The 144,179-nt window shown below is 30.6% G+C and overlaps 2 protein-coding genes and 2 long non-coding RNA genes across 6 annotated transcripts; 2 read left to right on the forward strand and 2 right to left on the reverse strand.

Moving 5' to 3' along the window:
* Positions 1–16,516: 16,516 nt before the first annotated feature.
* Positions 16,517–20,516, reverse strand: LOC121119939 (uncharacterized). 2 transcript variants are annotated; one of them, XM_040714781.2, is made up of 3 exons: positions 17,252–20,516; positions 17,086–17,180; positions 16,517–17,016 (listed from the first exon to the last, which is right to left on the reverse strand). In XM_040714781.2, the coding sequence occupies exons 1-3, from the start codon at positions 20,466–20,468 to the stop codon at positions 16,786–16,788; spliced, it is 3,543 nt and encodes a 1,180-aa protein (XP_040570715.1). In that variant the 5' UTR covers positions 20,469–20,516; the 3' UTR covers positions 16,517–16,785. The 2 variants fall into 2 exon arrangements, with proteins under 2 accessions (XP_040570715.1, XP_071745142.1); XM_071889041.1 differs by having other exon boundaries at positions 17,238–20,516.
* Positions 20,517–22,651: 2,135 nt separating this feature from the next.
* LOC121119593 (multiple PDZ domain protein) lies at positions 22,652–73,408 on the reverse strand. 2 transcript variants are annotated; one of them, XR_011780518.1, is made up of 31 exons: positions 72,742–73,408; positions 55,705–56,010; positions 55,506–55,640; positions 46,050–46,211; positions 45,820–45,993; positions 45,278–45,758; positions 44,402–44,745; positions 44,038–44,334; positions 42,328–42,501; positions 42,086–42,265; positions 37,353–37,658; positions 37,011–37,271; positions 36,842–36,934; positions 36,272–36,506; positions 36,006–36,207; positions 35,092–35,265; positions 34,716–35,031; positions 34,473–34,652; positions 34,190–34,408; positions 33,811–34,122; positions 32,598–32,804; positions 31,972–32,229; positions 25,236–25,404; positions 24,894–24,981; positions 24,715–24,816; positions 24,285–24,356; positions 24,075–24,204; positions 23,754–23,998; positions 23,540–23,695; positions 23,326–23,469; positions 22,652–23,257 (listed from the first exon to the last, which is right to left on the reverse strand). XR_011780518.1 is itself a non-coding variant. In XM_040714294.2 (31 exons), the coding sequence occupies exons 2-31, from the start codon at positions 55,708–55,710 to the stop codon at positions 23,084–23,086; spliced, it is 5,967 nt and encodes a 1,988-aa protein (XP_040570228.1). In that variant the 5' UTR covers positions 55,711–56,010; positions 72,742–73,408; the 3' UTR covers positions 22,652–23,083. The 2 variants fall into 2 exon arrangements, 1 of the variants encoding a protein (XP_040570228.1); XM_040714294.2 differs by having other exon boundaries at positions 24,894–24,953; positions 25,237–25,404.
* A 10,647-nt stretch (positions 73,409–84,055) lies between these two features.
* Positions 84,056–85,478, forward strand: LOC121120317 (uncharacterized). The gene is made up of 3 exons (XR_005865007.2): positions 84,056–84,162; positions 84,273–84,425; positions 84,491–85,478. It is a non-coding gene; the product is annotated as an uncharacterized lncRNA (long non-coding RNA).
* Positions 85,479–117,193: 31,715 nt separating this feature from the next.
* On the forward strand, positions 117,194–121,825 carry LOC139905693 (uncharacterized). Its single transcript, XR_011780707.1, has 3 exons — positions 117,194–117,913; positions 117,997–118,212; positions 121,737–121,825. It is a non-coding gene; the product is annotated as an uncharacterized lncRNA (long non-coding RNA).
* Positions 121,826–144,179: the final 22,354 nt, after the last annotated feature.

Here is a 144,179-nt window from a genome sequence, read left to right on the forward strand (position 1 = left end):
ATTTCCTTCCAATATGAATATTAAAAAATATGCAAATCAATGATTTGGACTGACAACGTTGCTGGATCAAAATGATTAATTACATAATGATAATAATATATTTGTATCATTCTTGTCAAATTGATATATGAGAATGATGTTTATTTGGGACAAAGGAATATGCGGGTCAATTCATGCTTCTCCCTTATTGCTCTGATTTCTTGTCGTTCTTATTGTCGTTTGGATTTGAGCAAAACCATATTTTCTGGTCATATTTTGAAAGATGTGGAAGAATCCTTTTACATGGTAGAATTTTGGCCCTCATGATCAACGATCATGCTCACCTTTTTGGAAAGCTTCTATCATATACTCTAGTAAAAATGAAGGACAACAATTCATTTATCCCACAGTGAAATGGCATAGATTCCTCCTTAGGAGATGCGGGCCTTTCTATGCAGGAAGGTGGTTCATTTTTACATCTGACAACAATCAGAGTAAAAAGGATAAACGAAATAACCTATAATTAATAACTATAATGAGACGTAATGAGAACAGATTTATGATGATGGTTCCCAACTAATTATAAGCCTTATCGACAATAGTTGATGTACACTGTGAGGAATGAGTTGTCATAAGTACCCACCAGCGGCACCAGGCCCATATGTTCAAGGGGATATTAGCCCCCACTTTTTTAGACAGAGTTTAGTATATTCTCCGCCCCTTTTCAAATATTGGGACTAAATTTGAATGCCCACAAGAAAAATATACTCTCCTAGGCCTATGGATCCTTAATGGTCGAAATTGATTGATGATGATATCACTGACTTTAATGTCTGATTCGGACTCGTTCTTAAGACTTAGGACGGGACTTTAAAGTTTCGGGACCGATACATCCCTATCGACTATAGCTACATATATAAATATAGATGTGTAATTCAAAAAATGGGTCGTACTAGTCATGACCCATTTGCTCATTCTAGTTTGCATTATAATCATTCTTTTTGGAAGACAGTATTTTTATCCTTGAGTTACACAATTAGAACAACTTCACTAACCGTGACAAATGACAGTTTATATTTTAGGTCGTTAAATTGATTAATTCTTTATTTTTGATGTATGAATGTAAGTATTTTAGACCTTTCATTTTTTTAATGAAATTATATCAAAAGTTGTACATAATTCCGCAAATTCCTATTCATTTAAACTCAGATGAGAACTATACGGGGATATTGTGTTTTTTTTTACAAACTTATCGATTTTAAATAAGTTAGTACAAGATATCCATAAAACGCAAGTAAGTATATAGGGATACAAATATTAGTTTAACTAAGGTGAGCGTAAAACACACGCCTGAAATAATGTTATAAAAGAGATTGAGAGACAACATATCTCCTGATAAAGATCACTATCAAAAGATTGTAAATCTTAAGCATTTTTTAGTGTCTGAGTTTTGTTAGTTGTTGGCAACTTGAAGAGTGTTTTTAACTCTCTAAAACTGTTATCATAATAATTTCATTCTTGAGGAGAGAACACTTGAGTGCTTATAAAGTGTAGCCATGAGAGTGTGTCCTCCTAATGACGAAGAGTAACGCTGAGGATTTGTATGGAAGTTATAAGTATAAGTACCTGTAGGAACTCAGAGTAGGATTTGAGGTTGAAAGTAGAGAGCAATCATTGTTAAAATCATGCATATTTTGCTCTTACAATTTATACTTTTTTTTGAATTCTACTCACGCAATTTAGCCAATATTCTAAATTGATTAATATATATATATATATTCTTCTTTTGTAAGCTTTGAGAAAATATTTCTTCAAAGAAATCAAATCAACTGAGAGCTATAGCGTTAATATATGTACAGAAATGGAGTACTCGAGCTCGGACTTGATTCAGAACCAGAGCCGGTTTTAGGGTTAGCAGCGCCTTTTCCTTCTTTCCAATTTTCCGACTCCTTTAGTGGTACAAAATATTGCAAACGAAAAAAGATCAAACGATTCTCTATTCTTATATCGAATTTAACACAGTAACAAATACAAATAACAATTTATTGTATCTAATTTATATTTTTTTCTTAATATTTTATCTGCTTCAATTTGTGGTACTTGAACCTAGAATCGTATAACAGGTGGGATTTGGACCTGGAACTATACAGACTAAATAATTACTTGGCCGGTTGACAGGATAACTCTGAAAATATATGATCATTTTGGAATATTTTAGCTGGGACTAGAGTTGTATAATATATGACCTTAACGTGTGAGATATTTTTTTTTTTTTTGTTGGCAATCTCAAGACTGTAATTCTTTTGCCCAAAGCTGTTATCATTATTACTTAATTCTTTATTAGGTAACATCTCTATGTAAGTATAAAGTAATCCCTAGTTTGTCCCTAGTTTGACATTGAAGTAATTCCTGCGTAGGATTTGTGTTTAATTCCTTTCTCGTACCTTGTTTGTAAAAAACATCACGAACAACTGAGCTGCCGAATTCAAAAATGTTATACAGATTGTCAAGATTACCATGTCCTTTTTCGATTTTTTCCTTTGAGCATATCTGCAGGTGATACTTTATAGATATATTTGTAAAAAATATGACCTGTGGATTTGTAAAAACAAAACAAAAAACGAAAATTAATGTGGGTAACCATGACATTTTAAATAATTGATTGAGAAGAGAGTAGCTAAGCTGTCATAACGTTTTATTACATTACCTGCAATCAGTTGTAAGAGGAAGGGGAAAAACACAGATCCCACAACATATCTAGAAAGGATGTAGCTATAGGGAGGAATTGCTCCGATTTCGATCCTCAAATCTACTCTTAGTTAGTCCAACAAGGACCTACCCTTCAAATCAAAATATCAAATTAAAACAAGGATCTCCCTAACAAATCCTAGTGTTACTCTTCATTATCTATGAGTTCGCGGTCATTGTACTTTGCTAGATGTTGTCTCCTCAAGAATGAAATGATAATGGTAAAAGCTTTGTAAAATAAATAAAGTTTGGCGCTCGTCTGATTTCATATATTTTTTTTAACTACGGGGTGATGAGTTAAAAATTAGAATCATCTTCAAGGGTGTCTAGCCTCAGTTTTAAAATTCTGACAATTTTTTACTTGACGTCATTCGAAAGAACTGACCAAAAGCTACAATTTGATGTGCGTTTTGTTTTTGTGCGATCAAAAATGTCCGAGCAAAACAGCAGACGGTGCACGACCTCCTCCGAGCACAAGTTGATCTCCGACAAAAAGATTTTCACAGTAGTCATACATCAGCCCACCTACTCTCCTCAAAAATGTAAGAATAACGAAAAGGGCTGTATAAAATTAAAATAAAATACTGATCAAGTTTTCAAAAAACTCTCACGCTAAATAATGATAAGGATTTACAACTCTAACCATAGGCGTAGGAGGGTGGGGGGGGGAATACATTTTACCTGATTACCATTTTTTATTATAGAAAAGACAACATTCCTCCGTTATTTATTTTTAAAAAGCTCAAATATATAGCATATTATCTGCCCCAATATTTCTTAGTTTTCCCTAAATTGAGGGGGGGTGAATTAACCGAATATACCATATTAATTCCCCGATTATTGGTAGTTTTGAGGACGGACAATAGTCCCCCTCGTCTTTGCCCTCCCCCATCCTATGGCTTAAAAAAACTGAAAGAATCATTGGTGATTGTATATCACTGAGACATTCAAGGAGGGTGGATGGGGGTGGGGTGCAAGGGAGGGGTGTATCACCATTAAAGTATTGTCTGAAAAATTAAAAAAAAATATTATTGGCTAAAAAATGTTATTCTCTAATAAGTTTTCAAAAAAGTTTTGTCGAATTTGGCATTATATAAGAACAACATTCTTAAAAATTGTCAAAGAAGTCCAATAAATTTCCTGCAACCCCTCAAAAAAATGTGGAGGATGCTCCGGACGTACGGGGGTTTCTTTAGTATGTGTTAATTATAAATTTTTAATACCTGATATAAAAAATATTTTAAAATGAGATATTCAAGAATACTTTTTCTATGACCTTGTTATAATTAGTAACTTTATTATATATTTGAAGCAGAGCCGGATATTCCTTATCACGATTCGGACTCGAGCCACAACTATACTTAATTCTAAATAAACTGTCATTTGAGACTAGATTCGGCTTCGAATTTAAATGAATCGTGAGTCGTGACTCCTTGAATAAGACTCGAGGCTCGAGTTTCATAAATTAATTAATAGTTATTATTATTTAACGAACAGTTATCTTTTTGTATAATTGTATTTGAATAAGGAGGAGGACTGAATGAAAGCCGTTGTCTCATACACATAACTCAGACTCGAGTAATAAAAACTGTAACTTCGGACTCAATGTAAAAAGAGTCAAGACTGGACACCCGATTTCTGAATAGCTATAATTTCGAGCCTTTATTATCTCGAACATACGTTATTGAAAGTTGTAAGGAAAACATCAATATTCTTCCTTTTTATTCATCATTTATGCTATTTTGACGTTTCCTAAAATGTATTTTAATTATTTTTGAGATTTTTTAAATAATCGTAATTATTTAGTGTTTGGAAATGCATTTTGAAGCATTTGCATATAATATAAATACAACATTCAAAAGCCTAAAATGAATACTCTACATGAAATAGGAATTGACTGACATTCAATTCTTAATATGACTGCTTTATAAACATACAAAATATTATATTCATATTTTTATCAAGATAAATGATTTTAATACATAATGAATCAAAATAACTTTTTAATTCATTCTTTACAGTCCTTCTCCAACCCTCTATTACAACTTTGCTAAAAGTAATTTAGATTAAAAAAATGTGCATAAATGCACTTATTTTTCTTCTCTGATTTCAAGTACTTAATTAATTGTACATATGTACATATTGGACTCTCTCGTTTTCGGATTAACATTTTTAATGCTCCTTCAAATGGGCAAATGAAGTTGTATTTATTAAGTATATGTAGTAATACTATTGATAATTACACCACTTTGAAGTCCATATTAAGGTCATACCTCACTAATACAAAATTTTAGAGTATATTTTGTTTTCAGCTGTGGAATATTCTGATCGTTTTCCCTAATCACTGTTCTGAACTTTGTAGATTGCTTGAATTTGAACTATCTCTCGTTAGGCTGTGAACAATTCTAAACAAGCATTACATAATATTTTCACAGTTGATAAAAATTGGCCAACTGCTACAAACTGATTTTGGCATTTTTTCTTTTTGGTTGTGTGATGCAATAAAGGGAACAATGTTATATACTCATAGCCAGGTTACAAATAAAAAATTTGAAGATTGCTGCGCTGTTTTTGTAATTGCTAACTGTAAAGATTTTTTGTTTTACCAAAGCAAAACCTGTCCTGACAAATTACGATCATGATCTCTACTAGGAGAATCACCGATTCTACTGGATTTCAATCTCTACTTTGACACATTTTTCTTGGTATGCTATTTGAAGTTTATAATACATTATTTTTTTAATATTCATAATAATAGGCAATAATAAGAGTATCTTTTTTTCGGGGTGGGGGGTAGATGCATTGATGAGACGTTGTAAATTACCTTACTTAACCGGATTGATATAGTCTGAAGCATCCCAAGATAAATTGAATAAGAGTTATCAGAATCTTTTTCGACAACAACGAAACATTCATTTTATAATTATTAGAATATAAAAGTACTTTCTGAATATTTTTTTAATTTTCTTAATTAATTTGACCATTTTTAATGTGATTTCCTCTCCCTCCTTAGCTCGAGCAACGCTGGGTAATCCTTATCTAGTTATTATTATTGTATATATAAGCTAATCATTAGCACGTGAAAGATAAAGAATAACTGAGGATTTGCTGTAGAATTATAAATTTAAGTCCTTATTGGATTCGGAGTAGAATGGAGGATCGACATTGGAGTAGTTCCTGTCTATATCATTGCTAGATACGAAGTGGAGTTTTTGTTTCTTTCCTTAATCTTGTATCCCAAACATTCTTCAAATTGTTGGAGTGACTTCGTTAATTTTCTGTTTTTTGTTTCATATTATTTGAATCTCTGGATATACACATGGGATACACGAAGGTATTAAATTAATGCTTTAGGATACACTAAAAAGGGATGGCAAAGCAAAATAAAATACATTAGTTGTCACAACAAACAGGTGCACTAAATAAATCATATAAATTATTTCAGAATTTGAATATTTGGAAAAAAAATGGAGAAGTTAGATTAATAATTAGCTCGATAATGATTTGTCAAAAAATGAGCAAATACATATACAAGACTGAAAAAAACTTGGAAAACAATATTAATAGAAATTCATTAGAGATGTTTTTAGTAATTGAAGGATAAGTCATGTAATTCTTTAGTCTAATCCGGCCTAACTTTTTTGATGGGTTATGAAAAAAACAAAAAATGTTCACTTAAACTCCTATCGAATCTGAAGGAGAGAGAAAAAGATAAAGGCCATCAAAAAAGTTAGGGGGGATTAAACTTATCCTTCAAATAGCAAGACACACTTAATGCTGCATTCCTTAAAACATGTAGGAGTAATAAAGGTGGGTAATTATCAGAAATGTTATCTTTGTAAGCAATTTCTATTAAGACAATTCTAAAAACCCAATCCTCCTAAAATATATTATAAACTCCGAAAACAATCTATCTTTATTTTCTGCTGTCACTACTGAGAAAATTGAGCTGGAAGACTTAATATATATAACATCACAGAAGAAGAGCTACATTAAAAACGTGGTATGGGGAAATCATTTCCCTGAACTAAGTGTTCGTAGGTACGATACTATACATTATGTTATTGTACATATATGGACTTCAAAGACAATTATTAGGTAATATGGAGTAATTACAATGCTATAATATTCGTTTATTTTTTGGGTTCATTCCAAGCCTAATCAATCCCTCCAAACAGCACCATCTTTGATTTTTTTCAAACTTGGATTATATTTTAATATTTGTTAAAAATCTAAAATTTCCGCCATTTTTGGTTTAGGATTTAGAGGCTTCTAAAGCTTTGTCCTTGATACCACCTACATTATTTTTAAATCGTTGCATTTTGAATGCTTTTGAAGGAATGGGTCTATTTTTAAACACATTTAATAGATACATAATTGTATTAGATGTTAATTTCTAGTATATCATAATCATATAAAATAAGTTTTTAGAGATGCATTCAATTCCACTTAAATACTACAGATGAAAATGCATGCGTAGGCAAAGCAAATTTCTTAATTTAAATACTAAACATTATACTCAAGTTTTTCCAATATATTTGCTTGGTTTTTAGAATTTAGTAATTCAGTGAAATTGAATGCAAGTGCTGTGAAAAATGCCCATTTTTTTATTGATCTCACATGGCATGACTCTATACTTAATCCGTATCAACTCCATCTGACTAATTAAAGGAATATGAAGACGAAAAAAAAAGAACGCAGATTTGGTCGAAGTTTCCGTAAAAAGTAAAGACTATTGCTAGGAAAATGATATCTGTATTCATGAAAAATTTTGTTACAGAAAAGAAGGATCAGGATCTGGAAAGTAATCATGGAAATAAATGAATAAGCAAGGTTGTACTACTGATCAAAGAAACATATTAAAATTGAATTGTACTCAAACATTACCATTTTTTTTTGTATATTAAAGATAAGAATAATATTTTTCAAAAAATATTTTCTTTTTATGTTTTTTCCATTTTTTCTCTGTTATTTTTTTTTTTTTTGTCTGATAAAAATAATTATTAAGACTCTTTTACCGTTCCAAATATGACACTTTGAGTCAAAAATTTTACTTTTTATATTTTTTAGTATTTGGTTCATCAGTAAGAAAATATTCTCTACTTGTTTTTAAAATAATTTAAGCGGGTCTAAGATGTGCACAATAATTTGCAGTTTCCCTGTTTTATCAAAGAGCATTGTTTTTATTCAACAGCTTCCACCTCAAGTAGAGCAACATTTTGATATGTTATGTTGGATAAAATAGGGGGGGGGGAAATCATTGAGTACATCTTCGGGTCAATAAAATGATCAAAAAGAAGGTGCACGATATTTTGTACGGTACCCCGTAATTTTGCCTCAGGACATTTCGTGTTAAAGCCATTTTGCTTCAAGGATATTTTACCTTAAATATATAAATAAATGAGAGTTATACGTCGTTATTGTTTATTTTTGGGTGAAATTGATGTTCACTTTGAATTTTCTAAATCAAAATATGTTGTATTTGTTTGTATAAAATGCATTAAATGTTTGTTTTCTATAAGAATAATTGTGGAATTACGCTCTTGTATCATAATATAGTATACTTGTTCGTGAATCCATGAGTATTTTCTCTTATGAATCATGTTTACTGATAATTACTAACAAAGAAGTGATTAACAATTCTTCTATTCAAATCATTTTGTTTTTCTTATAATACTATTTTTATTACCTACATTGTCTCTGGTTCGAATTCCTAACATACATAGTGAGACTTTTTTACTATATGTATTGAAATTTTGGGGCATGATTCCGTCATTTTTCCAACCGAAATCAACCATTTAATGCGTTTTATAGTATTACATATTTTCATTAAAAATTCCGAGGCAACATCAATTTTAACTAAAAATAAATAAAATAATCTATGAAGTTGAATATGTCGAAAAAATCATATTTGTGCATCTCATTAATCCGGATAGGGGAGAAAGTCGGCCCATAGATTGAGACATTAAAAAAGCGGTCCATAATTTAAATTTCTGTCTGAGATTACAGCCTGGACCGAAATATCAGTCCAAATCCGTTTATGAAAAATTGCTTAAGATAGAACCAAGAAAGAAAAATAAGTCTTGGACCGAGTGTAAACACTAGTGTTTAGGTACAGTAGCTATACATAGTAGAAAATAAACACCTATCCCACTTCGTATCTAGCAAGTAGAAGCAAGAATTACTCGGATGTCCATTCCTAATTCTACTCAAAGTTCAACTAGGACTTATAACTCCCCCACAATTCGTCAGTTTTACTTTCTACCTTTTAATTACCTACTCACTCGTGGATACTTTATACTTACGAGTATTCTTTCATTCTTGAAGATATAACTTTTAACAACTTTTGGAAATAAAAATAAGAGACTGTTAAGATAGCAAACTAATAATTTTTTACACGCAAGTAAATCCTTAGAATTAACGACTCTTATATTCTTCAATAATTTGTTGAGATATTCAAATTTGAGAATATTGAAGGTCTATCTATTTGTATTGTTAAGCTCGGAGTATAATAGCCCATGTGTTTTAAAATTTGAAAAAAAAGGTGGTTTTTAATGAAAGGTCCTAAGAAGGTGGCCAAATCGCTGAAAGCTATGCCAAGAGACTAGACACTAACAGCGATTTTAGGACTCTACAGTCTACATTTCAAAGAGAATGACTTCATTAATGCATCACTAGATAAATCCCGTGATGAAGGGAAATCCTAAACTGATAAATAGTACCTTGCAATCCTATGAATATTGTTTGTGTTGGTATTTCGCTGCGACTTCTTGTATTTATCTGCCTTTCCTTGTAAATACTTTCGGAATAAATTGATTAATGCGTGTCTGGACTATGAGATTATGGTATAGTTCAGATACATCACCCTGAAGTTCTAAATTATGTATTTGAGTATTGCAATTTCTTGTCACATATTTTTAGTAATCAATTTTGTATTCTTATATTTTACCGAACTAATAAGTAATGAAGGTGCTTTTTCAATCTAAATGAATGAGTTTTTAGCTTATGAAGGGGTTGAAACCTGTTGGTTTTTTCGAATTACAGCGTAAGTGTAATCATTTGATTAATAGTGAAGAGGTCGTATAGGGAGTCCTCAATTTTGCATCGCAATACCAAATAGATCCTTCACTTGTTCTATAAGATATTCAAATTATGGAAAATATGTTTTTGAAGTTTATAAGTCTATTTTTTTCTCTCTAATATAATTATCTAACTATCATTTCAAATGATCTTTGTTATTCATTATGTGTTTGTAACCCATGCATTCATCCAATTATTTATAAACCTTTATCATTTTTCAGAAACTTTAATATCGATAAAGGAGTCGACAAAATCTGATTAAGTGAACGAATGAAAAATATTGGCTCTCAGCATTCAATCATCAACCTTATACTGAAAAGAAAAGCAAGAATAAACTTCAAAAACTGTTTTATGCTTTGTGAAAACAGAAACTACTTGTATTTGTCAAAAAATTGTTTGCAAGATATCTGTCTCTATAAAAAAAAATAATGGTGCAAATAAATTAACTGAAATTGAATTCTTTATAGTCATAAAAAATAATGATGCAAATAAAGTACCTAAAATTGGATTTTTCATAGTCATATCAGCCGATGATGTCCATGCTATTAGTACGAACTTCCAGATGTACTCGATTGAATTTATTATTTGTATTTCACAAATAAAAATCCTTTGTTTGAACAATTCATCTCTTCAAGTATCTCTATAAAGTTTGAAAAAAAGAAGAAGATAGAGTCCTTATTTAAAGTTATTAACTTGATTTTAGTATATACATTTAAATCAAATCACTTCTTATTGAAGTTAAATTAATGGTCATTTGAGACCATTATGGAAAATCCCCAAGCTATAAAACTTCCTCTAAAGCAAGGGCTCTCAACCTTTTGCAACTGAAGACACGCTCATGATTGTCACAGCATTTCCGAGGCACCCCATCCCAAATAAATGAATAAAAAACCTAGCATGTTTATACAACAAATAATAAACTGGGCTGTATAAATGTATTGTTCCGCTGTCAGCTGTACAGCTGTAATGACCAAAACAAATTTTTTGATTTCCCTATAGGGATACACTTGAACTTGATTCTGGGAAATAATGAGATTAAGTCCTGGAGGAATGGGTGAGAGGTTACCAGGCGGAGAAGCATTCAAAGTTGATTTCAGTTTGTTCCTTGTCTCTGAGTTTGTGACAGTCTAGTCGCAATGGAAACCCCTGACTCAGATAAACAGGTGGTGGGGAAAGGCAACATAAATTAGGGTTTGCCCGTTTTGACCGAATGAAGCAATCAATACAATAATTATCCAAAAACTTATTATGCCTGCACATCTCTCTTGATATCTTTCTCAGATTGTATGACGTTAAATCAAGAACGGTTGCGGCGAAAAAATCTTTACACTTTCGATCTAGAACTTTATCAACATGTATTTCAGCAACCAGTTGTAATAGGGTATATCAATTAAATAAAAATAACTAATATCATGTCTTAGCAAGAACAAATCACGAACGGTGGAAGGAGTCCTCGGGCTTGAAGCCACCCAATCGCAACTTCTTCGGATGAAAGAGCATTGAAGATATCTACACGCATGTTTCCTCTACTAAATTCATGAATAGAATGAGACTATGTGGAATTATGAGTATAGGAATGACCGTTGGTGTACTTTGATCCAGATTATGACGTTAATAATTATCATGGTGATGTATTTATGTATTGTATGATGCATTTGATTATATTAGGTTGCAGTAGGATTAATATCTAGTTGAGTCTAGGGGAAAAAAGTTCATGGTATAGAAAGAGAGAGATAGAAAAAAAAAAAGGAAGAATAATTAGAAAGAGAAAGTGGTGATGGTAGATTTTAGTAAATGTGCCCGGTAGACCATATGTATGATCAATGACTATATATACAATTGACCTTTTTTCAATCATACCATCAGAATTCCTTTTTATAGTACTGTCTTCTTCGTAGGTTCTTCGCTTTAAGATTTGTCGATGGGACTCTACTTTTTTTTAAGTGCATTGGAAATTCGAAAATTGAGGGCACTGCTCCATCAACATGCGTGCACTTAACTTTGTAATTCATGATGTTAGAATCCTTGAAGTGCTTAGAACAGATTCTTGAACATTTGGTTGGATTCTAATCTTGGCAATGGCAGTTTACTATCCATTGCTTTAGAAGCACTGGATTGTTAGGAAATATGAAAGTAGTTTGTTACTTATAATTTATATGGAATATTAAACTAGCAAACAAGGATGCTAAAACATATGACTGTTTTACAAAGTTATGAAAATACTTAAGGAAAAAAGCTTATTTTCACATTATTGTGGTTGAGTTCACATTTTTCCAACGATTTACTACCAAGATCGTGCTCTGGGGATGTTGAAAAAGCCGCCGTTCTTGAAGTACAATTGAATGCAATGCAAGCAGGCATTGAACTCTACGAATAAAATAATATGAATGCATCAAGTTCCAATTATATCCACTATGACAAACTTACCTAATACCAAACTCCTTTTGTAAAAATTAGAACGTTATTTTTTACTAATAGTAATAATTAATTTATTAAGATTTTAAGAATATTATTCCTAACAGAAAGGCTTATACTGACATAATAACTGAATGTTTTGATCCTAATGTTTCTTTATTGTTCATCACCTGAACGTTTAAATAAATTGTCATCGTCATTTTAATGAGTTTATGCCTTTATGATTAGAACTCATTGATTGAGATCTCTTCAATTCCTTCCCTTAAAGTCGTTAACATTATACGATGAAACATCTAAAACTAACATTTGACCCATGGCAATAAATTATTGGTAAGTTGATAAATTTAAGTATTATAACGTATATTTATACAAGATTTATGATAGTAAATCAAAAAAAGTAAAACTATAAAAAACATAGACTATTATTAAAAATATGAATTTTACATTTTAATAGAGGGCAATTGCAGAGAATCAGACAAATTTAAAATGACCAATGATACGCATTGATGTTATTATTATAAAATAAAACAAATATGAAATAGGTTTAACAAATTACACAGGGGAACACAAATTTTCACCAATGAAATTAGGCTAAGAATATAATTTATCTTGGAGCGCAAAATCTCGTTTTTTTCTCTGGGTCGTCAGGTTTCAGAAATATTTGAAATCATAGTAATTCGAGACTATTATCATTCAGATACATTTTTTATCATCAAGACAATCACCAAATGGAAGTAAGATGAATAAAGCTGATGTAAAAAGGTCTTTACTGATGATAAAAGTGTTTTTATTGATTCTGTATCCTCTTTTGAACTCGACATATTTCCATTTTTAGGCTGAAAAATGATGAAAAACGACACTCTTCTTGAGACAATTATACCTTATTCATAATTCATAGTGATTCATAGTGGAGTAACATAGCTCATAGTATAGAAAAATATTCCATCTTTTATTTTAAAAAAATACCTAGTTAAAATATAAGGATCTCCAAGGACTTTAGTTCGATTTGGTATTTTTTAAGTGATCTCATTTTTTAGAGGGGTAAATTGGCAAATCGACAGAATTATCTTAATATTTATTACGATTTCAATGTCCCCATAATGACGCCAATGCCCGTAATGATAATATGGTATCATATCATAATACCGCCCTTAGCACAAATTAAAATAAAATAATTATTAATTAGGTATATTTTGAATATTAAAATTCTCTACTCATCATGAGTGGATCTCTTCGCTCATAGCTGACTCTATACGAATCATACCTTTTTTCTGCGAGCTTATTGAACCATTTTCAGCCTTTTTAGATCATTTTCAACTTACTAATTAGATCCCCTGTTAAAGTCCGGGCATCTCAGTCGTCCTTATGAGCCTCCCACTTGTAACAGGGAAGCGGCCTCTAATAACCAAACTAACCAATCCACTTGGATAGGCCCCCTGTATAGTCTGTGTAAGAGAATTTGAACAATATGGAGTTTTAACCATTTTGATTAATGACTTGCTTCCCATGGTGTGTTTTATTGATCTCTTGTGTCAAAATTAATGCAGTTTTGTTGTTGGATTTTTATGTCAATTTGATATTCTTGGTCGGAAGTTGCGAATATTCTTACATATCCTAACTCAAGCGGATGCCCTTGAATTATCGAGCTATTATAATAAGTGATAATCATGGCGTTCAGGCATTTTTAATGCCTACTTTCGTTATTCCTTTCTATCCAGTAATAGGGGTAGGCAGTACTAAGTCATATTTTCAAAACCAGCTTACCTGTCTTTTTTAGGGTGCATTTTAGTCCAATTAAGCCAACTGTATAAAAAAAAAAGATTTTTTTTTAGTTTTGGCGGTTTGCACCCTAAACAACTGAAACGAACCATAATTTCCCCGAAAAATTCATTGTACCACATTATTTTTCAATAAAATTGCCTGCACACCTTCTAAATAGTTGCTTAATGGCTCTATTCCTACTAATTACTATTCAAAGTTTCCAAATATAGAATTAGTTTTGTTCTATCTCTAATAGATTTTGAAATATTCGCAAAATTGTACGAAATAAATTGATATACTGTCGCGATACGCACAAGTCTGATGTTTTGGACAATCCAACTATGTTCCAGGTCAACAAGAGCTTACATGAACAGAGATTAGTCAACCTTTGTACACTTTTAGCTGACAAGAATCTTTTTATTCTTGTGCCCTATTACCAACAAACAGAGATGCTGAGGTAGCTCTTGAATGTAATGTGGCAGAAGTTGTAACTGAAGATAATATTGTAGTTGGAGAGCACTATGTTACTCTTATCACTGAGGGTGAATGCAATACTTGGTATATTGCTTCTTGTGAGAACAGGGATGATGATATCACATTCCAAATGGATCATCTTGTAAGAGTGATAAAGGGTAACAATTTGACATGGAAACATCATAGAAAACCAGACACTCTAGATTTACACTCAGCTTCTATTCTAGACTCTGATGTAGATGGTGAATGGGATGTTTCAAACAACAGATTTATGACATTTTCCCTAACAATCATAATGCCATCAATTCTATGGTTGAGAAGGCATCACTTCAAATTGTTGAATAAAAGTTCTTGATCAACTCAATTTTCCTACAAGTATTATGAACATTATTTTGTATTATTAGATATTATATACGACATAGTAACACTGATTCACATGTTATTTTCACAAAAGATATGCCTAATGACCAGTATCACTTGCAATTTGTGCTTATATAAATGCTAAAAAACATATTTAGAGGTGCATTAGCTTACATCAGTCATACAAGTAATGAATTTTTAAGTTGGGGGATGATTATTTTTGCATAAAGATCAAAACGTTAATTAGTGAAAAAATTGGTTGCGGGTGAACATTTTCTCAAAAATTTCTAAATCTACAAGAGATAGGGCAAAACTAATGCTATAATACTTACATCAAATATTGGACTAGAGTTAAAGCTCAAGATGGGGACATCGTCCATGAAAGTCTACATGTATTTGTGAATAGGATATATTTATATTATTTATCAACATACTTCATTAACTTATCAGTTATGACAATCATAGATTTTGCTGATAATTTATAAACTTGTGTCGGACAATATAATCTGGCACCTCAATCTTTCCAACTGTCTCACTAAGTTCCTTTAAATAGAGAGAAGAGCGTCCCCTAAGGACCAAAACTGGGGATCTGTAGTTATATAATAATAATTATATTTATTACTATATCATTATAAGATATCTTATTTGGTCTTTAGTTTTTGATATGATTAAAATGGATTGCAGATAGATCAACGAAAACCTATAAACCGGTTCTAGATTCCCCGGGGGAAGATTTCCTTGATGTCTTAGGAAGATTAGCCAACCCATTGCTCGATTTTTTCAAGTTCATTAGAATAGGAATGCTAATGATTCTTTGCAACAGAACATAGCAGTAGGATTCCGTGATGTCTTCCCAATGCTTTGAAACCTACGTATTATTTATAGATAATTAATTAAAGTTTGAAGAATTGTTATTGTCTAGCTTGTATACATTTTTGTTTCTAATTTCTCAAAGCTGAAATACAACAGTAAAAATTCAAAACAAATATATGACTAAGATGAAGTAGTAATCCCTCTATTATTAGTGAAGGCAAAAAAGTCGAAAGGCAAAACAGTACAAGGCAAATCCTCCTGACACGTTATGCATCGACCTATATATTATATTCTCTAACTGGCAACTTATTTTGACATTTTTTCCTATCAAAGGTTGTGTGATACAATTAAGTGAAAAAGTACTTTAAATTCAATGATTATTTCACAAGAAGAAGTAAAAATACACAACCTAAATAAATCAAGACCCAAAATATTTCAGTTTCTACCCGCCATTATATCAATATTTCAGTTTTGAGATTGGCAACCCCTGTTCTTCTAAGGCAAATGAGAATTTCAGTTTTCTTATTATCTGAGTCAATTTGTTCACACAAAAACTCGATACATTTTCATTTTTTGACCTCGCGATTTGAAAAAAGATAAGTGAATAGGCTACCTGAACAGTTTTTTTTAATCGAAAGATGTATTACATATGATATGTGTTAATACTTAATAAGAAAGAACATAAAGTTAGACAATCTTAATTTCTATTAAAATTAATTATTTTAGATTTTACACCTATTCATTATTCAAATTCATAATTTCAGCTGGAGCCCATATATAATATAATTTAAACTATATTTGAAACAAAGATTAATTATTTTTGTTAGATCCCATACTCAAACAATTAAAACCGTTCCTGATATGAAGCAAAAAAAAAACCACCAACTATTTATACATTGCATTTATTTATGACATCAAATACTACAAGGAAGATAGAAGCTGTTGGTTGATAAATTATATCAAATTCTTGTTGACCAGAGATAACAATTATATCTTTAAGTATAGTACACAATAAAAACAAATTTATAAAAACAGTAATATTAAAATATATTGTTCATAAAAATATAAATCATATATTCAATAACAATGGATTTTTAAGCTAATTGTAAGGCAATAAGAAAAGATATTTGACTAAAGAGTAGAAACCAATCATTATCACTTTCGATTTTTGCTTCGACGAAAGTATGATTCTTTTGGACGTTTCTTACTCTTAGAAGAACTATTTTCTTCTGCCTCATCATCTCCAAAGAGATAACGTGAAGTTTTAGCAAAATCAGTGGATTTCTTTGATAATAACCTTTTTGAGCCACTTAATGTTGAAGGAAGGATGGATCTAGGGTGTTTCCTTGGTGATCTTCGAACAGGGGTCAATTCATTGGAAATCATCTTTTAGACAGGGAGAAATCAAATTTCCATTATGAACAAATAACACGCAATTAAAAAAACACAAATTACCTGTTTTCTTTTTCGGCTAGAACCAATAGCTCCAGAAGGAGGTGTTGATATGATACCCGAACTTGGGCTAATATGTGCTGTTCTAACAAGATCATCTATGAAAAAACAAATGGTTTTATCAATAAACGCCAAAAATATAGACGAAATCATACAAAAAGCTTAATACCTCTGAGAATACTAGCAATGCCCGCAGTAGAATTGAAATTTACATTACTATTTTTGGGTGTTGCAGGTATCTTAGACATGGGAGTGGAGTAAGCTGGAGTTAATTCCTCTTCTGAGTCAGAAGACGATAATTCACCGGGTTCCCTAAAAGAAACTTTGTTGTCTTGACAGTATTTTACTGGAGATATCATATAGACTTGTGACAATTTCTCTTTGCATATCTTTTCTTCTTCGATTAATTGATTCATTAACGATTGTCTAGAGGTAATCATATTTTCTAGTTCCTCTGTATTAATTCTTTTTAATGTTCTTGTAGAGGAGTCATCTCTCTCAGGTGTATTAAACATTTCATAGTTTTGAAACAAATATTCATCTACTTGGCTGCTGTCATCCCTATCACTCACAACATCCCTGATAGATGATTTATTTTTCGAGGGAGTATTGACGTCTTGATTCGATAAATCGCTTTTATTTAAATTTACATGAATGTTATCTGACGAAGTATTAATATCCTTAGAATATGAGTTATTTTCAGATGGATCAGATAACTCAGAGTCGTCAAATAAAAGAGCATTTAACTTTTCACGCGACAGTTTATTTGCAGACAATTGCTTTGGTTTTTTATGCGAATCGACATCTGAAGAACTGTTGTCTGAAGGAATTAAAATCGAGTTAGTTTGTCTAATATGATTCTTTTTATTTTCAGATACATTTGTATATCTATCCATGGATGAATATTGACTAGAAAAAGTTTTGGAAGAAATACGTTCGGACTTAACTGCATCAGCAGTATTAAAAATAATGTCCAATGCACTTTCATCATCTGAATCACTTAGTTCTAAATCAGCAAGCAAAGCATCACGCACAGATACTTCATTAAAATTATTCGTTTCAGAAGTAGACATTTTCAATTTATTAGTAGATATATTCTCTTTACCACACTTCATAATCACATTCAAATTAGATTTGCAATTCGTATTTTCAGCATGATCCTGGGATGAATTTTCAACACTAACACTCTCCATAGAAACATCAGTTGAACTGTTTTTAGGTTGATTGAATGCTGAGGTGGAACTTACCACTCCTTTTTTAGTTTTAGATGGATTACCCAATTCTTTTGAGGATTTGATACGAGATTCATGATAATCCACGCTGTTATTAATATCATATTTTAATTCTTTGGCTCTTGATACTTCCTTAGCTCTAGGAATAAACGACTCTTTCGAATGAAATTTATTATTAACACATTCTTTGTTCGTGTTTTTGACTTCATTCTCAACTTTATTGAGGCTGGCTTCAGTTTTAATTTTTAATGTAGAATTAGCATCAATCCTAATTGCAGGCCATTCTTCAGGTATAATGCCTTCATGATACATCTGTGTTTCTATCTCAGGTGGCTCTGAAAGTTCATCAACACTAACTTTTGATGCATAATCAGTATCTGATAATTCTTTAGTAGTAGGCTCTGCAATTGAATCTCCGACTTTGCATTCTTCTTTTTTTTTCTTTAACACATATAAAGAGTTTTTTAATGAATTATTTTTATCATTTTTTTGTATAGGTTCCTTTAATGCGAGTTTCTGTAGTTTTCGACAACTGTCATTATTGATATCAACTAAACAATCACTTTTTAAGTTAATCATTTTTCTCGAACATAATACTTTGTCTACATCAGAAATCAAATTGTCTCCAGAATGTATCCTTTCATTAATAGAACAGCTTGCATTATCAGTAGAAGTCGTTTGTAATGAAAGAACAGTACTTTTTTCTGATCCATGATCAATAAATTTATTTTCATCTAATCTATTATTTGAAAAGGCATCAGGATTTACGTCAAAATGACTCTGAGAGTTACATTGGCTACTTAAGGGAGTTTTATCAATCTTATTAGTACTAATTGAGTTTTGGGGAGCAGTAGATTCTGGAGTATTAAAATCATGTGCCTCCACTTTTTCAACTTCATTATTACATTTATTATTAGATGGTATTTTAGTTTCTTTAACAGAATCAAATAACTTTTTATCTTGTAGGCTACAACTATTTTTCTGCACATTCTCTGAAGATTTTTCAAAACTTTTTATGGATTCTTTAACACTATTACTCTTGGAAGAAGAGGAAGATGATTGTCTAGAATGATTACTTTTTGAGTCCCTTGACGATTGAATATCAACATTCTTACGATGTTGGAAAGATTGTTTTCTTTTATGTGTATCACTTTTACTATCGGAGTAACGATTACTTTCAGACAATGGCTGATCAGAAGGCACTTTAGACGAAATATTATGACCCGATGGTGATTTTTCTTTCAGAATGGTACCACGCCTAGAAGATGAATCCGGAGACACACGACGTTTATCCCTTGAATGCCTTTCATCTCTATAAGAATTTTTTTTCGAATCATAACGTTTGGAGTCATGATATTTGTCATATCGGCTTGAATAGGATGAGTGTTTAGAGTTTCGTGTCGAAGAAGACCTTTGGTCGTTATTTTTTACGTCCTTCTTCTCTAATAAATTGTCTCTTTTAGGTTCTTCTGACTTGATGAGTTTGTTATTCGGTAAAGAATTGGACTCTGCGTTTCTTTTTCTCTTGAGTGATTTGTACTTTGAAGGTGTCATTACGAACATCTTTCCTCCAGGAACCTTGGAGGGAAGAGACTTTTTCCCTATGAGTGTCCCATCGTCTAAGCGAAGATAAACAATGTCATTGTTCCCACTCTCCGGGATGGACTCATGTCGTATGAACGTTACAGAATTCTGTCCGCAAGACACGCGATGAAATCCTTTGGAAGCATCAAGGAAGAGATCCCGCACTTCCGGACAACACTCAAGATCTCCATTTTTATAGGGCTTCAATTTTGGAGGAATACAGAGTTTGGGAGTCAAGTCTTTGGGATCCAGAATCAGAGGAGCGGCATCGCCAGGGGCCGAGCGCTTGAATACTAAATCCTCGTACTTTTTCTTCAGATCTGAAATTGTAGAATTTTTTCTACTCACTTCAGATCGAGCCGTTTTGATGAGGGAGCTCAAGTTTCGAGTCAATATACGGGTTTGCTCAAGGCGCTCATTGTGACGACGCCAAAGGACTCCGAGTTTGTCTTTCAATTCAGTATTTTCCAGGAGAAGTCTCTCATTTGCTTCCCTGAGTTCCTTTTCTTTTTCGGATTCGTGGATCTCCAAATCCCCGTACAAATAGTCGAATTCATCATCGGCCGTCATTTTTCCTCCTTCATTTAAAAGACTAAACTTCCTTAAATCAAAAAAAGAGAAGAGAAGTTTTCCCTTTTTTCTTCTTCTTTTCTAACAACTACATAAAATAAATTTAATAAACCCATGAATACTAAAACTTGAAAGGAAGAGAAAGAGTACGAGAGGAGATACACTATGGGGTATTCTTATATGTAGTTCCACCTTCATTGGTATGTATATATATTACCGTTTATTATTGTAAATAACAGTAGGCTGTAATGAATGTATTCAATATTAATAATAATATTGTACAATACAATTAGACAAGCAAATTTTGATAAAGGCTAAAGAACATTATCAATATTACTAATGAAATAAATCATCCTTATAATCCACACTACTCAATTTTTGAATCCTCAGAAAATTTGGCAGAAATATGAAACAATCAAATTGATGCTCTTCATCACAGTCAACGTTAAGAATTTATAGCAAATATAAGTCTTCCGCTATTAGTTTTAAAATATTATAATTAGTGAATATCTTTTTTTCCATTTTTTTGTTGAAGATATAATTTATGAAAATTTTGAATAACAAAACGTAAACGCAAAAAAAAGTAAGCACTACACTGATTTTTTTAGACTTCGATGCCTCGTAACTACTACGGCATTCTGGAACGAAACAAAGACAATTATGAATTAACCTTGGACTAATGAGAGTAGTCAACAAAAATCTTACGTTTTTACTACATACCTAGATATTTAAAATTATATAAGTGCAAATCGAAGTAAATTAATCAATTATAAAATATATTATAAAGCTAAATAATTAAACTTAAATCAATGAAGCACATAAATAAATACCTATTTGCATTACACCATTATTTACAATTAATAAATAAGAAAATAATTTTAATTCTTTATGCCATATTAATATGCTTTACAATTGTCAAGGAACATAATCTATTAGTTATTTAGTGTCAATAAATACTGAAATAATCTTTCTTATATACAGTTTTGTTACATAGTAAGCATTTAGCGTGATCTGTAATTTATTTATCGAATATTGATGTAGAGATCCTAAATCCTCAGGCTCGAATTATATTTAAATAAAATACAGGTGATTTAGTAATTCAGAAAATGACTTCCGACTCACTAACTAATATGTTAAACGAAATTCATATTTTCTAATATAACTACTGAAGTTATAAGATAACCGATAATTTATTAACATATTTATCATGTAAAAACTATTTATGTTTACTATACGTAGGTAATAGGAGAGCTGAATATGCTTTGCGACTAAACTGATATAGATATCTATAAAAGGGGACCATATTAAATTCATATTCCAGGATCACGGAAGATACTCACAAGTAATAATATAATCGGAAGCGAAAATGAAGTGTCTAGAATTACAAAAATAATACAGCCTTATAAATGGACTGAGTGTTATAGATATGAGTTGTTCGTTTGTTATCTCAAATCAAATCAATAAAAGAGTTTTCTATGAATATTAGGAGACGAAATAGAGTAGACTTTGGAAGGAGTTTCAATGGAAGAGATGAAGGATGATAAGTTTCTTTGTTTCTCACAGTACATTTCATTCCAGTATTACTCCTCTTAATTAAAGATTAACATATCCTCAGTTATTATAGAAGTATACAACGATTCCATACAAGATATAGAGTGAAGGATGTATATTTGAACCAATGTATGATGAAGTAATAGATTTGGACCTTAAAGGATATCTGCACAATCACTGATACTTCCATTAAAGGAGTTGATATCCATGGAGTAAGGCGCAAGAACCTTTTCTAAAGAGATAAGATCCATGAACATCATGGATATCCCAATGTCATAAACACATATGATTCAATGGAACAATGAGTGGACTCAGATCCATATATCGGGATGTTCTGCAAAAAAGATCTATCCAAACTATCCCTATTGTCTTAGAAGTAATTAATTTGATGACTAAAGTTTATCACAAGAACTGTTTAAAAAAAGTATTAAATCATTTTATTTATTTCTCCCGATGAAGTAGTTTGTTGTGTGAGGTTTCGTGAGATTTATCATTCTCTCTTGCTTAGAGCGAATTTACACAATAATAATAATAATTTTGGCCTTCTCATGTACTCTATTGAACTCCTGACGTTATTTTTCTAAAACTCTTTTCCTGAATAGAGAGAGGTTATTTATTGTACAAAAGATGCATTTTGGAGGGAATTCAATTTATTTTGAATATTTCTTAAATAATTGACAACATTATTTTTTTTCAAATAATATTCATATATATGTAATATAATGATTAATTAATACAAATCTTTAGTTCATTTGAATATAATCCATATTCCTATTTTGGCAAAAGAAGATAATATATTATATATTTTAACATCACAGTTGTTGCTAACTTGTTTGTTTGGTTTTTTTTGCAATTTTTTTTAGAAATTATGTCTTCACTCTACTATCAAATAGAATTCAAATTTTATAAACAAGTTTTGAATAAAAATTGATTAAATGCATGCGAATATTTTTTTGGGTGTAGAAAAACAGAAACAAGACAAGAAACATGAATATATACATAATAATTAATAATAGACAAGACATTTGGTATTAAAAAAAAATGAAAAAAAAAACAAAAAAAACTTAGACTTGGAAGGCTTTTAGGCGTCTGACTTTTAATTTTACATTTCCTGCAGTCGTTTTGAGAATAGCTACAGCTTTATCCTGCTCCATTTCACTCAAATCCTTGTCATTGATGGAGATTAGTTGATCACCTCTATACAAGGAGCCAGTTGACTCAGCAATTCCACCAGTAACCTGTACAAAAGGAAAATAGCGTAGGTTTAAGTATGATTAATGTAATTGAATCATAATCAACGCCTTACTAAATCTGATATAAAAACGCCCCGGCCGGATTTCTTTCCAACAATGCTAAGACCAAACCCTTTCCCTGGCTTTTTATTCAATTCAACTTCAACTTCCTCAAATAAGTCCTCCCAAGGACAAGTTCGATCAACAACAAAAGTGACCTGGAAAGGTTATGTTTCGAGTTATTGGATCATGTTAAGCTAATTTAATATATTTAATACTGAAAAATACCTTTTCCATATTTGAACGAATGAGCTTGTTGGCTCCAGCATTTGTTAAGGTCTTGCATTGCACTCCATTGACAGATACTAATCTATCTCCAATCCTTAATCTACCATCTTTTTCTGCTGCTCCATTTCCATATATTTCATATACAACTATTCCACCCTGGAAAATGATCACGATATATATTAACACGTTCGTAGATATATATGAAATATCTCACCATTGGAGTATCCGTTCCACCCAAAAGACTAATACCTAAGCCTGCAGAATCCGTTTTTATTTCAATTTTGTTACTATCCACCTTGGCAGGAGATTTGGCCGGAGTTTTAACTGGAGTCTTAGCTGGTGTAGCTGCAGTTGGTGGAGCAGCAGGTGTTGAAGGAGAGAGAGTTTTGGCCGTTTCAGGAGCCTTAGGGGGACTAACTTCAGGCTTATCAAGTGTTTTTTGAGGGGTTTTACTTTCAGCTAAATTTAGTTTGAAAGATATAATCAAATGGTTGTAAAAATCAACTTATAACCGTAAGTATTCTTTTTTTTTTACCAGGAGGTGGGACAATGGAGCCCCTTCGCTGATGTTCATCATTTTCCCTCTCAATTTCTTTCGCTGCATCCTGGGGATTTGTTACTAACATTCGAATACGCCCAGTTAAATTTTTAATTATTGCAACAGCCTACATATTAAATGAGGAAAATACATGAGGAATTAGTCGTTGGTTCTTACAGAGACTATGCTCAATAAGTAAATTCTTACTTGATCATAATTAGATTCTAAAAAGGATTCTGTGTTCACAGCCAATAGCATGTCTCCAACTTTCATTCCACCCTGTAGTGCAAGGAAAAGAGAAAATGAGTCCAATTTATTATATTATATATTTGAACAGTTACACATAATTAGGATTTTGATTGAGCTACTTTCAAATTATGTAAATTATTCCTCAATTATATTCTTTCAATGACACATCAAGTATTATTATAACAAGAACACTTGTCGACTCAATAAAAATGAATATAACAGATACAAATTAAGTGTAAAGTACTGTTTGTACACATCATATTCTTTTTTGAAAATTTATTCAATTACATTTTATACTTGTAGTTTGAAAAAATATTTTAACAAACATGCCTATTTTATAAAAAAACAAAAAACCCAAGAAACAGAAAAGATTGTTTTACATCCTTACCTTGTTAGCCAAACTTCCTTCTTGAATGTCAGAGACAAAGATACCTTTTCCTGTCACTTTATGATGTCCCTCAATTAGCATTATACCTAATCCTTCAGTCGTCTAAAAAAACAACAGAATTTTGTCAAAAATGTACATATAACGAAGTAAGTAAATGCACAGTAGCTATGGTTCCTCACCTTTTGCATGTTGACTTCCCGTTTGGCACGGTATTTGGAAAACTCGGGGGCTTTGAATATCTTACAAGTAGAAGAACAAATTGGGTTGCCAAATCATTTAATGAGAAAATATCAATAATTTGGATCATGTTAATTGAGCAATTCCAACGAAAGGTAAAATTTGTATTGATTTTTGAACTACTGTTTTTTAACTTATTAAAAACAAGAATTTTTACGATTTTAAATTGATTAATTATTTAAAACATTATTATCAATCATGGAAATCAAAAATTAAAAAAAAAAAGAAAGAAAGTATATTCATGACTCGAAGTCTCTTCATGAACTTGATCCAAAGATAACTTACGTTGTCGTCTAAAACGGAAGGGAAGTGAACTATTTTGTTCACAGCAATTTTTTCGGAGTTCTTTATATTTCTTAGGACAATAACCCTGACGGGAATGTCTGCTGGCGTCTTTTTGATTATTGCAGAAACATTCAGATGACATCTTCCACGAACAACAGTTTTATGAAACTAAAATAAACAACAAAAAACGTAAAGGATTTATTCACCTGATTGAAATATTAATATCAATATATGTAGGTAGTCAAATACTGTATACACACATGTCCACAAGTGTAACAAAATGTGCCTGTGTATATACATATGTATTTTTTACTTATTTTATTTGTCGATTGAGTTTGACGTCACAGATAATTAGCATTTATTTTACTATATGCATGCAAATTTGTGTATTGTATACTCTACCTATGTATATACATATAAACATCCTAATGATGAGTAATGTAGTAGTTTTCTTTATAATAAGAGCAGGTAAATGCTTTCTTATTCCTTGAATTATACACCCTTAATAATTATATTACTAGTACATAAAAATATTTAAAACAACTATTCAATGTATGAACCTATTTAACGCATTTAGATACAGTAAAAAAGAAATTCCTCAATACATACATAAACAACAAATAAGCCTTCTTATGGGTAGATACATAGGAATGACTAGTAAAACTTCATCAAAACTCAAAACCTAAAATAAAGTATTGGCATATTCATTCTACAGCTTTTCACTATTTACTGAACATTCCTGAAACCAATCACGTCTTGCTATTGCTTAATGGAATTAACTAATCAAGTTTATGGATTGAAAAATCTTATTCATGCTCTAATTTAAGTCACTCACAAACAAATAATAGTCTAATTCAAATTTTCGATTCTAGTCATTCAATCATTATATTTTATATAGATTGAATAATCTATAATAATTATCTATATTAATAAAACAAAATTTGCATGTATGTCTTTCTTTCTGTCAGTATGAATATATGAAAAAGAGTCACCGAGTGCACTGTATATACCTAGTTACCTAGTGCTCCATGATGTATATCATAAAAATATTTCGATCTAAGAAATAAGAATGTAGTCGTATTAACGAAATATTGCAGGCGTGTGCATATATCATCGAGCGTGTATACAAGGTGTACTGTATATAGTGCTCCCTGATGTAAATCATATAAATATTTTTGATATAAGAAATTATGATGTAGTCATATTAATGTTATATTTCTGGCTTGTGCATGTATAAAAAAAGTACTCTTTCTGTTTGCTTTTGTTTTGAATCTTTTAGTATCTTTCTCTCCTCCATAACATTTTTCAAATTGTTAGGGTTACCATGATCATTTTCGGTTTCTTTTTTTTTGACATGTCATTTCATACTAGATTTTCACCATTGTGAATTGATATAAGTATTGAATAGCTCATGAAAAGTGGAGAGTAACACTGATCATGTAGATAAGCTGAAACCTTTACCCATCATCATATAGTTTGAATCAAGAGGAAAAAGAATAAACATACCATAAATCATTATAATCCATTTTAAAGGTGAGTTTCTACATTTATCAACCATCTGACGTCACAATGTTTTTATTTTTGGAATATATCCATTGATAATTTACTTAGAAGAACAACTCTACATATTATAATCTTCAAGCCTCGGTCAATTATTCCTTTCAAAATGAAGAGATTTATTTATTTAGAATGCTTATTCTTTGTAACTGTATGAGAGAAAATGGTATGATAAGTTTTTTTAACCTTGCAACCTTTCCATCAACAAGGAACAAAAAAGGCTTAAGATCAGTTTGTAGAACTATTATCTAATCACTGGTGAGGATTATTTAAATAATTTTACAACTTAACAAGAACTAATTCAATCAATCAACGTTCAGAACACTGATTTAAGGAAAAGAAGGAAATTTTTTTGACAGTTTATGGCAAAATGCTTTGTAAATTTGTGTATTTGTGAGGTAATGCCGTCTAACGTAACAAATTATTTTTTTTGCCATTTTTTCTGCTACAAACAATAAAGATTTTAAATTATAGAACCTCTATATTTTGAAAGTGATAATTGTTAAGGCTGGAATATAATCTTATGTACATAGAGTTCTTAGAAATAATTTGTCCATTCTCAAACACGTTGTGTGATGTAAAGGGGTTTTCATTAACAGCGCTCACATTTTTTTGAAAAAATAAAACGAAAACGGTTTGAGATATCGACAATTTCTTTATTTGCCGTTCAAATACATTCAAGTTAATTTACGAAGTCCAATCGCTGAACCCAATTTTCGACTACTTTTCCACATAAATTGGCTGAAACTGCAGCAATTTCGTGTTGAATATTTGTTCTGAGCTCTTCTAACGTCGACGGATTATTGGTGTAGACCAGGGCTTTCACGTGACCCCAAAGAAAATAGTCTAAAGGTGTTAAATCGCATGAGTGAGGCGCCCAATTGACTGGGCCATTTCTGCAGATAAGACGCTCACCAAAACTTACTCTTCAATAAATCGATTGTAACATTTGCTGTGTGTTAAGTGTGAACTTATAGAAACCACATAGCGTCCAAGTCCATATCTTCCAATTCAGGCCAAAAAAAATTGGTTATCATGGCGCGGTAACGATTTCCATTCACAGTAACGTGGCGATTGCCATCGTCGACGAAAAAGTACGGCCCAATGACACCGCCAGCATGAAATCCACACCAAACAGTAAGTTTTTGGGGATCTAATGGCGCCTCATGAATCACGTGTGGGAGTTTTCCGGCCCAATAGGGCATATTTTACTTGTTAACATAACCATTGAGCCAAAAATGTGCCTCATCGCTGAAGATGATTTTACGTTGAAAATCAGGATCGTTTTCAAATTTTCCTTCAGCCTATTTTACGAATTCCCAACGTTTGAAGTGGTCAAGCAGCTTCAGTTCTTGAGTCAACTTGATCTTATGCGGGTGTAAGCCAAGATCTTTTTGCAAAATTCGCCACAACAATGTCACAGAGACGCCCTACAATTGAGAACGGCGCGTAAGAGACAAATTTGGGTCATCTTGAATTATGCACTTGCGGTAGCAATATTTTTTACACTTCTTGCATTTCTTTGTCTCACTGGCACAGGAACATTATGTAGCGTGAATGTGGACTCAATTTTTTTCACCAAACGTTAACTTGTTGATTTTGAAGGTCGATTACGTTGACCATAAATTGGGGTTAACGCTCTTAAAGTTTGGATCAAAGACTCACCACTGTTGTAATAAATTTTAATAATTTGCAAGTGTTGCTCGAGTGTGTACTACTCCATGATGAAACTACAATTATTTCTAAGCACAGCTGTCAAAGACACAATAACAAATATGACGTTGTTTTCGAAACCTATCTACGTAAAATGTGAGCGTCCCTATTGAAAAACCATTTACATGTCTCAATCTGATATATTTACAAACTTACATTTATATAGGTTACAAACATTCTTCACATCTGATGTAATTGGCAAATAAACCTGGAGATATTTGACAGATTAAGGCAAGTTTCATTTCGAAAAACAATAAATTGAATTATTTCTTAATTAAATCCTACTTTATTTATGATATTTGTCGAAGTTTTACTAGCGATGAGAAAATCAATACAACTCCAAGAAGGATAATAGCCAATACAGCACGAACTTTGTTTACTTAAATGTAGCTTGACAACCACTTCTTGAACATATATCATGCAATCACACACACTTTGTTTTAATAATTTAGATTTTAGATTTATTAATATATGTAGAAGACAACTGCTCTAGAAATCTTCAGTGTTACTTTTCATTTTTCATGGGGACACTCCCTCACACGTAGTAACTCAATACTTGGATCTGGAGACGGTTTAACTATAATCGGGACATAAGACACGTCAAATGCATGGGTCTCTTTTTAAAAAAATTCGAATTTAGTTTATTTGGAATCCTTTTACGAAAGGAAATAAATTAACATAATCTTTTTTTTAAAGGAAAAGATTGATTAATTTAGGAAAATCTACACTATGCAGACTCTTATTCCATGTCAAGTGTATACACTTTTTTTAAATTTTAGACATGATCATCACCGATTTTGATAATTTTTAGTGGGAGTGTTTATCCTAACAAAAGAACACTATGTATGAATTTTTAGATTAATGGGATACGGGGGCCGGTTTTGGAGTCCCAAAAAGTATGTTCCTGTACGAAGGATATTCGAACTTCAGTGGAATATAACTCCCCTGAAACTCAACCGATTTGAAAAGTTTTTACTTTTAAAATAATCACAAGAACAAATCCTTTAATTTAATTTTTATTAGAAAAATAACATTTGTGCAAAAAATACCATATAAACATTATTTGGGAATATCAAAAATGACGCCTCAGCCAAGTTTCAAGTTTTATTTTGACAATTTTTTGTTAGAAGTTTAACCTACTCATACGCTATGAGTATGTAAAGAAATAGAGTGGGATCTCAAGAGAATCATCTTCATTTAGGGCTAAAATTGAAAAAGGTCAAATTTGTCATAATAATGAATTCATTATAAAATCGTTGAAGATGATATCGGGAGAGTATGTACACTTGACATTGAATAATGAATTTTGAGATTTACCGATGAGTGATTCATATTCAGAGATGTGAAAATTGCTAGAATATCAATGAGCGTAAAAACAATGCCTGAGAAACAACATATCTGCTGAAGAAGATCACTAGAGCAGGGGCCGTAGTTCATTTCATTAATCAAGCTTACTTATATTTAAATATAAAATACTATTTTTATTTATTTTTTTAAGTCCCCTTTATCGAATACTAATTTAACTGTCGAATATAGATCATTAACACTTAATTAAAAATGAGCGTCGTTTGTTATGGGTGTCAATGCTGCTCAAATTGGCAGTTTGTACACCTAAATATTTTTGATTGTATAAGATAGGTATGATATATTAAGTTTCGTGCTTTCTATATGACAAACTCTTGTAAATTATATATACAAAAATCAGATGATACATTGTTTATGAGGGTATATCTATCCTTCCCTATCCCACACAATAATCTAACCCAAGTCTGAACTTATGGGTTGCCTGCGCGTCTGTAACACAGTTTATCTTTAGTGCTGAGTTATCCATCACACACAGTGCCACATTAATTTGCAAATAACCCAAAAAATTATAATTTTTGTGCTTTTCAACAAAAAAGTAATACTAAGTAGAACAACAGAAATCGGACACCACATTAATTCACAAGTATTATTTTAATTACACAACAGATTTAACATCACACAGGCCCCGTCATAGAAGAAGTGGCACAGGGGATATTTACCCCCTCCCCGCCTTCCAAAATAATGGTAGTATGTTATTTTTTCCAGCTCATTATTTAAAATCCTTTTTTTAGTGATCTACCACTTGTAAAATATTAACTTAACCCGAGTACCCCCTAACCAACACAAAGAATTTTTAGCTTCAGGGACAGGTGCGTCAGCAGAATTTTATTTAGGAGGGGAAGGGGCTTAGTTTTTGGAATTTTTGAAAAAAAAATCCAAAAATTAAAATTTTTTTCAAAAACCAAAATTTTTTTTCCAAAATCCTAAGCTATTCTCATAATGTTATTTTTTTTGGAGAAAAATTTAAAAATCCATAGCTATTTACACACAATTGAATTAAATTTCAGACATTAGATTTTTGAAAAAAATAAAACATAAAATTTTCTAGTAAAAAACAAAAATTCTTTAATTTGGGAATGCTACAGCCCCTCCATCTCACCTCCCTACGGACACCCCTCAGTTATGTAAAACTTGTAAATATCCCCTTAAGTGCCTCAAAGTACCCTCAAGGGTACGCATACACCCATTTAAGAACCTCTGCTATAACACATATGGCCAGTGATTCATAAAATAGGTTCTGTTTGTAAGAATAAAAGAAACCAAAGAAATATATTTGGTAATCCGGACAATTTGTAGAATGTTTGGGAGAAGATCTGCTTAAATGTCATGACGTTTTATCAGATCAGCTGCAAACCGGAAGGAAACAAACACAAATACCACTCTGTATATACCAAGGATATATTGACTTCGTTGATCTTCAAATTCTACTCCGAGTCCAACAAGGACTTACACTAGTTATAACTCTCGAACAGCAATCCCTCATTGGTATTCTCCGTCTTTCATGAGCACACCTACACTAGTTATTACTTTATACTTAGATTGGATGTCTTCAAGAATCAAATACTAATGAGAATAGCTTTGGAAAAAATAAAACCCTATTTAGATGGCTAACTAAAGAAAGCCGCTTCCGCATTATAGGATATATTTTATATACCTCTGTATGTTGTCCTTTGGAAATACAATTTTACACCTGTTGACTCCTTGTTTGTCGAGTAATTCCTGACACGTAATTCACGTAATGAATTAATTTAAATCCTCATGATCTATAGTCATAACCTGATCTTATCTTAACCGAATTGGTTTTTTTTATTGGATTATTTTTTTTATTCAAGCCTTTAGTTTGCAAAGGAGGCCAGTAAACAAAGCAAAATCTATTGTATGTTTGAAAAAAGGTGAGAAAAGCGTATTAAGTTCAAATTAATACTGACTTTATCTCATCTTATAATTATTTAAGACCACGAAATTTTCCAATTTTGGAGAAAAAAAAATACTGTATTTTATTTTCCACTTTCGAATTTTATATTCCTTATCTGAAGTGGATCTACAACATAATTTAAATAATGAAAAGTCTACTTCAATACTAAAAAAGAAAAACCTCACCTTAAGAAGTTCATCTCCCACCATGAGTTTATCAGAAGCTTTGGCAGGTCCCTCTGGATGAAGACCACATATGAAAGTACTCATTCGATTTCTATCCCTATGTCCAGAGAGAGCCATTCCAAAGCCAAAATTATTCCTCCTTAATCGGAGCTCTACAACTTCTCCTTGAAGACATTTGAAATTCTCCGTGATATTAATGTTTTCCTCTTTGAATTCAACCTCATCTTCAGAGGACTCTTCCTCCTCTTCGTCATCTTCCTATGGGGGTCAATGAAATAAGAATGATTTTGTAAATTTGATGCCATTGCATTTGTGTGATTTTGATTCATTATTCCTAACCTCAGTGCTTCTATGAATCCATTGACAACAGTTCTTTAAGTTTTTTCTCATTGGTGAAAATAGCTTGTATTACTCTCTCAAACATTACACACTATATGTAAAATCCCTACCCGTAATGCTCTTATCAAATATAGGTACACTATCTAAAACTAATACATAAATATCAACCTAATTAATTACCTATCCTTCCCTGACAAGGAAAGTCCTTTATCAGTTTAATAAGAGTATAATATATATTATATTGTAAATCAATGAACTTATCAATATAACAAGGAATGAAGCCTTACCAGATCTTTCAACTTTTTAGCATCAATTCCCTCGTCGTCCTTTGCTCGGGCCGTCTCAATTTCCATTGACACGGATTTATGCTCCGACCCCTCGTCTATATCCAAGGAGTTTTTCTTATACACGGTCAAATGATCTTCCTTTTGAGATTGAATCTCCACTCGAATTTTTTGCTGTATGGCCTGACGCTCCAAATGGCTTAGACCAGGCTGGATTATATGTAGTCGTTAGAAATACATGAATGAATTAGTATCCCAAATAGTATGGAACAACAGTAAAAATAATAATAGGCCCTTTTCCAGTATACTATTATGGTAAGGGCACATTGATAGACATATATGCTATGCATATATTCTACATTGAGGAAAGAGAGGCTCTCCAGAGGAGAGAGAAGGGAAAGAGATAGAAAGCCCCCCTGGAAGTTGTGCATTTGTACTTTAATTTCTTTCATACATTGAATACAATTTGATATAAATACTTCTTATACATATATATATATATGCAATTGAAAGATGCAAACCTATGGGCTGATTTGCTTTAAATTATGAAAGGGGACTATTATGATTTAATAGGAGGGAGAAACACATCTCTATTTTTCTCTATTATAACAGACATCAACTACTAATTTCTCTTCAAAGTCAGACCCTCATATGTAGATAGGTATGTACATCATGAAATAATTCAATTACTACTCTTTCTGGTTCCTTAGATAGAGTAACATACATACATATACTACCCATGTTTGTACCTACAGGGTAATTTTGAGAGTGGTTCTACTAATGGGTTCTACACATTATGATGTTTGAGTATCAACGATTACATTTTATGTATTGTATATACCTATGTACCATATATCTCTGTAGGGGTATACAAATATATCCCTTCAAGATCTAAAAATAGAACGGAATTTACTTTCATGATATGGAAGCCATTTCAGTGGATAAATAAACATTTATTTTGTCAAATAACGTTACATACTTGTTAAATGTTAGATAACAACATTATAAAGACGACTTTAACTTTTCATTCCTTCTTTCCTGCTTGCCTGTCTCTCTGCCTGTCTGCCCTCTTTCCTCCCTTCCTCTATTATTCATTCCCTTCTTTCAACAACTGTATCTACTATATAGATTAATATTTATTTCTGTTATCTGATCCCTTTTTCTCTTTCATGTGCCCAGCTTATTTATAGGCAATTCAGTAATAAAAAATACCTACCTGGATAATTTCTGGAGTAGAGGGACGCGAGGGTTCTTCCGATACGATTGATATAATGGACTCTTTTTCTTCTAAAAGACGGGGATCAATTAGTCCGGGTGTTGAAACTTTTCTTGGAGTAGGTGGAACAACCATTTCCGCTTCGGTTATCGGAGAAGTAGATGGATCGTTTATAATGGGTGGAGTAGGTGGAACAACTATTTCCGGTTCGGGTATCGGAAGAGGAGATGGATTGTTTATAGTGGGCTCAGTAGGAGGTCGGGGTATCTCTGATGTAGAGTAAATTCGGGGAATGGACTGAGGAGGTTGTTCCTATAAGAAGGAACAAGAAAATAAATAATAGTTAGTCGCTATTTTATTTTATTTTGAAAGAACATACAGCTGCAGGTACAAGACTTTGAACCACAATAATGACTGGGTTTCCAGCACTTTTAATGGCTTTAACGGCGGCATCATGATCAGCGCTGGTTATACGGATGCTTCCAACTTGAACCACTTTGTCACCAGTGTAGAGCTGTTGAGTTCTTCCCGCTGGACTTTCAGGCAATACATTTTTAATGAATATGCCTGATGAATTATTAGATCCACTCACATCCACCTAAGCAATGGATAGAAATAATCAACACATTACTCAGAATGATGTCAGGATACAAGATACGAACCTTTCCCCCAACAATAGATATTCCTAGACCTGAACCTTGTACTCGCATTATTTCAACTCTTCGTTCAGCCCCCCAAGCTTTGAGGACTGGTTTGCATGTCTTGTTATTATCGTTGTTGTAGCCACTCGGTTTTTGACCAAAGGTACTGGATGAAGAAGTTGAAAGCATTCCAGGAGATGTCTTTAAAATATATTTGGGTATGAGTACTAAAAGATTAAGTTTCAAATAGTTTTTAGTATTTACCTTTCCATTGAAGGACGTTGAGTTTCGCATGGGACCTCTTCCACCCTCATTATTCTTGTCCCTGATATCAGGAGGAGGTTGATATATTCGAACCATAAGTCTTTCCTCTTTGATAGAGTTCTTATCCCAAATGAGTTCTTCGTCGTCTTCGAGAGTGGAAGCAGATGATGAGGTAACAGTGTTTTGTTTGAGCGTTGAAGAAAGTGGAGGATCAACAGAGCTTTCTTGTAGGTCTAAAGGGAAGTGAGTAATGATACTAGCAGATTGAACTGTGAGATCTGGAACGATCTCTTCGTCTTCTATGTGTTTCTCTTGCCTGAAATAAGAGTTTTGCATATACGTATGTCATACATTCTGGAGACTCAAAGATTCTTACAATGTTTTTGTGACAAAGGAAAGTTTCAAGCTTTCGGAAAGGGATTCTTCCTCAGATAAGGTATTTTCTTCTTCCTCTTCACCTTTTAAATTATATTTGTTTCTTTCTGAGCAGTCTGGCTCTCGACTGATATCCTCTTCAGCAACAAGATCCTCTTCCGGCACAAAAACGATTCTAAGTAAATAATTGCACAAAATCACAAAGAAAATTACTTTATGGAGCGTGAGATACAGACCAATTGCGACTTATGTCTCAACTATCTCAAAGGGTTCTCATTTTTTTATTTACATTTATTAATTGGAGAAGAGGGCTTTTCAATACAGAGTGAAAGTATATAAGTGCATTGATAGGGCTTCTACATAGTTTTGCTTAGTGGACACGTGAATAGTCATTAATACCATAATTTTAAATACACATACGAGTATATCTATGTACTTGTATCTAAATAAAGATTTGAATATAAACAAATCATCCCCATCCCTCTAAAATTGACTCTATCATATTTATAAATTGAGTCATGGAGCTTTGGATACCTGGAATAAAGACGTCATTTTCCTTTTTCCAAATGAGTCTTTTAAAAAAAAATTATATATACAATAATATATTAGAGTAAAATAGGGACCGAATAAGCTGTGTTTAATATTTTAAAATTGTCAAACTACAAATTTCAAGAAAGATTTGTCTTCCTCACATTTTTTCCTTACAAATTTGAATTTTAACAATTATTTTAAAATAACGTCGATAGACTTGCATGTATCTAGAATTCCAGGATTGAGTATCGATTAATTTGGATGATGTTAATTTCAAAATTAGTATTCAATCCAGGGATAAAAAGTTCTCCCTGGATTAGAATTGTATTAATAAATAGATAGATATATGCATAAAAAATCCATAGAAATGCCTTAGCTTCTTACGTTGTATTAAGAGAAGAATCCGCTCTTTGGAGTATAAGCTTCGCCTGCGAACTCCTGACACGCCAAAGGGATTCATTATTTAAGCTCAATATCAAATCTCCAGGTCGGAGTTGATATTCACTTTTTGCAACTGCGCCACCACCGTCAACAGCTCGTACAACAGTGCCGCATAATTCAAATGCTAATGCTTCTAACTCTAGGCCTAATAAGAAATATAATAAATAATTAAGGTTACCTATTTTCCTCACAATTCTTCTTTCCCTTACCCAAAGGTTCATTTTTGGATTTTTTTAGGCTCACTTGATATTTTGGTAGATGTCTTAAGATGGGGTAACCTCTTAAGGACTCTGGAAGTTCTCTTTTTCTTGATGGTGCAGGATCTGATGAAATATATGGAATAAAGGCACTTGATGAAGAAGAGAAGGAATGACTATCAGATCCTTCGTTACAATCTGGAATGGTATCATCGTCTCCTGTCCATGATTCTCTTAGAGGAATACTCTGGAATAAAATAGGCAAGAATTATAATTTGATGGAAGTTGCTCTCGTCCGTGAATGGACATCCTTTTCTTTCCCTCCCTTTTTATTAATAAAAAATCATCCTTTTCTCAAATGAAAAATTACTACTTGAAATAACAACATTTAGAACATTGAATTTTGCCAATACTTGCACTAGCTATGTGATGAATAGTAATGTAAATATGAAACATTATCCTAATACTTAATACATACTGAGACTTCCTCATCCAATCAACATTGTCCTTAAATTAGTAATTGCATAGAATTTCCCTTCTGAGAATTAAAACAAACAACATACAAAAATATGAAATACTTACTCCGAACTCTGTTTTTATTTCGCTTTCACCGTCATAAGTGGAGAGACTACTCCGATATAAGGCTCCTACATCCTCATTGCCAATCTTTACACCCTAAAAACAAACTTAATTATAATTATTAAATCAACTTTTGAGAGGGGGAATACGTTCTCAAAGGGGTCATTTTTACCTCTGATCGATTCATAGGACTCTTATCTTCAGTCGAAGAAGAATGCTCCAAAGGGAGTGGCCTTGAAATCCCAATTCGAACAGGTCCAAGGGAAGCACCTTTCAGAGCCTGAACAGCTGTATCTAAGCTCGAATGTTCTAATTGAGTATCATTCACGAACATAATACGATCACCAGGAACAACTCGACAGTCTGTTTGAGCAACTCCACCTGGTACCAGACTACGAACAACAATTACAGTTTCAGAAGAGTTCATTGGGTCCTGAAGAACCAAAAGTTTTCACGTGTTACGTATAAAGTAGCTGAACTGCCAGGTGTTTAATAATAAAAGAATTTTTCTTACCTGATAATCGAGTATGCTGAATCCTAGACCCTTTTCATTTTTAACTAAAACAATTTCCTCTACGGATTTGGACCACATGGCTGGCTTATCCGTCAAAGGATCCAGGGAACGAGCTCTTTGTCTTTTTCCTATTAAGTGAGATCCTGCTGAAGAAGAAGGTGTTCGACTATCAGAGTTTCTTCCTCGATGAACAGAGAGTGAGGTACTAGTTGTGTAAGCTAAGGATACCTCGGACTTTGCTTTCATTAAACCTAGTTCTGGCTCTTTTAGAGCAAGTAAACTTTGTAGACTTCCACTGAGTATCTTCTAAGAAGTAATGAAAAAATAAATTAATTGATATCTATATATGTACTACTGTACACACACATATATATATAAGATTGATTTACTCACACATCTAATATTCAAGTAATAATAACTGAGTTCTTAATAAACATATAAAAATATATGTTAATAAGGTAAGTTAATTAATATTATTGAATAATTAGATGCTGCTCGAGATTTCTTTTCTTTTTTTATTTCTTTTGTTCGTCGATGAATGATAATATTGATGATAATTAATTGAATGGTTATTTGTAAGGTCTTTTTTAACAAGAGAAGGCAGTGTTATACAATTAGGAGATGATCCATGACTATAACTACATGCACAATCAAAATAGAATAAACTATATACTTTGGTAACAAGTGTGGTAATCAGTAATCACTGTACTTTTAACTAATGACTATAAACAACTAATGCACTTAGTACCTACTAGTACTTACTACCTCTTAGCCCTAATGTTACCGTTTATTTACATACAACATCTTCGTTAACATTTTTTTTTACTCTCTTCTTAAAGAAAATAATTATTTGTACCTTCAAGTCCTTATTTTTTTCAAAGTAACAAGTCGTATACCGTTCAAAAAAGTCTCAAATGATTTAATACTCATTAAAAGAATGACAACTAAAAAAGGTTATTCATACATACATATATGTACGTAGAGGTCCATTTTCGAATTTATATATAATTTAAAATTGGAATTTACAAATTAAAATTCATGTATTGAAGTGTTAAATATCTTTTTATTGACTAACTATTGATTTGATTATTCAAATATATACTCGCCTTACGTTGGTATCATTTTTGAGAGCTATGCAATAGTTTAGTTTTTTTCATTTTTAAAGCCCTTTCCTACAGTTTTGTTACAGAACCTTTCACCATTTTGTTTAATAAATGGCATCATTTTCTACTTATTATGCAAACCATGGTGTTATTGAAAAGGATATATGTTAATATTGTTTATTACTTAACATATATTAGAAAGCTAATCTTGACTCGTATGACCTTTATTGAAAGTTATTTCAATCATCTTTATTGAATATAAGTAATAATCAATATATTTAAAGATATGGGACGTTACTTTTAACTAAACAATTTTCATATATATATTTTTTTTTAAATTAACGATTATTTATTGTCAATTAAGTAAAATTGAATCTACTTTAAAACCGTTTTGAGTATACAAAAATTGCTGAAAATATTCCCTGTTTTTCTTTTTAAATAAAAATTTGATGATTTTTTGAATATAAGACATTTTACCATTTAATTACTTCCCTCAGGGTATCCAGATCTATAAAAAAGGTTCATATTTATAATGATTCACTAATTCAGATTTAATTAAACTAGTTTTTTTACTCATTAGTAAAAAAAAGATTATACATAAATAAATTTTGCTATTTAATATATAATATATTGCTATTAAAAAAAAGGGTTACTAAGGAAACAGTCAAGTATTCACTTGCCAAATTTCAGTCTAGTGGGTTGGCCTGCTCTCCAATTTACTTCAAAGAACCAAACTGTGATAAATAAAAATACAGTTTGTATTAATATAGAGATAATATAATAATATAGTTTGAGAGAACATTGACTAACGTCTTGAAACTAATTAATCAATGCCTTACATGCATTGTTTTCCAAATATATACTTATGATGTAATATACTCATCTATATAGATAATCAGAAAGATAATTATATTTCTAAATATTCAAGTATGATATTATACATAGATTTGTAAATCCATATAGTACAAGGATATAAAAGGAGACTAGAGAAGGTTTCTTGATTATTTACGGTTCTATATAATCTTGAAGTAATTTTCTAAAAGCCAATAGTATGGCCTCTCAACTCTTTAAGTCCAAGGGGTTATGAAAACATGGTTAAATTAGAATCAAATTGAATTCATGGTTGCCAAACAATGCTTTTGTTACGATTGAGATATGAAGTCTTTACATAAATGAAATAGAATTTTAGCCACTTAACCAATAGAATATGCTATTTATAGTCTATATGTTACAACATATATATACAGACTATAAAAATTGCAATTCATATAGTATTTTAATTTAACTAAAAAAATAATTAATGCTACATATCCCATCAGCAGAATTATAAATTCTAGTAAGCAATTTAAAAAAATACGATGGATAAGAACAAGTAACTAAGACTATGGTCGATAACCCTGCACCCACAGATCTTCAATAATTTCAATCCTTTTAAATATAAAATCAATAGTTAATTCTTTATCTTTCAGTAAGCATTCAAAAAAATAAGGCATGTTTTTTGACAAACTATATTCCGTTCAAGGAAATATATTTGCATTGCATTTAATGATATGGCTCTCCACGAGACACTACAAGGACAATTTATAACTCCCAAGTCAAAAAGTTTCCGATCTTTGATCTAGGATGTAGTCAGAAAATTTAGAATACTATAACAATTCTGCAGGTTTTAGTAGAACACATATTCAATCATGTGTATACGTATATACGATTGATTTGGGGGCAAATTCATAGTTTTGAGATGGGGGTACGGTCCCTAAGTGTTCCCATAATAACAGCAATGGACACTACTATTTCATTTTAATATATACAAATTACATGTTAAGTTTATTCCCGAGTCATCTAATAATAGTTCTTGTTTATACAAATCAAGGACTCAGTTACAATTTTTAAATTGGAGATAACGGGGTTCATTTAAGAATGTCACAACATAAATGTTATAAATTTGGGAAGGGACACTTTGGGGTTAAAGAAAACCTTCCCCTCAACTGTTTTCATGATACTTATTATTTTTTTAAATTTGACTTTACTTGATTCGAATAATCAAAGCTCAAAACACTCGAGAAACACTTGAAATTCAATTATCTAGTATCACTTAAAATGACAGTAAAACTAGAGATGCTTCTTTTTTAACATAATAATTACTCAATACTCTTTAATAATTACTCCTGATATAGCCATGTGATACCCCATGTCCAAAGCAGTTTAAATATGCATATTTACTGGATGTATTGCTTAACTTTCGAGATAAATATATACATATAATATAAATAATGAATATATTACGACGAATTACAATGAATGCATGTATTAAGGTATAAAAGTCTTATAAGTACATTTAAGCCTAAAATGGAAAGAAGCTATATACAAACTTGCTAATATTGATTGAAAATGTCCACGAAAGTCTTGTAAAAATATTTTATAGAAAAAGGCATTTACGTACAATTTGTTTAGTAGAGATATTCGTAAATAACCAATGGCCATACTACAATTACAAAGTTATTCATATTTGACAGACAATTCTAAAATGTAAAATCTTTTAAATCCTTTCTTAAATACTGAAATACTCAATAATTTTGACTTTTCTTGAATACCTATCGGAATAACTTTGAATATCTAGGGGTAACTGCAAGATTTGGTGTGCGATTAATGCAGCTTTTTTATTTGAAAAAAGATTTTTTTTATGTTTTTATTTTGTAAATTGATACCTAAATCACACGTAAGCTTAAGTTCAAAACTTGATAACCCTGTATCATAATCTGGCTTTACCCAATTTGAGCAAGAACTTACCGTCAATTATCCCAGTGAAGGATTTCTTTTATATCTATATAGATAAGAAGCATATCCTCTAATATTTTTGGAAGAGCGAATTTATTCAAAAAACAAATTTTTGCATACAATTCAATTTCAGTTAATTTCATATATTCAATACATAGACTTTGAATGAATAATTTTGATTAATAGAACACATATTTAAAAAAACCAAGAGCTGCGAGAAAAATGCTGGGAAATACTTTTCATGCCCACCTTCATCTCTTCTAAGTGAAAGACACAGTAGTGCAGGCAATATCTATGAGCCAACCATGAAAAATTTGACTCCTAAGCACAGAGAGGAATTAATATTTATGGTGGATATATTTATGTATACCTAGTTAATAAAAAGTAAATCATTGTCTTATTTTTTTTACTTTAATTCCTGTATACATAATAAGGAATCGGGAATCCCCCATAAAGATGGAATCGCCTAAAATTTTGGTATTGGTACATCCCTATTTAAAACATAATTAAGTAAAGACAAATGGTAGGCGAATAGAAAGCAAATTGTCCCAATAGTTCCAAGCTTTTTACTTCAACTTCTTATGTACATATGTCGAAATAATACTTGATAACACTTTCAGATGGGATCAACATTTTAAAAATAATAAAAGTTAAAACTCTTTGAATCTCATATAAGAATTTTCTTCAAAATAATTACACAATGATACATTCATTTTAAAAGAGTAACTTTTCAACCATAAATTACGCTACATTTCTAATTTACACACTCAACCTCTTTTTTCATAATTATAATTTATAACAATATGAACATTTTATGATAATATTTGCTGTACAAATAAATATGTAAAATCCTACCCGTGATTGAAATGCCTTTTTTGAGCGTCCTGTGTCTACATTACCCACAATAGTTCCTCTAATGGGACTTGGCCCATTGAAAATCTTTCTTGCACATATCAAACATACATTTAATGGTAATTCCTTAAGAGTTTTGACGACTTCCTCATGAAAGAGCCCTTTTAAACTTTTTCCATTGACCTAAAAATGTAGTATATTGGTTATTATTTTCGAAAAAGAACATGACAATATAAAATTTATACCTCAAGTAGTTCGTCCCCACTTCGAAGTCCGCCATGCTTACCAATAGGTCCATATGGAAGGACTGATCTTATATAGTGATGAGGTCGAACTTCTCGTCCATCTTCTACATCCACTGTACCTTCAAGTGAGATTCCCAAACCACTTTCTTCCGAGGGCTTTTTTAATTTTGCTATCTAAGAAGAAAATAATCATCATATACTAGCTAAAGGTTACCCGGTGTTGCTCGGGCCAAGGAGGGAGAGGGAAATCACATTAAAAATGGTAGAATTAATTAAGAAAATTAAAAAAATATTCAGAAAATACTTTTATATACTAATAATTATAATATGAATGTTTCGTTGTTGTCCAAAAAGATCCTGATAACTCTAATTCTATTTATCTTGGATTCTTCAGACTATATCAATGCGGTTAAGTAAGGTAATTTACAACGTCTCATCAAAGCTCCTTCCCCCACCCCGAAAAAAAAATACTCTTATTATTGCCTCCTCTTGAAACCTTAGTATTATTATCATGAATATAAAAAAAATAATGTGTTATAAACTTCAAATAACATACCAACATATGTGCACCTATAAAATTGTCTAGATGAGAAGTCCATTTTTTTATTTACTTTAAAAAATTTCCAAATCGAAATTCGTGAAGTAAATTGCAAAAAATAAATAAATAGTTAATAACATTTATTGGAATTGTAAAAGAAATACAAGCCTACCAATATTTTTTCGTACTTACAAAAACAAAAAGTTATGAAGAATAATGTTGTCAAAAAAATGACCCTCGATAACTGGTTCATTTTTGTAAATATTGCAAAAACTATGTAACAAAATGTTCCAGAAATTGAAAATATTTTAGTGAACAGTTAAAGTCTCAAATTTTTATGTCCAAAATGTATCGTTTTATGGCATTTTTTTTTTAAATATTGAAAATTGACGTTTGATGAAAAAATGAAAAAAAAGAGAGAAAAAATGAAAAAAAATTGAAAAATTATTCAGAAAATGACAGATATTTCAGTTAAACATCAATTTTTATTCGACAAATTTATGTGCAGACTATTCTCCAGATAAATTTTTACAAACTTTATTCTATTTTCTAATCCCATATTCCATTGGATGTTCATTTTTTTATAGCTAAAATAAACGAAATTGCAATTTTCAACGATTTCTTTTTTTTGCACATAACTTTTTGATTTTGAATAAGTTTAGAAAACGTAGTTATTGTATAGCTGTTGTTTGAAACGCCAATCTCTTTTTGATAAATAACTCAAATCCTTATCTAGTCTCTATGAGCTGCCAAAAACAGTTTTTGTGTTTTTCAGCCCAAAAGGTTCAACGGTGTGGGGACGTATAAAGGAAATCTACACACATACACTATCTCTCTCTTATATATATAGTTGATCATATATTTTGTAATATTAAAAAAAATTATTGAAATAATTAATTTTTGATGAAACGGAAAGATTTTAATACTGTTTATCGATATTATTTTTCTTTGTGTACACGAAAATATTGACCGATATACTCAAAAGAAACTATAAACTTTTATTTTTGATATAAATTAATCTTTCCACGAGTGCACAAACTCTTAATCCTAGAATACCATATATATCTAAAACATAAAGATATTTATCTTCCTTTTAAAAAAGATTTTCAATACTTTTGAAGAATAATTATTTTTTCTTTATAATATAATTTCTTTTTCTTTTGTATACTGACCACAATAGTAAATTTAGGTCCTACAATGGCTTCCCATTTGACCATAATTTTGCTCTCACTATCTTCTATCATAGCCTTTTTACCATCAATTGCATCCACTGAAGCTGCTGAAATGTCATTCCCTGTTAATGTTCGAATATCATCCTTCAGAGCAATTTCTGGAACTGAGTGTCGAACAATCGGACTTCGAGGTTGCATAAGAGAAAACGATGAGCTGGATGTTTTAATACTTTGATTCGGAGCTAAAACAAGAGGTGGTGGAGGTGTGACGGAGTCCGTGATTCGGGCAGTAGATGACTATGTAAAAAATTAAAGAAAATACGTTGAATTGATATAAAAATGAAGCGGTACTGTGGTATATTACCTCATTATTTGATATTGAAGATGTTCTGGTGGCAGTTTTTAGTGAGTTTTCATCTTCATTAGTTCCTACAGTACCTACTGTGGATGGTTTATTGCCTTCTTCCTCAGCACCACTTGTTCTACTCTCATGAAACTCTTCAAATTTTAATCCTCGAAGATAGCGAATTATTTTTAATTTTACGATTGAAGCTGTTTGTTTTAATATTTCTACTGCTTCATGGTTTGTATAGCCAGCTAGTGATATACCGTCAACCTCAACAACTTGATCGTTTACCATGATACATCCACTACGATCTGCCATTGAACCTTCAATCACACTTTTGACAAATATACCACAGAGATCTTCTGTTAAAAAAATGCTTTTTAATCCTGTATTCTTTGTATCAGTGGCTGGCAAATTGGGATTATTTATTTTTCTATACCAGAATAAAGAATTTATAGCTACACTGCCCTCTGCTTGTAAAACCTATTATCTACATGTGAACAACCACCGTTTTTTGTGATTGTAAAAGCTATTTAGATTTAGTAAGTAGTGAATTCGTGTGCATTCAGTCAAGTTACTTTTTTGCTTAATAATAGAGTTCATGACTTATTTATCAAAACAAGCAAATCTGGAAAATATCATTTATTATGTGGATGCAAGGCAAAAAACTGAAAAAAAACATTTGTATAATAGGTTTTAAAAACATAGGTCAGTATAAGAAGTATAATGGGATTTGCTACCTACAAGTTTGTTTTATTTTTTTCCTCCGAAAATAAATGCTATTTAACATCAAACATTTGGAAGGTTTCAATTTTTTTAATTACTTCATTTCAAAAAATCCTTTATTTAGAGACATCGTTTCAGGATTTCCTTATATATGATCAAAATTATTACCTTTCTCGCAAATATACCCTGCAACAGTGATACCAAGTCCATTTGAATCCTTTGTCAACTCTATCGAATATTCTTCTTTCTCTGGAAGAACAGCTCCGAGCGATGGCTCTGATGAAAGATAATTTTTATTGTCGGATTCGTTTTTTGTTGTCTCTACCACACGAAGAATACCAATCATTTTATCCTTTGATTCAACCGATGTGGATGAGATGGATAAAGATGGATTCGTTGCTAATGGAGCTTCAGTAGAGGGTGCATTGTGTACTACAGCTTTTGTCTTACAATTTGATATAAGAGTTACTTTTGTCAAAGCGGAATGCTGGGTCACCATGGTATCCATCGGAGCAATAAAGTTCATGGTCGGAGGATTTTTGAGCAATGGAAAAGTAGAATCCCCTATCAATGTCGTGGATATGGCAGGTACGTGAGGAAATGAAGAAGATGAAGGGATCAACGGAGTAGGTTCTACTATAATTGGCGCCTGAATGAAAAAAAAGGTTTCTATTTAATTAGACATGATAAATGATAAAAAAAAAAATTACTGCAGAAAAACTTGCACTTGACGAGGCAGAATCGGGTGGTTGTAAGTTAATCTCACAAGGATGAATTACAGAATCAAATGTAAAGCCGTTTGGAGTTTGTAAGCCAGACTCTATAGTTCTCTCTAACTCAACAGGGTCAGTCAAGACTTTTGTTGGTATAATTGTTGAATTAATCTGGAATAGCAATGAGAAAAAAGTAATCAAATATAATTATATTTATTTCAAATTACTGCAAATTGTGGTATTGAAGGATCAATGGGTCTTGCCACAACCAATCGTATGGAATCTTGGCCAGCTTGTCGTAGTATTGAAGCAACTTGTTCTGCTCCCATTCCCCATAAACGGACATCACCAACTGCGAGAAGATGATCTCCGTTCTGAAGTGAACCATCCTAGTAGAACAAAATCAATAATAATTAGAGAACGAAGGAAAATGTCTGATTTCATGTTATAAAATTAAAATTTGCATGTACCACTTTAATTAAGAACCATAAATTTAGCATTCATGAAATCCTATTAACATTTAATAAATCAAAACCAGTTTATGTAAATTTACTTTATTTTGTCTTCTTTATTGAATTAAAAATATACATTGTTTATACTTTAAAAAAAAATAATATTTTTTAAGCTTCTTTTCAAATGTATGATTGTAATTTTTTTTCTCAAGTTATAGTTGAGAAACTGTATCTCATCTAAATATATTTAAATTTCACTTATTGAAGCTAAAATTAGGACTATTGCAATGTACATATTAGATTGTCATGGTTGGTTACTTGTTCTTAGACGATTTGATTTATGTGCCTTTAATACTATACATGAAGTTATAGACAGAACAAAAAAGATCTCTTTTAATAGGGGATGCCCTAACTAAAAATAACATCCAATGTGCGCAAGATGGTCTGCATAATTATTTTTGTGTGATTTAATCAAGGTGGTGATAATAAAAGTGTGTTGCTTAGCTTCTGCATTCTGATTGGTTGACCTGAGTGACGTCGTAAAGGTTGTACTCACTCAGAAATTAAAAAAATAGTATGAAAACGTGAGTTGAGAATTTATAGACTCCTTTCACTAAACAAAATCAGAAGTCAAATTTGGCCTTTAGCATGGAAGGATGCTGATGTATTCATCAGCACCCGAATCTCCCAAGTCTTCGGTATCTACTTTTGTGACCTCCTTTACTCTCTTTGCTGCTTCTACAGTTTTGTCTGCATCGAGGTGCTCATCCATGCCGCCATCTGCTCATCTGATCATCATTCTCGGGTAAAACTCAATTTTCAGCCAGCAAACAATGGTCTAATTCCGTAGGTTAGTTAATGCCAAAAAAATAGTCTTTCAAATATTATTCATTGGACAAATGGAAAGATGGGCTTAGATTTATAGATTTTAAGAATTGAAAATTCCTTTTGACTGAAAATTATTTGTATTATTTTTTCAATGAAATCGAATATCAACAACCACAAAAAACCACTACAGTCAAACAAACGACGTCATATTAGTACTATGTGTACCGTGGTCTCTTGTCCATGACCAGCTGATATTTACTTTCAAAAGATCCTGCATTGCTCCGAAATTGGGTGAAGGCCTGCAAAAGAAATTCAATTCAAAAAAATTATTTATGCCAAGACTGTTAAGAAAGAGATCTCCGTAATGAGTTACTTGGACTAGCATAACGAAAGTTGCTCAAGAAATGATTTGTTCCATCTGAATATTTATACAACTCCAGCATTTCAAGCTTTACTATATGTCAAGTGTTGGACAGAAAAATCCATAAGTATACTGTATTCTCGTCACTGAATTGATGAGGGATCAGGAGCACGGGAACATAGTGGGAGGAACTTGAAATAGAGGGCAGAACAAAAAGAGGAAAGGGGGGGGGGCAGGAAATAAAGTCATAAGTTTTACTTGTATATTCCCATTTATCTTGGCGTAGTCCCTGTGAATACAACCCCGACTCACTTGCCAGTGAGACGAGTACAAATTGAGATGGTAGAGTAGGTATGTTTTCGTGACACATCTTACTTGCATAAACAAAACACCCAATGTCTTGGTTGATTCTGGCCTACCATAGTCAACTTCTTGATATGGCTTTCATCCTTACAAAACCAGAGTGATTAGCATGGAGCTCTTGTATATACACACTTCTTAATATTAGAGGGACTATTAGACGAACACACAAAAATAACAAGTGATCCCGAAGGGATAAATCATCCTGTTTCCCTAAAAAAGCTTTATCCAAGACAGCCTTTCTAGGTTCAAGATTTTTCTGCAAACAGAATCATAGATAACAACTGATCCCCACTCGTCTTTTTTTAATAATTTCAGCTTCTTCAATGCCTACAAACACAATCAAATGACACATTAACCCATCTGTTGGATTATCACCAACAGATAGTTTAATTGGCGACGACAAAAGAGAGAATCAAAGTGAAATAACTTAATAGCCCAACCGAAGAGAGACGTGTAAACACAGCAGGAGAAAGTTCTTTTATATTTCAAACATGTTAGTACCCCAGTACGACTTTAGTACCAGTATTTCAAACAACACTAATATGAACACTGACAGATAAACAAAATTCAATTCGAGTTCTACCGATAAGTGAACTCTAAGAATACTCTAATAAGAGGGAAAAGTAAAAAAAAAAAAGAAAATCAACTGCTTATAAAAAGTAGATATGAATTGCTGATGTTGTAGAAATAGCTTTGGAATGTAAGAAATGATTATGACAATTTAAGAAAAAATACATATCTGATACCACTATAATGTCTGTCCGGAAATTAACAAATGTTTAACTGTTTTTCTTTATATGTGTAAGAAAAAGGAAGTAACTTAGAATATGTACATATCTATATATTCATTTTTTTACTCAAACTACTCATTGAGTCCTTTTTTTCATCTCTCAACCTTTCCTTCAAAAAAGAAAAAAACCGAACAAAGACTCCTTAGCAGCTGGTAGTGACTTCCTGCTCGTCAGTAGTTGGTATATTCTTTATTTTAGGCATAATAAGGATATTCATATACTCACTCATTTAATTAATTAATTAAATCACCGTTGAAAACACTAATGAGTGGGAGGATTTGAAGAAATATGCTAAAATTAAATACAGTTTGATTATTTGTGCAACTGGGATATCATCGTGACTAAGGGGATTACATTATTGATTAGTTTTAGAAAATGAGGGTTCAATTTAGCTTCTAAAAATCTACAAAATTCAAAGTAGCAATCCCTCGGTTCGATATTTAATTCTTGTAATATTTGACACACCGATCTCAAATCATTAATTGTTTTTTTCTTATCGTATTTGAGACTTTTCTGAGTACTTTTAAGCTTTTTATAGGTTTGAGCCAACTTTTAAATGAAAAAAAAAAATGATTAATTCAGATAAAAATAATTTATAATTTGCAAAATTTAATGTTAATTCCAAATATATAATTATATTTCATGAAAGAGTATCAAATCTTAAGAAAATGCAGTTGAAATGTAATGAAATCACGTCTTTATAATTTTTTGGTTCTTTGAACTACATTAATAGAGCTAAGTTTGTCTGTTTGTGAGTAACTCATTTTTGAGTGAACACTTTATAACTTAGAACTGCGTTATTTTAGCAATAACAATGAAGGAGAGAGGGTGGGGTGTTCAGCTAAAACTCAGCAAGTCCTATTAAAAAAGAAAGAAAAAGGAATACAAATGTATAATATATATATATATATATTAAATTCAGACGCCTGATAATTCCTAACAATGCAGTTATAGTCCAACAGCCTACCACGGAAGATTTCACCCAATAAGGTACGAAAGGTTTGCCCCCCAAAAATTACTTATTTGACCCAAAACATTGAATTGTTGTTTTGTCAGACTGACGGCCCCCCCTGAAAATAGCCTCCAAACTATTTATTTGAACCATAAGTTACATGAACAAAAGTACTATGTCAGGAGATCATAAAAAACCAAGACACACAAAAAAAAAAAAAAAAAAAAAAAAAAAAAATACGTTGGAAAAGTGAGATCAGACCCCCAAAGTTGCCCCAAAAAACGTTTAATTAGCGGTTTATTTCACCCCATAAAGTACTTGGACAAAACTTCCATCAATGAAAAGTAATATTATAAAAAAAAAAGACTGTCAACACATTTTCTCCCGTGAAAATTAGGTCATACTCCCCAAAGAGTACCACTCCCTAAATTAAAACAATATTTTGATAATGCTTTATCAGGACATTATAACAATCCTAGTCTCACCCTATTTTCAGTTACACATAATATTTTTGCTTCTAAATTCTTTCATACAGAAGTATTCTTGATAAGATTCCAATTTTGGCGGCAAAAATATAGACTTTAAAAGATTTTGTTGTTGTTCTTGATTTGTGTAATTCAAGTTAATATTATCAGCATTTATTTTTATATATTTAAATATACTAAAAAACATTTTTGTTAAAATAATAATATTAGCCTTATCTTTTTTTTTATTAGCACAAAAACATCTAAAAATTATTAATTTAAACGTAAGCAGAAAATGGATTATTATTTAGGGTTTTTTTTTTTATTCTAATGTTAAACACAAAAAACAACAACAATGATTTAATTTGTTTTTCTTTCTGTTTCTACCCGCACAGGCAGTACTCGTCTGTCCTATTATGACTTCATGTATGCAGTATGATCAGTGAAGAAAATTGTGTGTATAATAGGTATGTTAAAAAAACAAAATGAACATGGTAACCCAGACAATATGAAATTTTTTTTTAAAGAAAGGAAAAATAACATTCATGACGTTTCATTAGATCAGCTGCAATCAGCTGTGACAAAGGAGGAAAGAGAAAATGAAATAGAAAAGGACAATAATAAGAATTACTCTTGTGTCAATCTTCACTCCTCCAAAAATCCTCAAGTTTTTTCTAAACACACACAAACATTCAATCTTGTTTTGAACATTTGTAAAATAGAAGTTCACTACTCAGGAAAGAAATAATAAGACAATTGCAAAAGAAAAGAAAATTCCTTCTTCTGAGTACCAATTCCAAAAAAAGGGTCACTTAAAAAATTCACAGGATTTACATCTCTAAGTACAATTTTCTCTTCCCCAAACCGTCCCTCCCTATTTAGGGAATGAAACACTAATAGCCTTGCATACCAGTTTAACATATTACCAGTATTCAAATTACTTTACAAAAAGTATTTATATTATTACAGGCAAATAAAAATATTATAACTCCAAAAACATTAAAGAAAGTATACATACCGGTAGTTGCATAAATACACAGACTAGTTTTTAAACTCTTATGTCTCGAGGTTTCGTGCCCAGAAATAAAAAATTCCAGCACAAGTAACTCGGTAAATCTTTTGGCTTTGTTTTTGTTTTTCTTACTCGCATCAAACAAAGTCGTTTACGATGAATGACGAGGCCAAGCGTCATATGGTTGCCACTCTCCTCCGCGCCGGTAGGTCTCTCAAGAAGACTGGACTATCCAGGACTACTGTGTTCAAGGTCCAGAAGCTTGTCAAGGAGGGAAAAGATCTGAAAGACCTACCCATACCTCTGAAATCACTCAGGATTGGCTCGCTGCCAACATGCCATTTTGGAACAAAAATATTTGGCCACCTCAATCACCTGATTTGAATCCCCTTGACTACAGTGTGTGGTGGCAAATTGAAAAGAAGGCCTGTGCTACCCTCCATCCAAATTTGGACTCATTGAAGGCCAGCGTCAATGAGCAATGTGCACCCATGGAAGACCATTACATCATCAATGTGTGCAAGGCCTTCCGCGGGCGCTTGGAGGGTGTCATAGCAGCTGATGGCGGTTATATTCAGTAATTATATTAAATTTTATACCAAAATAAATTCTCTATTATATAATTCTCAAAAAAGAAAATACGTCATACGAATTTTAATTATTACACATTTAATTATTTGCCTCAAATAGTCTGCGTATTTATGCAACTACCGGTATAGACGCTCTACTAAATAAGAACATTTTAGTTAGTTTTGCTTTTTGGAGCGTGAATTCATTTATAAAATTCTGTACTCGGAAAAATTGCCGTACTACGAAAATTGTTCGACATTTTTTAATAATTTAAAAAAAGTTTTCACCTGTATATGAAAATTAAGAATCACAGCTTTAGAATGTCAATTTATGGCTAAAGTTTTGCCTATAATAAAGCATATTTTCTGGAGAAGGAATTATTTAGTTCTTAGTTCACATCAAAGTCTTTGGAAACTAATTAGTTTAATTAAGAAAGAAAAAAAGATCATATAAAAATAAAATTATATACTGAATAAAATTGATGTTGTTTTTTCTAAGAAAAATAAGTTTAAACATTTTAACTCATGATTAATAAAATTGATAAATAGGTATTAAGATTTAAATAACCAGAATTTGAATTTGTAATCCATAACTTGTAAACTTCACTTGTTTTAGTTAACACGTACGATCTATGCATACATTAGTGCTGAATTTGAGTTAAAACTATCAAATTCTGTAGAACTCGACAAATTGGATATTGAATCGACTCAAATTTGAGCCTAAGTAACAATTTTCAATAGGTACTCAATTATTAATTATATAATGTAGGTAATTTTAGGGGTTGTGAAACTTTGAAGTCTTCAAGACAACACTCCTGTATGTTCAAAGGGCCAAAACTGTCTTATTTTTACTTTTATTAAGCTTTCCTGGATAAGGTTCAATTTATAATCCCTTATTTGTTCTGGGTTCGATTGAACACAGTGGAGGGCATATTTGGCTCATGCACTGCAGTTTTGACACCCCTGATCTAAAACAGCATATACAAAAAGCTAAAAATGAGAGTAATATGAATTTTCTAAAATTAAATAAACAGAAAAATGACACAAAAGAACAAAATTCCCGCCAAAAAATATGACAATGAGATAAAAAATTGGAAACAACTGGAAATGAGATTAATCAATATTCGAATAAATCAATTTTTGATCTTGCAGATTCGAGTTTAGTAGAGTTTTTCAACTAATATTTGGGATGAGTTCAAGTAATTTTTAAGAAAATTGTTGATTTGAGTAAAGTTGAGTTTTTTTTTGTTTTTTTTTTGAGTTCAAGTTATACTCGAATTGTACTTATAAAATATTTCTAAAAACTTAATAAATAAAATATAAGCTTTTACAAATTATATATGATCATATTTTTGAATTACCTATCATGTGCATTTTTAACAATAATAACAAATGATACTTAGCTTGGAATAGGTATACAAGTTTAAACTTTTTAAAATTGTTTTTAGATTTAGGACTGTGCAACCATATATAATATCCAAGAACTTATTGAAGGCCTTGTCGGGGTTTTTGATGGGCAAAAGCTCAAAGTTGTGTAAAAATCACGTGAAGCATAATTTAGGACACTTTTGGAATTATGGATCAAAGAAACAGATGCTGAAAGACCTTTTTAATCTATCTTTCAACGTCTTTGAACCGATCAATAGGTGTAAAATAAGTTGAGAGGATCGAAGTCGTAGTAAGTATACTAACAACTCAAGAGAAAATATCATAAGCTAAGGTAACTTTGAAGACCTACATATTTGCTTACCGATATCCTTATAAACTCCTTGTTTGCTAATATCTTTGAATTTTCAAAATAGGGAGGAATCATTAATATGTATGTTTGTATGTATACATACAATTTAACAGATATTGGGTAAACTTTTAATTTCGTAGCATATGCCTTTAAAAAGCAAAATTCAATTTATTTCTCTTAAATTAAGTATACAATTTTATAGAATGAGTTACATTTCTAAATAATATATAGTTTTATATATGTAAGTATTCATAAAATTTTTATGTCATTAATAAATGGAATGATGACAATCATTGAATCCCTTAATAATTATTTAATAATCATGAACAACTTTCCAGCATTAGAAGACATAACATTGTCATAAATTAAAACGTTATGGGAGGGATGATATGGTCCACAATTTTGCTTGAACGTCATATTTTTAGGTGGGAACGAGCAAAAAGTTGTAATTGAATGATCTTAACGATTTAATTATAGATCCTTTTCAATTTTTATTTATAAAAGTTAAACGTTGATTCTAATGAAATAAAATACTTTTACTCAGGAGCTACGTTCAAAAACGAATTAAACTTGAATGTCAAGGTATGGCTGTATGTATGACGTAAATATTGAGATGATACAAAAGCTATAAGTATGTGCTGGAGTAGGAACTCAAAGATTGACTTTTGCATATTATTGACAGGGTATCACGGATTGGTATAATTAATAATTTACTCTATGTGAGATAACGTTCTCATATGTAACATCTCAAAAAGAGTTGACTTTTAGAAACACGCTTTCAAAAATATCCAGGAGACTATATATTGATATAGTTTTTTTTTTTTTACATGATTGACTTATCAGCTTCATAACAAATGCATAGTGATAATCGATAAAACATAAAGAGATACAAAAAAATTTCATATTTAAGCTAGCCTAAAACCCTTCACTTAACATAGTAACTCCATTAAATAATGCCTAGATAATCTCCCCAATAAATCATATAAAGTCATGGGAGGATATTCAAAACCTTTAAAAACCAATATCCCATCGTTTAAGAATATTCAATATGTGCTTTGACATAATAAGTATATTTAAAAAAGAGGAAATCTTTGACTGGGGATTAATCTTCTTTAAGACCCGTCAAGACTTGCCTTTTTTATACCCAATTCCTTTCATTTGTACATTAATTCCAGTGATAAATATCCTTATTTATAATAAATATGTCCTTTATAAATTTGGAGTTAATGTGTATGTGTAGTTTAGAGATACATAAAATTTGATTCAACAAAGTACATAAATAGCATTTCCAATTCACTTAAAAAAACTGTCTTAGCGTACGAGGTTGATCTGCGGTTCGGTTTGGTACGACCCTTACGGTTTGGTACGATCATAAATAATCACATTTTAAGAATTTTGATATTATAAAATTTTGGTTATTATTTTTTTTTCATTCTTAATTTAGTATAAATATTATACATTTATAAATAAACCAGGGAATTGAGTTGGTCATTATTTTTTTACAAAATCAAATTTATATTTTGTACCAGAAATATGTTTTGTACCTTAAATATTGATATGACACCTACGAATTTGAATCAAAAGAAATAAAACATTGTCAAAACGAGATAATCACTTACAAAATACATACCAGTTGACGAACACCCAGTGGTATGAGGTACATCTGGATCAAGCCAAATCATTTTTTTGGCACCTGGTGAACCTTTTTTTTTTACTATTATACCGTACCGAACCTTGGGACGCCTACAAGCTACATAAAGAAGGTAATTCATGACTACTTCTTTCAATATTGGTGCAAAAGATCTAAAAAAGATGAAGGTATTAAACAAACACATACTATGCTTAATAAGTCTCATTGTACAAGTCTATACTGGACATAGGCCTTTTCTAGCCCACCTAAGCAAGTGGAAGGACACAAGCTCAACGTGTAAAACTAATGGCTATAGAGTCTTGAAGTTAAAAAAAAAAAATGGAACAAAACTCAAATTAAATGGAATTTATATAATATCATTTCTACAGTCATTCTAACCAAATCTGGTCCCATATATGCATATGCTCATTTTTTAGGATACATTTGAAAATACATGACCATTTAAAACCATGATGTAAATATCAGTCGTAAAGTAGTAAAATTTGGTTAAAACATATCTTACCCTATCAGCAGCACATCCAGGGAAAATGTTTCTTACAACAGCACCAGAGTTTCTACTCCCACTGATTCCGAAACCGAACCCATTTCCATCGTTGGTCAACACAATTACTTGGATCTGAGCCCAATCGCATTGCAACTGTTTTGTAAAAAGGTGCTTATAAATCTGCATGTACTTATACGTAAATGAGTGACGTACTTACCACCATGACTTTGAATGGGAGCAGGCTTCATCTAGTACTCGTTGCTGGGAAATGTTCATAAATAAATTTGAAGATACACGTTTAAAAGTAGTCAATTGACGAAAAAAGAGAGAAGAGGATTGATTGAAAATCCTTGAGAAGAAGGGAAGTTATAGAGTAGGAAGGGAGGAAGCGGAGGAAGATTGTTATATGACAATTGTCGGTATTCTGACGAACTTATCAATCACTACTAAGGAAAGTATGATCCTTTGACATTGGTACATTATGATACAATCCCAAGCTTCCTTATATGTAGTTCATTCGTCACTAGAACAAAAAACAAAAAAAAACAAAAAAACTATCATATATTGAAGTAAGTAAATTAAATTATATACCTTGACCTAATTAACAAACAAATAATCTATTTAGATATGTTTATCAATTCAGTAAATAATAAATGAGAATGAACAAAAGATAACACAAGACAACAAAAAAATTCTGTAGATATCTAAAATTACAGTATGGTTGTATTGGTTCCTAAAAGATGAAGTTAAATACCTCCCCCCCTCCCTGTTCCAACAACTATTCTCATTCCTCATTAATAACTTAGGTACATTAATTGAATGCATTACTCTTCATTATTTTGTAATTCTTAAGACCTTTGTCATTAAGGCTACATGGTTATAAAAACAAGTGTTTTTTTGTCGAATTTGCTCGTAAAACTTTTTTATATTCCTTAATTTTTATATTTATCGATTTTCAAAGAATCAAAAAATTGTAAGGCAGTTTCTCAATGTAAAATTTTACATTATTTTATTCGATAAAATAAAAATAATGTTAGGCTACAATAAGTCGACGACAGCTTCAAGCTTCTGAAAGTTTTATAAAATTAAAAGTGTAGTAATGTATTATTATTAAATTATCTTGAAGTTTCAAAAAAAATATATTTTGAAATGTACTTGTTATACAGGGTTTTGTTTGCATGTCTATATAAATTAGTTAATTTTGTTACAAAGTAATTTTTTTAATAAAATACAAAGAAATCAAATGGAATTTTTGAAAAAAATATGTTTTTTAGACTTACACATAGTATGTTTGTTATACATTTCATTTTCCTGCGATGTCATCTTTAGAATGTACATCTAGTTAAAAGTTTGAAAGGAGACAAAAGTTCTTTACTTTCCCAACAAGGATTAAAATACAACATTATTTGCATTAATTAATTATGATATTGGAGTACAATATTCTAATCTATAACAAACATTCATAAAGTTTTTTTCTAAAGCTATTCTATGGAAAAAGAAAGAAAAAATAACAGAATAAAAAAGTAAAAAAAAAAAGATGCAAAATATACACAGGTCATAAAATTTTATTATCTTTTTTACTTCCAAGGGACCATTTTAGCAGAAAAAAAATTTAACATTTTTTATAGTTTAAAAATAGGTTTATTAAAACAATTTTCTGCAAAATAACGTACAATTTCTTCTTAGTATTGATATTGACTAAGTAAAGAGTTTTTGCTTTTCTTCATAACTTGATCGAGATGTGCGACCTAAAGGTAACCACATAGGATAATGCAGTTTGCATTTGTTATCTTCATAGCATATGACAACTTTTCCGCAATAGCTGTAATCAAAATTCGAAAAAAAGTTGAAAATCAAATTGCTCTATTGTATATCCTGGTTCATATGTGATGAAGATTAGGGACATTGTTGAGTGTTAACAGCCAGGTTTTTAAGTTGGCCGAGACAAAAATTTTTTTTGCAAAAGACTTCTCTATGATGTGAGGAAGTGGATGCATAATTTAGAGATACATACGAAGGTCAAGTTAAGTTTGGAGAGGAATATAAAGAAAGATCCCACTAAGTAGATGAATTGCCTCACCAACAATTTTTCTGTGGCTCCCAGGACCATCAGTATGGCTATAAATTAAAACTTGGTTTTAGTTTCTATAACAAAGACCCAACACCACCTTCTGAAAGAGAGTATGAAAGCCAGAAGGCTCGAGAGGTGCAAGAAAATCCTCAGATGGATCAAGGCAAATGGGTTAGTTCTGAGAATTTTCTTGGACAAGAAGATTTTCATAGTTGATCAATTCCACTACCACCGGAACAACTGCTGGCTTGCGGAAACAAAAAAAGAGGCCCAAGGAGTTTACTAAACCAAATATCGGGCCCTAACAATGGTTATCGGCGCTGTGGCCTCTGATGGAAAGATCCCTCCGTTCTTTTTCAAGGCTAGACAGAAAATAGGCCAGAAGGCCTACTACAAGGTGATTAGGTACACCATCTTGCTATGGCTGAAGACTAACTAACCAGAGGGTAACTACATGTGGAATCAGGATGGCGCCCCCCTCTCACACGTCCACCAATTCCCAAAAATTATGTGCAGATAACATGGCTCAATTCTGGTACAAAGAGATATGTCCCCCTTCCTTACCAGATTTGAACCCACTGTACTTTTCTATATGGGACACTTTGGAGAGGGAAACCATTAGGATCTCACACCTAAATGTGGACTCTTTAGTGGCTGCATGGGATAACTTGTCAGAGGAGTTTTTCATCAACTCATGCATGGCATTCAGGCTACATGTAAAAGTTGTGATTGATAATAAAGGTGGCCATATTGAGTAATTTTTTTTTTGCAAAAACCTTGTCTAAATGTTTTGTTAACATTATTTTTTTCCCTATTATTGATAAAAACAAATAGATTCGTAAATCCATCTCTCGAGTCCACGTTTTGCTGCCCTACCCTGTATATGGAAATAGCTCGGCTCTACCTTTATTGTATAGCTATTAGTGTTGCTTTTGGTCTGTAAATCCGTTATGATTTTTAGTGGATAAAACTAATTCGGTCCTTTAAAAAAGTTATGTCTGGAAAGGTATCAAAGAAAAATTCGGTATAGATAAGTACTAAAGAAAGAAGTCTCATTTAATGTTCAGCGTAGACTGATTATATCTATCGTTGATGACGTCAAGTAAGTTACAAAATTGAGGTTAAATATTTTTCATAAATCATATTTGTACAGCTCATAAATCAAGATAGGGGAAAAAATTGGTCCATACAATATGACCAAAAAAATTGGCCTACAGTCTTGACCGAAATATCCGTCACATTTGTTCTACAAAACATTTCACCGAAACAAATATTCTGTCTTAGACCGAGTCTCTATACTATTCGTCTTTGTACCTTGAAATGTAATTCTATTAAAATTTTAAACACTTTTCAAAAGGGTATTTAGCAATCATTCTAATGAATATATTTGTAAATGTCATATGTTTTGTAAGGTTAAAAATGTTTAAATAAAAAAAAGTTTATTACCAACTTTAGAAAAAAAAAAAAATATTCCTCCTGAAAGCATTTTATTTTTCAAGTATTGAATTTACTTTATATATGTAACGAAATAAATTATTACATATTTATTCAATTTTTCATCCCTCACAAAATTCAAAGGATAAACAAAGGAATAAGTTATCTGCTGAGTAATCTTCTTAGAGAATCATTAAAAAAATTGAAATAAATAAGCATACAATTTGTATATTTATGACTTAGATATGCCATTAAAGTTATATTGATATCAAATTGCAAAAAAAAAGAAAAAAAAAAAAAAAAAAAAAAAAAAAAAAAAAAAAAGATGTTGATCGAATACATGATCATATGAAATTACCTTTGAAAATGCTTTATGTTATTTACACAAAAAAATACTCCTTAAAAACAGAGTATTTTTTGACATTTAGAAGTATTTTTTAACAAACTTTTTCAATTTTTTGACTAGATATTTTTCAAGGGAAAAAAATACTGATAAAAAAAAATCAATCATATAAACGGTGATTTACTACTTAATAATTCAGATATAATTGTAACCATTATTGGTTCATGAGCAAAGATTTGAGACCCGACTAAAATTTTTAGATTCTACCAGAACTTTTAATATAGGTATTTCTTCTAATCACAGCATATAAGCAAACAAGGGTCTTAATTCAGGTGTACTATATGTCTCACTCTCCCCTTCTCCTCGTGTTCTTACAAAAATAAACCACATTTAATCATGAAATAAAAAGTGTAGAATTAAAGCTTTTAAACAAAGTAACTAAATGCACCTTTTAGATTGAAGAGATACATAGTCGTAGTGATATGCTTTTTTTCAAGGTAGATGTCGCTTTTTATTATGACATGACTTACTCATTTCCCCTTAGGTATATTCTATGAAAATTTGTCTTCCCTTCGTAGAATTTACGTAGTTAATTCAGTTATAAGGAGGGTGAATTCATAGAGGCTGGGTAGTTAGTTATAGAATAATAATAAACGCTCCTATTGGATAAAAAAGTGTCGCTACGACAACTAACTTTCATAAATATGGATCATTTGGTCTTGGTTTCCCCATTTGGTGTATATGTAGTTGTATGCATATATAAACACTGGATGAAATAATATAATATCAGCCAATTTAGAAAGGAATTTGTATAATATACCTGATACTAGATAACTCTTTCTTTTCCTCCATAGAGACTGTATGTGAATTGCTACTTTTTTTATTTTGTTTATCATGTTTTCCACAGCATTACGACAAAAAAAGTTATATATTTTTTTTTTAAATCATTATCAGTTGAAAATGATCGGATAGATTTTCAAAGGAAAAATGGCATATATAGATGGATTGGAATGAGTGAACTCTAAAATAAGTTTTAGGGGCTTCTCATTATCAAATGAAATCACTTTTAAATATTTATTGGAATCATTTTACATTTCTCTTTAAATAATCTTATTTTTCTCTTATCTTAAGCAAAATGAAAATTATATATGTAAGAAATTCTCATTTTTATATATTTAATGATCCATTGACTAAATATTTATAATTTTAAGCCAAAAAAAATTTTAAGTGTTCAAATTGATGATTCCAAAGACTCTTGTATCAAATTTAATACATATGACATTATTGGGTTAAATGTAATGATGTATAAATCCTAACTCCAACCATTAGTGCCTGGAATAAGTTAAAAAAGAAATATTTTTTCCTTATGACACAAACTTTTTTATAACTTTTAAATTATTTTTGTTTTGAATAAACTTATTTTAAAAAAGAATAAGTTAGTGATTTTGATCATAATATAATTTTTTTTTTTCAAAATTATGATCAAAATATAGAAGAATTTCTCAACATTATGATCCTAATCTGCATGATAATAAAAAATAAACACGACACTTAAAATTAAGGGAATGAAAGTAGGTTCACTGTTGAGCATTTTGACATAATATATTTTATTATTATTATCTTTGTGTATTAAGCCTTAAATTTTCTATAGAGTAAAGTGCATTAGCTAAAGGGAAGAAAATACGTGTGCGTAAGCAATTCAAGGAACCCAACGTAATCTTTTAGTTCGAACAAAAAAAAAAAAAAAAAAATAGGATGTTCCAAGATTTAAGGATAAATTTGAAAATATATAAATACGTATATTATGGAATTTTGAAAAAACAAAACATTTGATAAAATTTATACAAAAGACAATTTCTACTTTTAAAGGCCTTATATTGTATAAAAATATATATATACCATTGTTGTATTAATAATGGTTAAAAGTCGGGAAAAAAAACACAACTTTTTTTTGTTAGGGTCACTTCAAGTATAATTTCTTTTTATATACATACATATACTCCATAAATTAAAGTATAACTCTATATAGTTATTTCTTTTGAAATAAACTACTTTGACTTACAAACTCCAGTCCAGTAACGAATTAAATTTCTACCTCTCTCCCCAACATCTTTAATTTGAAATAAAATTCATCAAGATCCTCAAAAATAGAGTAATTTATATCTTGCTGCCGCAATTTGCTTATTATCTCTTAGATATTTACTCCCATTTTGAATTACTTCCTCCAATGATTAGGTAGTAGTACTAGCTGGAATTTCAACCAAGTGGCGTACCTTAATAAGGAATCCAGTACATTCTAATATTCTATGCATTCAGGTTTAATCTTTCTATGTGATGACGTCACAATGTACAATAATTTCAATATAAGCGAAAGGAAGTTTATGATTGATTACCTTTTACACCATCAGAGTCAATTAGAGTTAAATATATAGTTTATATATTTAATAGGAGTTATCTATTATAATTTAAGAAAAATAAATAATTGTTACGTCAAAGTATACAACTTTTGTCAGCTGATATCTTCATAGAAAAATTCACGTATCTTCCTTTTCTATGGATATTACTGTAAATTCTAAGTATTTTTTAGCATGCAAGTTTTTCTGATATTGATATCCTGAACATTGTTTTTATTTTCTATAGCTGTTTTGATTATTCCTTCATTCTTGAGTAGAGAACAACTAAATATAAAGTTAACCTCGAGTGGTAACAATGAAGATTTGTTGGGGAGTTTTAAAGGAAAGATCTTGTAAATCCGAAGCATTTTTTAGAGTGCAAGTTTTTTGATGTTTAGCAACTTGAACAGGGTTTTTTATTTTCTAAGCTTTTAACAATTAACATTATTGTTTAATTTTTGAAGAGATACCATTCAAGGATAAACCCTACTCAGAGATACTAGGTATGTGCCTATGAAATGATACTTCCGAGTATTGCTCCTTAAGTGTCGCCAGTTAGAAATTATAAACGCACTCAATGATTTACGCTTCGCTGAAGCCAAAAGTGGATCGATAGCTGTTATCCAGCCAAAGACAAACAATTTTTTTTTGGAAAAACATCAATAAATTGCCTGAAAGATGGGGAAAATGTATGGCTAGCGAAGGCGCATACTTTGAAAATTACTATTTTTTTCTCAATAAATGTTCAAATTTAAAAAAAAAGTCTCTCTTCATAGGCGCATACCTGGTAAATGTCATTGATTCTAATAAAACCTATTTATGGCAACGGAATGACACTCTATCCCATACAGTCATAAAAACGAATGAATACTCTTACCATCATTTTCCTCGATTATAATATAAATCAATTTGCTGCCATTATCTTAACCCCCCTTGTCTATTATTGATGGTTGTGGTTGAAAAGTGATCAAGTACAATTTATAGCTACTACCCCCCGAGATGCCTGGTCCAACATAAACAAAAATAAATTATTGGCTTGATCTATTCTTATCACGAGGAAAAAATATATATTATGTATTTGTTAATTTGGATAGATGCACAAAACTCATGATAAAGTTCTTTCGATTACTTGCTTCATACGTCAAATATTTTAAAACTATAAAAATACTATTGATTTCACACACTCAGTATATATTAAATATTTATGAGTGATTGAACTTTTCATATATCTTTAAACTTTTTAATACGAAATTGAACTCACAAATAATGATAATTCAAAAGTCACAATATTTTTGTAGATATAATCAATGAAAAATGGCACAAACATTTTAATGTAAATTATATAAATTTAATTGTAATAATATCCTCCACATCAAAAAATATTGTTAATTTTTCATCATTTAATGCTTTATATCTCAACATGTCCTTACTCAAGAAGGTTTAAATGTTATGTAGACTCTTTAAAAAATCATTGTTTGCATGTATCTTCATGGGGAATTCTAGATATTCAATTAATTACATGGATTTAATATCTAACATTAGCTAAATATATATGCAAAAATATAAATATAAGAAATGTCTATTTAGAGATTTAATGTGTTTTTGATGATTCTACAACATTTTATATTTAAATTTGGATAGCTATGTGGCGTGAATAGACAAAAATACACTTTATTTCAAAATGAAAGGAATGCAAAAATATACATACAGGGTGAACAATTTGTCTTTGAATGATTAAGTTGTTTTCTTAATTTCGTCCTTTTTTAATTTGACGTACCTACATTTTTGTTATTTTTACCCTTTTTTATCGTATTGTCAATAATAATACCAACAAATGCAGTAAAAGTGAAGCCATCGTTAGGTCTCTGGCACAATGAAGACTTTAAATAACGCTTATGGACATTAAAATAGCACAAAAATAGGTGAAAATTCACGCATAGCCAATAATTTTTTGTCAAGTTCACGTATATTCGTAAACCATGAAATATATCATGAAGAGGTTGGATACCCTGATTGCTGCTGAGAGTGGAAATTGCAAATAATAATCTTTGTTTCGAAAAATATAATATTAACCTTTATTTTTTTCTTTTATAAATTACACAGGAACAATAAGGGAGGAAATTTTGTAAAAATGAATTGAAGACAATAATATAATTTATCTATGAGTGCAGAATCCAAATTGAAAGAAAAAAAAAATTCTTGGAGATGTATATTTTTTAAATAGATATATTTTTAATTTATACATTTAATGCTTTTTGTATAATATAAACTATGATTTTCCTTATCAATTTTATTATGAATAAGTTATAAGGGTTTAAAGAAAAGCTTAGCTTTTCATCATTTTCAGCCTAAGAATGGATATATAGCGAGTTCAGAACGAGATACAGAATAAATAAAAACACTTTTTAATAATAAAAAATACTTTTACATAAGTTTTATTAGTCCTACTTTTAATTTGGGGACTTTTTTAAGGGTAAAATAATTTTGAACGATAATAGTCCCAAATTACTATAATCCCAGATATTTTAGAATCCACATGAGATCAGTTCTCAAATATGGATTCCTTTTTTGGCTTGAACTCATTGGTACAAAATAAGTGTTCCCCTATGTTTTTTATATACTCCATTCTATATGAGCAGAGATAAGGTGATCAGATTTTCCAAATTGACGGAAGCATGAACTGAGCTCTCAACTTGTAGTTGTTTGTCATAGTTACGCAAAAATTGCATTTACAGTTAGATAGAGGCAATCATCTAAGTGGTAATAGTATTGATAAAAAAGCGTGAATGTATATAGTGATAAAGTATTGAGATCAAAAGGTCTTAAAATTGAATAATTGAGGTTTAGTCAATCATTATATCCAGATATTTTTAATAAAAGATTTTACGTATTTCAATTTTGTCTTTTTGATTATGTTTATTATTTTCTTGCCCTTATAATATTGCAGCTGCTGTTTCTCCCTATTTTCATTTCATGAGTCTTTTTTCTTAATTTTTTTTTTGTCTATGTAGATAAAAAAAAGCTATTTCATTATTTTTTTGATCTAAAACATAAGGCACCACCCCTAACACACACCTACATGATACTAAATATTTATGGTTATAAATAAGCCCTAGACCGAATTATTATTAACAAATTTTAAAATTCAAAAAGAAAAGAGTTGCATGTTCAAAATATACTTACTTAATTAAAAAATAAATTATTTATTTTGCAAGGTAATATTTTTACAAAAACAATAAAATATGTAGGTATACATTATAAATATATGAATTAATTTTTAGTGCATCTTTGGTTGTAACATGAAGGTACCCACACAAATAATTTAAGGTTTAAAAAATATAATATTATACAAATGTTAATAAATATTATGCAAATTTAGCCCTTTTTTGTACGAAATGCAGACCCTACATAGGTATATAGATTTATCCTATTATACTCTATTGCTTTTTGAAAACTATTTGCTAAAAGCAATAGTATTCTATACAAAATACATATTTACGTTCATTTATCAAAAACCTTTATATGATTTAAATAAATCACATGCAAAAAAAAAGTTTTTTTATTTTAAAAAGCCTTGTAAATTGTATCTTAACATTCAAAATAATTTTATTTTTACGGCGAGAATACCTTTGACATTAATATAATTAAGATATAATGAGTGTTGGATTGGTTCTTGAACTTATTTCCTAATCCCTTCTTTTTTTAGTATTTCTTTATCGGTCTGATCGTGTTTGCCATTCAACCGTACTAAGGATCGATTAGTCGATCCTTCAGTCCTAGCTATCTTTTTATTTTTTACACTCCTTTCTAGGATCGAAGAGCAATAATATGGATGAGTAGCTAGAACATATAACGAAAAGTTCTAGTCACACACCTCCTACTTAAAAACTTCAGGTAGCTTGTCTCCTTGAAATAAGTTATGATAAGACTTCGATAACAGAATTGACTTAGTTACTAACTACGTCATTTTAGCTGTGGAGGTTACCATGAAATACCAATAAAGACCGGTCCTGGGAGAGACACATTTTATTAGGACCAGACTGATAGGACTGAAGTCTTTTTAGTTTTTTTAGACCTACCCAACACTACATATACTATACATATATTTCCATGTACCTTTCATTGAATATTTGCATGCATATGTTTGCATATTTCGAATAGTTATAAATGGGTTCATTTTGGATCATTTCAAAATAAAGTTATTAATTATGGTCATAATTTTGTAGCGACATTTTTTAATAAAAATTAATATGAACGTTATGTAAACATATTTTTTGTACCACTCGTATGCATATATATATTTCAAACAAAGACCTCAACAAAATTAATTTTGATTATAATGCCTGAGGAAGGGGTTCAATGTTTAATGAATGTAGTAATCCCTAAGAGTTGAACAAGAGATTGCAATATATGTTCTTTCAGGAAGATCAAAGGAAAGCTGGATTTCAATTTCTCAAGAACGTAAAAACCGTGGATAACTAGAAATGTCTTTTTTTAGTGATAAGAGCTCATTTGAGCTACTTCATGTACCAAATCCTTAAACAACAGATCGAGTATGTGCAATAAATAAAGGTGATGTAATTGTAGAACTAACTTCAACTATAAAATTTACACTGAAAATTCAGGTTTGGGTATTAGCCATCTGGCAGTATTAGACATGCACTTGATTCCACTGAATATTATGTGACAGAGATCTTCCATAAGTCTCTCATCTCAGCATTGTCTTATACCCAAGAAAATGTCCCCAAAAAAGAGGAGAATGTTATTTGACACACCAAAGGAAATTTTCTATCTCACCACTCATAAAAGGGGCAAGAATGGTGTTCAATAAATTTTGATTCTTTCTGGTGTAAAGATAAATAGCTCGCCAACAGTTCTCACTTATCTCTAATCAAAAAAGTGTGAACTTTACTTTACCTAGATGGAACTCAATCAAAATGTGCTTAAAAAATAAATTGAAAAAAGTTTGGAAAAAAAATCACCTGAGACTTTGAACAATCGTATGTGGGAATGTCAAAACGAATTTAGAAATGTATAAAGCTTAATGATCGCCCTATTGGTAAGTAAATAAATGTATCTGAAAAAATACTTATTTTCGGCATTTTTAAAGCATTTAAAAAACCCCCATCAATTTCTGGTCATACTGTATTTTTGATCTGTTTACTATTAACAAAGTATATCTATGTAGAGATATAAAGTTTTCTGACATTTCATGATACTTTTTAGAAAAATAATCATGTACCAACAAGAAAGTTTTCTTCTTTTGAAGGAATATAGGTACGTTAATGCCTTCCTTTCCATATTTTTCAAAAAATTATATTTTCAAAGTTTTCTTTTGTTTCGTGAAGGTATTTTATATATATATAGATAAAAAAACGTTAAAGTAAGGTTCGTTCGTTAGCGTTTTTGGCTTACTAAAGAGAAATATCCCTATTTTATTTCGTTAAAAAGTTAGTGCTTTTGTATATATAAAATAGAATTAAAAAAAATGCTGGCTCATAACTAACACAACAGAGATTAAGAAAATGGGGACTTTGATTCAAGAAATTTACATACACATATTACATACATAATGTGCTTTGACTTCCTTATAAAAAATAAACATTTTTTATTTTATTTCTTAGAAGATTTCCTCCAGGTCTTTTTATTTTCATATGTACCTAACTTTTTTATATAAATGTAAAGAGTTTAATGTCTTTGGAGCATTTAAGCATTTACAAAAATGTTGAGTATGTCACTCAATGCTTTAATTTCTTGTTTCATACCTTTGGGGCTTCATGTCGAAAGAAAGAAAGGGATAAAAATAACCTTTCAAATACTTAAATGTTCAAAATTTCTTACATACAGAATACCTATTTATACTCTAATAAGAATAATTTTATTTTATTGAAAAAGTTATAAAATATTTATATTTTCACGGCATTACATTATGTGAAGTTTTATGACGTTTTTTCGTATGTTAGGTGTGCATTGTCTATTATTACTTTTTTTAACTATCAAAGGTGAAAGCTATTTATTAATGAAAGTATTTTGAATGCCAATTGATTTACTTTGAGAATTACCCTCAAAGTAAATTATATTTGCATTTTTTTACACCTATGATACATTTGAGTATAATACATATACAAAAAAGTTGATGTATAATTCTATAATTTAGTTAGTATGATTTGATATCACCACTAGTAACTTACAATATATGTTATGTACTTATTTATTACTACAACCCATTAATTGTTGCTATCATTCAATTTGATCATTTAAGAACACTCAAATACATATGACTGATTGCTTTCAATCTCACTTACCATGGAATAGTTATAAATTAGTAATAGTCGTTCAAACATGAAATACAAGTATTTCATTGCACTCAGTGTTGTAGTAGTAAATCCTTGGTATCCCAAAACCCCTCAAATGTTGAGTTCTTGTTGACTACTTGTAGCTCCAAACTATGACAATAAGTATTTATTTTTTTCAATGTAAATAAAATTGCCAGATTGTCTGGTTTAAATTTCAGAAATTGCTTCAAGTCCAGCCTATCCTAAACAGTATCTTGAAAATAACTTTGTCATTAGTCTTAATATTTTGGCTTTTATTAATGTATGTATTCATATATTATATATTAGCTACTACCTATGACATGAATTTTACAGGTATTTTTTTTAAATCCTGCTTCTCTTAAACAATTGTAAAAACCGACCATATACAACATTTTTATTCTAAAGCAGGAAAAGGTACTGTTAGAGATGTTTTGAATAACTAAAAATCCAGATATAAATACAAATATTTCATTTACTCTTACTCTAAATGACATTAATGGCACAAAAATTTGTTTTTTGGATGGATTTTCGAAACTTACATATTTTTTTTTAGATTTATAATATAATTTTTTTGTTTAAATCCATGTATTTAAACACAATTGAGCTCTAAATGAAATAGTATGAAAATCAGCACTGGATCCTAACCATATATGTACATATAAAACGTACTTTTTTATAAAAAAATATAGACACAATGAGCATCTACAAAGAAAAATGACACCAATATTTGGGGAGAGGGGTGTACCTAAAGGACAAAATCGAATGAATACTACTTTTCAAAAAAATGAATTAAAAAAACTTAGGAGTTTATGTACTTGAAAGTTTTGTAAACTTTTTTACATATTCTATGCGTATATTTTCTATAATATGTGGATATATATCATAAACGTCAATCTACAAAGTTATGGCAGGGAGAGAGAGCCTGTCACTTTTCTGCTGTCTTGTATGTACATTGTACAATATGTCATATAAAATTTTTTAAATCCCCTCCTCCCCCCTTCTTAAAAAGAATCTTTTTTTAAAGCTAATCAGGAGCAAACAGACAATTAATGCCTCCATTGTAGTATTTAATTTTCTAAGTATTTATAGCTTCAATGATTTTCTTGCAAAACATTAATTAAAAATGTACTTTTTTGTCTTAACTAACCAAATATACTAGTTACATTAATTTTGGACTTTGGCCATGACTGCCTCAAGAGTCATGCAACTTTAATTCTGATGTTTTTCATAAACACTGAAAATTAGTAATAATTAATAAGTCTTTTGAAATATTTGAGAAAATTTTAATACTTTGGTATTAATCTTTGGGTATAGATTATTTAGCATCTGGATAAACTACTCACTTTTAAATCACGCAACATCTCTACTATAACAATTTCTATTTTGATTCAATTAATTATTTTATATTGTCGTCAACTATTTATAAGTAAATATATATTTTTCATAGAAAGTGATTACTCTTCCTAGACGGGAAATATGCCATCAACTTGTGTGTTTCTTTGTTGTCACATTGGTTATGCCAGTTGGTTAAAAGCTCAAAGAACTTATTTTCATGAATTTCCAACAGTAAAAATTAAAATTCTTAACCAATGGAAATCAACTAAATAAATTAGATACCTAGTAAAAAATATTGAATATCAATTCAAGTAATATCTGATTAGTGCTGATATACAACGATTATTGTTCATATAGATAGTAAATCAGTTGATTGCTCTAAAAAAGGAATTTTTCCTCCTCTTTGAACATGAAGATTTTGTGACAGAAAATAAATGGACAGATGGAAAGCTTAAAAGACGAATCTTACGAAAAAATGCTATAACATTAATAGAATTAAAAACAGAAGTCACAATTACACCAAGGACTAACATGATGACAATGGTTGAGTTGAGGTGAAATATAATTCAGGGTGTAAAAGTTTTTGAGAGGAAATGATATTTCAAAATTTTCCGAGCTCAAACAAAATTTAAATACCAATTGTATACCCATAAAAAAAGAGTAGATTGAAAGTAAGATTTAGTTTAATATCTATAAAAAAAAAAAAATGCCTCCAGGTATTTTCAGTAACACACATAAAATTAATGAATTTCTATGGTATTTATATTTAATTTGGCGGTGACAAAGTTTTCTTATTTTACTTGCTTTCTTGAAGACTAATTATGAGGATGTTATCAAACCTAATGCAATTATCTTAATAAACAGTTTTATTCAAACCATTTCTGAGCTAGCTCAATTAATTTTAAATTATAAAATATCATTTTTTCAAAGCAGTTAAAGCTGGAAACTCAATCATCTACCCAGAGAAGTATTTCCTCTTCTTTGAATAAATAATTTAAAAAAATATTCTGTCTGCCAACTATGCCATACTTACGACAACTATCATCCATTATTCAGGGCTTAAGTGGGATATCGAAAGGAAAATTACATTAGTTAAAAGTAAGGTATGAAAAATTAACTGAAAAGGGTACAGTTATTTCAATTATGTTAGAAGAAGTTTACTCTGCTCAATGAATAGAATATATTAAAGTCAAAATTTATGGTTACATCGAAAATGTACTAACTAGGACTGTTTTTTTTAAATGTTTGATAATCAATTCTATTGCAATAAATTTTCAGGATGTCATGGTATAAGATATATGTAGAAGAATCTCATGCATTCCAAATATTACTATGTTATCTATGTATTCATCGCCTTTATTGTAAATGTCTTGACTCAGTTCTGTGTTTGTCTGTAGATCCTTTCAATCAGACCATTTCTTTTAATCTTTTTTTGTCGATAATATCCCAAAAAATTGTAACATTATGGTTAAAAAAAATGTATTAGCACAAAATGAAAAAATAAGAGAAATGTCTGTTCTATTTATAAAATAAATACTCAACGTCCACAACAAAAAATTATCAAGTTAAAATGTATGAACTGATTTACTATTAGAATATCAATATCTATAATAAATATGATCATGGATTATTCAACACCAATGCCGAGAAATCCTTGATAGGATTTTCAAATAAAAATAGTTTTGATGAGAATTAAAAGTTGAGCTTTATATACTAATAAATTATTAAAACTAATTTGAAATAAGATAAATATCAATTAATCATCATTATGGACAATGATAACGATTTGTTTAATTAAAATTAGCAAGGCATAGACTAATTCATGAATTCCTTTACAAGTTGAGTCCTCTACACTTACGATTTTAATCCATAATATAAGTTTAAAATTCCTGAGATTAAAGACATATCCTCTATCTTTATGTACAAGACGTATATCTTCATGATAAATTCTTCAAAAATGAGCTACAAACAACTACTCATATTGGAAATCAAATCAAAAAATCCGTTGATTAACATTTTTAATCTATTATAAAAAAATCAAATCAATTTTACTAGAGGTCCTACATAAATTACTTCATATAAAGTAATCTGAAGATGAAAAATCGATACATACAGACACATTCTTATACAATACAAAGGGAATATGAGGAACTACAAAGGAACTGATATTATAACAACTACCCTCCCTCAAAAAATGTCTTCTTTCGATGTTGTTTTATAAGGGGTCCTTCCTACAAACTCACTAATAAAGAAAATGTTCATTATAAATTAGATGTGACAGGAATAGATCCTAAATAAAATATTAGTTCTTTCTTCCATTAAATTGTATCAATCTCGATTAATTGCTTTTGGAGTACTTTTTCAACTTGGACCAAACACTCCACAGTTCCATGACTAATAACTTAAACCACAAAATGGATTTTTCAACTTTTTAATAATAATTAATTCTTCTTTTCTACAATCGTTATTTTATGAAATAGGCTTTATCAAAGAAATGGTTGGTCTAGTGTATATCACGATGTTTATTAATGCATGCTCTGGGAAGCTACAATGAAAACGAGAAAATAATATTCCAAATTATGTAATCTTTTGAAAAACGTTCTTATTGAAGCTAATTGGCAAGCATATCCAAGATCTAAAAGCAAAGTGACATATATAATGACTTTATTTAGGCTTTGGAGAATGGGAATAATATCAGTTTACATGCATTTGATATTAAAAGTCAAATTGGAAGAGGCTTAATGTAAATAATATATAAACCCAATCTATGAAATAATTATTACAATGTAAAATGTATTTTTATTCAGTTGCAAGACTTCTTCATTTGTTGATAATTACATTACAAAACGATTACTTTGACATGAAAATAAATGTCTAAAATACGAAAAAAGTGTGACAGTTTATTTTAAATAAAATAAAAATGATTTTACCTATCATGTTTGTTATATCATTTTAATGTAGGCTTATTACGTTGATTTTCAAATTAGATTATTATTTTTTATTTCTTATCTTCCCATAACATACACAATCTAACAACGTCATGACGTATAACTACGGCAAAAAGAAAATTATAAAAGGATTTTATTTGCAACAAGAATTAAAAAAAAAACCCGCTTATGTAATAAGTTGCAAGTAACAATTTGACATAAAATATATCTAATGCCCATCACATAAACAACGGTTAACCAAATTTATGTGAGGATAATTAAGGGTAGTATTAGAAAATTCAATCATTCAACACGCAACCTCTACTCCACTTTTCCTTCTCTTTTTTTTCCATCTACTCTCCTTTTTTCAAAATAATATTAACATGGTTAGAGTCTCATAAAAGTGTAATGTTGTATGAACTCAATAATGTTACCTGTGAAAATATGGGAATTGTTACACCAAAAAACGGATCCTTAGATTCACCTCAAGTATGACGTAGAGTATTGAAACATTTCACATTTACAATCACTATGAGACTAACCAGAGGTACACCAATAGATGTATGTAGTAAAACCAAATTCACACGTCACAATTTCTTATGTAACTAACTTTTGTATAATGTTTTGAGGGGTTTGTTTTTTTGCTCCTGAATGCTGCACAAGTCACACTAAACTTAATTCGAACATAAATATAATTTAAATCACCATAACAAATCGTTGCTTGAATGATTAATATTCTTGTAAAGTAATGTATGTATTAAAATATAATATTTTGAATGTTGCTATTGAGTTGCTTTTCTTCTATTCCTGCTTCTTCTTTCTCTCTTACTCTTTCAACTTACTTTTTTTACTTATTCGTCTCAATGTGAGCGAGTGAGTGAGTATAACATTCTTAAAAAAAGGCAAAGAAGCACGCTCAATTTAGCTATTTTTTGGTTAGGCTTTCTATTTTCTCCCTCCACTTTCTCTTTTTCCTTTATAACAAATTTCCTTTCCTTTTTTTCTTCACACAAATGTACATATTCTATATTTATGTACCGAAATATACATACATTTAGGTACAAAGTATCAACCTTCTTAGCTTTTGAACTCGATGAGGACAAAGAATATGGAAAGTAGTGCCTACATAAACATAACCAGATGTTTTGTCCTTCATGGGAAGAAGATGTTCTACACGTTTTCTTCTTTTTCCCTCTCTTCTACTATCTCTTGATATGTGTATATATGGTTGAACGTAGAGTACATACAACCATATTTACAATAATCTCGAAGAGAAAGCCAGAAAAGACTAAATTTATGTACACTTAGATAGGTACATACATATCAAACAGTATACACATATTGTCTAAATAACAATATATGGTGGTATAGATAACCACTCAAATTTATACACTTGTCCTCAAAGTATTCATAGTGTCTTTCTTTTTTGTGATTTTGGGGCTGAAACTAACTCATTTTTTCTTTTTTGTTTATCGGTTATATATGACCAACAAATTAAATAATGACATCAGTACTCAATTCAAGAATCTCTTAATTTCATGGGTCATTTTTACAAGGATAACCAAACTTGATAATCTTTGTCTAAAAGTTATTTCTTGACATCATAATGTAATAAATACATTTTTATTGACCAAATGGTTAAAAATAAAATATTTCCAGAAGAGTATAAATAAAGGAAATGTCTATAGGGCATACTCAATTAATTGTCATCATGGTCGAGAAGAAGGAATTCAGTGAGCCCACAGTGAAGAAAAGAGTCTCAAAATCATTTCAAAGGCGTGACAACCGTCAATAGCATAATAAAAAACACAAGAGATTCAATACATTGAAAAAACTCAACGGGCCTGCCAGGAATCGTAAGGTGTCCTCCAAACTTGCGCAAAAAGGTATGGCGAGACGTCACCCATAAATAAGGCCCTAATAAAAACGCTTGACCAGGCAGAGATAAAAGTGTCACGGGTTCCCTTCGAACGAGTATTCCACAAAGGATGTATTCATAAACATATGTCTTAACAGAAGCCGCAGCTTAGTGAAAAAAATGCTAAAGCTTGCCTTGACTTTGCTATAAGTTATTTAAAACAAGATAATAGCTTTTGGTTAACCCTCCTGTTGTATGATGAGTTTATTCATATAAATAAAAATCATTAAAATCAACAAGAGTATGAATTATTTCGAGAAAAAGTGTTCACATGAACAATTTCCAAGAACTGTTTTTTATAGGTCATAAAAATATGCCTAGGACCACTGTAGGGATGAAAAGGTTAGGAATAATTGGGTCAGAGAAAAGATTGATGCCTGTGTTTGGTTGGTTATTGGGAATTAAATATGTATGTGTATTATACCGGGTGCAGTGAAAAAATCTTTACACTTTCAATCTAGAATTTGATCAATATGTATTTCAGCAACCAGTTATAATAAAGTATGTCAATAAAATAAAAATGACTAATATGATGTCTTGACCAGCCTAATCATCGATGTAACCCATACTTGGCAGCTATGATAGCTTCTAGGCAATCATTGAAGCATTGCACCATTGCGGATGTAGTCCTCAGACAGGGCATCTCAGTACTAGTCGACCATGTTCTTGAGGTTGTTAATATTTGGGGGAAGATCTCGTTTTGTTTTTGTTTATTTAATTTTTTGTTTTTTTTAAGTATTTCACCGGAACAATTTTACTACTTTCTCAAAAACCTTGATTTATGTAGCAAAAACGAAGTGTGAAGATTTTTTGCCACACCCGGTATATATATATACATAAAATATAACACATCCAATTAGGTATTTTGCTAGTAGGGTAGTTAGTTTTATCCATAAGTAAGTGATTTTGTTATAGAAAACGTTTTATGGTATTGAATTCGTGTCAAAATTTACGAGTTTAGTCGAGTTCAAGTTTTGAGATCTGTGTAGAGTCGAGTTCATGTTAGGATAATAGACTAATTCTCTTTTAATAAGAAATGAGCGTTTACATTAAGTTTTACTGTCCTTTTTAGTGATACTTGAAATTTGAATGCTTTTGAATGATTCGAATTCAAATTAAGTTGAAATTTTTACAAACAATTTCGGGAAGATTGAGGCATTTTCAGATTTTTTTGGTGTAAGTAAAGCCAAGTTTTTTTTTGGCTCATGTAATACTTGAATCCAGTATTACAGTTTTATTATTAGAAAAGGAAAAACGGATACTATATTTGTTGTTTTTTAATATTATATTAATTTTTTAAAAGATCGTTGTAGTGGAAACATCACCATCTAAAAGAAAAATTAAATAATTATCACCTAACTTTGCTACTTTGAATAATTTTAAAAATGCATATTTATGAAACAAAAACCATTTACTATATAAATAAATATAAGTATACTTTGAGTTGTAAATACTAAGATTTTGTTGTAAATAAAAAAACCCCGAATTGACGTGGTAGCCCTCACAATTTGAAGAATATTTTAGCCGTCATGACATTTAACTAGATTAGCTACGAGCTGCTATGAGATTAAATAAATATATACAAGTCTCACTATGTATTAATGGCAAGGGACTTGGGAATAATTACTTTGTTTTAAATCATGAATCCAACTGGAACTTTCTTTAAAAAATCCTTAGGATTTACAGCTCTAATAATAAAGTTATCCCTTCTCCATTGTTATTTCAAATATTAAAAATACAGAACCTGTAGTGGTAATGCAATTTATCCTCACCAAATCATATAATATGCAGTTGATTTTAACAAGAGTCTTAAATCGTAATATAAGTATTTGTCCCGCCTTCTTCTTGTGGGTTACAAAAGTCACATCCCTACCCACCATCAGCAATAATAGATGTTAATTGCAAATATTTTCTTTCCAATATCTGATAATTATTCTTCCCAGTTGAATTACTGTGATTACCGAACAAATGTTTGTGAGAGAGAGCGAAATAAAATGGTTCTCTGCACTCCCAATCACCTTTAGTTGATTATTAATTATTTAAACCCATATTATGTACGTAGGAATCTCTCTATCTGTGTTGGAATCTGTTAGTCATTTGCATTCGTGTCTATCTTGAAAAAAAAATAACAACTGCATTCGCATTTCTATTTGTTTTCCTATACAATTCTGAAACCATATATTCCAAATCATCTATTATTTCCATGTTATAAATATCTACGAATTTCTAAAAGTTGATAACTACATAAACCCATTTTTAAATATTCAATACCTTTCTAGTCCATTGCATCTCTCTCAAATTTGTCCTCCAAAAAAATACAGAAAAAAAACCCAAAATTAAATTATTCTTCCCAAAAGTTGGACTATTTGTCATTTAATCGTTAGAAGGAAGTTTATGCCTTCATTACATTCAATTTGAAATCCATAGATCTAAAACTATGAGTCAAGTGATCAAACCAACACTACATGAACAATATTTGATTAAAGTAGTGACCTTTTTTGTCCGTTTAGGGCCTTGAGTGTATTTCAATTAGATTTATAACTAACAACATAGACTCTATGAATTCACACTTTTAACAGAATTGACAAAGGATAATTCTGCCATGGGAAGAAAAATTTACATGAGAGAATGTTACAGCAAATGAGAAAGTGACGTCATTTGTAGTGCCATGAAAGCGCCCTCTTGTATGAAGAAAACATATAAGTAAGACAAATATTCTACTCAAGCTAATATGGGTGTTTCGCTACTTTGTTTTAAAGCACTTATTAGATCAATAACTATCAAAATATTAATAAAATACCAGCAAGCAAAGTGATCTACAGAATACACAGGAACAGTTGATGTTAATTACAGTATAGTTGTTTCTATAACTATTGTTATATATATATATAGTATGCAATTTTCGAACTATGGTTTTTTAGATACTAAGCAATAACTATGTACTTATATGTACAGGCACTGCTTTCTACTTAACAAATTGGAATTTTCTAAAAAATCCAATTATTTAAAAGGTTTTATATTATGATTTAATTTTTATTTTTTCAAAAACATCAAAGTTTTATAGCTGTACCTGTATACCCAGTAGTTTATTTGCATTAATTTGATTACACCATATGTACGGTTAATATTTCCCCTCCCACTTTCGTTTAACTACACTGTGCACACCTTAATTGAATCTACAAAACGTCATACAACCTTTATTGAAAATAAGTGTATGATTAATTATTAATTTAAATCACTCTTTTGATCTTTTATGCACTTCTACTGAATAATTACATAAATGAATTTGCTTGAATAAAGCAGTATTTATCAATATCAATCAATTCATTTCCTAATACATGAAAATATATAGATGCCCTTATGTACCTTGGGTTTTTGATTATTCCTTAAAATATTAAATTTATTAATCTATATGGTACGACGTAGCTCAATGCAGAACGAGCTCAGGATAAATTATTCTCTTGACTCAATGTGCATAGGATCGCGCCCCGATCATTCTTAAAGAAGTTAATACACTTCATGTAAATAGACTAGGACTACATTAATAAAAAGACTAAGTAATTTTGTTTTCTCTCGCGTACATGAACCGCCATACACGTACATCACTATGAAAGTTTATTTTCCCTCCTTTTTTATCTCCTCTAATTGTTTACTGCTGTTTTAAGAGTTGTATTTGTAAATCGACTTCCTCCTTGTGATCCATGAACTATGCCTGATCATTGTATTGTGCCCTCTTCAACTTCAAGCAATCTCAATGATAAAAAACCAGAGGGTCTAACTTTTCATAAGTAACAAAGAACTAAAAATTATCAAGTATTTAAAGTACGCCCTCATTAAAGTTTTCCTCATGATCCAAATGTGAGAAAAAAATTGATTATGGCAATCGAAAAAGTGAGAAAAAATTAGAAATATCCATCGAATTTAAAAAAGGACGCCATCAATTTGCTCACTATATTTTCATTCAAATTGTTTCATCACCTAGAGTTGTGATTCGTTAACTCGGAGAAAGAAGAAAAGGGAGTCTCAAGTTCTTCAACGGCGGAGATCTATTAAAATGAAAATAAATCTTTTGAACTTATGCATGAAAATATCAACAATTGATATATGTTAGGAGGTCAGGAAACAGTTGCAAAGGGCCCTTTATCTTAAACTTAAAAAAAAAAAAATGCATAATCACAAAATGTACATTATAATCCACACTAATAAAGAAAATTTTGTCTGGCTGTATGGATGTTTGCGTTTAAAATCTTATAAACTGTGTGACTACTTTATCGAAGAAATAAAAATGTAAAAACTAGCGTTTAAGGTAAGACGGATCCACATTTAATCAGATTAGAGTCGGTTTGGATCTTTAGACGTAAATATATCTAGCAACCTCTCATCTCAAAAGAAACAAAGAAAGGTAAAAATCAACTATGGAACATTTTGTGCATGAGGTAATGTCTTGCGGAATAACAATGCGATGCTACTGTTTACATATGTAGATGTGGCTCCTATCACTTATCAAGATAAATATAAAGTATGTTTGATATAGAGAATATTTTTATTTATTTATTGGAGTAATTATTAAGCAAATCTATATTCTTTTTTAAGATCCGAAATATTCCTCGGATCTTTTTAATCATTCGGGTAACCGAAGCCGGTTCGTGTCTCGTATCTTTTTGGATAATGCAAGATACTTATAACCGACCCGGATACTTCGGATTTGGGTCCAAAACCCGCCCTATCTCTAACTAGCGCGTGTAGCTAAGTTCATATTAAAAAAAATCAAGAAACTAAAAGAAAAAAAAAGAAGGTATTTTATATTTACATTGAATGCTAAATTATAATAGGAAAAAGAAAAGAAAAGAGGAATAAATATATTTTATATTGATGAAAAAAGTTTATATGTCCATCTATTGTCGACGCCTCATAGTTCCAAGCAAGACCGGGTTCTCCCACTAGTTGTAAATTATAACATTTATTATTGTGGAACAAAGTTATTCGTTTGTCCATTTTTGTTCAAGATATTGGATGAATAATCATTTTAAAATGAAAAAGTCATTTTTTTAGTGGAGAAATATTTTGCAATGATGTACTCCATTTTGCATTACTTTTGTGGCAACAAATATCATTTGAATGATTGTATAGTTTGCCGTGAGTTGGTATGATTTTATTAAAATTCACGTGTCATTCTTTTAGGATAAATTTGAGATAATGTTACAACTAGTCTCATATTGTTTATTGTTTTTTAATAATTACAATGAACGGAGCCATTTTTGTTAGCCAGGATGGAAAGAGTAACATTTTTTCGATGGAGTTGCACCAGTTTGAAATTAATGTTAGTATATTTATATACTTCTCCATGGATAACCGATTGTTGTGCTCACGCACATTGATTTTTCTTACTGTTTCCCCAGAGCACCGTTTAACTGGTTCCATTGAAATATAATTTGTAAAAAAATAACCAACTGATATAACCTCTTCATAAATTCGAACAAATACAGACATATGTTGTTGGTATCTTATGCTAACTTTTCAAGTGTCTGAGTTAAAAAAGTTCCAAGTAATTGAGCAAAAAGCAAAAATTGTGTATGTTCTGTAAAAGGGTGGAAAAACAAATAGGTTTATATCAAATAAATAAGGAACTTACGACCAAATAATGTTTCCATATTTGTATAAGTATAAAAAGAAACTCTTTGGAAAAAATAATTTCATACTTTTAATATTATTTCTAGATATGCTAAAATCTAAAAACTTTTTTTTAGAAAATAAAATAAATAACAATATGCAACAGAATTCAGATTTTAGAAAGCTAATTGGCTATAACCCACTTTTGCTATTGTTATTTAAGAAACAAGGTATGAAAATATATTGAAATTTTTAATTGGAGTAAGTTTGGTCTTTAAAGCTTTTTTCGATTATTTGACTAATTGTAATAAATAATTAATATTTTATGGGCACAAACATTACTCTAATTTAAATATGTTTCATATCCAATGTATTTTATTATATGTAAGTAATTTAATCGACTTATTAATCATTAAATAAATAATATACACTATATATAATATTTTTAAATAAAACTTTAAAGGCCAACCCTACCGCAATTGAAAACTTTGTTTTCTATTTTCGCGTTCCATGGCTTAAATAACAATAATAAATGTCGGTTTTAGCCAGAGGCTGTGATTTGGTGTTACTTAGTGATAATCAATATATTTTATAACCATTAAATGCAGGTTCTTTTTTCTAATTTTTCAATGTTTTATTTTTTTTATGTTTTGTTTGAGTACGTCTTAATTTTTCTATAGTAAACTACAAACGCCATCTCAGCTACTTTACAATATATTGAAATTAATCAAACAATGTATTACACATACATTGGTTTTTATACAGATTATTGCAGCAAAACATGGACTGTTATTTAATGTTTATTTTCTCATTACTATGAAAATATCTAGTGATTATTTTTTAATATTCTTTTTCCATCATCTTTTTTACATAAACAAACTATACTAATCATTTAGTCATTTCATCATCATGAGCGAGCAACAAGCAAAAAGGCAGGACATCTCAGATCTCCTAGACGCTGCAGTTAATGTGATAAAAATTACGGACATTGTTAATTGTTTTAGGATTCTGGTTTTCAAGTTGGTCAAGATGAAAAAAAAAAAAAAAAAAAAAAATGGAGAGGACCTCTCCAGGATATCAGATAGTGGAGGGGATAATTTAGTGAGGGATAAGAAGTTCTTGTTAAGTTTCTAGAAGAATATAAAGACGGACTACACAAAGTCGATGAATCGCCTCGCCAACGACTTCTTTGTGAGTTCTATGACCATCAAGAGGGATATAAAGCACAACTTGGAATTAGTTTCTTTCAAAAGGACCTTAAGCCACCTTCTGACAGAGGTCATGAAAGCTAGGAAGCTCGAAAAGTCCTTACATTGATCAAGGCAAATGGGTGACAGTTGATCAATTCCACAATGGAGTAAATGAATAACTACAATGTTTACTTATACTTAATCAGTACAACTCCATCTAAACAATTAAAGGGACATTAAAAAAAGACACGTTTCATCATTCATTCTAACAGGGTAAGTTGAGATAAATAAATACATAAGGAGAAAATTATGTTCCTAAATTTATAAGTGCGGATTTGTAAGTTTAAAACGTGATAACGTCTCTTAATGAAGGTAAACTACCCTAGAAGCATATTTAGCTAAAGTATGCTTTTGATAACTAGTTTATTGATATATTCTTACTAATTTTAAATCATTGAGCAAAAAAGTTAATAATAATATCCTAGTTCTCACAAGCTCAGCAAAAAGCTACTCAGTATATTGTATCAATAGAATGTCGAAAAAAATAAAAGTACAAATAAGATTCAACCAGTGACAAAATAAAGCTATCAAATAACTATAAATACTGGGCAAACAATTGGCGACATCGTTTTGCTCTTTACTTGCATACAGTTCTCAATATGCCAACAAAATATTTGTAGTAAAAGGTCACTATAGCATGAAATTTACAGGTGGAACTAAAGTACATCAATAATAATAGAACTTCTTGAGAAACAAATATTTTATTGACTTTATATTTATTTCATCACAGTACTCTTTGACTAATTCTACATTTCTACACAAGTGTTAGACTCAAAATATATTTTCCTCAAAATATTTCAACATTACCCAAGAAAATTAAAAACCACTTCCCTAAATAGCCAAGGGGGAAAAAGCGGAAAAAGGATGTAAATCAATGAAAAGTTTATAAATACTTTTCAATTTAGGGAAATATTTTCTACCGTATTGCATAACACTCATTCAAAAAGCGTGATCTTGTCACATTTTTTGTTTCTATATCATCTTTTTGAGATTTCAAAACAGATAATTGAAATTTAAGTACCTCAACCATTATTAAAAATGAATAAAATAATATTCTCCTTTTTCCTTCTAAGGAAGAAGGATACACCAGTTACAATAATAAATAAATGTTAAGTCTTGGATCCAGTACTGCAACTCTACTCTTTCGAATTATTTGGATAATTAGGAAGACCTTGGAGGGATAGTAAATGTAGATTAAAATGTAGCTGAAGACATAATTATTTTAAAGAGGTAGTAAATTTGTATTTTATGCTTTATCAAAGTGACTCGTAGTCGATGAGTGACTGTGGATGATCACAGATGAGTTGTACACCCTCATTTAATTGTACATGTTATGCAATGTATTACAACTGTTTGTTATAGTAATTTCCTACCATGAATTATGAAAGCATAATGACTTAGAGAGATACTTTGACAAATAATACTATGATTGAAGTAAATCGTATAAGTCAGTCTCTTTTTGTATGTTTTTACTACTTTTTTTCTGTTACTCTTTGGTCTAAGTTTTTCATACTATACACTACCAGAGATCCAGGCCTTGGACAAAGATTAATATGAGGGCCCTTTCCTTTCCCACCTTTTAAAAAAATGAATTTATTTTTTAAAATATAAATAGCTAAAATGCGGGACTCCATCTTTTTTTCAAACTACCTTTTATATGTTTTCGAGCGAACTTTTAAAATGAATTTTTTAATAGTGTTTATCGAATGATGTTTTTTTAGACAATAATGTTACATATTACATGAAAAAGTTTTTAAAGGTCGCTCAAACCTCTTAAATTCTACTTTGATAATGGTATTTTTTTAGAAAATAATGTTACATATATTCTGTTTTATAATTTGTCTAAAAACGACGAATGGCAAATTTTGAAAAAGTTTTTAAAGGTCCCTCAAACCTCTTAAATTTTAAAAATTGACGCTTTTTTCTCTCGAAAGTTTTGCCTCCTCTTTCTATCATCTTCCAACCACAAGCAAATAAGATTAAACGTTTTTTTAAAAACTTTTTTTTTACATAAGTAGATTACCTTTAAAAAATATTACTTTGATCCTTCATTGAAGTTTGTATAGGAGTATTAAAAAAGAATTATGAGATTGATTGTAAATGTACTTTTAAATATTATCCTGTTAATCATTCGTCTGTATCATTTTTTGATGTGACATATTTGTTGTAACCTAAAATATGGCTTTATTCGACTTAATTCTACTACAAGTAAGATTCAACTTACATAAATACTTGTATACAAACACACAATATCCACCTGATAAATAACAAATCACTACAAACGATCGATACAATAATATCAGCACATTCTTCTCCCCTGAATTTAATACGTCACAGTGTCTATGGCTTTATTTTTATTTAATTATCAATCCTCAAAAAGGAAGGACGCCGTTGTTCTCTATTAGATCCCCTAAGCTCTGTATTATCATTCTCCACGACAGTTCTCAATGGTTTTTCCTCATCTACTTCTTTGACTGTATTCTCATCTCTTTCACTCACTTAATCTGATCCTTGAGCTAAATACTTTAGTACTACTGTTTTTTCTTTTCCATTTTCGAAGCAGACATGGGCATACGTAGGATCCACGTCTATTAAGTCAACCTCTTCAAGTAAAGGATCGTTCTTATTGCTTCTCACGTGATTTTTAAGGAGTACAGTCTCTGTTTCTAATAACCATGCTGGTTTTGTCTGTTGGAGATCCATCTTTCGTTGATAATTAACTATCTTTTCGTGCGGAGTCGGATTAATAGCAGTACAAAGTAAGCCTTCGATAGATCTTAGAGCTTCATTGAGTACTAATTCCCATTCTTCTTTAGGCAGCTCCCCAGACTTGAGAGCTAAGGCCACATCTTTCCATGTGCCGTTATATCGTTTTAACTTTCCGTTCCCTTAAGGATTGTAATGCGTAGTACAAATTGTAGCGATTCCTCTTAAAGTTAGATAAGTTTTCAATTCCTTCGATATAAAAGCAGATCCTCGGTACTAGTGACTATATTCTGGCAAACTGATAAGGGAATCAAAAGGAGAGGTCTACACATGGATAAGCCAATATAACTCTGGAATATTCAGCTATTAAGGTAAGAATATATATATTTTTGCTATTTGAAGGTAAAGGTCCCCTAAAATCAAGGCTTACTCTTTCAAGAGGCTTAGTACCTTTAATTAATTTATTACTTTATCCATTTAGGTTTCAGTTCTCGGGTTTCCTTGCAAGTGGAGCTCACCTTCTATGACATTTTCGATGGAAAATGGGAGATTACAAGATCTAACATAGTAGAGCATTCGGGTAATCCAAGAATGCCCCAATTTCTTATCAATACTCAGAAGTTTATCATATGAGGTATCAAACATTATTCCACACATTCTTGACAATTGATCTACAATCAATCACATTTTTCTCCCTAGGTCTATATTGGATCTCGAAAGAAAAGCACGACAATTCCAACCTCCATCTCTAGAAATTTTCTCATTCTTAATCTTACTAGTAATTTTTTGGTTTAACACGAAACTCACAGCTTTTTGATCTGTAAGAAGCCAGAATTTTTTTTTTATCAGAAAATGCTTCCAATTTCGTACAGCTTCAACAATTGTGTAAGCTTTATTTTCTACTGCAGAATGATGCCTCTCAGACATATTCAACGATCTCGAAAAGAAAAATTCAAAATGGACTCAAGAAACCCTCAATCGCACCATCCGAAGCATCTGTCTCTACTGTTAATCTTGCCATAGGATCAATAACCATGATGACTGCATTTCCAATGCCCTTCATAACTATTTGCAAAAACCTCTTACAGTTCTGTATTTGAAGGGTAATCTTGAGGGTGTACAATTTGAGAAAGAGGGTATCCATCGAGAATAATACGCAAATATCCCCAAAATACGTCGTAACTCTTTCTTATTCATAGGCTTAGGAATGTTCATGAATGATTCCAGACTATCTGAATCCGGTTTCATCATACCATTTTCTATCGGACACCACAAAAGCTCTGTTTTTGTTGTTGAATATTCGCATTTATTCTCATTCATTGTCAAACAATCTTATCTGAAGCTCTCATAAAAGTTTTTAGATTCCTATCGTGCTCATTTTGATCTTTTGCATAGATAGTAACGTCATCAATATTTAAACTGCACCGCCCCCAATTTCTGAGCATCAAGAACTCTTTCAAATATGCTATAATACACCACCGCCATTGGGTTGTGTAGACGAACTGCTGGGCCGAGTTAACTTAAATTTATCGTCCGCCGCTACCTCGAGCATTCTGATAATATCCGAAATACACCCCGCCCTCAGGTTGTACAGGTGAAGTACCGGCCCTCAAAGCAGTTTAAGCACTACCACCACCCAATTTCTAAGCACCAAGAACTCCATCAAATATGTTAGAATACGCTCACACTCACGGGTTAATCTGTCTCTACTGTTAATCTTTCCATAGGATCAATAACCATGATGACTGCATTTCCAATGCCCTTCATAACTATTTGCAAAAACCTCTTACAGTTCTGTATTTGAAGGGTAATCTTGAGGGTGTACAATTTGAGAAAGAGGGTATCCATCGAGAATAATACGCAAATTCCCCAAAATACCGTAACTCTTGTTGGTCCCTTCTTCAACCGCCGCTTCCCTGAGCATCAAATAACCCGTCTAATATCCAAAATACACCTTAACCCTCAAGTTGTAAAGGTGAAGTACTAAAAATGCTATTTAAAGGCCGCTATGGCCCCGTGGACCCCCAAAAAAAAAAAAAAAAAAAAAAAAATGTTACAAGAACCGTTTCTGGAGCGATAAGAATCTCCATGAAAAAATTTACGGAAAATCCATTTTCTAAAGAAGGCAAATGATCTTCGTCTCCTTTTCAGTCTCTGAGACTTTAATTCCAATGATGGAAACTGTTCTCAATAACTAATATGAAAGGGCTCTTCTTATGACTTGTAATGGCCTTACAAGTTATTTCCTTTAGAATCATATAAATCTCGACTACTTTGGACTTGAATATAACTCTTGCTACTCACCCATTATCTAAGAAGAAACTTTATCCATGGTCAATAAAATAAATATGATAAGAATCCTTGTCATTTTTGTGTAATTAAAGTCTAATCATATATATATATATTCATTATAGTTTTTCTTGAATTATTGAAATTAAAGTAGAGTTCATATTTTTTAAAATAATATTAGAAAAATATGATAAATTAATAAAGATTTTTAGTTATATCAGTACTTTGAGAGTCTGAACTCTTTGATGCCTCCATGTTGTAATAAAATTATTTATTCAATATAAACTTGTATTTTTATTTACTTAATTTTTTTCACACCCAGGAAGTACCAGTGCCCCATAAATTTAAAACTGATTACTCCCCTCTCTTTAAATCGATTTTTCTATAAAACGATTTCCCTTTGAATGCTAAGATGTCAAATTTTGATTCATGAAAAAAAGTGACTTTTGAATATATTGTAAGGAACTGCATATCATTATTTTTGCACATTTAAAAACAAAAATACAACTTTAAACCTTTATAATTTTTGTATTTATGAGAAAAATGATCTGTTAATCAAATGTAGGTATGTTTGTTTAAAATATATATCTAGATATTTTTGTTTAAAATATTGTTTACTTCAAATGTATATATCAGAAGTTAATGCCTGAATTCTTGGGGACACGGGTATCCCTTGGGGTGTACAGGATTTTTTTTTAGCGATGTATCGGCCAGTATATTATAGTTTTGCTCAACTTCCTATCCTTTGTGGTGTTCATGTTATATATATATATATATTCGGTTAAATATAAATATTTATGATGGAAAATAAAGCTAATAAAATATATATTTTTAAATTAATAGTTGGCTTACAACAACTTGACAATGAACCTGGACAAAATTTGTGTATTGTGCAAAAGAAGATAAATAAAAAACATATTTTTTTGTATGTATGGCTTGTGATGTAACTTAATGCCTACTACACTCTTCCAAAAATAATACCTGTAATTTTTTTCAATAATTTATTTTATAAAATGGTAAAAATATTTGATTGTTTATGCTCAATGAATACTTTATTGTATTCAATAGCATCATCTGTAATTCTTTTGTCGAATAGATGATATATAAAAGTACTGAAATATATATAATTAATATGGGAAAATTAAACTTAATTTTTTTAAGGATAGAAAGCTCAATTTGTATCCAAAGGAACATGAGTGATCCTCTATTTTCTAGGCAAACGGAATTTAAAAAAATCATCATTAAAAAAAGTACTTTTAAATACCTAATGGGTTTGAAAGGGTTATACTTGCATATGAAATTAAGTGGGCCAGCCAGACAATATTAGTACATAAAACAGTTTTATTTTGAAGGTGGGTTATAAAAAATGATGGATTTATAATATTTATCATTTTTAAATTAATACACTTTCTTATTTATTTTTCCTCTCTTTTTTTCAAAATATATGCCAAATTTAGTTAACTCGCTATTTAAGTGAACTCTCCTTCTTCCAAGTACTCCTTGTAGAGTGATAAAATTGTACAGACTGTTGCTGGATCAGAGCATTTTCTACCCTTGTATTTGTTGTCCAGTTATCAATTGTGCGTTCTAAAATATGTCTTAGTTTCTCCTTTGCCTACTCACTCATCATCAAACATTTTTTTGAGACGATTTCAATTTATAAGATATTTAGACAGTTTCCATCATTTCGGGCAGGACAAATGTCATTGGGGCTCAGGCAAATCCGATATCTAATGTATTTATTAATTTAGTTGTGTTTGATTCATTTTCATTTAATTTAAATTTCTGACAAAATCTTTAAAAACCGGAATGACATGAAAATATATCATAAGTACTTTGTTACGTTCCATTTATTAAATCTTGTTTTGGCAAATTGTCTTACAACCCATTTTAATCGTTATTTATTTTTTATGAATGGATAATTATAGTTATTAATCGATTTAAATGGATGATACCCCTTCAATTTTATCACATATGACGGTGTATTTGTTATACATCTGTTAATTTTTTTGTTTCTTTTCTCTTTATCAGTGTTCGGAACATTAATTACTTGAATTATAAATAGCTCTGGTTAAGTTTTGAACAATTTCCAAGAATAGTTAATGAATAATCCTTCCATAGATGGTAAGAAAGATTTAACATCTACCGACTGATTTTGGGCCTTTTTTCATATTTATTTTAGGAAGAAGGGTTACGAGATACAATGAAAGTAGAGAAGTGTCTACTTAAACTGATGAAAGTGTCTGTGTTCACATTTATTTAACATATAATTAAATAAAAAAGATGCTAAGTTTATGAAAAGAACGAGTAATTGTTATATTTAATTTGAAAGAATCCGGAGTTTCAAAATACACGAGTATTAACCCCTTACCCTCCTAAGCGAAATATCCTCTTTCTTATATTAAAATATATGATCAGCCTCATGCATTACTTCCCATGCAAAAAAATTGATACTGTATTTTGATATCAGATCTTCATTTTTCAACCCCTCTTCCTTCTAATTAGTATTCTGAACATTGTTGATTGATGGAATTAGATTTAGCTCTTGTTTAGGTTTAAAGAATTTCTAAATATTCCATATTTAGGAAGAATTGGCAAATTACCAACTAATTTTGAGCCTTTTGTTCTATTTTTTTTTTTTTACTATAAACAATAAAATACTATTATACTAAAATAATATAATATACAATAAAAGAAACAAAATTATGTACCTACTATGAGATCTCACAAAAACTCCTTTAAACATTAAAATTCCTTACTTATGTGTTTAATAGAAGTACTTTTTAAAATAATTAATTGTATGTATTCCTTATCATCTACTTAGAGGAAGGGTATAACGGCCATAAAAATTTTAAAAAAATGGCATGTTGTTAATTCCTTTTTGTAATGATGTATTGAGTAAAGTTTTTTTTTTTTTTGCATTTAAAAAAAATGTTGAGTGTACACTAAGCTCAGATATTACTGCGGATGTTAACTTGATAGATTGTTTCAAGAATCAAATGACTAGTAGTTTTTATTTGTCTATTTTCGGAACAAACAATTCAGTAGAGCATCCTTTCATACCTTTTAGAGTGAAAGTATATTATCCAAATTCTTCCTACTTGTGAAAATGAATATATACACCCATCCGTGCGTGGAAAAATTTGCCTGGAGAAAATTGTATTTGCAAGATTGCCCTTGAGAAAATTGCAATGGAGGAAAATTGCCTGCTAGGATAATTGCCCGAATTTGGTTCAAACTTCATGATGAATAATAACACATTATAAATTCGCTTAATATAATATATTTATCATATATGTATTTTTAAAGATTGATCATATAATTTGTATCTATTTTAGGTCTTTAAATATTATTATCAGAAATTTATTGTATTTATTTATGTAGGAATTGATAAATTATAGATATTTGTTTGAACAAAATTCTAATGAAAAAAAAATTATTTACTATTTACATAGAGTTTTAGATTAAATATTTCCATCAAAAATCTATTACATTCTCTAACCTTTCCAAAAAGAAAAACAAAAAAGTAATTTAAAATTGAGTGTACTCATTACAAAATAAAAGAAATAAAAAATATTGATAGAGCTATTGAATGACATATAATGTAGCAAAATAACATGATGCTAGCATAACGTAGCATTCAGAAGAAAAAAGAGTTAAATGGCGTAGAAGGACAGAAAAAATGTGGGTTTCAGTTTGCCAACTATAGACTTAAACTATTTTTTTTTGTATTAAAGGGGTTCCTTGTATGTATTAGCGGTGGTTTTTAGCAATTCTACACTACCCTTGAGTCAATAAGAGGGCGGAGGGTATTCAACCACATTTTAAGAGGCCCAAAGCTATTTATTCCTCCCCCCTTAACAATCCTCTCGATCTATTTTTTTAGAAGATTAAGTTGAATTAAAAAAAATGTGAGAAAATTATATTGCAATAATATTACTCAGATGCAAGAATGGAACAAAAAAAATATCTGTAGATATTGGTCATAAATAATATTAAACTAATTTATAATGTGTTATTATTCATCATGAAGTTAGAACAAAATACAGGCAATTTTCCTCCATGGCAATCTTCCACTGGCAAATTTCCCCAAGGGAGTTTCCCTAGTACCATACCCACCTTAACACATTTCAACTAATATTTGGAACAATACAGTATTAAAAACCGTACATGAAAAACCTTAAGGCAATTAAAAATAAGTTGTTTACGTCGATCGAAATATGGCTTAAATACAAAATACTATCCTGGACTTGCGAGGTTAATCCAAAGCATTTACATAAAGAACATGCAATTTGCTTCTTCTCTCAATGCATAATGGAAACAACCGATCACATTTGGTGCAAGTGTCAATGTCTGTCTATAAATTATGGGGACGTTATTAAAGAGTTAATCGTAAAAGCAGATTTTTTCCAAACATTTATCATTTTGAGTCTTTTATTCTTACTCCTCTTGAAGGAAAGTTTAAGAGATGCAATATAGATCTATAAGAAATGTACTCTTAATTCTTTAATTAGTACTATTCTAATTTTGGGGGGAAAAAATCGCCTTTCTCATTCAACTTTTTCTTTTGTAAAAATATATCCATTAAAAATAGTATCAGTAAGAAGAATGATGACATCAGTAACTAATAACTGATTTTTGAGCATCTTATCTGGTAGGTTTATGCTAACTGGTTCGAACGTCATGGTATTGTACCGTTTTAAATACGTCAGTGCTAGGTTATTTCATTCTCTAAAAATTGTTGTTGGATAGGATTTCGTCAGATATTTTTTTTAAGTTTGAGATCCCGGAAACAAGGCTTTCTCACTTTTTGGAATCCATAACACGATCCGACTTGCAAAAAAAAAAAAAAAAAAAGAAGATAATTATACATATATAAATTGCGACAATTATACAAAAAAAACTTAGAATACTTGAATTTTTATTGTTTAATGACCCCCCTTTTAGCAGCAGATATTTTCTCCATGTGCTTTCTGAATTTGCAAAATATGCTTCGGTTATTTCATAAGGAATATCTCATCCCTGTATTTCCTAACGGAGTCGTTCAGAGCATTAAAACTAAGGATGTTATACAGTACAAACCTTGGCCTCAATAGACAGCCTATACTATATTCGTACGGGCTAGCATTAGGCCTGTACGGGAACTACAGCTCCTTATCTCACAAGTTAATATTTGCATCTAAGGAAGTCTTGGATCTTGTGAGTGGTTGGGCACCTGTACTATCCTGCTGTAAGACGAAGTTGCCTTTAAGGAAGTTTGTTCAATCCAACAAACTCAATTTGTTAGAGATAAAAATATTTTTTTAATTGTGGTGAATGTATATTAAAAAAAAGTTGTAAGAGCAAAATTCTAATGCTATTACTAATTCAGTATTCTTCCCATCATGCAAATTATAACGTCTCAGTGAGCAAGGATCACAATAACTTATTGTAATTTCTGTCAGTGGATATCTCTCTCTCAATGGTACCATATTTTTTATGACATCGTTTTATTTTCACTGGAATTTAGAATATAATTCCATCCCTAAAAATTGGTGACCAACACATTCAAATAGTCAGCCAAATTTATTCAACAACTAGTGAGGAACCAGATCAGTATGGTCTTCAAAACAACAAGATTAATACCCTTTCTACTTTTGAGGGCTTCATTATTCTTCTCCGTATAAAAAGTAGGTTTGGACTTCCCCAAATTGTCTTAAAATCTCTATTGGTGTCTTGTCTACTTTTAAAAGAAGCGCAAGGGTATCAATTTTAATTATCAAATTCGAAAGCCTAATAATAATGATATTTTTTGATTTCTTGTTTCTTGTCTGTATCAAAGATGCCAATTTATTCCGCTCATAATTGGACACAACAAAAGAAAATAAATTATAGATTTTTCAGTGTCAGAAACACCCACAAATCAAAGTATCCAGCTGAAATTATAATAACACTAATCATAGCTAAGAAATAGGATGTGATGTCTCCTCACTTTTTGTTTGATAGGATAATTTTTTTACTTAAGTGTACGTGTGAGTCCTCTCACACTTACTAAGATAGATAATATGGAATTCGTCATTTTCTATCAAAGGTTAAAGTATGGCCATTGGGTATATTCATTTTTGGCTCCTCGGTCCAACTTTATACTGTTGTATTCTAAACCTTTCTACTTTTTAGATAGGATTTTTACAATTTTTCATTGTTTTTTAATGCAACCTGAAAATATATTTATTGACAATAAGTGATGCTTTTGAACTTAGGCGATAGTAGAATTTATATGAATATTACAAGTATTTTTTACTAAAAGTATGTCAAAATTACTCCTAACAGTTATAACTATGAATAAAAATAATTTGCAGAATTTTACAAGACATGTCAAGCAACAAGGACTAAACAAAACAAAATGACACATAACTTAACTAGTTTTAATTACTTTGAAGTATATTTTTTAAAGCGTAATTTTGATGGTTTATTGGGCAAACTGAGTAAGAAAAAATATTTTTAACATAAATGATCCGAAAAAATAGGATTTAAAAAATATGTTTTACCATTTTTGTAACATTGCACCAAAATAAGCTACTTTTAAGATCAATTAGATAACGATTTGTAGCTGTTAACTTAAAAAACAAAAAAAAAAAAAAGTTGTTACATACACCAATATTGACATTTTGTTTTGCCAATTGCAAATCTTTTAATAAAATCATTAGAATCTTCAGATTTTATAAAATTCTTAAAGTGTTTATAATAAACAAACATAAATAATACTTTTCTACCAATTGCTGAGAGGAAATCATTAATTATGTTCTCTGCCCCTCAAGCTATAGTCATTAGTTGATGTGGAGGAAAAGTTGACTTGAAGTAGTTACATCAAAGTGAAACATATTTATGTTCTATAATTGGATATTATATAAAAAGTTATTACTATGTGTCGTTTACATTCTTAATATACTTGTAATTTAATCATATTTTGTTGTTGAATATAGTTTTTGTAATGGTGCAAATAAATACAAGTAACATCCATATGAACCATTGCTGAATTTATAATAGATATTCCATTACAATTTTTTTATACTCCATTTATTGACATGGACTACATAAATAATAGTACACAAAAAACATTCGTAATCAATAAAATTTTTGTTGATTTATGGTTAAAAAGAATTAATTTCAATTCTTCCAACCAATTGATAATTTATTTATGATTGAAAGACTCTTTTGAATAGTTGTGAAAGTATAAGTAATATGAATTGACTGTTATTTCAATATAACAATATGCAACAGTATAAGGCCTTGTAAAAATAAATGTATCCTTTTTCTTTAATTTCAATATTTGATGTAACATCGCAAGAATGATCCGACTTAGGTAAAATATGCACCTTTTTGTCCAATAACTGGTTGCCATTTTGAAGGTAGTTTCATAATGCTTCTTTCATAGAAAAGGGATACTTTTGGAGCTATAATTGCTGTCGACTTCAGCAAGGCCTTTGATTCAATTCTCCATGGTCATGTCATGAAAGCAGTAGAAAAGTTCATTCCTAATAAATACTTTAATCCTGTTAGACTTTTTCTCTTGAATGGAACAATAGTTATCTCTATGGGTGAAATGAAGAATGATCCTATAGCCTTGAAAAAGAGTTGTCGGTAAGGCTGTCCTTCAGCTCCCTTACTATTCGTTGCTGGGATAAACAATCTGTGGGTCTTTATTTTTATAGGTATTCACGGGTTTCGGAATAGATTTTATACTGATTTTGATATATACTCCGATGAAGTCACGTTAATGTTAGAGGGTAGTTCTGAAAAACAATTAACTAAAGGGATTGAGATTGTAATGGACTACATCAAGAAATATGAAAGGACATACTGTTTAAAAATCAACAATAAAAAACTATGATTAATCCTATCAGTAAATGGAATCCTGATAAAGATTTTCAAATTGAAGATTGTGCTGTTAAGGGTGCAATTGAAATTTTTGGGATTGGATGGGACCGAAACGGTCCTTCTTTTTCAAACTGGACATTTCTGGATAGATATGTTAATTCAGAAATCTCATCTTCGGGAAAATTTAATCTTTAGAAGAGAATCAATCGGTGTAACTTCTGAATAATTCCTAATACAATTTAGAAAGCAACTGCTATTCCCTGGCTAGCCGAGAAACCAATTAGAAAAGGAATTTAACTGGCTAAATCGATTGTTTCATAGATTTTATTTACATTCAATCAAAAGACCCCCGGAGTAGGACTATCTCCACTCGCCAGAAAAATCCCTAAAATATCCCCAAAAAGCTTTAATTGATCTTACATGACATCCGAATATTGAGTGGCAATCCACTAAATCATGAAGTTCGTATTAAACTTGGCTTATGATTGGAACAGATTTCATAAATAATCATCCAGAGAAATTTTCTCCATTTTTAGCAGCAATTCAAATGATTTTATGAAAAGGAACATTGTCCTCGACCATGTACGTGGCAAGAAAAAATTGCAATAGGAAGTTTTATTTTAAAAATCTTTTAGAACCCATAATGCCCATTCCATGGCATTTGAAAATGTCGTTAGAATCAAATTTTAAGGAACCTGGCGAAGACATATGCAATAAGTTTTTAAAAGTTTCAATCCTACTAATATCATTGAAAAAATGAACTATAAGCTCAATTGCGAAAATTAATAATGGAAATATGTAAATTTGCTTTGCAATTTCAAATATATAACAGGATGTCTTTTTTTTAATGCTCCTTGCAAAGATTGTTGGAAATTATTTAATACAGAAATCCATGCTTTTGATTACCACCCTGCTCTTTGTATTATGAAGGAATTTATTTCACTTAACACATCTGGAGTATTGGATATGTTCGTAACTCCTCTGCTATTATTTGGGGTAACATCAAATGTCGCAAAAGCATCCATAGACACTTCAAAAAGTTCTCCGCCTCAAAATTTCAATATTTCTCTTTTTTTATTACCATTGAAACTATTGCTTTTGTTTTATTATTAATATTTTAATGTAAATTTTTAGGATTATTTTAATATTTTTTTTATACCTATGGACATATTTTATCAATCTTTTAGAGAAAATGTATGTACATTATCTGTTCAAGATTCAAAAGTTTCAATTTTAAAGTGTTGTTGCTAAATGTCAAATGTTTCATTAAATTCCTTTTCTCAAGTGATACATAAGAATGTAATCCATATTTTGCATATAGAAGAAAAACAAATAGTAGCCAAATGAAATACTCCAGATACTCAAACGATCAGAACCGCTACCATGACCACCTCCAAATCGAATCAAATCAGTTTCAGATTTTAATCCTAAATTTTATTTTAAGTCGCTAAAGTAATAGAGATGATTGTTATAACAAAATTTTATAATTGAATAACCGACCATTAGGGATTGATTGGTATATGTTATATATGTATTTCATCGAATCGACTTGTTTATATTTAGTTTTTGAACTTTTCACCAACCTTTTTTATTGCGCTTTATTAAATATTCCATTAGAAAATTAAAAGTAATGCTTAAAAATCAATTAAAATCCAACTTTTTCTTACAACAAATCTTTTGAAGTTCTATAATAAGGTTTAGTCTTTAGTTTTCGATCTATAATAGCTATTAAGTATGACATTGAATATGTTTCATCAATCATATGTTTTTAAGTTTAAAATGATTGAGAAAGCATTTTTTGCCTTATTGAAGACCCTTTAATGTATGCATTTAGCTAGAAGTCGAAATTTGAAAATTATTGTTTTGGCCATCACTAAATTTATAAAAAAGTATATATAGTTAAAAAGGAAGAGAGTTTATATGTGTGAGTACACTTTTGTACATATATGTCTACAATGACTTATTATGTCTCTGAATCTTGATCAAAAATATACGAATCCAAAATATAAATGACTGGAGTTACTTTAAGTCTGGAAACGAGCACTATACATCTGCTGTATATATTTCTAAAGATAAAATATCCTAATTCGTTTCATACTTAGATTTATAAATAGATGAAAAGAGAGATAATCTTTATTTCCCTCTGTCTCAATTAGCAGAATGCCCCTAGAGAAATTGTTCCTTGATATTGTCACAAAATAAGAATAAATTAAAGAAACTGTTCGCCATGACTTTCCCCAGTAGTTCATTGAGCCATGGAACTCTAGATATCAGGAATAAGGGTAATCTGTTACTTCAATTTTCTGTTGTACCTTTATTGATAAAAAAAGTTATATTCGAAAAGTTTCAATCTTCAAAAACTGTTTTTGTGACCTCTATAGCCTTTAAAAAAATACTTTTTCTACAACATTATCTATTTGTAAAGGGATTCAGAAGTTTCTTCTGTTTCTGAATTTCAAAAGTTTCATCAAAGTTCCTTTACTCAAGTGATATAGAAGAATGTAATTTCGATTATTTATTTTGAAGAAAAACAAATTATTACACAAAAAACTACTTCAGAGACTCAGAAACGGTTCGAAACACAGTACAGACTTCCAAATGGAATCAAATAAGTATCACAGCTCAGTTCTAAATTTTATTTCAAGTGGCTGAGTGAATATATGTAAATTACTGTTGTGCAGAGTATCAAAATCAAGTGAACATAGTACACCGACTATAAAGGAAACTGTTTATAAAGTAGGAAAATAAATCAAAAAATTAATTCCTTAGAAAAATAATTCAGTATTACTGAAGGGTCTCAAACTTCCTTGCAAATATCATACCGAATATTTATAATATTTGTTACTTATTTTTTGGCCAAAAATTAAGAACTTGTGTGATAATGTTGTGGCAATATATGATGTCATTTTTATAAAACTCCCCATCCTCTATTTTTGAATGTGTTTCGGTGCCTTTGTTGAAGAGTGAAAACAAGAAGAAAATAATTTGTAATTATGTAACCTATGATGGAGTATTATTATTAATTTATATTTTTTTGTTGTACTACTTATTTTTGCATTATTATGACGTAGTATCTAAGTTAATGTGTGTTCATTATGTCCAGCACACTTGTTGCAGGATATTTGATATGTTAAGCTTATATCTTGTTCCTTCAGCCACATAAAATATATAATTATCAAGAGTGACTCTTATTCCGGCTCTCGTTAAGACACAAGTATCCCAATACTCTCTGCAAAAGGCACAAACCAAACAAGTTACGATGCACGGAATTGAATTGAACAAATCATCTTTCACTTCCAAACATAAACCCTTTCCTTTCGAAATACATGATCTAAAGTTCAAAATTTGCACACTTTTTTAAATTAAATCCTTTTAATTCTTAATGTTCATATATTATTTTTATTTTCTTACTTTTTGTAAAAGTTCATTTATTTTTTATATTATGTATGTGTGTTGCAAATGAAACATTTATGCACAAGTAGTTATTGTGTGATATCAATTGAGGGTACATAACCTTTTAAAAAGGTGAATCACAACTACTTCCGGTGCAAAGCGTTCTCTTAAAGTTTAATGCAACATGTTTGTATGTAGTAAGTTATTTATAATCCAAGAAATATAATAAATTGATTTATGCGTACAAGGTTAATCACTTACATAGGTACTCACATCAAAGGATATTAAAATTAATATCAAGGAAACAATAAAAGTTAATGCTTGGCAATCACTGCAGTACTTATATACTCCATGACGTAACTCATGTGATAGCGTATAAAATTTATTAACGAAACCTCTTTTAGATTAAAAAATATATCCTTAAATTGCCTATCTACCTATATAAAATCTCTTATGCCCATAAAACCCCATAGTTAATATAAAAAAGAGAGATGCACCTATAGTCATGTTCAATAAGAAACAAAAATTATATAATGCTAAAACAATGTGTTGATTTCAAGACTAACCTAACCCACAGCTACTCAAAACAAATATCTTGTATAAATTCTAATCTATAAATTTTGATCGAAGTATGAACAACGAAATCTAGACTTAAAAGGGCAAAGACAAAGATAAAACCTTAACACATTGACTTTGTAACCAAAACAGATGACCACATCACAAGCAAAAGAAAATAATTCGTGTCTTTCTTCAAGTTACAAACTCCAGATGGTGAGTCAAGGATGCCATGGCCTCTCCCCATTTTTTTTATTATTTACAATATATATAATGAATATCTCTGTAACTCCATGAGCCACCCTAGAAGTTATTTTCAGGTGACTAACCCCTTTACGGTGCAGAAAGCTAGATTCTAATTGTTCCATCCACAATTGGATAATAGTTTTTATAAATGTCAGAATTTTTTGTCATGTACAGAATGGTAAAATTGGCAAATAATAATTTCTATATTTAAAAATAGCTTAAACCATTCAAACGCCACACTGAAGTTCCAGCAGAGGGGATTGCCCATAGCTTCAATATAGATGATGAGATTTTATCCCTTTGTAGGACGTCCACTCTATGGGAGGAACTTTTATGTCTTTTAAAAAGCAAAACCCTATTTTCACAAAAATAAGACTATTTACTAAATTTTGATATTTATGTAAGATACAAAGTTCTTTTTTTTTTAAATTTCTAGAATCTTAAAAGTAGTTTTATGATACTGAAACCTTACAGATAGATAATTTTGAGCCCTTAAGAAGTTAAGAAACTTTAATAGTCCTACACGGCTATGATAATCTATTAATAACTTATACTTTAAGAGATTTAAATTTTGTTAAATGAGGAAAATAAGTTGTCCTTTTGTTTAAATATATATAATCTACAAAAGTTTTACTGCCATTAAAGTTTAAAGGATATTTAATAATCCAAAGACACTTATACAAACAAAGTAACTTTCAAATCGTTATTATCTCACCTCCATTGAAAATAAAATATAGAACAATCAGTTATGTTATAAGGACACATTCCGTATAGATATACACTCACCTCATTATTAGAGTTGTATAGAATATACTCTTGCCAGTATTAAAAAATTATAAGACCCCGAGAAATGTAACCCTGACAATTTGAAGAATGTTTGAGAGGAGAGAATCTTAGCTGTTATGGTACTTTATTCTATTAGGATCAAGCAGTTCAGATGGGAAGGAAATAAAAAGAAATCCCATACATTGTTTGGCAAGGACATACGAATGTCGATTATTACAATGTCAATCTTTAATTCTTCTATGAGGCACACCAAGACTTATCCTTATGACTAGGAGGAGGTTCCTCAACAATTTGTGGGGATATTTCATCACCTGTGCGCGGAAAACTACCCTAGAGAAAATAGCCCGTGGAAGGGAGGAGGGAGTGTGGGGTTAGAAATCCCACACTACTCCCGGCCCAATCTGAGGGCAGGAGGTATTCAACCATATATTCAGAGGCTCTAACCTATTTATTCCCCTCTCCTTACCGATCCTCTAGATCAATTTCTTAGAAGAATGAATTGAATTTAAAAAAATGTAAGGGAAGTATATTGCAATAATATTACTTACACTTGAAGGTACTCACTCCCTTGGGGATGGAACAAAAAACTATTTTTAAATATTTGTCATAAATAATAAAGCTAATTTCTTATGTGTTATTATTCATCTTCACGTTTGAAAAAAATAAGGGCAATTTTCTGCTGGGCAATCTTCCACGGACAGTTATCCTAGTACAGTCATCAGCGGTCAAGTATATATTTGTAATACAACTACTAATTTTAAATTAGTGTTTGCAAACACTAATTTAGTACAGTACAGATTTCAGAGTGTAAGTACATCGGTTCACTATAACACCAGTATACTGAACTACATTCGTTGAAAGTCTATGGTTTAGAATATCTACTCGAGTCTCAAGTCTTGGCTCATAATAGGGAGTGGCGTTAAAACCAAATTCAATTTTGTTTGCATTATTGATACACTCAACTATAAAATGTATATATTCGATGAAATAAGAAGTAATTTAGATTATAGGGTATACAAAAATCCCCTAAAGTATGGACTATAAATATTCATTTTTTATGATTTCCAAAGATCTCGCACATTCTCAAATACATGTAATATATAACTAAATGACGTGATGATAACTCATTGGCCATCCATTTTTTTCCTTTTTGCTTTCTAGGTCACATCATTTGCAAAAGCGATTTTTTTTTCTTAAGCTTCTTCGATGATAATAATTTTAATATATACTTTTTTAGCAAGGTTACATTTATTTAATACAAATCTAATTAGGACCATCTAGTGTTGAATAAGTATGTTTATGAGCATAAAATGAAATTAATCAAATTGAAAAGCATTGTGACAAGCCACCAGAGATCTATATGAACTGTAAGTGTATAAAGTTTATATAAGGATATATGGCTTAAGTGAGGAAACAAAATGAATTCCATATATCTAAATTTCCATATCTTATGGTCGAAGGAGAGCTTGTAGTAGGAAGAGGGCTTTGAGGTAGAAAACATACTTTAGGTAAGCGAAAGTTTGAGGTAAAAAACTGACGTATGATAGAATGAATACTTTAGTTAGAAAATAAACTTCAAATAAAGAACTAGCTTGAAATAGAAAAATTGCTACACATAAAAAACAGTCATAAAGTAGGTGCAAAATTGACTTAAGATTATAAAACATATTCCAAATTGAAGTAAACCGTTTTGTAGAAAGAGAGCTTGAGGTAGAGAACAGATTTAAGGGAAAGAGATTAATGTAGGTGGAGTGCTTCATAAGTCCCTTAAAAAATTTCCTCTTGTTCTCATAATTGATCAAAGTAGCTACATTTCTTTAAAAGTATAATTTCCTTTCGTCTGTTAGTAGAGCTTCTTCACATTGATGGTTTACCAATCGATATTGGTAATTTTAGATAAAATTCGGTTCTTTAATAACCTTTATTTTTATTTATTTTATTTTTTTACTGTTTGACCACTCCTTAATTCTTACGATTCTAGAGTGATCAGCGGAGAATGTCATTACATAACATTTTTGTATTTCAATTATCTTACTACAGTATTCAGATATATATTTTTTTCCAATTGAACTATTTAACTTCATATTGTTTGCAGATATAGCAGCCAATTTTGAAGATGTATTATTTACTACTTAAATTAAGTCATCAAAGTAATTAATAGGTACATTGCGGATTTTTAAAAGTCTTATGAATCATTTAAAAGCTTTGATCAGCAAAAAATTTGGAAATACTCTCTAATATAAAATGAACAGATTTTATCCATGTTCCACTGCATTACAATGTATGCCAATGTTAATGAAATTCTTGTTCTGACCTCTGAAAAGCAGTGACAAAGTAAATGGGAAATAGAAATATCATAGATAAAAATCATCCACTTAAATTTTTCGGGTTGAATTTCAAGTCGAAAAGCTACAAAAAAATAATCAAATATTTTCATGGTGTAAAGGTGATGCAGTACAATTAGAATCTTTTTTGCAAGGTTTCTGGAATAAATATAGATGAAGTAAGAATATTTAAATATTTTTAAGAGTTGCAATATATGTATAATTTTTTCTATTCCTCTTTTTTAAACATGTTTATATAAGATGATCCTGCTCCTTCATCTTCAACAGCAAATAAATTGATTTTATATCAAAATAAGAAATGAGTCTATCTCTTTGCACGAGTGAATATGGAATGGACTCAACTCACCAAAAATGCATTATCAATAATTGAACTTCATCCCTATTATAATTAAGATAATTGATTGTTGTGCTGTAGTCTTTTCATTCCATTTGAATTTAATTAAAATGATGTTTTATGAAACTATCAATTTTTAAAATCCCATCGTCTAAAGGATTTTTATGATGGTTTTCCTAAACAAAGAGGCAAAAGCTTCATAATTATTGTAACATACATGGGAAAAGTCACTCTGCCTTCTCATGATTCCTAAATATGGATATGCATTATTCTGCAAAGTAAGGCCATTTTCTAGATAAAATGTACAGGGTAGTGAAGCAAAACGCGGACTCGAGAGATAGATTTAGAAATACATCAATAATTTTATATTTTAAATAATAAGCACAACAAATAATGTTAACAAACCATGAAAGGTTTTTACAAAACTTTTTTCACTCAATATTGTACCTTCATTATCAATCATTATTTTCACAAAGACTAAAGGTCATGCAGGAGTTTATTACAAACTCCTCTGACAAATCGTTCCATGCAGTCCCTGTGGAGGACTTCAATGAATCCACATTTGGGTATGAGTTCATATTGGTTTCCTTCTTCAAAATGTTCCATATAGAGAAGCCCAGTGTGTCCAAATCTGGTGAGGCCATATCATTTTGCACAAGAATCGAGTAATGTTATCTGCGTAGAACTTTTTGCGCTTGACGGGCGTGTGAGAGGGGGTGCCGTCCTGAGTCTGCACATGGCAATATGGTGTACCTAACATTATCTGGGTTCATTCATTAATACTAATATTTACTATGAATTTATAAAGGGGATAAAAATATATTAAATTATTAAAAGCAATAGATGAATTTTATATTCTATATTAATGTAGTTTCATGCTCACAGATATACTCATTCAAAAATAGGTGGCCCTAATTAGATGTCTCTTAAATAAAAAGAATCTTGCAAAAAAGGGTTAAGTTAAAAATAATTATCATTCAAGAGACATTAGAAGAAAAAAAATCATTGATTATTTTTTGATGGTATAATGCAATTCTACTTGAGCAGTAGAAACATAAAATTATTATTCCTTGTTAGTTCATGTCCGTTAAAAATTTAACTATTCACCATCTTCAATCTTTTATTAATATCATCAAATATTTTGAATTATCGGTAGGAGAAAAGTTGATTCCTCTGTTATTTACTCTCGTCTTTCATATAAACATAATAATAATAAACCTGTGTCTCATTTTACCTATACCCTTCTTGAAGAAAGAGTTTGGATAGAGGCAGCGTTTGACATTGTATAAGTTGATTTTATAGGCCCTTTTCTGTTTAAATACAGTACAACACTAAATGGTCCTAATTAGATTTATTTTAAATGGAAGTAACCTTGCAAAAAAAAAAAAAAATAGGTAAAAATTATTATCATCCAAGAAGCTTAAGAAAAAAAATCACTTTTACAAATGATGTGATCTAGAAAGCAAACAGAAAGATAAAAATTAAAATGGAAGGCTAATGGGTTATCATTACGTCACTTAGTTACATTTGATATGTATTCTAGAATGTGTGAAGTCTTTGGAAATCAAAAAAATAGATAGTGCAATATAAATTCCTCCAGATTAAAAAAGCTAATGGACGACACAAGAAAATTTTAGAGAAAACAAGGGTAAAAATAAACACCCTCAAAAGTGGTGTGAATACAACTAGGTGAATTTTTGCCTCAGGTCAATATAGCGGCCTCCGTTCTCACTAAACTACAACCCTCTTGAATATGAGATTTGGACCTGTACCACCTTCCATGTGAATGTCATAAAGGTTGCCATGGGGAATGAGTAGGATGATATGTCAGAGGAATACGTAAAAAAACCGTACTCCTAAATCAAATATTTGTAAATGTAAAGTGGTATTGGAGAGTTTGCATTATTATCAAGGTGAATAGTACATCCAAACGTAATGTTAGTGTTATTTATAAATGAAAGTTTTACAATTCGTTTGTATAGTTAATGCAAATGATATATATTGATGTACCTTAATAAGAAATACAAATATATAACAATTGAGCTCGAACAAACTAAAAAATATATAAAGGTGGTGTAACACTAGTGTTGTGTTAGTCCTTATTGATTCGGTTAGTCCAAACTTTAGTTAAGAAAGGTCTATAACTATCGGTCCTTGGAAAAAATATGAATGGTTTATTAATCCATGCTTTATTATTTTTTTACGTAGTTAAATAATTGATTTTGGTGTATAATGCAATAATTAAAAATGAATAAAAACACCTTCAATGACCTCATATGGAATCGATTTCACCTTCTTTAATGACCAAGAAGGGAGACTTGGTCCTAAAAAACACTATAAAAGCTTAATGATGTAGTTTGGAGGTGCAACATAAATAATAGAAAAATAAATTCCTTTAAACTTATTTTCCTTGTTCCCAAAAATTTGGGACTTTGAATTCACAAAAAATAATATATTAATACGAGTATATTAAATAATATTACCATCCAGGGAGTTGTAGTATTTTGTGATAAGACTATCAGTCGTTTGATAAACAAACTCATTTAAGTAAATAGCGCTTATTTCATATTGAGAACTCTTTTAATGGTCCGTTGTATTTATATTAAAAAAATCCTTGTGTTACATTGAATTAATATCTATACTTTCAGCCTCAGCTATTCTTCATACAGAGGTTTTTATCTTAATTGTCGAAATGTTGTGATTAAAGTCAAAAAATAAGGTTCATCTTGAATTTTTTGAGCACTAACCTCCTCTTAATTGGGATATCAATTACTTGTGTTCACCACATATCTATATAAATGGACCAGTTTCTCGAGACCAATTAATATTTTCTAACAATAATATTATAGACATACCATAATATATTATAAGCAGAATAGTTACGAAATGAAAAGTTGGATTGAATAAAAAAAAAAATTTTTTAAGAATTCTCGAGGAATTAAAATAACTTTATTTTTTTAATCATTATGCTGAAAACATGAAATAAATAAAATAACCAAAAATATTTTAACTACTTAAGACATTCATCACACATTTATTTCAATACAATTTTATATTATATTTCATAACTTTTTTACGGGAAAAAAAAACCTGCCTTTTTTATGTATATAGTAATCCATGGATCAATAGAGAATGCTATAAATAGATCCACTGTATTAGTTAAGTTTACAGCAAAATGGACATGTTTCAAATCAATGACTTGAAAAATATATATTTCTAGGCATAAAGCTAACTTCAATTGATCTTTTTCTCTGGAACAAAGTGGAGGTTAACCACAAATGAGTTTAACTAAATGCATTTTACCTTTGATCATGCATACATAATTACAAATATATATGTGCATAATATATTCTTCAATAGGTACTTTTTATAATACATAAGTACTTCTGGTGCAGAATTTCCTTCTAATATTGTACATAAGTGCTATTTGGAGACATGACAAGAAAGAAGCAAAATACTTATAGGTATTAAAAATGACTTAACTTGAAATACTGAAAGGTTAACCCAAAACAAATCGCCCTTTGGTCGTCACGTTTTCAATAAGTATTCGTATGTGCATCTAGATTATTGAGCAAAGGTTTTTTTGTTTTATTTTTGTGGACAACACATTTTTAAGTTTATGCTTATTTCTTAGAACTGCGTAATCTAAGAAATAATAATGTAGCAGTAAACGTGTGTAGCTAAAGCTCAGTGGGTCACTTATTTTGAAAAAGCTTATAAAAGAGGAGTACATATCTTTTCTTTACTATTAAAACATAGTTTATCGAGTTGTAAAAAGTAGATAATTTTTTTTGGGGGAGAAAAATGCAATTTTTGCGATTAGAAATGTAAAAAATGTTTGTTGCATCTGTTTTTTTTCTTTTTTGTTCATTGTTTAACAGTTTGTGTTTCAGAGGGTGTCAACACTCCCTCTGAAAAAAGAATTATCCCCCATCGTTGGTATAAATTGTAAAAAATAAATTGTATTGAATCTCAAACATAATATTTTACTTTTTCGATAATAATATTTGCTGTAGATGAAATAATTTGGGAAGGGTAATTCGATTAGAAACAAATCTTTGAAGGTAAACGCTAATATTTGATCTAATATATTTTTTGGTAGTGATATGATGTGGAAGGACCCTCTTTTCAATTAAAAAAAAATCCTAAAATAACAATAATTTAAAATAATATTATTTTTAGACAATAAACATTTCATTCAAAATTATTGTGTTGCCAAACATATTGGAAAAATATAACTATTAGCTTAATCGGATGTGAAATTCAATATATATTTTTTTTAATCTTTTATTTTATTTTGTTAATTGATAAATGATTCCTTGACAATTTCTTGGTTAATGGAGTAATTGTATTACTACCTATAATGTTTATTATAATTAATCAGTGCAATTAAAATAACTAAAAAAACTCAGTTTTCTACACATTTGGAAAGAAGATTTTAGTCAGGGGCTTGTAACCCCCCGCCCACTCCTTCGTAGTCAGAGGCCTGAGCTTCATTCTTTTTTTATCTCTTCTTTCTTATTCAAAAGATTGCAAATCATTAATTTTCAGTGTTGAAACCTCGACAATGTCGAGATAAAAAGCGAAAATATGACGTATGAACAAGTTAGTAAACCTTATGACGTATTGGTTAAGGAGTATATACATCTTACCCCCAAAATGCAAGTCGGCTTTCATAAATCCAAACACCATGCAGCATTTTTATTTAACATTGCCAATAATCAAATTATTAAGTGTACATAATTACTATTATTGAAGATATACCTATTAATAAAAAAATATACAAATTCATTATTATTGCGAAGTAAAAATTGTTAAAAACTTTGATCTTTGTATAGTAATTTTGTTATGATTATGATTGTATGCACATATAGGGAATAACTGGAGGCCAAAATTTAGAAGAGTCATTTTTTATAGAAAGAGCAGGAAGAGAAATGAATAATTCCTAAGGCTTATGTCTATATATATATATAGCAAATTATATTGATAATTGTACAATGGATGAAAATGACTGTAAGGAAATAAGAACCAAGTAGAAAAAAAAGAAAAAAAATGAAAACATTTTGATTTATGTCTATTATTATTATATATTGATTGAACTGATGATGTTGGGAATGGAATACGAATTTTGAAAAGATTGCTTTACACTATATATATACTCTATTCTGATAATGCAAAAAAATACTCTTATCATGGAACGTGTTTTCTATTTTTTCCTTCCTTTTTTGACCAACTAAAGGTTAATTTTTTATATTCTTATAACAGTAGAATATTATGAAATGAAAAAGAATGAAATGACTGAGTTGGCAGAAGTACCAGCGGACTTTCAAAATTTATTATATGAAAATGCATATTTCATAATCTAATAATGAAACATTTCAAACTCTAACCCCCTTCCCCTACTATTTATTACATACCCCGTCTATAATCTAAAAGGCTTAAAAGAACAAAAATGGAAAAACGCACCAGTTACATATGGTGTTTTTTTTGTTGTCGTTTTTTATGATACTTAAAAATAAGTTTTCTGTCCTTTTCCACCTGACGATACCATTTTTTCTTCTTTTTGTAGAAATAACCTTGTTCCTTCAGTCAAAAGGGTAAATTCCTTAAGGCTGTTTATATGGTCATAGACCAATATTCAAATTTACTCCACGTCCTCAGCCGACACAAAAAGTGTGGCTAAGACTACTTCTTTATATAAATATTTATCACGTGGAATTTGTTTTGCCACTTGGTTTATAGTTTTTGTTTTAAGGAATTAAATGAACTTTTACTATTGATTATTATTCTAATGTCATAAAGTAAATAAATAGAAGGGTGTAGCTCAATGGAGTAAACGCTTGTGAAAAGTTATTTGAAAAAGGAAAATAAATAGCCTACGTGAACTGAACTTGGAAATGCACATTAGAAAACCTTGTATTTTGTACAATTATTTTTTTTTCCAAAATGACAAAACTTGATTTAGTTTATTGGCTTAATTATGTACAACGTAATTATATCTTGCTCTTTCATAAGAGATAGGATTTGTGTGAGAATGCAAGGAGAAGGTGGAAGCGAGACATATGGTATTACTGCATTAATACCCTTGTTGTTATTAAGTGCCTGTTATATGATTTTGAAGGGAGAAATTGAATTACTGCTTTAAAGAGGACCTTACACATTTAAAATAAAATTTGCGCAGTAAAAATATTATAATTAAGATAAAATTCATCTAAATTTCTTTCATTTTGAATTTTTAATTCAAAAACAGGTGAGGATAAAGAGGGAGATGTTAACACCATACGACTTATTACATAATGAACAAAAAAAAGAAAGAGCCCAGGCATCAACTGTTTTTCTTTTTCAAATTAGCATATTTCGTTTTTTTCTTTAGAAAAATCCCTTCCATACAGAAATATAATTCAACTTTAAAACCTAATATACATCTTTGTTATTATATATGGGATGTTTCCGTATCTGTCAGACGCGTACACGTCAAATGATCAATTTATTTCTAATAATTTTGCATATTATAATACTTAAATTTTAACAATCTTTCTATATAACGAGAAGAGGTTCGGTGATTTAAAAGGTACAATCCCTCTAGTCGGTCCTTGAAATAAGCGTAATCGAACCCTCGTGACTTCATTGAGGAGGGTTTTCTCTTTTAATTAGTCTGTTATAAATTTAAGTAAAAGTATAATATGTTCATATTAAAGGATTGTCCACAGGGGAAGGCTGGAGGGGTTGTAGCCCCCCCCCCCCGCCAATTAAGGAATATTTGCTTTTTGCTAGAAGATTTAATATTTGAATTTTTGAAAAAAAAAAAATTCAAATATTTCATATTTAATTTAGTCTTGTAAATTTTGCAAATATTCTATAATAGCTATAAATTTTTTAAATTTTATTCCTAAAAATTTTATATTCAAAATTTAATATTTTAGTTTTTTTTCCAAAAAATTTAATGTTTAAATTTTTTTTCCAAAAAAATTAATATTTACAATTTAAGTTCTTAATTTTTTTTCTAAAAAATTTAGTATTTGAACTTTTTTCCAAAAAATTTTTCGGAAAAATATTCAATTTTTTGTGAATAGGAATTTTGATTTTTTTTTTTTTGCAAAAACAAACCCCAAAAAACTAAGCCCCTTCCAAAGTTTAATCCTGCGGACGCCCCTGTATTATATAGCATTATAATGAAAGCAGGAATATTTTTGCAAGATATGTACATTGTCTTAATACATATCTCATATATCTGATTCGATTTAATAAACCATCAGTATTTTAATGACAAATTCGAAACACCAAATGGACCGGTTCTAAGACTGTACTGAACTAGACCGAATAAATAAGGCCCAATACTACACTAGTAATGAGCATAAAATTTGCAAAAGTAAACAACGTTTTGCTAATCAGTGATTTTTTTCATATTCAAAAGTTGACTCAAACCTAAGAAAAGAGGAAAATTAATCAAGAAATTCCATTCAAAAGTTATAGATTCGTGATCAGCTTGTCAAGTACTACAAGAACGGAAAAGGAAACTTATTTTTTTTTATATTTATTGACTTATGTTATACATTTTTGTTGTTAATTTAATGTAATTTCATAATTTGTTTGGTACCTAAAGTGAACATGATATTCTGAGCGGTTGAGTTAGTAACATAATTAAATAACTATTTTTGCGAGAATCAAAAGAACAAGTGATTAGAACAGGGTAGATTTGCTATGAATGCCATTTAAAAGTTCAAACCCATTGTCGTTGTTAACTTGGAATATACGAAATAAGGATAAAGGTTGAATAAGTGATAATATTTATATGAACCCGGGATTTAACACCACAGTTAAATTATCCAGGAGTTTATCCCTTGAGCTATCACAAATAATGATATATTTTATAAAATAGTTAACTATTTAAATTTACGTTAAAAATAACAATAGAATAAATAAAGCTACGTAGCTCAGTACACAACCCGCTTGGGAAGAAAAATTCTCTTAGAGAAGGAAATTTTTTCATTTTTAAAAAATTCTGGTTGAAGGATATTCCTTAGCAGATATGTTTATGTATAATTATGGATTAAACGTAGAGTTGACATATTTGTATGGAAAAACTAAGTATAGAAAATAAAAAAAAAGGAAAAAACAGATGTTGCGTATGCTCTTTCTTCTTTTTTGTTGATTATTTAGTTAGTCAGGGTCCTGCAAACACCTCCCTCAAAAAGAAACAATCTCAGCTATCTCTTTAGAAAATTATTTTATAAATGCATTTTAGACATATATGAATTTAAACATAATTATGATATTTTTCCTTCATTAAATGTAGGAAGTTAATCTCATTCCCCCCTCCCCAAAAATCAAACAACAGGCAGCTGATATAAACAAAGATCTTAATTAATTATTACCATCTGTCCTCCTCTCTACATTCTCCTTGGGTTTTCTTTTTTTTAAATAATAAAATAATGTCAACTCTGGTTATATCTTAAAAATATACTATATATACATATATTTTTTTTCTAAAAAGTAATTATAGTAGAGTGGATAATATTGAACATAAAAATAGTGTGAAAAATCTTGGAAAACTGCCTAAAAATTAAAACAAAGGTGGGGTTTAAACTAAATGTTCTTTTAGTCATTACACGCACATCCTACAGCAAAGGTATAACATATTTAGAGATAAACTATGTTCTTTACTTGTTTGAATTGAATTTAACAAAATTAATCATTACAATTTCTAAAAAAATAAAGTAACGTGTTCACCCGCCGTCAGAAGTCATCCGATTTTCTTAAATTACTAGCAGGAGTACACTAGTTGCTAGGAGTTATTAGTTGTCAACAACAGGCAAACAGACAAACTTTGCTTTGTACATATGGAAACCTACTCTCCTTTACTTTTCTTTTTTAATATGCCACGCAGAGCTTAAGCTACACACGCTCGTTGCTAAACTTAATCTAGAGCCACATTCATTTTCTTAAACATTTTCTTCCCTTTTACTTTTCAATTTAATATTTCATGCTGAGGTTTAACTGCAGCCTCAAACAAATATACATTAAAACTTTGCTTTATTGATATATATGGACTTGAAAGACAATTCCTGTGTCAGATGGAGTAATTGTAAGGTGCTCAAGAATATGTTTTTAGACAGTTTATTACAATAAACTTTGCATACTATAATCCTCAAACCTCATCAACTCTCTCTTTCAAAATGAAGACGTTCTCTGATTTAAAATATGTATATTTGAGGCAGTGAAGATATTATGATAAATTAAATTTTGGCATCACAAAAATTAATAACGTGTCATTTTTTCAACCTCAAATAAGAATCCCTTTAATTCACAAAACATTTTTATTTTGACAAGAAGAGTTGTTGAAGCTTAATATGGCAAGTTATTAAAAATAAATTCTAATACACGCATGATAGATCTATTAACTCATTTTTATACTTAATCAATACAACTCTATTTAACCAATACTAAGAACATTAAAAAACAAAAATGTAATATAAGCAAATTATATTGGGTTGTTCAATTTATGGAAAAAAACACGATTATTAGAGTTACTAATGTACAATGTAGCTCTTATATTTTGTTACTTCTTTTAATTAAGCTCAATGTATCTAGGTAATGAATATAAAAATATCCTATGATTATGTTCACACATTATAAAATATTAATATTATTTTTTTAAACAGCAGACTCACTTTACTCATACAATACATACATTTACCAATATTGTAATAAAATTTACTTTGCTGCAAAATCGTACTTATTTTAGTTTAAAAAAGATGTAAATTACCACATAAAGTTTTATTGTGCAAATTTCCAATACTAGCTGGTATATCCAACATTGCTCAGAGTTATTTTTCAAACTATAACACACAGTTTTTAACACCTGTCTTAACCACATATATATATATTATATTCAATTTGAAAATTTTCTCTATTCATTATATAATTTGTTTTGAGGGGATCGTTGCTATCTGGTTTCAGCAATAAAAGTCAGCTTATCCTATTCAAATCTGTTTATAATTCATTGCAAATTTTGTGTCAACAATTTTAATAATTGCCCTTACTTTTTTTAAATCATAAAGGGAATTAGGAGATTCTTTAACCCTTCCTTAGTGAATTGGGATTTTCTCTTCCCCAAATTTAATCAAGTTGATTAAAATCTGTTTAAAATAACGTTTATTTATAAAATATTTTATTATGCTTCTAAAACATCCTTTAAAAAATGCAACTTTTTAGAGCTGTTAAAATGCAATTTCTTGGAATAATTCGTAAATATTGCAATTTTTTAATCAAGGTTTGGTAAATTTGATTAATTTACAAACTTTTAAGTCGTTCTTTTCCCCATTTCTATTTTCCTTAGTTCAATTTAAAGTATACGTGTTGATATTAATATAATATCAGCTGTTATTATATATATCACACTCAATCATATGAAAATTAATAAGTATATTTTTGGCACCTAAAGTTTGTTAAAAGTAATATGTATATAATATAAATTTTTTCTCCTTTCGTTGAACTAAAGCAAGTTTTTTTAAGATTTCAGTCCATATTTACTTGTGCAAAATCTATGTAATAGTTTGGAAAGTTTAAAGTAGCGTTTTACCCAAGTTCACTAACTACATAAAAAAAGGATCATCACTAACTAAGGGTTTAATACTTCTTAATAAAAGGCTTGGCTTTGCAAGTCGGTACCTGAAACATTTATTTTTCGTATTCGTGGCCCATGCGTCTTGAAACTTAAATATTGATTCACTTTATAGTAAACTCTTAGCATATTTGTGAAAATTTACTTAACACCAAAAATCTTTGCATTATAGCGATAAAAAATAACCGAAGGGGTCAAGCTTGAAAGTGGAATGGACCCTCAGGATTTAGTGATAGAATTCTTAAACCTTGTTGGAATATATTTATATACATTGGAGAGGGATTAATACCAAAACATATCAATTTATAAATTAATATATAAGAGGTGGATACTGGAAAGACTAATTATTATCTACTTCTAGTACCAGGGTATTCATTTAACAAATATATTTTTTTAAAACAAAATATTTACTTATTTATACAATATAACTTAGAATTGTACACAAAATGAACTAATGGATGCTCAAAGACGCTGTGCCGTTATGTGGGGAAAAATATAATATTTTTGTTTAAAAAAAGTTTATAAAAACAGAACGATATAGGCCTATAAAAATTAACTTTCTGGGTCCATTTTTGCCAATTGAATAGATTTTTTGGTATGTATCCGTTAAAACAACTTTTACATGCAATGCGTGTTTAGCTAATTCATAAATTATCGAACTATCTTTACATAATCCACCTTCTTTAATCTTTTAGGAGGCATATTAATTCAATTTATGTTTAATATTATGATAAATTCTGTATAAATGATTTGATAGGGTCAATAAAATTAATAACTTTCTTAAAGATCTAACAAGTTAGCATTAATTTATAAAGGTTCTTCTCTTGAGCGTGTATAGGTTTCCATTGATTGATAAATTTAATAATTTCTTAGCAAAATAGGTCTTTTTTAAATTCCTGTTTTATGATTGGTTTCGTTAAGATTCCATTTAAATTATTTTTATAATTTTGGCGTCTTAGGTCTCTTATTACTCATTACCTCATTTATAAGCGGGGATAAATTAAACAAGTATTCTATAGTTTAAAAAAAATTGGATTTTACATCACTTACATGAAAAAATGAAGAAAAACTTATTGGGATTTTTACTGTTTACCGTTCATACATTATTTGAAATCAAGCCAGCGTTCATTTCCATCATTTCACAGCTCCTCGCAGCTAATTTAATGAAACGTCATGACACCTTAGCTGCTCTTTTCTCGAACATTCCTGAAGTGTCGGAGTTACTAGTAAAGGAAAATATTTTTGTTGTAGATATTATACCCTTTTAGGTGTTCCAATATATTTATATAATACTGCACATACATCATAATTGAAAATACAGTCGGAAACGTCTTTGTTTATTTATTTGAATCAGACAAGCTTCTTAATTTATGTACATTGTAGAATCCTTTAAAGGACATCCAACAGGACAATAAAACAAAAAGATGATCTTTCTTTAGTTGAATAAGAAATGATCTCCAAAAAAAAATCCTATTTTATATCTAAGGGATTACAGGATTATGTTTGTGATAGATGGAGATAGAGATTTTTTGAATGAGACATCTAAAAAATGTTTTCATCCACTACAAAATGTATATATATATTTATAAAAAAGTTTTCTCAGGGTTACTTGTTAGATAAAGCAAAAGAATACTCTATACATAGAACACACACAATTTTCTTATTTGTTGACCAACTAAGGCAATTTTTTTTCTATTAGTTATAAAATGATATAAAGAATTGAATAAATCTGTCATATAAGTAATGACTCCCTTATGGAATTTAACAATATTTTTTTAATGATCTATTTATTTTGTGTTACAAGAGTAATAATTAATAAATAAAGTTCTTTTAATTTCTTAAGACATTCATTTCAAGATTGTTTTAATCAAATTAGAGCCAATTCCTCATTAGTATGAAGTTGTTCACTTCATAACAACAAATATTTCATGTTCAACCTATAAACATCCAAAACAATAATAAAAGACAAGAGCCACATTGACAGCTGAGATTATGAACATAAAATATTCTAATTATTTAGGGCACAAGCGAGCAAAAATATTGTTGTTCCTAAATAACTATTTTATTTACGCTTTTTTATACATATTGTATGATATTTTAATAAATATAACTTTTTGAAAATGAGCTTTTCTTAATGCAGTATTTTAGAAATTCTAATTTTCATATTTTATAAGTTTCCCCAACCATTTATTAAAGGCTATTTTTTCTTTGTTACTATTATTAGGATAGTTATTAAATGAAGGAGGGCATTGAATTCAAACAATGGTGTAATGAATGTTTTAAAATATAACAATAAATTTTTAATTTATCAATATTTTTTTATAATTCAGAATAATTTTTAAAAATAAAGTTTTTTAAAATTCTTTCAGGCATAAATTACAGAATTGTTTCAATTCAATTCTCGTTTTTATTTCGTTATTATTCTAAAAATAGTGTGTTTATTTTCAATATGTTAAAAAATAAATTAAAGGAAAACATAGTGTATTTCAAAAATACCAAGAGTATTCTGCGGCTATGAAATAAGGATATAAAAATGTTCAAAATACTGACTAGAGTAAAAACCACGTTTGTGTGAAGGATATAAAAATACGGTGTCATTGAGAAACAATATATATACTCACAGGGATCACAATATATACAATTGTGTTCCTTACTTGCCAAAACGTTTGAATGTTCAAAATAGGAAGAAGTAATTTATATGAGCAATAATACCTTCCAGGTTACTAAAGTATTTTTTTTAATTTACGCTCTATAGAATTTCGACCTTTTTCATATCTCTAATAAGGACCAGCCTCTTTTTTGTCCCTGCGAGTAGTTCTTTCCGCCCTATCAGTGCAGACAAGGCATAATGACGTCACAGCAGTAGTCTTTTAATAATTTAAATAATTTTTTTTACTGAATAAACTAAAAATAAATTCAAATAGCTTTGAAAAAATTAACAAATAAAAATGAGTTATTATGGGTACTTTTCTTAATATATTTTTTTTAACCTACTCAAAACTACATATCAATAAGTCTTTAATAAACAAAAATATGCAATTAGTTTTTTTGTAGCTGAGTTAAACAATTTATAGCAAAATAATATTTTAAAATTGGAATGACTAAGGTTATTAGAATCTCAAAATATATAACAATCTGCCCATGTCCATTGTCCAATCTTTGTTGCACTCTTTAGATTTCCTTTTGTATTTGAGCAAAAACACATGTTTTTATAATACATATATATTTAAGGATAACTTTTGTTTATTTTTTAACAAAAGATTTGATTGTTTTTATCTAAGTAAACATCAATCATCCAAGTTTTTTATAGATATTTATTTACAGAATGAGTCAAAACTCAAATAAAAATATTTATTTATTTTTCTATGATATTTTTGAGATGACAACTATATCTAAATGTCATCAAACTATTAAGTATATATGAACATTATTCAGTAAGTAAGAAAAGGTCCTCTTGATTATATTAGAGTTTATCATTGATGTGTCAATAGAAGTTTGGGGCAAAATTATAAAGGTTTAAAAAAAAAATCTTAAAATAACTTGTAATGTAATTATCGTGATTAATTTTCTAGGTCTTGATTTCGTCATTGACTCAACCATTTGAAGTCTTGATCTCGTTTTCAAGAGCAGATCAAATCATCTGAACCAAAAATTTTCACTTGCTAGTTGAACGAAATTTACGTTTGTTTTTTCACAAAAAAAAGTGTTCGTCAAAAGACAAAGTTTTAGTTACAAGCATTCAATGCCTTGGCCTCTTCTTGGTGTCAGGTAAATTCGTCTTGAAGTATACATACAAACTATGAATATATGTTCTTTTAACGGTATTAGTTTTTAATATCATTATGCTCTATTTGAAACAATTGAACTAATTGTTTCTTTGACGAACTGAATTGGATTAATTATAGCCATCATAATTTGTTTTAAAATGCATTGATATAGAACAATGAAGTTGTTCTAAATTTAAGAAGATGTAATTTCAGAATAGAAAATCAGATATTAAATGGAATACAGATTGATCGAGTTTTAATGGGAGAGTGAAATAAATCATTGACTATTAAAATATGATGTGTTACAGCAAATTGGTCAACAATAGCCATAAAAAAAAATTCCGAAAGTTATATATTAAATCACGAAGGATTAGTTTTGATTAGTGTTTGCTTAACTATACCATTCAAAAAAAATTTTATATAAGGTCACTACTCAATTTCCAGAAAGAATAAAAAATTGTAAACCAGTTGTGGAAGTCCACAAAAAAACTTAAGAATATAATCGGAGTAGTAGTATTGGATAGTGGCTCATCTGAGACGAAGAGGGAAAATTGTTCCGTTTTCGTTGATTTTTAAAGAAAAGGAAAGGTTTAATTTATACGGAATTATAATTTTTTACTCAATACCATGTTGTATTCCTGATAAGACCAGTACAAGTTTTTCTATAGTAAAGGTCTTCAGTTTTTCCAACATTTACTTCCGAAAATAATTGAATGTCAGTTTAGTGTATGGATCAATCACGAGACTTTGACTCAATAATTATGACTCGACTTGCTTTCCTAATCCGAGCCTTGAGACTTGATTTGGACTCAAAAGTTAAGATGGTAGACTTGTTTTAGTAAGTTTTTTGATATATTTCTTGTCAACCATGGAAAGCAAACATGATTTTGCCGTCAAGATTCACTACTTGAGGAAGATCAACTCAGAGATTTTTAATGCCTAATACTTAAACATTATAAAACACAACGCAGACAGACACAAGGAGATAAATATTATCAAAGATCGTTCTCGAAGTGGTCGAAAATGAACACCACGGTCTACGAATAACATCAGAATTATATCAGAGAGGATTCTGAAAATTCTAAAGAGGAGCTTCCGTAAAATGGCCATGGAGCTAGGCATGGACCACACGACAATTAACAAACACGTGAAAAAGTAACTGAAGATGTTCCCTTAGGAAAGGATCAAGTTTTACATATAAAAGGATAAAAAAATCGCAGTCAGTCATGGTTTGAGGAGGCGTCAGCAGATTCGGTAAGGTACACCAAGTTTTTGTAACCTCTATATAGGGATCTAATAATATAAATAACCAAATGACATACAACTAATCATTTTACATTATTTGGAGTCCACTCTGTAAATGGCATTGCTATGTTTTAGACTATTGAACAATATGCAATTGCAAAAAAATAAGAGAATAAGATACTTTCATTTCAATATCGAAATGTCTGGAGTATATCCAATTTGAAGGATTATGATGCAGACATTTCTTGGTTTCTTTATATGACATCTAACTTATTTACTTCCAATGCCAAGTCTATAAGATGCCTCTTTTTCATATGGGTATAAGTTCGGCTATAAAATCTAATAAATGCTTTCTTGTGTATCTAAATATTAAAAATGGTTGACAAATGAACTTTTGATCTTATGTTATATTATTAAAGTAATTTGTTAATTGTTTTACCCCTTTTGTAATGGGTGAACTTCAACCTTCACTTATAAAGGTTCGACAGATAATAGGGGCTGGAAACTTTTCCCTTAAAAGAACGATGGTTTTGTTGATTGTGTGGCATGTAGCGCCATCTTTTTGAAAGTAAAAGTTGTTAAGATATGTACCATCCAATTCCAGTCATAACATATTATTTATCATCTCTGGATAGTGCAATTCATTCAGCATAACTGTTGCTCCAGCCTCATTTCGAAAAAGTAAGCTACCATGACTCGGCTAGACCGTAAACCAACCCAAAAAGTTATACGTTGAGGATGGAGTAATCATCTTTCTTTTACAGGAAAATTTTCCGGAACGTGATTGCAATTGACCACCGATATCTTGTGATTTAACACCTTGCCACTTCTTCCTTTAGGCCACGGGAATGATAAGGTCTACACCAACAGTCCAGCTTCGATTCAAGACCTCAAACATAGAATTTGTGAAGCTATTGAGGGCGTATAACAAGCACTTTACGATTTAGTGATGGAAAATTTCTTCAAAAGGATACGGTCCCGTAAGTGTATCTGTGGCGGCCACTTCATTGATATTGTTTTCTATTATTAATGACATACCTTTCTTTTTACATTAAAATAAACATCCGATTATTTACCTCAAAAAATGTCATTTTTCTTCTAATATCAAAATAACACTTCTTACTGGAAACCCCTATATTATTAGTGTTAATTATTAGAGTTAAAGATCGTAAGCATTTGGGTATGTAAAAAAAAAAAGTAATCGAAAATCAACATGTTAACCATGACAATTTGAAGAATGTTGTGGAGTAGAGGAGCTTAGTTCTCAAGATGTTTAAATAGATTCAGAGTAACCATGAGAGGGAGGAAATAAATACAAGACCCATTCTGAATCAAACAAATCCATTGTCGATTGTTAATTCTTAAATATCTAAAATCAGAAGATTATTAAATTTACTACACAGAAGATATGAAGGTCGAAAATGTATGAATTATACTAAGCAAAAATGAAATTTCATTTCCTTTATCAATTTTGATTCAAATAGTAGGTACTTTGAAATATCTGTACTTGTTTTCAAGGATGGCACTACTAAAAATATGGGTTATAATTGCAAATTAGCAAGTCATTTTAAACAGGAATTGGCATTTGGGAAAAAGACAACGTACTTGTAGAATCAACTTTGTAAAATGCAAAAATTGTAGAAAACTGTAACATTTCTATGTATTAATGAAAAGAATGACACCTTAATTTGGAAAATAACTCTCCAAAAACTCATCAAGTAAATCCTTTTCAATTTATTTTACGACCCTTGAAAATCCAAAAATAGTATCCCCAAAAACTTTCCTGATGTCATGTTGACTAGATAAATAAGTTGTAAATATCCCAAATGATGACTTTTTTTTATAATAAAGCATTTTGTTAAAGTGACTATTAAATTCTAAAAACTATGATTACTAAAATAAATCCCCGTGTACTACTATTGATTTATTGCTTATATAAGTCCTCTAATAAAGGTCTTTCAAACAACATATAGCACCCTTTTAAAACAATCAGGTCACTCAAATACTATATCCAAAGGAATGTAGCTCCTTTGTGTGTAAAGTGAAAATCTTTTTATGGGGCAGAGCTGTGAATAGTATTTATCTTTTTTTTAGGGGGAAGGGGGGATTTTTGAGACAATTTTTTTTTGTTAAATAAAAATGTCAAACTTGAATAATAACTTTTTTGAAAAATTTTATAGTTCATTTTTTTGGCAAATACTAAATTGGATCAAATAACCTATTTTTAGAAAAGACAAATTCAAAATCGGCATTTTTTTTTTGACAAAACCCTAAATTCTATAAAACAATAAAAATCCTCAAATTGGAGGACTAGATTCTTCCCCCCCACACACCCACACATTTTTGCGGACGCCAATGGTCATCGATGCTTTTTTTAAACATTTCCTTCCTTTGAGCAAACACTGTAGGTTCTAGCTATATTAATGGCATAACACAATGGTGTTATAGTACTTGATGTCTAAGAGAACAGTAATATGTGTATTAATTAAAAGGAATATCTGCTGAAAATCCCAATGAAATGTCTAGATTTGTACAATTGATTTTTTTTTAATCGATAAGGGACGAGAAAGTATGATAATGAGAGAGAAATATCTTATTATTTCCATAGTAATAGTTCATTTATTGTCTACCCTTATGGAAATAATACTGCATAAAAATATAATACCATATTTTTAATACATATTAGAGTCTGATATATAATAAAACTAGGCAATAGAGGGATAGTTTGTCGACTGAATCGATCACAATTCCTTTATAAGTTTCCCCGTAGGATTAGACAATCAGTGGAGTTTGTAATCTATATTTCTATTTATGTATGTTGATAGTAATTTTCTGTTTCAGGAGTTAATGGATTTGATGAAATAAAAGTTTATTTTCATGATACCTGTTACGTTCATCCTATAATTATACATTCATTGTTTATGTACTCAATTAGACGTGATCTCCTCCCTTAGTCCACGGATCGACTCAAAGTCCTTCCCCCCACTCAAAAACTTCATAAGAGACCAACTCACAACATCCTCCATATAATGAGTCCAATCCCTCTCCTCCAAATCCAATAAATTATTCTTCACCTTGGGAAGTTATTTCCTTATTATTAAAAGGTTGCAATAATTGAATTTCAACTACCCGTTGTCGCTGTCTCCAATTTAGTTCTAGAAGGAAAAGTATGACGTGCGGGCAAACTTATACATACAATGTACCCTTAGTGTTATCAATTAACATATATACATACGTATATAAAAATTCCAACTCAAATAAACAATAATTATCGATTAGATCCAACAAGGGTTTCTTTCTAATACGTGTTTTCATGCAATCGATAACAATTTCATTATTTTTAAATCCGTAAATAATCGGATTTTTTTAATGTTTTTGTTGGGGGAAAAAAAGGAATCAAGTTTGCAATTCATTATGTTATATTTTTCAAGGACATACACGATACATTTTTTTTTAAATTGATGAGTAAAACTGCAGAAAAGTTAAAGTTAAATTTGATTTGCATGCTATAACATAGATACTAATGTTGGGTTTAGGTATGTAAGTTATAAACCGGGTTGTGACCGTTGGATATTTAGTGAACCGAACTAATTCACCGCTTTAAATAAGTTTGTTCTGGTCCGATCACGAAGAAATATTCAATCAATATCGCTTTTACAAAAAAACGGTTAACATAAGTCTCATTTAAAATTCTGTATAGACCGCTTCTATAGATGATTGTTGATAGCGTCATGTGTGTTTCAAAATTGTTAACAATGACGTAATATGAAGTGGAACGTGTTGAATAAATCTAAATCATAATTGTATAACTCATAAATCAAGATAGAGGAAAAATCGGTCCTTAGATTGAGACGTAAAAAATAGGTTCACAATTTGAAAATACTTTAATTTTGATCTTCGTTCTGGAGCGAAATATCAGTCTAGAAAAAACGAATGTAAACCAAACCAAAAACAAAATTGGTCTTGGACCAACTCACAACACTAATAGCAGGGGCGTCCACTGGGTGTAGACGGAAAAAAATTTCATTTTTTGTCAATAGCTATGGATTTTTAAAAAATGCCAAAAATTAATATTTGAATTTTGTTTCCAAAATTTTAATTTTTGATTAATAGCTGCAGATTTTTGAAATAAAAAAAAATTTAATAACAAAAATTTAATTCTTGAAATTGTTTTCCAAAAATTTAATTTTTCGTAAATAGTTATAGATTTTTGGATTTTTTTTTTTTTTTGAAATCTTAATTTTTCAATTAAAAAAGAAAATATCCAATATCTAAGCCCTCCTCCCCCAAAAATAATCCTGCCTACGCCTTTGAATAGATACGAAGATACTAATAAATAGTATGTCAAGGATACTAATAGAAACAAATCAAGTTTAATTGAAGAGAGGCTTCCACAAAAACTGCAATATTTGCGCTCGTGAATATATGTAATTGCATGAGTCTGTAAAAATAACCATACATTTACAAAAAAATATATCATTTTTATGGAATTTTTTTATTTCAGCCTTGATACTACAATATTAGACTGAATTGAATGTTGGGAATCCTCGGACAGTTTAAGTAAAGATAGAACATTCAATATACGACTAAAAATGCATGGGGGTCAGTGACCTATGTTGAGGTGGCTAACCATCTATCCCAATTCATAAAAGTAGAAGGCATTAAAGATGCGCAACCGAAGCACATGGGTGCCCAGGACATGAAAACTCCTTGTTATCTCCACAATTTCCACATCTTTTAAGGAGCCAGGTTCCTCATTAAACACCCTGTTAAGAGGAACCCCCAAAAATTACCTTCGCTTTTATATATAAATGGAGCTATTTATCAATTAGAGTTTGATAGGGGGACCAGGCTTTGAATTTAGACATGGCAGGACCAAATGCAATCAATTGACGAAGGGACCAAATGCCAAAAGTTGGTTCTACCACCAGGCAAGTGGACAAACAATCATCTTCACGGAGTAGGTCAATTCCAAAAACTCTCAAAGTCTAGACGGACAAGAAAATGTTTTGAAACCCCTGAGGAATCTACAAATTAACACAGGAGATTGAAACTGAAAAGGAAGTTACGAACCAACGAGTTCAAATGAATAAACCTGCAGACGACTTAGCAACAGATACTCCGACTAATGAATCAAACAAGATTATTGCTGGGGAGGAAAATAGGATCGATGAAGAATGTAACTCTCAAATGAATGGAGAACCTTTGGGGAGGAAAGTAAGGGACGGAAAAAAATAAAGAATAAAAACTAGGAGGAAATTATTAAAATTCCAAAACCAGGATACTAAACATTAATCTGACACACCCAATGAAAATCGAATCTGGGTTTCAGGCATTGATTTGAAAAACCGGCTGTGTGGTATACAGCTACTGAAAAACAGGAAGGTGCCTTAGAAAAGTTTAAAAAACCAAAGAAAAACCAAAAACACGCTAACATTAATGATTATATGTTGACATTACGACCTAAAGTTGAGTCTGTTACAAAGAGATTATGGATTTTTGAGTATATAAGGTATAATAATAATTCCACGTGTACGAGTCCGTAACTAATAATTAATTCGAAGGAATAGATGAGATCCAGGTTATAAAAATATTAATTGATTTATTATCACGAACGAAAAATGTGGTTCTTCTTTGAACGAAAGGAAAAAGGAAGTCTCGATAAAAATAACAAAAAGGAATAAATAGGGGTTGGTCACTGAACGCCACAAGAGTTCCCCCCTAAAATTACGGAGTAATAAGTACAATAATTACAATTAACACATATTATTATATTGAGCAAATTTAACCCTACGACCAGATCTTGTTGTGATCGTTGGAACCTTATTTTGATCTTTGGTATTGGATTCTGTTCTTCTGGGTATCGATGGTTTCGTTCTTTTATACTTTTTAGTAGATGAATTGTTGAATATGGATGGATCTGGAGCATATTTTGCTGGCTTAAGTCTTTCTATGGATACTACGTCTTGTTTTCCAGATAAATATTCAACTCTGAACGTATGACTATTTCTGGATATGACTTTCGCTGGACCGGTGTAAGGGGCTTCTAAGGGACCTTTGACACGATCTACACGAATCCATACATATTCGGTAGTTAGAATATCTTTTGGAACATATGATAACTTTGAGGAATGATTTGTACCACCTGAAAGAATTCCAAAATCCAAATTATTAAAATACACTTTTAAATTTGTTATATATTCATGGTCCACAATATTAGGTAAACTTTTTTATCATCAACGAAATTACTAGGTATCATAATTTCCGAACCAGTCAAAGCAGTAAACGGTGGTATTGAATTTGCTGAAGGGATCATCCTGAGACCAAGAATCACAATAGGCAAAGCAAAATACCATTTAGTGTTTTTAGCTTTCAATGCAGACTTTATGACCCTATGCACTCTTTCTATCATTCCATTAGTTTGGGGATGGTACGACGTCGTACGTAGTCTATGAAAACCAACCATAAGTGATAGTTGATGGAACAATTCAGACTCAAACTGTTTACCACGATCAGTAATTACATATAATGGTACTCCAAATCGAGAAATCCATACGTATATAAAAGCATTTGCAATAGCAGAGGCAGTTATATCAGTCAATGGACAAACTTCAATCCATCGAGAAGCTCTGTCAATACATGTTAGTATGTACCTATACGGTAAAAGCGAAGATTGTCCCGGAATTTCTACAGGTGGTAGAGGACCCACAATATCCAAATGAATAGTTTGAAATCTACCACCGGCATAAAATGGTTGAATATCAGTCTTTATATGACGACCCACTTTCGACTTTTGACAATTCACACAATCCGCCGCCCATGCTTTTATTTCCTTATCCATAGATGGCCAAAAATAACGCGACTTAATAATCAATGCTGTTGATTTTCCACTTGGATGTGATAAATTGTGAAACCAACCAAAAATATCCTTATGAAGCGAAGCTGGAACATAAGGACGAGGAGAGGGAGTTGATATTTCGCAAATTAATTCCATCCCATCTGAAATTTTTATTTTTTTTAAATTGATGTTTAAACTCATCATAATATTTTACAAACTCTTCTTCTTCTGATAAAGCGATGGTTTGAGCATTTGAAATTCTAGGTAAATCAATAGATACAGGAATTTGTTCTACACTTGCGATTGGACGTGATAAATAGTCAGCGACTATATTGTCTTTACCTCTGATATATTGAATGTCCTGGACGAATTCGGTAATTAATGACAAATAACGTTGTTGACGATCTGACTTGGCTAATTTTTGGCTTTTAAATGCTGATTCAAGAGGTTTATGGTCAGTAAAAATTGTCACATTTTGACCTTCAATTAAGTACTTGAAATGTAATACAGATAAATAGGCTCCTAATAACTCGCGATCGAAGGTTGAATATTTAAGTTGAGCTTGACTTATCTTCTTAGAGAAAAATCCAATGGGAGATGGCTTGTCATCTACAATTTGATGAAGAACGGCTCCCACTGCATGATTTGAAGCGTCTGTAATTAAATGAAATATATTACACTTTGGGTTTAGAAAAGGTAAACAACAAATATTATCCAAAGTGTTTTTCATATCCTCAAACGATGATATTTCTTTCTGAGTCCAAACTAAATCCATTTTAACATCTGATAAACGTATTAATTCTGTTAAAGGTAAAACTAAATTAGCAAAATTGGGTATAAGATGCCTATAAAATCCAATCATTCCTAAGAATCGCCTCAATTCTGAAGGGGATACTGGTTTCTTGAATGCTTTGATAACTGACAACTTATTTTTACATGGTATAATTCCATCTGGAGTTATTGTGACTCCAAGAAAATCAATATTTTCTTTTAAAAATTCACATTTATCTTCCGAAACACGCAGTTTAAATTGATTTAAAGTCTTGAGGACAGTTTCTACATGTTGTAAATGTTCTTCTTTAGTTGTACTAAATATCAAAATATCATCTAAATAAGTGAATGTAAATGTGAATTTGCCCAAAATTTTATTCATAAATCTTTGAAACGAAGATCCTGCATTTCTCAAACCAAAAGGCATATAATTAAATTCATACAAACCAAAAGGAGTTGTAATAGCCGTTTTGAGTTTATCTTCTTCATTGACAGGAATATTGTAATAGGCTTGACAAAGGTCGATTTTACTGAATATTTTTGAGCCATGAAGACGAGTAGCAATATCATTCATATGAGGAAGTGGATATTTATCAGGAATTGTTTTAGCATTTAAAGCTCGGTAATCTCCGACCATTCTCCACTCTCCTGGTTGTTTCTTCTTCACAAAATGTAAAGGTGTTGCCCAAGACGAACTAGAGGGTCGAATAATTCCAGCTTCAAGAAGAGAGTTTAATTTCTCCTGACAAATCCTTGTCTTTTCAGGAGAAAGACGACGAAATTTGAATGTACATGAAGGAGAACTTCCAGTATCTATCCGATGATGTACGTCCGGAGGAATATCGATCGGGGCGTTATTAGGACGAGATACTGTTAAATAAGGATATTTCATAAAAATATTTTTAATACAAGACTCAGATGTTTCAAACGTTTGATTGATAGCAAATATGCCATTCTTTGATAAGAGAATACCTGCAGTTAAGTTACCAGTTTTAGGGTCGGACAAAGTTCCATTTTTGCAGTCAATCACAAATTCGTAATGGTGAAGAAAATCAATTCCTATTATAGGATTAGTTACATCAGCTACAACAAAAGTCCATGGATAATTCCTGCGTAATGTTTTAATTCCAATTACACAAGTTAACTCTCCAAATACTTGAATTATTTTTCCATTAGCCGCGACAAGCTTTACAGGTGACGGATTGAGAGAAGTAATCAAAACTTTTGAAATTGGTAATAGTGATATTGTAGCCCCTGTATCGATTAAAATTTCCACCTTTACCAAATTATTGATTTGAGCTGCGACTTTGATAAAGGGCAAGGAGTTCGCCGCTAAACTCACTTGCCTTTCCTGTTTTCCGAACGAATAGGAGAAGAAGGGCGTGATGAAGGCTCTATATTTAAATTCGATCTTGATTTTGGAAATATGCACCATTTCTTACAAGAGCGTGCAGCATGTCCATAAAAGAGATGTGCTCTACATACTTTAGGACGTTGATCTGGATAATATGGAGTCAGAGTCAAAGATTTGAATTCTCGATTATGATCTCTATCTGAAGTAGGTGATGAGTGTGAAATCACCCGGTTAACTGATTTAATATTAATCATTTCATGCAATTGATCAGCCAATTTGCCTAACTGTTCCAAAGAATCTTCAGATCTTGAGACCAAAACAGGCAAAATTTCTGGATGAGCGGCGTTTAAAAATTTATGCTTTACCATATCTTCAGGAATAGAAATCTTCTGAGCTGTTTCGCTTAGAGATTTAAGATATTCTGACGGTTTTCCAATCATCATCGTGCTTCCAATTAATTCGTCGAAAAGTTGACTTTTAGACTTTTCAAAAATGTCAAGAATTTCGGTTTTCAACTTGTCATAGGAGTTGGATGTTCTTGTTTCTTTCCCGACTTTTCGTGCCACGCTGTGAGGGAGTCCTGTTATTGCGTATAAAAATTTTGTCGAGTCAACAGTGATATTATTTAATATAAATTGAGATTCCAAGATGTCGAAAAAAAAGAAGGATCCTCGATACTAAAATCGGGAGTCCTGATAGCGACTTTAGAAATTGAATTATCTCCACGCTTTTCCTCTGTTACTTCCTTCATAATAATATAATTTTTACAACCTGTTTTCCGCTGCCACCAATATGGATTTTTGAGTATATAAGGTATAATAGTAATTCCACGTGTACGAGTCCGTAACTAATAATTAATTCGAAGGAATAGATGAGATCCAGGTTATAAAAATATTAATTGATTTATTATCACGAACGAAAAATGTGGTTCTTCTTTGAACGAAAGGAAAAAGGAAGTCTCGATAAAAATAACAAAAAGGAATAAATAGGGGTTGGTCACTGAACGCCACAAGATCATCTCCTGATACGGGATTATCACCCGATAGTAAAGAAACTCCCTACAAATGAGCTAGGGTTGCGGTGATTGTTATTCAAGTTTAAATCTATTTTACTATGATACAGAATGTGAAAGAAACTATATTACTTCATATTACTATGGAATATTATTCTTGCAGAATATATTCACATGATTTTCAGATAAATAAGTATAAGGGTAGGAGAAGATTAGTTCACTTAAACACAAATTCACGATTAGAAGGTAGAAGAAAGGAATTAAAAACGTGAATAATATGAAAAAACAGATGGGCTTCGGATCTAATTGTGTACAGATAAATATGGGTAAAATAACCCTGGCAGGTTACGAACTGTGTAAGATGATGGATGAAATAGAATAAAAATGGTACTTCTTACGGAGCCACCTAACAAAAATGGCCGTTTGGTCTATAGGAATCCCTGTTATGACAATTTTTGTCAATCAATGTTTCACAGGAATGAGCGTAAGGGCGGGTATTATGGTTTTGAAATGTTTAAAGGCGATTAGCTTAGTTGATTATTATAATGGAGATATGGTGACAATAAATTGAAGCTGAAGAAACAGCGGATTAGTGTGGAATCATATTACGCGGATATAATGTTAGAATGCTCCTTTTCATTACTTGAAAAATTGATACAAAAGTGTAAAGAAGAGTACACCCATTTTGATAGGTATGAATACGAATGCACAGAGCCCCATATTATGCAGGAATCTAAGGTCAATCAAATGGCAAGAGTATAATAAGAAGCTGCTTCCACTATAAAAGGTTGCTACATCTGGATTGGAAAACAAAATACATGTGTAGGAAATATAACTTCCAGCTACTGAATTAACAAGTTCACTCGTCGAAGCTCTAAATGAGTTGGCAACACTGCGTCCAAAAAAAAAATATAAACGAGTTACACCATGTTGGACAGAAAAACTGACAAGATTGAGAATGGAAAATAAGATAGCTGAGTTAAGAATAAGAAGCCCCCCAATGGAATAACGATAGAGTTGACTACTACAAATGTAAAACAGAATATAGGAGGGTAATCGAACTTGAGAGCCGAAGGCATTGAAGGGAGAACTGCACGGAGTTGGATTCTTACACAGCAATATCAGCTGTAATAAGGATACAAAATAATCATAATGGACCGAGTATGGGGATGTTAAGTAATAAAGATGGAAGGATTTCGGCAATGGATGGCTTAAATGATTTAGTGAGAGGGCATTTTGGTGACAAGGATGAATTTTATCTCAATATGTGTGGAACTATCCTATTTAGCATATAATTCTACCCAAGCCAGGACCAATATTGACAGTTGGATTTGCGGATGATATAGCTGTGATAATGACTAGAATAAATATTTCAACTATGGGGTTTATTATAATAAAAAGGGTGAATGAAATGAGCAGGTTTGTGGAGGAAATTGATCTTAAGTTTTTTTTGAAAATAAAACGAAAGCAATCTTATGTATTTGGTCTCACGAAGCGAATACCACGATATGCCATATGGCTGGTACAATTATAAAATGGGCAAGTCAGTACAAGTATCTTGGTTTAGTTATCGATAGAAGATTGAATTGGAAAGTGCAATTGGATTACATAATAAAAAAAGGCTGAAAAGGCTTTATTCTCTCCCCGTAAAATGATTGGGACGCCGAGGGGTTTAAAAACATTATATGCTAAATGGATACGTAAGGCCTATGTCGAATCGATTTTGAATTACGGATCAGGAATATGGGCACTGCGTATAATAACAAAGGAGTTCCAGATTGATAAGTTGAGAAGAATAAATAGATTAGAATGCCTACAATTGTGTAGTGTGATGAGATCTACACCAGCTAGAGCTATGGAAATCTTGCTCAATGTTGAACCTTTACACCTAGCATAAAACGATGAGCACTAACAACCCTTAGGAAAAAAGAAGAAAATATTAGGATAACCTAGATCCCTACAAATAAAACCAAAGGAGGGGCTTGATTGATCTAAGAACAGTTGAAATCAATTTTAAATATCTTTAAAGCACTAATAGAGGTTACTGAGCAAAATTTGACATAATATTTCACTTGAAATAGAAAAGGTTGGAGGGACGATTAGTTCAAAATTTATCAACGTTTATACAAATAGTTCAAAAATCGATGACCAAGTTGGATATGGCTGGTGTATAACTTATGAAGATACTGTGTCATGAAAGGCTGGGGCAACTTAAAATAGTACAATACTGTTTTTCAAGCAGAACTGGAGGGTATTTTAAAGGCATTACGTGTTCTCAATAGTATGGAACAGGTTGTTCAAATGCCTATCAAAATATTCCTGAACAGTTCAGCTGCTATTTTTTCTATAGCTAAAAATGAAGGCTTCTTCACGGGTCAACAAGTTAGGATGATACAAGAAATAAAGTGTATGAAAAGGAATTGTACAATAACATGATAAAATGTCATTGGGATTATACTGAAAATGGATATACAAATGTGCTTGCAAAGAATGGCAGAACTATTCAAGAAGAATCGGAAGTGGAAGTTTCAAAAAATGTCCGAAATAAATAAGTACATAAGGAAAAAATGGAAACGGGAATGGATAGAAGACACAACGTGCCGACAAGTAAAACTCTTTTAGGAGGGGCCTACTTCAGATTGGAAACTTTTTAAAAACAGGAGAGCATCTATAAACATTATAGTTGGCTTCATTACAGGGCATATTCCCTTAAGGAAGCATCTAAAGGTAATGGGAATTGTGGAAGATGTATCATGCAGATTGTGTGGAGTTACAACTGAGACTCCAATTCATTTATGGGTAGAGTGTGATGTCCTGGAGAGTATAAGGAGGGAAATATGGAAGACTCGGCCTTATAAAAAAGAAATTTTGCACTACTTTGAAGCCATTAATGACGTTTTTTAAATCGGTATTGTTATTTTTATAGACTGCTTCAGGGCCTTGTTTTGGTCTTATAAATTTTTGTTGTAAAAGATGTGATTTTAGTATATGAAAATATTATATGGATATATGTAACACGGGTTACACATTTATTTGGGGTTTCCGTGGCTTTAGGGGGAGGTGGCTATCTCGTCTAAGTACCCTTTCGGCGTGTAATAGTAGAAAAATTATATTGTTTGTTTTTGGATTAATATTTTTTTCACCTAAAAAAAGATATTTTTGATAAAAACAATAAAAAAAATGACTTTGGCAAAGTTACAAGGCTCTCAAAACATTTTTGGAGTATTTCAAGTCGTTTTAGCTTTAAAACAGATAAGTAATTGTATTAGTGCGTCAAAAAAGAGCTATTTGTAGGCCTCTTTTACTTTACCAAATAATATGATATTCGAGTAATAAATTGTACTTTTTATATTTTTTTAGTATTCGGCTTATCAGTTAAAAATATTGAGCACCTTATTTTTAATTTTTTAAGGGTCTAATTAGGTGTGCTCAATGACTTGCAGTTTTAGCGCTTGATCAAACAAAACACAGGATATTGGTCCTCCTCCTCTTTTTCAAACAACTAGGCTTAAATTTATCTCTAAGAAAATATGAGTAAATGAGTAATTAATATTTTTTCATTATGAAGTGTAAAAATGACAATGCGTTTACAAATTTTATAGTATCAAAGAGCATCTATTTTGTAATTAAAATTATATTTATTATTTGAAACCATTAGTATTTGACTATATATAACTTTTTAAAACATTGAATGCATAATCCTGGAAGGTGTTAACACCATTGTGATATTGAATTCTAGTTAAAAGTTTCCAAAGCACTTCTTCTTTTTATCATGAGAACTGGCTCTATAAAGTGCCCTAATTGATAAAAACGAGCCTCATCCCCCTCCCCGGTTTTGACAATAGATTCCTTAAAATAGTTTTTGGACAACATTAATATTTTAGGAGATAGGAGACATCACAATTTATATTCTAGAAGACAAAGCATTATTATTTTGACGAGTATTTCTAGCATGAAAGCATGCATTTTGAATTTATGCATAAAAAGTAAAAAAAAATTTTTTTACTCCTTATTTTCATTTGATACGCATTTATATTTTAATCCATACGATCAGTTTTGTTTATTTTCTTTCAGCACATGATATATTTTAACTTGTAACAATGTATCCATATCTTTCTAAGATAAGAAATGCATTACTTATTTAGTAAGTATAAGTCAGGGATCATTTTCTGTGATATATTCTACGTTGATCCTTCAGTAACGGCATAGATTTAACAAATTCTCAAAGGTAAAAAAAAACACAGGGAGGTTTGCTTTTCTCATCACTATAAAATGATCAGTGATAAAGGGATGTGCAATTGCATTTATTAAATTTTATCTACATTTCATAAACACCTTTGAATGTTTCCTCTTAATATTAGTTTCGGATCCGCGTAAAAAAATAAAAATAAAAAGACTGTAGTCCTATCAGTTCAGTGTTTTTAAAATTTGACAGTCATAGGCAATCATTTCAATGATATACATTGAAGGAACAACAATAATTTAACCTCTAGGTGTATTTTGTATCAGTATCCCTTTCAAAATATTTAATTTAGCATATTTTTTACTTGTGATTCCAAACAGGATCACGAGCGTTGGAAGACCTCGCGCCCACTACGGATGTAGTCCTCTATCATGGCCACCAAGTGCTGGCTGACAGTGGCTCTGAGTGACTTGGTGTATGAATGACAGATACCGCAGGCCCTCCATTTGACGTGCACCAAAAAGGTGTAGTCGAAGGGTTTGGCATCAGGGCTGTAGGGAGCCAAGAGTGTAAAAAAAAGGGTTTAAAAGAACTCTGAAGATTCATTCTAAGTGTCTTATAACTGAAGAGATGGGTATCTTTGATTGCTTGTGTCAAAAGTGGTCTCTTCACCCTCAATAGCCTCTTTTCATCCACTTTTTTATAGCTATGTGGACAATCTGGTGTGAAACCCCAAGCTCTCTCGTATGGGCCCTGAAGGAACTGGCTTGAGCAGTTTTCTTTAATTTATCCGTGTCCAGTTTCCCCTTTTTGAACAAGCCCTTTTTCCTTTCTAATGTTTTGGACTTTCTGACGACGTAGACAGTGGTCTTGGAGACATCCAACTACCAGGAATGGGCAAAGGGAAATTCTTCGATCACGCTCAAGTGTTATGTTCTTGTTCAAGTGTTCCTATTCTGATGGAACACCCGGTACATGAATTATATTAGTTTAGGTATTGAACGAGTAACTAATCCAAATACATACAAGGTTTTGATTGCAAAAAACTCATAGTAATATAATTGTGATCTTATATGTAAACAACAGGAGATAATGGGTTAAATACTCCCGCTTAAAGAAAATGTAAAGAGAACCAACTATATATCTACATACATTAAAAGTAAATAAACTGTGTCAAAAAATATATGTTTTTTAAAGAAAAAAACCCCCTGATATTATTAAATATATACATTTTAAAGACATTTATATGCTAATATATTTGTATATATATATACATGAAGGGTCATGATGACAAGTCACACTAAAAAAAAAAAAAAAAACTTAAATACAAATATTGCTGCCTTAGAATAAAAATTTCCTAAATGGTCATTTCACGATTGTTCTGGAGAAAGAGAAAAATACTCTTATATTTATAATTGATGTTATAACTACTAAAGGAATTTTTTCAAAATAGAACATTATTGCATAGATAAAAGACACAATAAAAAGAGTATTGAAAAGACTACTTTTACAGATGTTCAGAACAAAGCTATTCACCAAGTGGGTGAACGTAGGACACATGGTCAATATTTTTCTAGATATACAGTGTGCAGATCTAATTAAACAACGAACTTTGAGTGCATGTGCAGATAGGACGTTTTTTGTTGTGTTGGTTGCTTGCCAAAAGTGTTTGGCGTCATTTAGAAAAATTGTATCGATCATATAAGTATTTAATACACAATCGTGGAAAGGACAGAGTGTACTTTTTGGGATTTGCGCCAGAAAAGACAATGCTGAGATTGCAAAAATTTGCGCTTGGGCAAGTCCTTTGTCTGGAGAGTCAAGAAGAAACTGGAACAGTTTGAAGGGGATTATGAACCAATAGCCAATCGTGCTGATTACAAGATGAGTCACACTGCTAGAAGGATCAGGATTTCATTGCAAATTTGAAATTAAAATAATTGATTATGAATCATCCAAATCGATTGGGGTCAATGCTGGATGTCTCAACTATTCTGAAAGGCTGTTCAGGAAATTTGTGGGGAAGATAATTTGCGATACAAATCATAAATGATGCAAAGAGCGCATGGACCATTTGGAACCACTGATCTACACCATTGTTGACAATCTCTCGTCCTAAAAAAGGTTCTTATCTAACCCTTCAACTCTATATATGCTACAATTACATTTATACAGGGAGCGGGGATCAAATTGTCGCCAAAATATTTTTCTACAAAAAACAACACAAAATATACATTTTTTAACTTTTTTATTGAAAATCAAAACTATGACGAGCATATAGGTATAGAGTAGCCATTCATTTGATATAATTACCGTTGGCATCAATAACGGCCTCAATATGGCCTCTGAACCGGCCGCAGGCTCTTCTGACCATCTCATTGTCCATGTTGCCGAATATCTCCTTGATGGAGTCCATCAGGCTGGCCTTGGTGCTATGGGGATGTCTGTTGGCATGTCTCTCTACATATCCCCAGACAAAATAGTCCAAAGGATTAAGGTCGGGAGAGTTAGGAGGCCACAAATCCTTGGTTACGACGTCATAACAGTTCTCGGTTAACCACTGCATGAAGATTTTGGACACATAGCAGGGTGCTGAGATACACAGTCCCTTATTGTTTTCTCATGGCAGCCCCGATCCCTCGCAATGGCCTTCATGGACCTGGTAAGGTCATCCTCAGCCATCTTCTTCACTTTGCCGACAAAGTAGGTGTCTTTGACCTTCCTGTCAGCGCCCTCCTCCTTGGGTGCCCTCTTTATGGTGGCATCAACATCCCAGGTATCCTCTAGCTTCTTATGGATACGCTGAACAGTCCGTAAATTCAGTCCTAAGGTTGAAGCAATCGTTGAATTGGAGATTTCACCTCCATTATTAACCATTGCCATGACTACGGCGGACCTCGAAAGCTCCTCGTTTCACTTATAGCTCTTTATCTCCTCATATGATAACAGCATGATGCTAACTGAACTACGTATCGTCAGCTGACGAGAATAGTTTTACTATTTGGTAACCGGTTTTTTATTTGATAATATCGTCTTCAAGTTATAAAGGTTTAAAGTAGGCGACAATCTGATCCCCGACCCTGTAAGTAAGACAGGTGCTTTGGACCAAGTGGCTTTAGTTTAAGCATTTTATTTGTATTATAGATATATATCAACAGAACTCTCCACAAGTCACTAAATAGTTAAGTAAGTTCTACAAACTTCAAAAGGTCCTTGATCATTGACCATACACAGTTACTAGTGTTGAATTTGAGACTTAAAAAAGGTTTATGGTGACTTAAATTTTGGAGCTCTACGTCTTGTCGAGTTCGTGTTAGAACAAGGGTCAAGGTTTTTCAATCTATAATTTATTTATTAATTTTGTTTTTTCCACATGTGGCGTTAATTAAAGTCTATAAAGGTTGACTTTTATTTAATGTTTATGAAATATATAAAAAATATAATTCTTAGTAACAGGGATGCATTTAAGATACAAATATTAAAATTTTAAAATAACATGACATTGCAAGGAAAAAATTAACATAATAAAATAAACTCTAATATATATTTTGATATGTCGTATAAAAAAAGAATTAACTAAAAATCGCATGAGGTAAGCCTCACTTTCCTGGTGAAAGCATAAAGGTATGTAATTCCAAAGACTAGTCGATATATAATAAATACTTAAAAATGGCAATATTGTGTTTAGGGAGGTAGATGGTATTGTGAGCAGAGAGTCTCGTTTCAAGGAAGAAGTACCCTTTATTTTTCTATCCAAGGTGGGAGAGATAGGTTTATCTTTTTTCTTTTTTTTTAATTGGGTAGAGTGTAATAACATCCTCAATGATACGTCTATGATACAAAGATGAGGCCAAGTCTTTTGATTTCAGATTGATAGTTGTAATTATCTCCCAAAGAAGGAAAAAATGACACAAACTTAGCTTACACCTTTTCTAAGGAATTAATGAGGTAGATTCTGGAAGGATTCCTTATCTCAGACACTTAAATTAAAATGGAGAGGCACAATTTTTTTTTTTTTTGAGAAAAGAAGTAGGACACCTTTATTAATATTTATATGCATTTTTCAAGTAACACTCCAGTTTATCAGTTTAGCATAGACATCACCGACAGAGTTTAAATCTGAGCATATGATTTTCGTATCATCAGCATATTAAAATTTATTTTCCGAAAAATTTTCTACTAAATTGTTAATGTAAATGTCAAAAGTGTTGGTCCAAGTACACTACCTAGCAGAAAAGATGAAGTAATGTCACAAGGCTTAGAAGGTGAAATGGAACACTACACTCTGTATCCTAATCGTCTCCAGCCACTGAAACAACTGATGATACCAATATTGGACAATTTAGAGAGAAGTTCCCTGAGATAGACGAGATAGACTTTATCGAAGGCCTTGCTGAAATCAAAGTATATTACAAAACAGTCAAGGTTAAAGTTACGAATATAATATAACATTCCAGAAAGAAATTAGATTCGAAACACACGACATATTAGGACGGGATCCGTTTTTCCTACTAGAAATAAGTTTATTACTCCCAAGGAATGATTGTAGCTTCCTATTAACGATCCACCCCATTATTTACCCGTCATGGCTAGTATGCGATATAGGTATGTAGTTAGAAGGATGAAGATGATCTCCCTTCTTAAAAGATGGGAGCTATATTTGTAGTACCGAACCAATTCCATTGTTACCAGAACCTACTCTCCACTTTCTTATATATGAATAAAGAAATTTCATATTAGACTGAGAAAATTTTAATGCTAGCTCAATCTAATTCGATAATCATATTTTGTCGAATAAGTTGGACAATACTCTTTTCATATTTTTGTAGCTAAATAGATTATCTCGACATGGAATTATCCCGAGAACTTTGTTTTAAATATCTTGAAATACTTCTATATACAATAAACAGCCTACTAGTAGACAAAGATCCATATTAGGAAGATTGAAATCTCTACAAATGATTGTGTCAGAGCAAGTTGATCTTAGATAAGTAATAATTAATTGGTTTTGATTATGCTTGGTACTGGGAGAGAAATATATAAAAAGGGTTCTATGATTATCATGTTGGATTTTGCATATTTGAAAGTTGACTTCAAAGATCTCTCAAAGCGAAGAACGGATGAGATCATCAGAGAAAATGACCCCTCCCCCCATACCATCTCCTCTTTTCTTGGACACGATTAAGCGATCCATGCGGGAGCTAAAGTAACTAGGTAAACCATTTGTCTGGATTTGAAATTTGTCAAACATGAGTTTTTTAATCTTGGAGTCTTTAATAACAAATAAATTGGTGGAGTAGTTAAAGAATGATTTAATTTTGTCAACATATTGAGAAACCAGGTACATATAAGGTTTTTTTTCTTTATATTCCAATATTTGTTTAATAAAACTCCTTGAAGGGATTTGTTTTTACACGTACTCCCAATAGTTTTTTTTTATTACTTAGAGAAAAAGTGGAAACTTTCATTTAACACGTTTGTCGGTAAGATAATAAAAAAGGGCCTGTTTTTCATTTACTAGGAAGGGTTATTAACCGATTAATAGTAATAAATTTAGTTTAACCAATCAATAGTCAGAACAGTTAAAATAATAAGAGACAAAGGAAGTATAAAATTGACCGCTCACAAAAAATAGCAACGCAGCTGTTCATGGTTTTGGGATATCATTTCGTTAATGACATTTGTATAGTTAGAACACATAGTGGATGCTCAAAGAATAAAGAGATCTTTGCTCTAACCCCAGGAAGATTATTGCATCTCTTAATCCTTTCTCCAAAAAGCAAAAGAAAATAGTCTTAAAATTGTAAGATCGGACTCAAACAATTGTAATTCAAAAGGTAATTAACGTCGAACATAATTAAATATTTATGGAAACTCGCAACCAAATCTTCGAAAAGTTGTTCAATTTGATAAACATTCATACGTAATTTGCCAATTAAGGGTAAAAACAAATTATAATTTCTAGAGTTTTACATTAGTATATCAATGTGATGTAAGCAAAATACTGGGAAATGTTTAAACAACATAACAATTCCGAACCAAACCAGGGTAAAAAAAAAATGAGTTGGTCACAAAAGGACATTAAACTTTTCTTATCAATTTAGTGGAATAGAACAGCCTTTATAATTTGGTGTATTATAATAAATAGTCTATAAACTTATAATACGACACTACAATGAGAAACTAAAATTATTTCGTAGGATGGATGATCAGTTATTATATTACCGAGGGGTCCATTGCAATTTGAGCATTTTCTAATTCTATATTTAATAAACGTTGAGGCATGGAAAATAATTCATTCTTCTATATATTAAAGCATTGTTTAAAATTAGTTACAAAAAAAACAAACTTGAGCTCTCTAGCTTACTTACAAGTAGAGAAAATGACACTTGAACGTGATCTACGAATTTTCATTCGCGCACTCCAAGCAGTTGGGCATCTCCAGGACCACCGTCTACACCGTCACCGGGTCTGAAACGTTTGAAGGGAAGGAGGGTTCTGTCAAAAAGGTCCAACTGAACCTGAAGGTGTTAAAGGAAACAGCCCAGTCCAATATTCTCAAGTCAATGTGGGCCCGTGCAAGAGATCTGGGGATTTCACGCTAGACTGTCCAGATAGCTATCCAAAAAGTTGGTGAAAAGAGCCTTGTGTGGGTGGAGAGGCCACTTTTGACACCAACAATGAAAAAATACCATCTCCTCTGTTGAAGACTCTTTGGAATGAGTCTTTTGAGTTCTTTTAAACTATTTTTTGACAATTTTGGCCCCACTACATCCCTAATGAAAACCTCCCTCGACTACACCTTTTGAGTGTATGTCAAAGTGAGGGCCTGCAGTGTCCGCCACCCAAACACCAATGCCTTCAAAACAACTGTCATCCAGCATTGGGACGCCATGATAGAGGAATACAATCGCAGCGAATACCAGGCCTTCCGCCACTGCCTTGAAACCATCATTGTCGCTAAGGGTGGCTTTATTAATGACAAAGAAACCTCTGACACATATCTATTTTTGTATTAATTTTGTTAAAATTCTATTGTTAATTAATAAATTATATCTTGTTAACGTTTAAAATTCAAAGTTTCCAGATTTTAATGGATCACTCGGTAATCTCCTATAAGGGGGAAAGGAAAACGATTTCATTTAATTAAATACCACTATACAAGATATCATGAACTCAACTGCACATTAAGTAACAAAAACATACATACACTTATTATTTGCTCAAATTGATAAAACATTTGTTTCATATACTCCTAATGCAAATGAAAAAAAACGCATCATTGCTGCGTAAGTTTTCTTTTTATTTAAAAAAAAACAAGCATTTATAACTATTCAAGGTTGTCGCCTAAAATAAGTACTCCATTTCATATAATACAATTAATGTCTAGTGATTAATGTAATTTAAGATTGTTTTCCATGCTCAAAAACCAAAGAAAAATTAAAAATATTGTTGTTGTTTTTTTTAAACAGAAATAATACATCTATTTTTGTGATTTTATAAGGCATGTCTTTCTAATTTATTTTTCTGAATGAATCTTTTTTTTTTATTAAATCCATTAGTTTATATTACATAATTTGTTTTGTGCCTTCTTCAAAAGCTATAACTAAATAACTGAAAAAGTAGGCCGTAATAATTTATGTGAACTTTCCACAAACACGAAGATCCAATTTTTTATTACGATAGAGTAAATTCATATAATACATTTGGTTCGAGAATCACGATGTTGATGAAATTAAAAAAAAATCTATTAAAACAATCTATACAGGCAAAACTATATTAATAAATATGCGTTAAGATCAATAAGAAATTGACTTATTTCATTATGAAGGCTTCTGAAAAATAAAATTTTCTAAAACATTGGAAAATAGCAAATTCTAAATCAAAGCAACATTTTTGCTGGAACCAAAGAGTTTCTTTAATCTTAATTTATTTATACAGGTTAAGACATGAAGCTTAATGAAATAATAAATTACATAGTATGTCTTTATTTTCATTGAAACAATTTCATATAAATTACAATTTATAAAAATCTACAAGACATATCTTACACATTACAAAGAATAATTAACTTTTTATTCAAGACTGTGAGCATCCCTCATCTAGACATCCTAACATTATGACTTTATTTGATGTATGCTTAGTTCAAGCTCCATAGACCCCAGATTATTTGTTGCAGACTCGTAGTGAGTGAGGGATTCCAAAAAACATATATTTAAGGGAGTCCTTGGAGCAAATCCTCACAAAATCAAGTCCTTCTGGTGAGGGACAGTTCAGCGGGGATTGTGTTGCCAGGGATTCGTCCCAACAAATGCACTCTTCTCCAATGATGAACACCGATCGGGAATTCGTGTTTCTACCTTAAAAAGGGATTTTTTTCACACTTTTTATTTTCTACCGTCTTAATTTCTATATCTTTCACTTTTTCTCTTCCTAGCAATGAGTATGACATGCAATTTTATTATATGGACTTTTCTTATGAATCTATTCAAAAATGAGTTTTATCGTTGAAATATAGTGGTGACCTTGTCTGAAACTGACAACAATATAGATCATTTTTGGGGAGGTTATTAGATCCGACTTTCAGCTATCAAATGAGATACTTTAAATTTGTTTGAACATGTTCGGCTTGAAATTATGAGCCTCTGAAATAAAAACACCTATATTCCATTTTAAACAAAAATAACTTGAGTTATAAATATGATACAGACATTTTAAAAATAGTTTTCAATTTTTTTATCATTCAGTTTTGGAAAAAATATATTCACATAACTTATTCTTATGTTCAACACCAAACACTTAAAAAAGCTTTGAACCTTCAAAATAGCCAAAAAGAAAAAAAAGAATACCGTTTTATGAAGGCCATCATGCTAATAGAGAAAAAATATGGTTATATTTGGAATCAAAGGATCAAATTCTACTAAGATGAGCATATGCTCTTCTTAGTAGAATTTTTACTATTGAAAAGTGTATTCGGTATATTAAGAATGATGATAAAAGTAATTTTTTCCTCAATTGTGTACTCACAATTTTCTCAATCTCGGAACAAGATATATAAATTTTTATTTAACATTTTTGAAAATTAAAGAATTTACTTTTTAATATTTGTATTTCTTATTTTATTTATGTTGAAAATGATTAATAATAACTAAGTATGTTTACTTTAATTTCATAGTTTTGTAAAGGCTCGAGTACCACAAAGGTAACGCCTATTTAGATGACAAAAAACTAAAATATATGTTCTCATAACGTGGAGTAAGGAATAAATATGTTAAAATATAACGTTTCTAGTAAAAATAGAGAGATAAAATCGCAAATTATGGAAAATAACACTGTTTCTGTTAAGTTGGTTCTTTTTTTGGACAAAACACCCCAAATAATAGTTCATACAACTAAAAGCACAATTTCATCTCAAAGGTGTGAGAGATCAAAAAACAAATTCTTCCATGTTATATCATAATTGTCTGAGGAAGTAAATGGTTACTTCGACGAATCAGAGCTCGACGAGAGCGGAAATGCACCTTATGATAATATTAAAAGTATATTATCTAAAATGTATGCTCCTTTGGGGGAATCTCGAATGGGTAAATATATTGAATTATTACAAGCTAAAGCAGGACCTGAAAAATATTATATACAAAGTAAATTGATATTCCCATCAAACACGAATCCACGTGAAGATATAATCAATTTTGCAACAATGAGCGGAGTTGCACAAGAATGCAAACCAATATTAAAATCTCGATTTGGAAAAGAATCTATTGATAGTTTTTATGCACTTTGCAAATCGTTAGATTCACAGACACATGAATTACCAACAGTTTAGGCCAACGCTTTTCATGAGACACCGACGACAATAAATTCATCACCTCGACATCAATCAAGAAAGAAGAAAAAATGTTTCTGTATCGAAAATTTGGATTAGGAGCTTGGAAATGTGTTACTCCACATTACGTCCCTGTTCATTTTTACAAAGTCAATATTAATGCCATTGATAGTAGTGATGGTGATTATGTTAGAAAATAGCTTAATATGATAGTTACTTTGTGTCTTTCTTTTATTTTACAGACATAAAGAAATAAAATTAAATATTTAGTAGACACCGGCTCTTGTTATCTACTTCCATCAAGACTAATATCTAACGGCGACTATCGTCTAAAATCAACTTTTTTGAGATTATTTGCAGCCAATGGATCTGAAATTAGAAAGAAAGGACATATTGTTCATCCTATTCAAATATTAAAAGAGAAAATCTTCTGGACATTTCAAATGCAGATGTCAAACATCCTATACTTACATTTCCAAAGAAGAAACAATATAACCCTCCATATTTCACAAAGTAATTATATCATTCAAGGCAGAAGAATGCCTATAGAAACATCCGTAGAAAAATATAATCGAATATTTCAATAAAACTTTAATCAAGGAAGATTTCCCGAAGTTGTGTAGAAACTTTGTCACTTTTAACAAGTTTAATATAGTGAAGAATATATCTCACAAGATTGTAACTACTCAAATAGATGTACAATGTAAGCATCGTAAATTAAATAAAGAAAAATTAGAGGAAGCCAAAGCAGAGTTCGATAAGTTACTCAATGCAAAAATAATTGAAAGATCAGATAGCCCATGGAGTTTGCGTATTCACACGGTAAAAATCCCTGACAGATCAATGAGAGTATGTGGAGATTACAGACTTTTAAATAATCCTACAATAATTGGGATACAATATCAACCGATTTGGAATAGCTCCATCAGAGGAATCTAAAAAGTTACCCAAACATTTAAATCACAAACAACACATAAAGATATAAGTAAGTTAATAGGACAAATTAATTATTGTCATCGATTCGTACCAAATTGTACAGAAATAGTTGGACCTCTATATTATATGATGAGATTGGATCGGTTTTCATGGACCTCAGATGACAAATTATATTTCAATGAAATAAAACAACTTCTTTCCAAATCGGTCAGAATAACTTTCCCCAGAGCAAAGATTATAATTACAACTGATACATCTGATTGGATTATTGGAGCAGTTCTGGAACAAAAAATTGATAATGATATTCTTTCCCTCGCATTTTATAACAGGAAATTAAACGGATCCGAAAAAATATTCAAATTTTCATCGTCAGCTACTATCGATTTATCAAATAATAAAAAGTAAAGACGCATGATTGAAAGTAGCAAGTTGAAGTACTAGCAGTTTACAAGCCGATTGTGGAGGCATTGAGAGCAAAAAAATCCAAATTGGACAAACAGACAAACTCAATATTTCTCTCTAATTTCAGAATAAATCACCAACTTGAGTTACAAAAAAGGCTCTAAAAATTTTATAGCCGACCTTTCATCATGGCCAATAAATTCTATTAATGTTGACAAACCAGTTATATCGGTAATGGATAAAGGAAAAGCCAAGTGAATACATGAAACCCCTTGGCACGTTGGAGAATACGCCACAATAACACGTATCAAATGGAAACTTTGTACTAGAAGATGGAGCAATAAAAATGATTAAAAGGATAATCAAATAGTGTAATCAATGTCAAAAGACAAAAATAATAAGGCATAAACATGTTCCCTTTAACTCTCCAGTTACCCCCATCAGCTAGATTTTAGAACATATCAGTAGATATTGTTGGTCCATTTGAAGACACAAGCCAAAGAAACAAATACTAGCTTACTTGCATAGATTCATACACAAAGATTTTGGGATCAACCACACAACTACTCTGTCTTACAGACCACAAAATGATGGATTACTGGAGAGAAGGCATAGAAAACTGAAGGAATTAATTTGAGCAAACGATGGTAAATGCGATGAAAATCTTCCATTATGCTAGTTACAGATGAGAAGTATAATAGATATAAGTTCAGAACCTTCCATATTTATGTGACACTCATCACCGACAGCCCTCCACTATTCAGTGGACCGTAAAGCATATCATACAAGATGTTTCTTCTCCTTTTCGCTTCGAGAAATGAGCTCTTATATTATTATTTAATCCGGAAGTTAAAAAGAACTTCATGAATACTGAATAAGGTCATAATTCTTCTGATTTACTTTATTGTTTCGAAGGGGATACCACCCAAGATCAAAGTTAGGTCGTCAGTATAGCAGAGGCATTTTGGATGAGCTGGGATCACCAAAAATTCAACGATTTCGTCATCCTGCTGAATATTGTAATGTATTCGTGTTTCCTTCCCCCTTGTTCTCTTAATTCTCTTATTTTCTTGTATGTATATATATGTCTAAAGTACAGTCTTTTACCTCGTTTTAAGTATAAATAGTTGTGTATTTTATGTATGTATCAGAGTAGGTTTTTGCATTAATAAGAATATAATTGTTCCTAATAGACAACCTTTGTTTTATTCCTCCACGTCTTTCCTCTCCTCATTTCTCTCGGTCATCCTGGATTCCTTGGTAAGATTACTCCGACCATTCTAATTATAAATCTTTTCTGATATAGCGTACAAATGACGAATTCATGAGATAACATATCAAAGACTTCGTCTAAATCTAGAGCAATCACAAAGATGTTACATGATGATTCCAGAAATGGTTGCACAGAGAAAGGAACGTTGTCTATAAGTTTACTCTTCAGAAAACCACGCTGGGGAGAGGTGCATATACTATGTGTCAGTCATACTACTGATTCTGTTGGTCAAAACATAGGAGGACATTTTCTATATAGGTACTTTGCATGGTTAACGGTCGGTCATTCTTCAGGTATCCTGGTTGCATGTTAGCTTTTGGATACATAACAATTCGTATTTCGGATGCAAATT

This window comes from Lepeophtheirus salmonis, chromosome 6 (genome assembly GCF_016086655.4).
Source record: "Lepeophtheirus salmonis chromosome 6, UVic_Lsal_1.4, whole genome shotgun sequence".
NCBI classification, from domain to species: domain Eukaryota; kingdom Metazoa; phylum Arthropoda; class Copepoda; order Siphonostomatoida; family Caligidae; genus Lepeophtheirus; species Lepeophtheirus salmonis.

Excerpts from the sequence above, each read along its gene's own strand:
- LOC121119939 (XM_040714781.2), bottom strand. The coding sequence starts at position 20,468 with ATGACGGCCGATGATGAATTCGACTATTTGTACGGGGATTTGGAGATC. Across the intron at positions 17,181-17,251 it reads CATTGCTAGTATTCTCAGAG|ATGATCTTGTTAGAACAGCA; the intron begins GTATTAAGCTTT and ends GTTTTTTCATAG. Across the intron at positions 17,017-17,085 it reads CTAGCCGAAAAAGAAAACAG|ATGATTTCCAATGAATTGAC; the intron begins GTAATTTGTGTT and ends CCTGTCTAAAAG.
- LOC121119593 (XM_040714294.2), bottom strand. Across the intron at positions 37,659-42,085 it reads AAAAGGCATTTCAATCACGG|AAGATACTCAGTGGAAGTCT; the intron begins GTAGGATTTTAC and ends ATTACTTCTTAG. Across the intron at positions 23,258-23,325 it reads GCGTTTTTATATCAGATTTA|GTTACTGGTGGAATTGCTGA; the intron begins GTAAGGCGTTGA and ends CCTTTTGTACAG.